The following is a 141,988-nucleotide window of genomic DNA, read 5'->3' on the forward strand; positions in this document are numbered from 1 at the left end:
ATATAACGGTTTGGTTTGGTTCGGTTTGGATAAAAGTTATAAGGGAAACCGAACCAATCCAAACCAATTTAAGACGGTTTGGTTCGGTTTGGTTCGGTCGGTTTGGGCCTAAGCCCAATTCTCTTTCTTTTTGCATTTTTTCAATATTATTAGCCCAATTATAACCAACAAATTCACAACTTACTTCTTACATAAATCATAATCTAGAGTACGAAACCGTTCTAAAGCTCAAAAGGTCATAAAACTTCATATTTCACTAACTAATATAGCTCAATTCAAATATTCATATATAATTATTAACTAATTAGAGTATTACACATATAAAATAAAATTAAATAAATAAATATACACATAAACGGTCCGGTTTGGTTTAAGCTGGTTTACAAAAGCTCAAAACCAAACCAAACCAAACCATATACGGTCCGGTTTGGTTTGATTTTGACTAAAAAAAAGTCAAACGGTTTGAAAACCAAACCGGTAATTACGGTTTGGTTCGGCCGGATTGATGCCCACCCCTAATTTAAGGTACCTTACAAATTGTTTTTCAACGATCCAAACCGTCTATTTTTCAAGTCTTCATTCATAGATCATCCTTGCAAAAAATCAAAGAAATTGAAGATCCTTTAGACATCTAATTAAGACCAACAAAATCAATGAACACAGTACTTTAAGAAAATACTCTTGTTTGTGCCATTTTGTATATATATATGAACACAAATACAATATTGTGCCATTTTGTTCCTAACATTATGCATTAGTTAGTCACATTTGTGCTCGTTTGATATAAAATACAAATAATTATGTCAAATTCGTGCACAAAGAAAATTATTTTACATTGAACGCAAGAAATCGTGTCAAACTAATTGAGTGAGTACTCTCGGAGAAGCTTTTGCAAAAAAGTAAGTGATCTTATTTAAGTACTCTGGGAGAAGTTTATGTGACATACATGACGCCCTAGACATAGAAACCATATATTGTGCCCTCTAATCTTTTTTTGGCTTTAAGTATGTTTTATTTTGTTATTTTCCTGGAAAAGCTTGAACCGATCTCCACCCCAAGAAAAACTTGCTTCAATTCCACTTCCTTTTCTAACCCCTAGAAAAACCCTAGAAAACTTTTCACCGGTCCCCTCTCTCTGCTGCCGCCAAAGGAAAAATTCCTTATTGGCGTCGCCTTCACCAAACGCAGATAAAATCCACGCCACTGCCTTCATCTACTGACAGCATCTCTCTCTGCCTGTTTCTTTTGCTCTAAGCTCTCTCTGTTCGGCGCCGCTGTCATCGAAGACCTCCATTTAAAACTCAACATTCAGGCCTAGAATTTGGTTCCCAATTTCTTAACCCTAAGCTCTACTTGAATTTGGTTCAGATGGGCAGTAAAAAGAGAAGCTCCAGTTCCATGGAAGCCGCAGCTGATGCTGTTGGTGATGGTGGTGTTAGTAGTTTAAAGAAATCGAAGAATGGCAAAACGAAACATGAGATAACAGAAACTCCTGGCCCTTCTTCTACTGCTCCCACTACCGCCAAACCCATGGAGAAACAAAAGAAAAGAAAAGCTATGGACAAAGAGAGACGTTACCACACTGAAGAGACCAAACCCAAAGAACCCAAAGAAGCCAAGCCCATAACAATGGATGTAGAATCGAAAACTGAGGTACCCATTTCATCTTCAGCTACTGGGGTTCTGCCGGAGTTCCATGTTGGTGTGTTTAAAGACTTGGCTTCGGCTGATGGGTCTGTTAGAGAAGCTGCGGCGGAAGCTTTGGCTATGGAGTTGGTGGAAGTGCAGAGAGCTTATAATGGGCTTGAGAATAAAGAGTTGGTTGAAGGTGGAGTGAAGTTGGAGGCTGAGAAGGATGATGGGTTGAATGATTGTGCGCCTTCGTTGAGATATGCTGTGCGGAGACTCATTCGGGGTGTTTCTTCCTCAAGAGAGGTTTGCTTTCCCTTATGTTTTGTCCCATTTGTTTTTGTGAATGTTGCATAATATTGGTGTGTTTGAAGTTTTTTTATTTTTTGGTGATAACTATTTGCCATGGTTTTAAATTTAGGCTTTGTTGAGTGTAAATCAATGTGTTCTGGTATTAACTTGAAAACCTTTGAACATCCTGGAATGATGCATGTCTTTATAGGTTTGATTTGAGTTTTATGTAGGCAATTTCATTTTATTGAGATAAACTTGAGAAGCTAATTTCTAATGAAACTTTTCTGACTAAATTTTGTTATATGCATGGTTTGTATTGTTTTTGCAGTGCGCAAGACAAGGGTTTGCGTTAGGTCTAACTACTTTAGTAAGTACCATTCCCAGCATCAAGGTGAACTCATTGCTGAAACTCATTGTTGATTTCTTAGAGGTGTCTTCGTCAATGAAGGGTCAGGTAGGCATGCCCTTTTCCATATATTCTTTGACCCCGTTAGTGTATTCTTCCTAGAAAGTTTAGTAAGTTGTTTCCTTGTGGCATTGCAGGAACAAAGGGATCATCTTTTGGGTCGCTTATTTGCTTATGGTGCTCTTGCCCGATCAGGAAGACTAGCTGAGGAGTGGGTTTCTGATAGAAATACTCCGCTCATAAAGGAATTCACTAGTCTTCTCATTGCCCTTGCATCAAAGAAGCGATACTTGCAAGAGCCTTCTGTTTTGGTTATTTTAGACTTGATTGAAAAGGTATATTTTCCTGATAAATACAATCTTGGTTTGCTTGTTGGAAGTTTCTACTCTTTATTTAATGCCTTGTCAGATAACAATGATGATTTCAACTCATTGAATAAACTGGCATGTTTAGACTTGCTGTATAAACATAATATGTTATGTCATTGGACTGTATATCATGATTGGTCTGCTCATAAACCTGTCTCAATATGTATTTGATTGAGTTATAACCCATGTGGAAGATCTTTTGATTCTTGGTTTCTTGTTAAATTTAGTTTTAGGTTTTTTAGTTTATTTTGTCTAAGAAAGCAGTCAACAATTGTTAGTGGCGAATCCTCGAAAGAATGTTCCAAGCACTGGATGAATTGCCAACCAATCCATGAATTTGGTTGGTCTGCAGATAACTTTGCATGAATTCTTTGGGTTTTAATTTATCAGCACACGTATTATGTGGTGTTTAAAGTTAGTCAAATTTCTTGACCCCGTCTTATCTTGGAAACTGGTTATGCGCTCTTTTAATAGTCTGGGTTTAAATTGGATTCTCTTATCATATATGTAAAATGTACGCATCCACGGAATTGTGCTCTCCAGCTGACCCCCCATGTAATGATCGTAAATGAGCACTCTAGCATTTGTGCACGTACCTACTCCTTGGTTGAACGTGTAAAGTTAAATTCGAATGGCCCTTGATTTGGTCATGTAGTTGCAGAAGCCTTTGATGTAGATTAATTCCTATTGGACTTGGGCACTTAATCACTGAGCGCCGTGTAGTTTATGGCACATGTCACTGTTTGTAGACTAGTCTGCTGTTTCTCGATATCCAATTATTTTAGAACAGGGAAGAAGCAATTAAAATTGTCTTTTTATTTCTTATCATTATTGAAGGTTGGTTGCATTTAGTGGTGAAGGTCGTCCTCATTTGCTTTCACTCACAATTGCAGACGTTATATGTTGGTTGCATTATTCATAACAGCACCTACGTTGTTTTATTAAAATATTCACCACAGATAGAATTAACTGTAAAATAAATTGCATTTCGTGTGATTATGTATTTCTGCATATGGCCTTCCTATTTACAACTTTCTCAAGACAATTTTGTACCCACCTTCTCAAGACATTTTTGTGCCCAAAATTTGGTACTTGACTATAAATCATGCTTTGGTAAACGAGGATTGGTTAATGTTGTAGAATTTAGACAGTATCTGCAGCACTGGTGTGCTCTATGTTATGAAGTCTACATTGTACAGCTTGGTTGTGAGCCTCTGTTCTTTGTCCTCTAACAGGGGACCTTTATGCATGTAGTTTTAATAAAGTTCAAGTCTGTAAATGATAAGAACTAGAGGCTTTCCGGAAAAATGAAAGCATTCTTTATTCATACATAGTCAAGAGAGAAAAAAATCTCTGTATGCAAAATTTCCTGTGAAAAATTGTTGCACTTGTATCATGCCACCATTTTGAGGGATTGAAGCTTTTCGCCTTCGGGAATGTGTCTTTCTATGTGCAGTTCTGTTTCCATTGCTTAGTTTTGGCTCCTCTTTAATTTTTTTTTTGTACCAGATTGGATTGGATTTTAAATAGGTAGGTCATTAAGTCATCATAATGTCCTAATACTTTTAGTTCTGTATATTCTATTTTTGCAGTTGCATTCAGAAGCCTTGCTGAATCAAGTTCTAGAGGCCCCAGGACTTCATGAGTGGCTTGAAGGAGCTATTGAAGTTGGAAATCCTGATGCATTGCTTCTGGCTCTGAAAATCAGAGAAAAAGTTTCTGCTGACAGTGCAAGATTTGGGAAACTTTTGCCAGATCCATTCACTCCGAACACACTTTTTGCTGCTGACCATCTGTCTTCTCTTGCTAATTGCTTGAAGGTAGTGATGGTTTTGTTGCTTTGTTCCATATGTGTGGGTATGCATGGTGTGGATATCACTATGAAGGGAAATATAACTATTAACAAAAACAATTCCTAATCATTGTTTTTTTTTTTGGGATGGCAGGAATCAACTTTTTGTCAGCCTCGTGTACACAATGTGTGGCCTGTTCTGGTAAACATTCTTCTACCTGATAGAGTTTTGCAGGCTGAAGATGCAATGTCTGTTTCAAATTCCTTAAAGAAGCATAAAAAGAATCGAAAGTCTAGCTCTTCTGATGAAGAGATTGCAAAGAACTTTCAGTGCTTCTGCGAGGTGATTATTGAAGGATCCCTTCTCCCATCATCTCATGATCGCAAACACTTGGCCTTTGATGTTCTGCTTCTTCTCCTACCAAAGTTGCCTGCATCTTTTATTCCGATTAGTCTGTCTTCCAAACTTGTTCAGTGCATGATTGATATACTTTCTACGAAGGATTCTTGGCTCTATAAAGTTGTGTCACATTTTCTTAAAAATTTATCTGATTGGGTTGGGAACGATGATGTGAGAAGGGTTTCTGTCATTGTGGCTTTACAGAAACACAGCAATGGTAAATTTGATTGCATTACACGAACAAAAACAGTCAAGGATCTGATGGCAGATTTCAGAACTGAATCTGGTTGCATGCTGTTTATTCAGAACTTGTTGAACATGTTTGTGGATGAAAGTCATGCTTCTGAGGAACCTTCAGATCAGAGTCAAACAACGGATGACAATTCAGAGATAGGTTCTGTTGAAGATAAGGATTCTGTTGGAACCATGGGAAATTCTGATTTTTTGAAAACATGGATTGTTGAATCCCTCCCTGGTATATTGAAAAATTTGAAGCTGGATACTGAAGCAAAGTTTAGGGTTCAAAAAGAAATTTTGAAGTTTCTAGCAGTTCAGGGATTGTTCACTGCATCTCTTGGCACTGAACTGACATCCTTTGAATTAGGAGAGAAATTTAGGTGGCCGAAAGCAGCCACCTCGAGTGCTCTTTGCAGGATTTGTATTGAGCAGCTCCAGTTATTGTTGGCAAATGCTCAGAAAGGAGAGGGGCCACGTGCTTTGCCAAATTGCCTTGAGCCAAATGATCTTGGCTCGTACTTTATGCGGTTTCTTAGCACTTTGTGCAATATTCCTTCAATTTCTCTCTTTTGGCCTTTGGAAACTGAAGAAGAAGACACACTGAAAAAAATACAAGGAATGGAAACTTCACTTTCAAGAGAGGTACTTACTGTGACCTTTTTTAGCTGCACATATTTATCGGTGAGGGGAAGGGTGATTTCAGGTTTATGCATCTGAGCACCCCAATCCATTTTGAATTTCAAGGTCTGTTTCGAATATTAGATTGGATGAAGTTGAATCAGACCACAATATAACTTAAAACTTTGAAATGAGTGAGATTTAGAATTAGGGGAATGTGTTTCCAATGGTTATTTTCCTAATAAAGGCCAACTTTTTGCATTCATTTTTGGGTAGGTTTGATTCTGATGCAAAGCCTTAATAAGACAACTTACTGATCCCTTGTTCTGGGGTCTTGTAAATTGTGTCTTCTAGCCTTCTAAAACAAGTTCTGTTGAACTACTTATGAACTGAAGTTTCAGATGAAAGCCAGTTAATTACTTTTAGTTCAGTCTTTCGGTTGCTTGGTTGTTATATCTTCTTCTGTATGCTCTTTGACATGACATACAAATTCTTGAATTCTTCAATCGCAGGAAAGGAATTGTGGGCTTAGTGCCGATGCAAATAGGTTGCATGCATTAAGATACTTGCTCATCCAGCTGCTTTTGGAAATGCTCCTTCGACCAAAGGAATACTTAGACGCAGTCTCTGAGCTTATTATATGTTGTAAGAAAGCTTTCCCTGATCTCCTTGATTCTCCTGGAGAAGATGGCTTAGAAGGTGATGATACACCTGCGGTAATGGATGTTCTTGTGGATACATTGCTTTCATTGCTGCCACAGTCATCAGCTCCTATGCGAACTTCTATTGAGCAGGTGTGATTTTGGGACTCTGGGCTTCTGGTTTTTAAATAATTTTACATTTATGCTATGCTTGAAATGCTAGCTCACTTCTATGATCATTGTCATTTATTTGATGTCACAATGTTGTGAATTTTTTATTATCTAGGTGGGCAATTTTTCTCTGATTAATTATCATGCACTGCCACTGATACTTGGCTGTAGTTGTTTCTTCTAATTCTATAATTTAATTAGTTGGGCTTTTTAATTCACTCAGCTGATTCTAGATTAGTAGATTTCATGCTGGAGCTACATTATTAGATACTGATACTTAGATGAACTGCCAATGTATATATTTTAGATTTCTTCTGTGTCTGTCTTCATATAGATGTAGGCACTTGTCAAAAGTGTCACTTTTCCAAGGAAAGCTATTTCAAGCTAAAATTTACGTGAATATTTATCTGGAATTATGTTGTAGGTTTTTAAATACTTCTGTGATGATATCACGGATGATGGTCTGTTGCGGATGTTGATGGTCATTAAGAAGAACTTGAAACCTGCTAGACATGAGAAGAAGGCTGATAGGGACAACATTAGTGACGACGACAATGACGATGATTTTATTAACATTGAAGAAGATGAGGCCATTGATGCTGAGACGGGTGAAACAGGTGAGAGTGATGAGCAGTCTGATGACTCTGAGGCTGACTCTGAGGCTGTTGATGCAGTTGAGGAAGTTATCAAAGAAATTCCTGAAGCCTCTGATGAGTCTGATGGAGGATGGGATGATGATACAATGTTCCGGATGAATGCTGAGTTTGCCCAGATGTGCAAAGCGAAAAAGAATGTAGCTGGGGCTGACACTGCGCATCACCAACTCATGCTGTTTAAGCTTCGTGTTCTGTCGTTGCTAGAAATTTACCTACATGAAAATCCAGGCAAGTGGTATTGAAATTAGCTGGTGTACAGAAACAACTTGCAATATGTTTTGCAAGCACAGATTAGAAAAGATATTTCTTCCATTTAAGTTTAATTGATTGAGGAGTAGGAGGTTATGCGTGTTTTATATTGAAAATTGGGACTTATACATCATGATATTTGATGTGCACGGTACTTTTTCCTTTTTCTTTCTAACTTTTTGTTTTTGTTTTTGTGCCTCTGGTTGACTCGATTGCCACAGGTAAACCACAGGTTTTGTTGGTGTACTCAAACTTGGCTCAGGCATTTATTGAACCTTCTACTGCAGAAAGTAGTGAACAGCTTGGACAGCGTATATGGGGAATTCTGCAAAAGAAGATATTTAAAGCAAAGGACTATCCTAAGGGTGAAGATGTGGAGCTACCTACCTTAGAATCTTTGTTGCAAAAGAACTTAAAGTTGGCATCAAAACCAATCAAGAGAAAGAAATCTGCAGCCAACCTGTCCAAGAAGAAACAGTCAGCCTCCTGGAACCGACCCAAAATGATTTCTGCCCTTGCACAGAGCTCCACTTTCTGGATTTTGAAGATAACTGAAGCAAAAGGTTTTTCAGACTCTGAGCTGCAGGGTGTTTTTGATATTTTCCAGGGTGTTCTAGTAGAATATTTCAGTAGTAAAAAGTCTCAAATCAAATCTGAATTTTTGAAAGAAATATTTAGAAGGCGGCCATGGATAGGGCACCATCTTTTTGGCTTCCTTTTGGAGAAATGTGGCAGTTCAAAGTCAGATTTCCGACGAGTAGAAGCACTTGATTTGGTGAGTGAAATATTGAAGTCCCTGGGTTCCACTGATGGAAGTGGCCAGGAAGCGTTGAAGAACGTTATGAAAAGCCATCTACAGAAACTCTGTCGTTTGGTAGAGCAATTGTTGACAAATATGCCAGAAAAGCAGTCAAGACGGGCTGAAGCGCGGAAGTTTTGTATCAGGATTCTTCAGATGATAACAACCCTTAAGCTGACCAAGTCTTTCCTTAAAAATTTAGCCCCAGATGCTCATACCAAGTGCGAATCGCAACTTGGTGGTCAATTTATTAATATGAAGAAGATAGTGAATGAGTAAACGTGCTGAGCCTCATGAATTGAGTTATGTTTCCTGTGTATGTTAAGTCGGGGACAGCTTCCTTCAGTCCCCAAACACTACAGAAAGTACTTTGTGCTAATACCAATCACCATTTTTGACTTTTGGAACAAGGTTGAGCAGATATCTAGTGTTTGCCTCAATTTTTCTGAGGAAGGTATGTTTATAACTGAGAAGAATTTTGCAGTTGAAGCATTTTTCAAGTTTTTTGTGTGATTCCATTTAGTAGGTCACTTTTATGGTTTTACGAGTTTTAGTTTTCAGATCGTTTTATGAGTTATGTCATAGCAGACAATTATGTGTGCAACTATCTTTAATTGAATAGCCTCGTGGCACTCGTGGCACTTGAATCACAAGTCTCTTCCGTTGTCATATAGCTTGCTGATTTTCTCTACTCTTCTCAGCAGCCTTTTGCATTTTACTTATTCAGAAGAATTTTCAATTTCATGCATAAACGGCTGATGGGTCTATTTTTGTGCACACTACGTCAAAAGTCTTGACCTCTGGTTGTTGAGGGCTGCATGTTATGTGAGGTGTCAAACGCCAAATAGGGACCAATTAAAAAGTAAACAGGTTTTTGACCTTTCATTATGTCTAGAAATCTTTTTCCTCTATTCTAGAGGAAGGGATGGAGACACCTTTTTCGAAGTCCGAAAGTGACCTGAATTGAAGTCAACAAAACAGCATTTGAAAGGCTGTATATTTCCTCAAAGAAAAATTATCTGATGATTCAATGCTGCACGATAATTTGAATACAATTTCAGGACCTAAGAAATGTTAAAAAGGGAAGGGGAGCTACTTTGGTTTTTCTCTGTGTTTTGTGCAGATGTAATCTCAAATGGCCAAATGCTCACTTTGTCAAATCGAAAAGGAAATCCAATAATACTTTGATGCTGCCTTTGAGTGTGGAGCACATCCGCTCTAATCAACTACACATCCGCTCTAATCAACTTGACTCTTCTCTTTAAAAAGCAAAGCACATCCGCTCTAATCAACTTGACTCTTCTCTTTAAAAAGCAAAGGCTTCACCTTCTGCAGTACACAACAATCACAGTAACAAATAATAAATATCAAGTCACACGTGGATGTTTCAGCATCAAACAAATTTTCAGTTTGTTGGACCATCTGGTTGGCTTATTTAATTTAACTCTTCGGGATTAGAATATCAACTTTGATTGATTTGGGCATTGTGCATCCAATTGCAGTCTGGCAGATGCAAAAGAGCACATCATCAGACTTGTTCATAATGGTAAATTGGTGATGGAGCAGCACATGCTTATTAGACAGGCAAGCCTGGCAACCATCATGCCTAGAAATAATTTTCTTCTATTCCATTCAACTTTATTTAAGTAACCCACTAATTAGTGATTAATTAACCCACTAATTACCCATCAGGAGGTTGTTTATAAAATACAATTTCCAACAAAAGTTTGCATAGTTGATGAAATGGAAGGCATAGAATCTGTTTGTTCGAAGAAAAGGGAAAGGGGTCCAGTTGTGTTGTGGCCATATTCACCAAAAAGGGCCCTTGCCTCTTATGCTTCCTTCATTGATCAAGCAAAAGATGTCGGACAAATAGAAAAAAGACAACAAAAGGCACAAGAGCATCTGTAATTGGGGAAAATTATGTACTAGCTCTCTCTGTAAATTGTGTACAAAGTGTTTCAAATCTCTAAACTTCTCTTACTAACTCTCTTCTTTCCACTACTCTGTTTCACTACCTACTTCACCTACAACAATTTTTTCATCATTTCACAATTTTTTTTACACCTCCAAGCAAAACAACCAATGCTCACTTCCAATTTGCAAGCAAGAACCACCACACAACAAAGTTCACAAATTCACTTTTGCTTAGTTCTGAGACCTGCACAGAGTAAATATGCAATTCAGCCCATTGCCACAAAACAACTGCCCCATAAATCCACAGAAGATCAGCAGCAGCATCATAAATTCACAGAAGCAATATCAGCAATTCATACCTCATCAACACGATCCACTCAACCATTCAAAAGGCCCTTCCCACATGGAAAGCATGCTCTCCAGCCAGCTTCCCCCACATTGGTCTTCTCTCCAATGTCCTTCAATTCAATGCAGAACGCACAACTAGGACTGAGCATTATCATCATCTGAGTCACTCCCTGATGAACTACCAGAATCCGAATCTGTAACAAACCCAATCGCCACAAGCATTTAGTTTTTGTTTTTTCAATGCAGCAATAATTAAAGTTGTTGTACACCAATGCCAAATCAAAATTGCAGCATTGGGTTTATACCGCTTGATGAGGAGGAACCACTGCTGGAACTGCTGGAGCTACTTGAGCTATCACTACTGGCATGGCCTCCCCCAACATCTTTCTCAATCTCAACTGGTGGAAAGCTGCTCATTGGCATGTCATCACCAATGTCCACATCTTCGTCTCCTGCTTCACCTTTCTTTGCCCTCTTTGGCTCTGTAGTTGCTGCAACATCAACTTTCTCACTTGCAGGTAATTCCTACACAAAATCACAACCCCAATGAGCAAACATTGTCCAAACGAAATGACAGTATAGACACAATGCCAATGTAAATAAACTTCAAAATTCAATCAGTTATTTACCTCGTGGCCTCTGTTGGAAGCAATGTTGCTATTGCTGTTGCTGTTGTTGTTGCCCATCAATGCTTGCCGCTTAATCTTGCTAACCATCTTCTTCCAATTGGTCACAAGCCGATCAAGCTCCCAAAGGGTCTCTGTATCAACAGCCTCAATGTCAAGCTCAATCTCATCCCCATCCTGCTTCAAATGCCCATTCCTCTTCTTTATAATCTGCACAACCTGCTCCATCTTGTCCTGAGGCAAACTCTGCAACCCAACTCCCAACTTGTGCTTCTCCTCCATACTCATCTCCCTCTTATTTGGGTCCTTAGCCTTGGGTTTCGGTTGCTTCAACGGCTTCACACCTGGGCCCTTTACCTGTGAATTCTTCCGTACCGGTGACGATTGCACCAATGCTGGGTCTGGGTTCGATGAGCTCACTGGGGCCTGAACCGGCGGCGCTCGAACTGGGGGAGGCCGAACCAACTCAGGCTTTTTCTCGATCCGTACAGGTGTCTCCCTCTTCGGAACCCTCTCCGGCTCAACATGGTTCCAAGAACTCGCCTGCAATTCCTCATCAGAACCCTTTTCCGACCGAAACCCATCTCCCGATTTCTCATTCAGAGGCTGAAACAACTCCTCAAACCTCAATCGAAGCAGATCGGCAAACCCATAGACCTCGTGCCCTTGGGGATTGTACCGCATGGCATTCTCGAAAGTCAATCTCACATCTGCAGCGAAATCGAACGGCGAAGAATAGATACTCTTGGCGAGATTCGTCTTCACGGTGCCAAGATCCATGGGATTTTTGATTATGTCGTAGTAATCGTGAAGCCCCATAGTCACAACATCGACTGGCTTGTTGAAGATCCATGCGTGCTTGTGCTTCATCAGCTTGGACAAAATCAAGCCACAATTTTTCATCAAATTCCCATTCTCCAAATGAGACCGCTTGGAATTGGAATTTGATTCCTTTCCGTGAGCAATCGGCAAAGGTCGTTTCGACCCAACAATCTTCTTGTTGCCGATGGGCTTCTTGTGGGGCGGCTTAGGGTTGAAGTCGCCGGCTTCGATTCGATTCTTGAGAATGCGAATCTGGTCTAGCTCCGAGAGAAGACGGCCCTTTAGCTCCACCAGCTCCTTTCTCGAACAGCTCGCGATGTTGAAGCTGACGTATTGGGCCTGTGCGAAATTCATGTCGTTTGTGTTTGATCGGCGATGGTGGTTGATCGACGACGCATCGTCTGAGGCTGTCTGGGTGACGGCCGGCGACTCATCGTTGAAATCGGGGCGGTCAGCTTTGAATTGTCGCTTGTTAGGGTTAGGGTTACGGTGACTGTTTGAAGAAGAAAAGGGGACCTTCCCCATGAATCCTCCGGCTCCGGCTCCTCCACCTCGGGGCTGCTGCGGCCAATTGGGTTCGTTCCGGTTCGCTAAGACGGCGGACGCCATAGCTGTACGGTTTTCGAAGCTTCGTCCTCGGGTAGGGTTCCAGCTGAGCTCCGGCTAGGGATTCTCAATGCAGGTGATGGACCAGGCACCATGAATCGGCCTAGGCGTGACCCACACGCGCCATCAATCGATCCCACGCGCCGTCAGCTATTGGGGCAGAGAGAAACAGAAGGTATGTGTAGAAAGAAGTTAGGGTTTGGGGATTTTACCCTAATCTGAGCGAGGAACGAGAGGAGGGCTAGGGCCGCTTCTTAAAGGCGGCCAGATCTACCCGGGGACGTTTCGGGCAGTTTGTGAACCGTCGATCGGGCTGGGGCAGTCGATCTCACGGTCAAAAATGAATCCCTTGCTGCCCCGGAAACTGACCGTTTGATCTGTCAAGGACGGTGCGGATGGAAAAAGTAGACACACGTGGGGGATTCTGGAGCGTCCGATGGCGAGCGAGGTTCCTCGAGGCGGGATCTGTGAATTTTGGATTTGATTTTGGGGTGAATTTGGTGTGAATGTGTCGTGCATTTAGGGTTTTCCAAATTATTTTGAAGCGTAGGGACCACCGGTGATGACGTGGACTGGGCTCGGTCATTCGCGACTGTGCGTACCGCCGTGAACGAGAAGTTAAGCGCACGCGCAATGAGGGGCAAGTGACAGTGAAAACCCGTGTGAGTCTTCCCCTGTTTTTTTTCAAGGGTAGTTTGGTAAAATCACATCTGATACCATACGGGGTTATGTTATGAGGAACGACAAGAATATATCAGCCTCATAGAGACATTTGAAACGACAAGAAATTTCGCCCCCCTCCTTCCCCCACGGTGGAAATAAAATAAAATAAGAAACTAAAAAACCCCTGCTCTTGAATTTAAAACAAAAACAATTTTGGAACAAACAAAAAGCTATAAGTGAATTCTATTTTCTCTTTTTGGAATCCTGTAATTTTATTTTGTTTTATTTATAAAAAAAGAATTTAATTTTCTCTTCGAATTTTGATACGCAAAATAACCCTTTGATGATCATGCAAGCGTCACTATATATATGATTTTGAATTATTATTATTATTCTTTATTTATTTATTTATTATGTTTATTCATGAAAAAGAAAAGGAAGGAATTGTTAGATTGGAATTGCATGTACCAAAATGAGGTGGGCAAAAAGAAAGTGGTGTGTTTAGGGATTTGGATTGGGGAATTGATGGGAAATCTTAAGCTAGGAAGTAGGCTTTCTTCTATAAATTATTAGATGGATTTAGATTTTCCCATTTTAATGCAAGGTACCCATTTGGATATTAGCTTGAGTTTGACTATTTATTGATGTCTAAAACCATTGTCAAAGACTTCATTTAATGGATTAAACCATATTTCACTTGATTTTTGTTCTCCAAATTGGGCCCATATAATTTTCATGTGTCGATTCAAATATTTATTTTTCGGTTTGAGTTTATTTCTCAAGGCAATGGGAAACTCTGAAGAAAATAAAAAGTCACAACAATCAATATCGCCACCAATTCTTACAATTCTCATCACCTAAACCATCTTGCAATCACTACCATTACCACCACATTGTTTCAACCATCACCATAATTGCCACCATTATCGGCGCTATCGTTATCGTATAACAATTACCGAAAAAAAAATTCTTGAAAGGATGGAGAAACAAGATTCCATTGTGAAAAAGAAAGTGACTAAATTGTTGCCAAATTTTCCAATAAATAGTACCCAAAAAATTCTTGAAAGGACAGAGAAACATGATTCCATTGTGATACAATCCACTCAATAATATTAGTATGAGAATGAGGAGTAGTAACACCAAAGTCTTTGAGACGATTCCATATTTAATTTGAATACCGACATGAAGAAAAAAAAATGTGCGTAAGAGTTTCAGGAAAAAAAAAAATACAAACATTACATATATTGGAAATATGAGTAAAATGAGAAAGTCGTTCTCTAGTATTAGATCTTCTTTGTAAAAACAAGCAAGAAAATATATAATTTTGGGAGGTCTCTTTAATTTCCAAATTCGAGGAAATAAGAGTATGCTTGAGCATTATTATGGTTAATTCGAAGACGCGTAGCTGAATTAATAGAGAAATTACCAGAAGACGGAGTTTTTATCATATATATATGCAAAATTTGGCCCATACTTTCATAAATATCAAGTTTTTGTAAAAGCTTTCAAGCATAGCATAATACTCACTTAATAGAAATAAATGCCCTCAAAACTAAAACCCGTATTAACCTAAAAAACAAAACCTTAGATAAAAATTTGGGAATAAAATGCACGTTTGTAGAGAGTTCTAGACCTATTACCATGGTCAAACAATGAGTGTAATTTTTCCTTTCATACGTTTCATTGATGCCATGACAGGATACATTCCAGCAGCTCGTTCTTTATAAAAGACAATTCGTTTAGGGCCCCTTTGATAACCATTTCAATTTTATTTTTCATTTTTCATTTTTTGTGCTAGTGTATAGAGGAAAATGAAAGTGAGAATGTGAGTGAGTATGAGATTGAGAGAGAGAATGAGAGGGGAGGAGTAACAAAAGTGAAAAAAAAAAAAATTCAAATAGATCTCAAGTTTTAGTTTTAGTTTTCACTTTCGTTACTCATCCCTCCCATCCTCCCCTCTCATCTTCCCTCTAAATCTCATCTCCACTCTCATTCTCACTTCCATTCTCCCTCTTATTCCTCTATATTTTAGCACCCAAAAAAAAAAAATTAATAAAATAACTAAAATTGAAATGGTTATCAGTGATTGTCATGTCATTCTTAATACCAAGAAAGAGAACATCAGAATACATAGAACCAATTGCATGGAAGAGATCATGTGCCTTTAACAAATCCAAATTTACAAATGCAAGAACATGATCATCTTCGCTGAACCTAGTTTACTTGTGCACAATGACTTACATTTTAGAGCTAAGGTTGTGGGAACACATATTTTGGCAACCAATAGATGGACGACATGTGGAAAAGGAATATTCCTTAGGTCAACTGATTACCCTAATTAAATCTATTTAATTAGGGAAATTATATTTGGTTTAAGATGGGGATGTCTCCCCCCAAATCAAGGATGAGATTTCCATCAAATCTCTTTGATTAATTCCAATCTCCTATTTATGGGTAAGAATAATGATAACCAAATAAGGATTATTCTTCAAATCCTAGCCTACAAGGAGTATAAATACATGGCTTCATCACACATATTAGGTAATATGATCTCTACCCTTGAAACACCCTCTCTCTCATTCCACTCTCTTCTTCACGGCTCCGGCCACCTGGCTCTCACCATGAGAGAAGACCTCCATTACTCCGATCTTTTCACAGGGATTAAGGAAGAAGAGAGAGAAGGAAGCTCGAAGGGTGAAGAATCTATATGCGAATATTCCCCATGCAAAAATTTACTCAAACATATTTGGTGCTATTATCGAGAGATTCGAGATATACTTAATGCGATGCTCTCAGAATCCAAATCAAGGGAAATTCGTTTCCCCCCTCATAAATCGAATCCGTCGTCGATCCAAAGCCTTCAAATCACCATGGTGAGAGGCCCCACCTCGAGGAACACAACGAGAACAACCACCGCATCACCAGCGAAATTCTCTTAACCCACCCATGGCCACAGTGAACACATCTTTTTTCTAAAAAAATCTTTTTTTCTGTGAGACCAAAACAACCAGAAAAATTGGAATTTCATATACAAAGATTTGGGCATTTATCAAAACCCCCACAGACATGCCTACAGCCAAGCGATACATAAGCAACAAAAATATAAAAGACATGAAGCAATAGCTTGCTCCTTCACTAGCACCGACCATTTAGCCACCACTTGCAACATGGCCCATCCCTCCATGACTAGGGGTCTCCGACCTCCAAGCCCAAGGGCTCGCGCCGTCACCAGCCCAGGCACGATCGGAAATTTCTCCATAACCGTTGTAATCCTTGGAATGACGCCTCTACCCATCGTTTCATCGAGTCGACACGTTGTTGAACTCAGGGATGTCTGGGGAGCGAAAGTTGGGGCGAAGAGCTCTGATCTGTTGCTGTGAAATACTAGGTGCAACGAAAACTAGAGGTCTCAGCCAAGCTTCGATCGAAGACCTTCTCGGTGTCTCCTTGCAACATCATCGGCATCATTAGAATCGTCTACCTCTGAACTGCACGAATCTAGAAGGGCACCGACATTTGAAGCCGAAATATGGATGACGCACCGTCTACAGATTCGCCAGACTTTTAATATTTTAACTCAATATTAACAATTAATATTTTATTTTGGAATTATTGTACATGTCTTTTTTGATAATCTTATTATTTGATCAAGGCTCAAGTGATATCATAATTGGCATATATTCATGCTTTTATCATGCCTGCTAATTACATTTTATCACTAATGATCAGGAAAATACTAAACGACTTGGTGACCAACTTAAAAATCCTCGGTCAACCCGATCAATGATTCTCATGTCAACCTGATCCATGATCATCCGATCGATCCAATCCACGATCCGTCGATCAGCCCGATACATGATCTTTAATCGAGGTCAACCCGTAGCCAAAGCCGAAAATCTCAACAATCCAGCCCACGACCCACGGCCGAGGTTGAGATTTTCATCCATGACGGGCCCACAACCTCCCATCACAACAATCTTGGCGCCACTGCCACCTATGGTCCGGTTGTGGAGCAAATATGATCATTCCCTCCTTTGCCACCATGATTGACTTTCGTGGCTTGCACGTACACCTCCAATGAAACCCTAGCCCTCGTGCAATTGGGCTCCACACAATTCTTTCCTCCTGATCCATGCAGTCAAGCATACCTCAATCTTAGAGTCGACTAGCGAACTCAAAGAGTAAACAGCCAAAACAACTTAGTTGGACATCTCCTCAGACAAATTGACTTGGTCCAAGACCTTGGCCTTGGATCCCAAAGCAAATAGAGAAGGGTGGACGAATGCACCGGAAGACAGTTCGAGAGGTTTAAAGCAGGTCAAGCAGGAACCAGCAAGTGATGAGGAGAACAAGAACGCACTGTTTAGCACGCAAGCATGTCACAAACATCCACGAGACCCGACTAGAGTAGATAGAGTATCTGTTTGAGGCTAGGTTCTAGGACCAACGCTCACTCAAGGCTGGGAGCATTGTCCGATATCCATGCCCTTTTGGGCCCACGAGGAAGTGTTCACTCAAGGCTAGGCCTTCAAGGAGATCAACCTTATGGCCCTCTTCATGGAGAAAGTAAAGGAAGATGCTCACCCACTCGCACCGAAAGAGGAAATTCCAGGCCACGCACCACGGAAAATCCTTCATAAGTTCAATCCACTAATATGCCGTTGTTGGCAGGGCAACCAAGGAGAACTTCCCCTACAACCGATGAGGAAGTTGACCAACGATGCCCACGTTGTGAACATCCTCAACAAGAACCACAAGCACTATGTACAGAAGACATCGAGAAGCTCATGAATGACCGACTTCGAGACTTAGTGCTGGAGGAGACTTGGAGGCAGGGCGAATCCACATATGGGCAAGAGGGGTTAACTGACCCTTGCAAGCTCGAAATCCATCATTGAAGGCGAAAATGTTGACCCCTGCAAATTTCCCACAAACTGCTTGATGAAATGCTCCAGAGGGCGCAGCACACCAACACAGCAGGTAGGCGCGCGCGATGCTTGGGCGCATCACTTTCTTTGTTTTTGTTTTTCCTAACGTCAAAACAACGACGTTGTACAGATTACCTTATTTCTATTTTCAGCATTTTTACTTTCATTTATTTTTATATTACTCCAGTTACTTAATTTTACAATGTAAATAAGGAAGTACCCCCCGTTTGAATTCATATAAAAATACTAGAAAATCATATTCCCACCAAATCAAAATATAAAAAATCAGTTTTAGTGCAAAATATAAGAAAGACATGATTGTCGCCACCTACTATTTTATGAAATGGATCGAGGCCAAAGCTTTATCATTTAGTAAAGAAGTTGACATGGAGCAATTTGTCTGGAAGAACATCATTTATCGGTTCGGTTGCCCACATACATTGGTCACTAACAACGAATCGTAATTCATTGGCAATCAGATCACCGAATTCTTTTCGCAAAGATTGAAAGGAATCGAGGGAAAATGGGTAGATGAGCTACTTGGAGTCCTATGAGCTTATCGCACTACCAAAAGGAGATCAACAAGCGAAATTCGATTTTCATTAGCCTATGAATCTGAAACAATTATTCCTCCTCATATGACTAGGCCATGAGCATCGAGATGCACAATAATGATCGGAATTCTGAGCAAATGAAGACCAACCTTGTCCTGCTCGAGGAAGAACGAGAACATGACATCATTCGAGTTGCAGCTTATCAACATCAATTGATGTCCTACTGCCACAAAAGAGAGCAACTTAGTTCTCAGCAGATGACTAACTCCACTCCACTTTAGTTCGAAGAAAGTTCAATTTTTCATGCAATGAAGTGTTCAATTAAAATAACCCTTGGTAGAAGAAGACACCCTTTATGTAAGCGGTGGATAAATGTCACGCCCTGATTCGAAAATAGGGATTATCTCCGAATTAAGGCATAAATCATACCATAGTTATAGAAATGAACTCCTATAACTATGATATGATAGAAATAGAGCCAATAATATTACAAACTTATTTAATAAATACAAAGTCAGAGTCGCAATAGCTCAAAGTTAGTTACACACAGTAGAGTAATATTCCAACAATTTATTTCTTAATAATTTTACAAACAGTAACTACCAACACTGATCTAGTCCTCCGGTGGAACTTCTCCTTCCTCAAGATTTGCATTGGAACCTGCATCATCTATTAGGATGTGAGCATTTTAATGCCTAGTAGAGTACTGTAACATCCCCCCTCAAAGCCAACTATCATCGCTAATCAAAGTGACATGCACTAAACAATTACAAGATAAATGAGTTATGCATATGCGATGATGTCATGAACTCACTCCCTTCTAAACCCACTAATTCATACTTTAGGGCATCAAGCCTGCATGTCCCATACCATGCAATTTTTCTTCGGCTCCTGTCTCACCGACCACCTGCTTATCAGATGCAACTACCTGCTCATCGGCCTTGACTATCTGCTCATCAGCTGCAGCCACCTGCTCATAAGCTTTGGCTACCTGCTCAACAACATTACATTCTGCCTTACTAGCTGCGTCATCCTTAGCTTCATCCTCCTCAATTGCAAGCTCATTAGCCACCGTATCATCATCTACTTCCTCCTCGGCCGTATCTGTGTTCATGACGGTATCCTGCTCACCTCAAACAGAAGACAGAAGTCGGTTGGTCACAAGAACTCACATATAACAAAGCTTTGGATATATGGGTAAAGCATATCAACAATTCGAGACATATCATAGCAAGACATTGCACTAGTCGGCCAACTCAATTGCTACCCAGTCCAAGTTGACCTAAACACAGCATATCTGCTTGGCCAATTCCATGATTGGCCCTTATACCAAGAATGAATCTCAGAAGCCTCCTCCCGTCAGGAGCCCAATTCAGAAAAGGAGCCCGACCTTTAGAAGGAAGCCTAGATGGAGTTGGAAAGCCTGATAAATATTTCTCATATCATGCATGCCACATAAGCGCCATGCAGAAGCTAGGAACACATAGTTCGGCAACCAATAGATGGACGACACATGAAAAATGAATATTCTTTAGGTCAACTAATTACCCTAATTAAATCCTATTTAATTATGGAAATTATCTTGGATTTAAGATGAGAATATCTCCCCAAATCAAGGATGAGATTTCCATCAAATCTCCTTGATTAATTCCAATATCCTATTTATGGGTAAGAATATAATCATAACCAAATAAGGATTATTCTTCAAACACTAGCCTATAATGAGTCTATAAATATATGGCCACATCACACATATGAGGTAATCAGATTTCTACCTTTGAAACGCCCTTTCTCTCACGCCACTCTTTCTTCACGGTTGTGGCCACCCTCACACACGGCTCTGGCCAGCCGACTTTCCTCGTGAGAGAAGATCTCCTTCCTTTTCATTATCTCAATATCTTTTTCAAGAACATTTAACTGACTTAGGCATCGAAGGGCCTTTGGCCAACACCCCCCGAGTGTGGTCTATTTACTCCGGTCTTTTTTGCAGGGATTGAGGAAGAATAGAGAGAAAGATACTCGAAGGGTGAAGAAACTAAAAGTGAATATTTGCTCAATACAAAGGTTCTAGAACATTGCCTCAAACATCGGGGCCACAATGGTTGTGTAGACCTATCTTATGGCTTTGTATGACATATTGTGCCTCCCTCTTTGAACCACAAAGCAAAGGATTTAAATGGTTTTATGTATGTGCCGATCCAAATATTTGACATATAGCAATACATCAGTCGACCCATGATTCTAAGAGGTTGTTTGATGACCATTTCATTTTCTTTATTTTTTTTTTAAAAAAAACTGAAAATTGAAAACATGTTTGGTAACAAATTTTGTTTTCAGTGTTTTTTTAAAAAAGGTGAAATCTAGTTTTCAAAATCACCCTTATTTTTTTAAAACAACTTTAAAGTGTTTTCAGTCTTCAATTTGCATTTCTTTTTTTGGCCCTATTTCATTTATTAATTTTGCATCACCGCACAAGAAATATGAAAACTTGTTATTTGGGACCTCCCAACTTGGACCCTACCGCTCTATTCTTTCGTTTGGTTACAAACCCAATTCAAGGCTCTGGACCTCCATATCCAAAATTCACAAAAAAAAAAAAAAATCATCCTAATCCCCCCAAAATAAAATTGCTGAAAAATACTACGAACTTTTTGTAACATGCACTTTCATTCTATGATCTCAAATTCACAAATTGACCCCAAAATGTTTCATTTCCAAGTTTCACATAAAACTGAAAACTTAAATAAGTTACGAAACAACTTTTGTTCATTTTTAAATTTGCACTTTTTTTAAAAACTGAAATTAGTTACCAAACAAGTCTTCAATTTTCAATTTTTGAAAAATAAAAAATGAAAAATGATTTTTGAAAATTGAAATGGTTATCAAACGAGCCCTAAGTTAATTTCGCTAGACACTTCTTTTGCATTTTTAGGTTTATGTGGGTTTTATTTTCATCTCATTTGAGCCTATTTAAGTGAGATTTTTGCTATATTTGAAAGTTTTTTTTTTTTCATATAAAAATTAACAATTTTGCTATGTTCGTTTTTTTTTTTCTTTCAATTTTTGAATTTGCAGAGAGAGAAAGATAGAGGATCTGGATGGGTCTCGGGTGGGGATGAGGTGGTTGTATGGTGGTGTTGGGCTTGGTGGTGTTCTGGGTAAAGAGAAAAACAAAGCGTGAGAGAGAGGAAGGGAGTGAGGGGACAAGGACAGTAAGGCTAAAAAATCCCTAAGGACTCTACTTCCACTCCCAACAAGGAGAGCCCAAGAAGAGGACTTGCAATGGTTGCCGGTGACCCAGATCGAGTTCTCGAAAATCGGGCTTGTTGGCTTCGCAATTGAGGGAGTCACGGAAGCGATCGTTCAACGAGTCGAGGCCTAGCTCCGAAATGGGCTTCCTAGAATGCGTCATTCAGCGAGTTGAGTCGAGTTGAGGCCTTTCTCTCCCTTTGTAAATTTCAGTCATTTTTTCCTTTCTGGATCCTCTTCCTTAGCAATTTATGCGAGTGAAGTTGCTCCAAGAACAACAACAATGGTTGAATTAAGGTTTGGGGAAGAAGATGAATTGGAGATAGATTTTTATTTATTTTTTAAGTTTTTTTTCATTTATTTAATAATGTTGTTTTGTTTAATAACACTTAAGCTACCTCATTTCTATAAAATAAAAACTATTTTGTCCTTGATGTAATTGACTTGATCTGGGACAACTAAGACAGTTGATAGGCGTTTTAGACAAGTTATCTTTGTGATTTATTCTCGTTAGATTGTTTCAGTTCTTCAGCTGGCTCAAGTCACTAGATAAGTTTTACCTATGTCCGTTGTATTGCTATTTGGATGGCTCTCTTTGTACTTTTTCAGTTGATCTAATAAACTATTATAACTTGTTCTAAAAAAAATATTCATGACATAATTTAAGTTGCCTCATTTCCTAATCCAAAAAGTGGCTAAATTTATGAATTGAAGTGAAATTTACTTATGGATCATAAGATTTTTAAATACAAAGTTATTTATTAGTGAATAATTCTTAAATGATGGAGTTAGAGACTTTTTGGCCATTGGAATGCATAAATGAATAATATGACTCATTTTGCAACCTTCGGCACCACTAAGTCATCACCTAAGTCCCAACCCCTTTTGTGCCATTAGACTCGAGACTCTTTGTATCGCCCATACTAGCAAGCTTCAAACTACTTCCTGTCTGATAAACAAGTATGGTAAAACTAGGGGTGGAATCAGTTCGGTTACCGGCCCGATTCCCCCCTCCAACGTACCGACCGACATCATCAATATAGCCTAAAATTGGAACAGCTACCTAGGGGTGTACATCAGTTCGAAACCAATGAATTTTGATCAATCCAATCCAATCCAATTTTTTATTAGATTTGAGATTTTACAATCCGATCTAAGGATGTCAGGATCCAATCCAATCCAATCCAATCCAAGTACATTGGATTGGATTGGATTGGATTGGATGATTGGTTTGTATGAAAATATGATAATCACAAAGATAATCATATAGAATTCAATATGATCGAAAATACCATTAAGTATGTACTATATAGGCATAAATAAATTTAAAAAAACATCACTACAACACAAAGTTCGACATTTAGAGTTCAAGTTACATCCATTCCTTAAAAAAAGAAACACTAAACTAAAGTCAACATAAAAACTTAGATAACTCTTCAAGGTTCCAAGTCCAACAATCCTTTAATTTCTTTCTTATCCTTATATTATATCTTGCAATCAACAAATATGTATATATAATTAATACTCTTAACTTAAGAGAGTTGAGATATAATAAATGTCAAGATAACAATATTAGATAGAAAGAATGAAACAAACTTAGCATGCAACCATATTCCACATAAAGTTTCATTCAAAGTAAGTTTCGATGTAGGACCCAAAATTTCTACAAAAGAAGAAAATACCATATTAAGATAAATATAACAAAAATAGTACTAATTAATTTCAACTATGAAACTTATCTTAAAATAATATTTACCCGATTTAATTTCTTCCATTTCATCTACAATCTTAAGAACATCAGTTTTTGGTGAAGAACATAACCAATTTTGAGTGCAAATGAGTGCTTCCACTGTTCTTGGGGACAATGAACTCCTAAAGGGATCTAGAATGCGACCACCAGTACTAAATGTTCATTCATATGCTATAGTAGAGACATGTATTGCCAACACATCACGTGCACTATAAGACAAAATCTTATATTTTTCAGAATTCATCTTCCACCAACCCAGGAGATCAAAGTTCTCATTTTTGGATTCTCACATGTTTCAATTAAGTACCTGTCAACTTCTGTTTTGGACTCTTCACCATCAGTTTTCTTCACAAGTTTCATGAACCCAGTAGTGAAAGCAGTAGCAAAATCTACTTCATTACTATCAATCTCCATCTCACTTGGGGAATAGCGGGACAAAGAAAAGAAATGGTACCCCTCTGCCTCTTGCTATTAAGAAAATGACCAGACGTAGCTAGCCTGCCTTGAACTTGAAGTAGGTAGTCTCTCCTATATCACTAACCAACTGAGACTCAATGGCTGTGTGAAGAACTTCAACTATCTTTTGGGACCTCGCTGGAGAAGACTTGACATATCTTGCCACATTTCGAACTCCGGTGATTGACTCATGATAGTCTTTTAGACCTTCCTTAACAATGAGATTTAGTATGTGTGCATATTTTCACCCTTCAATATTGAACCCAAACAATTGAAGGAGGTCTAGCAGGTTTTCTCTTACCTTCTTCAATGGGAGCAAAATCATTGGCTTTGGTTTCTTGTGGCAACACTTCAACATTTGAAGGCTTGACAGTATCGGGCCCATTAGAAGTTGAAGGTGCATCAGTTGGTGGTTGACTTGTATTTCCAGTTGGATTTTCATTGGAAGTTGAAGTTGGAGAGAGGGGGAGAGGGAACCAGAGAAGAGGGAAAGGGGCAGAACAGGGATAAAAAGCAAAAAAACAAACAGTAAAAAGAAGCAAAAAGAGTTAACAAAGTTAAATGGTGTTAAGTGGCTTGCCACATGTCACGAAACTAGCAGGGAAATAGGGGGGCACAGGAACTTTGGTAACAGGTAAACCGGATTCTCCTGAAAGCACTTCCACCCATTTACTATGGCAATGACAAGTAAAGGTGGTTACTGTTCACTTAAATAGTATATGCCCTATCAATTTTTTTTGTGCTTGTCGACCCAGCAATGGCAACCCAATGGGCAATTACTATTCACATGAAATTAATTTTATTTATATGTATGGTATTGATAAATAAAAATTTGCTAGGTATGTATAATTTTTTTTTTTGAATTTTTTGATAATTTTTCAGAATTTGTTTCGATTTTTTTTCTTGGTTGACGTCAGCGCCTATCTTGCCTTGGGCCTTGCCCGGCTGGATGTCACCGCTGGAGCTGGTTTTGGGAAGACCAGGGGGCTTATGCCTGGGCTGGGCTGTCTGCTGGAACTGCTCTTACGCCTATCCATTTATCACCATCCCACCTCTTGGAATCTATTCGTCCAAAAATCCTCTCCGAACCCAATATCTTCCAAGAGACGAAGGAATCAAACGTGGGCTCATCAGCTATAGCACTCGATTGCTCGTCTGCTGTCGGCCGTCAGGTGCTGTCAGGTACTGTTATCTCCTCTGGAACTGAGTCGTTAAATCTTTCGTTCCAGAACCAGATCGATACCGTACCGCGATTGGGTACGGTCGATCCAGATCGAAATTCGTAGGGGGTGAGCGAATTAGGCAACTACGGTTTGATCTATTATTTTCAGTGAGGTTTGAATGTGTATGTTTTCTCTTTTCTATTTTTTTTTTCTTCAGCTTCTTAATATGGACGCGGTCGCTGCAAAAACTGCCCGGGAATCTCTTGACCTAGCATTTCAGATGTCCAACATTCTTGACACAGGGCTTGATCGTCACACCCTCTCCATCCTCATTGCGCTATGTGATTTGGGTCTCAACCCTGAGGCTTTGGCTGCTGTTGTCAAGGAACTCCGAACAGAACTGGTTCCCCTTCCGCCATCAGATGCTGCTCATGCTATACCTTAAACTGGTTTGTATATTTGGATCCCCATTCTGCTTGTTGATTTGACGCATTTTGTTAATTTTCTTTGGAACATAAATACTTTGCTTCACTCCATTTTCTTAGTTCGGAAGAGTACTGGAATGATAGTTGGAAGCTAGAAATTACAAAGCACTTTTAATCAGCTAAATTTTCTGTATTTTTTGTGATTAAATATTTAACTAGTTGCTAGTTAGTAGAAAAACTTCCGAGGGTAATGCATTGCCACCTAACACGCTGAGTAAAGTCTCAAACAACTTGAGACTGGTTCAACTTTCATTGTAACCTCTTATTGTGATATAAGTTTTGAAGTGTCCACTTTTAAGTTTCAATCCAAAATAATATCCACTAAGATTTATCAAATGGTTCAGATTTCCTGCCCAAAGCGCTGCCACCATAAATCCCCCATCACCATGGCTGGATTTGGAGCTGCTTTCCTTCAAGACCTCCCAATCCTACACCTTTCGCTCATCAATACTTTGTGCGTAATCAGTTGTTGAACGAGATAGGGAACTTTGTTTTATAAGACTGAGATGTACTAAAGAGAAATGTTATCCTCTTTACTAGAATCCGCGGAAGTGTACAATAGGTAAGTATTTAGGGATTCAAAATAATATTTGATGGTCTGATTCTACAAATTCTAAGGACCCCAATAGTAAAACACAGAAAAAATTGGCTGGTTGGAAGTCCGGCTCACTTTCTAGAGCTGGTACACTAATTTTAATCAACTCCGTTCTCTTGTTTTTCTTGGCCCAAAAATGTGGTCCATAAGATCTCTAACATTTTTAGGAAGTTTTTCTAGGGACCAGATACTTCTAAGCAGCCTCCAATTGCTTGGAATTCTATTTCTTAATTAAAGAAGAATGGTGGTTTACGACTCTGAAGTCTAGAAGATTTTAATTTGGCCCCTTTAGCTAAATTAGGTTGGAAAATTCTGATTCAACTAGGTGGGTCTATTAGTTTCTCAAAAATATTTGAGGCATGATTCTTTCTTTCAAGTGAAAGCTAGAGTTACTGATTCTACTTCTTGGAAATGAATTTTACAAGCTAGGGAAATTTTACTCAAAGGCATACGATGGATTGTTGGAGATGGAAATGATATTAAATTCTGGACTTGAGTTTATGCTTTTCCTTTAATTAATATAGTCATTCTTCTTCTAGAAGTAATCTTAAGGAATCAGTTGCGGATTATTTTTCTTTTGGTAATTGGAATGTGGAAAGATTATTTACAATGCTCCCTTCAAATGTAGTTAATTCTATTAGAGGCATAAAATTTGCCTCTTGTTCCTACATCAGATAAGTTCGTGTCGGGGATCTAAACCCCATGGTACATTTTCCATAAAATATGGTACTAGCAAGAAAAGATCGGTATGCAGATAATTTCCTTAAACATATTCGGAAACTGAGCGTGACCCTATTCAAATCTTTGTTTGGCTTCTTTTACAAAAGAGACTAACACTAGGGAAAAACTTTTGAGACTTACTGCTATGGATTCTTCTTGTCCTCTTTGTAATAAAGATATTGAACATTTTAATCATCTGTTTATTGATTGTACTTTTGCTAGGCAACTTTGGCATATTTATACCTTTGCCTCTGGTAATTAATATTGTGGATTGGTTGCATTTGAATTGGAACAAATTACCTTTGCTCTATGTGGAAAAATATTATAACTATTTGTTGGCAAATTTGGTTCCAAAGGAGTAAACTTGTGTTTTTGTTATTAGAAATTCAAAGGGAATTGCTAAATACTGCAGGACCTATCCAAGTTGGTTTTACTTCAGTCATTGAAGCGGAAGCAATGCGTCTGAAGAATGGACTTATTTGGGCTAAAAAGTCAAGATTATCTTGCTTATGCGTTAAAGGGCATTCTCAAAGTGTAATCAATTTGTTAAAGGGCGATCAACGTTCTCCGCGACGCTTGTTTTCGCATGTTATGGATTGACAGACTTTCAAGTCATTCAAACTCGTCATGTGTTTCGTAATGCAAATTGGCTAATTTGAGTCATCAGCTTGATAATCTTTGTATCTCGTTTGGTAATCTTCCAAATAGTGAGGCAATAAAATTGTTGTATAATATATTAGGGGATCCACAGACGGTCCTCTCTCTAATTTCACTTAAGTCTTTAAAAAGGGAAAAAAGAAAAGAATGGAAGTCACTGAATAGGATTGTGAAAGTATTCATGCATCTGAGTTCCCAAGTTCGATTACTCGTTTTCCTAATATCGCTTGTATCCAAAATAATAATAATAATAATAAATTTGCACACCACATTGGGATCAATAGTCCTACAACATTGTACTGTCATTCCTATTGCATCATAGACAAATATAACTATATAGATATGCATGGTGCATATGTGTTTTGTTGAAGTGGTATTTGGTACTTTACAAATTTGTGTATACTTGAAAACATCAAACACAAAGAACATCTCCTCCTTTAATTTGTACAAAAGGTCATGGTATTATTAGGTAACAAATATAATGGAGGGGTCGCAGCAACACTCATCCAGGAGACAACAGCAACATAATGCTGCAAGGCTGCACAATTAGGCAAAGAACAAATTAATTAGTAACTGTATAAAAATTTTGTTTAAAAATAAAATACCAACAATTTTTTATCAAATAGAAAGTTTATTAGATAAACTTCAACGGTACAATCAAAGACATCAACAAGACATCTAAAATACCAATCCCAAGAGGGCAACAAATTAACATGCTAACAGAAAAACTAACGTGGACACACGCTGCGCTAAAACTATTAGTTCACATCACCACAATTAACCATAAGCTCAAACAAAGCTCACAAACCCAACATAACCAAAACCTTAAAACAACTCATGAGCCTAGACGAACCCTACCACCACCACCTGAAGAAGCGCCACCGTGGCGAACAAATACCATTTAATTTGCTAAAAGTAATAATTAAGGGGAAAAGGAAAGACACTTGGGAAGAGAGTATGGAATAAAGATGAACAATTACCATCCTTCAAGGAAACTTGGTTCTCTTTTTGGTGGTGGAGCAGCAGCATAATATTGAGGAGGAGCCATCACAGGAGGTCCTTGATAAGGCCCTGGTTTAAATTAAAATTAAGTTAATATTCAAATAAAACTAGTAACATTCCTCAAACTACTTCCTAAAATAAAATATAAAAAACTCCTCAAACTACAATCATGCAGATTTTTTTTTTCTTCAAAAAGTTAGGAAGGGAGAGGGGTTTTTTTTTCACCCACACTACCAAGATGTCAAGGGGTTTGAACTTGAGACAACTAGTCTACAAGTCAATGTCTTTTCCACTAGGCTAGATCCCGTTGGCACAATCCTGTAGAATTTAGCTACTAAATACTATTCCCACTAATCACATCAAGATCCCTCATAGTGATTTTGTAATTAAGATCATATGTGTGTATAGAAGTCTAGAGCTAGCATTCCTAGAACCAAAAGAACATACACGTACATTTTTTATTATAGAAAATTAAGCCATAGAGGCACCAAACTAATTACTTATATATATATATAGATGTTTATCAGATTTAAACCTATAATATTCTCTAAATTCTACATAAACACAGGAGAATCATATCACGACGAGCAAGGGAAGAATCATATAATCTTAGCCCTACAGATTAAAGAACAGATTCAGGATTCAAAGACAAAGAAAAAACATGCAAACAATTTTATACAGGTTGAAAACTGTAAAGCATACAAATAAGGAGTAAATATATATATATATATATATATATATATATATATATATATATATATATATATATGTATATGTATATACCTTGAGGTGGATAAGCGTAACCATACTTGGGATCACTCATCTCCAACACAATCCAATAGCTGAAACACCAGAAGAATATGAAATGGGATTTGTGGTTTTAGGTTCTGGCACTCATATATATATGCATGAAAAGAAGATTGGAGAATATAATGTGTGTGAAAGAAAGAAGTCCAGAAACAATTTTAGAGCTGAAAAATTAGACTCTCTCTCTCTCTCTCTCTCTCTCTTATAGACTCAAGTGGAATGATGAAGAGGGAACAATAACTTTTCCTCTTGTTTGCAACTTTCATATCTTTGCATGATTCCTTGAGAGATGGGGTTAGTTTAAAGCTTATGTGTTAAGCTCACAATAAGAATATTATGGAAAGTTATTTGATAGTTGGTGATGCCTATATTTGGTGCATATGTAGAAGCTTCCACACTACTTTTGTGTTGCTCCATATATTCTATTCCCTTCACATTGTAAAGTAACAAATTGATATTATATAGGTTAATAAGACTCTACAAAGTAGTTAATGTTATGTACATGTTGAGCATGTACAATAATAAGACGCTTTAGAGCCTTGTATTTTTTTCTACTAAGGAGGACTCAAAAAGAGGATTAAAAAGTTGGGTTTGTCATGAAAAAAAAAAAACATTAACCCTTGAGGTTGTTCAAATTTGGGATGTTGGCATCGAAAAAACTTCGAAATGAACATTTCATATTAAAGAGCAACATTGATATGAGACGCTTAAAGCTGCACAACAATGGATATCAGTAATGAGTTTACTAATTTTGTGTGAGTCCCATCTTTACTATTCATTTTTGAAATTTTAGTAAATATTGGAGTAAGGTGGAATGGGAATCACTCCCACACACTACACAAATCCGGACTTTCAAACTAAAATATAAAACTTGAATCGAGTCTACCACTGATTTTGGTACGATACTCGTAAATACGTATGCAATATGGAAAATATAATTTTGTTGACCGGCGGTATACGGAACCAATACGCGTGGGATACGTCTGTGATTTAGTTTAAAAATATTTGGAAATTATGGTGGTCTTTTTCAAATTTATAAAACATATGGGGCCAAATGTGTAAATTCGAAGACTTGATTTAATCACACACTCCCAGCCTCTAGGCTAGGTTTTTCTTTGTAAAAGAAATGGCTGCACCAACTTAAAGAACCAGAGGTCCAGATCCAGAAGGAATAAGAAAGAAGAAGGAAGAAGAAGAAGAAAGTTCTGCTCCACCTCCACCAGGTCCAGCCTCTTCTTCTCGATTTTGACAAATTTTATTAAAACAATAAAGGAGGAAATTTTCCATTTATTTGTTAAATTCATTGTCCATTTTTGACTGAGATTACAGTATATTGTAAAGAAGTTAAAGTGAGCCATGTATTCGTCTCTCTCTCGGCTGTCTTCGTCTCTGGTTCATCGCCTTGCTAGATGCCAGGGCCAGCTCATTGCTTCGAGGTCTTTCTCTGTCTCTGGAACGCCACCAGGCAAGTTCTTCTTCCTGCCCTTTCAATTTGGCCAATATTTCTGTCGTACTTTTGGATACTGAACTTTCTGGTTTTATTGGTTCTTGAGTTTGTTCTATGTTAAATGAGTTTCTTTTAACATCTTTGCAATTGGGTTCAAATCAATTTGCAATTTTTCTAATGTTTTGAGTGTTTTTGAATTGCATTTTGAAAACTGTGATGTGACTTCTGAAATTAGTTTGATAAAATATATGGTGGTAAATCAAGAAGCTTTGCTGGGAAACTAATCTTTAATTGTGTCACTTTCTTGCAAATGATTGATAATATATTGGACTTTACAGGTCCAATAGATAATTTTCAACAAGGTTTCAATTCTTTTGGGAATGTTGAAAGGAATTCCAGGTCTATGAACTTTGTGAGGGGGATTCTAGAGGAGGATGGAAAGGACAACTTTGGTTTTTCTCAGTTTCCTCGATATAATATGGAGCAAAATGCTGATATTGTCCATCTAAAGCTGATGAAAAACAATACCTTTGTTACTGTGACGGACTCAAAGGGGAACAAGAAACTTGGGGCCTCAGCCGGGTCGTTACCAGGAATGAAAGGAGGACCAAAATTGTCTAAGTACGCTGCTGAAGCAACTGCAGAACACGTTGGACGGATGGCTAGAAATTTCGGGTTAAAATCAGTTGTAGTGAAGGTGAAAGGGTTTACTTATTTTAAGAAGAAAAGGCAAGCCATTGTGAGCTGGAAAGAGGGCTTTACCAATTCCAAAGTGGGTTTGAATCCGGTTGTATATATTGAAGATACAACCCGAAAGCCCCATAATGGCTGTCGCCTCCCAAAGAAACGTCGCGTGTAAACACAGTGCACTGTAGGCCTAATGAGTATTATCTTCTACTTGGCTAGAGTATCTTGTCCAATAATGAGATGTAGAGTCCAAACTCAGCGGTGGTAGAACTTTTCAAAGAAGAGTGCGTTTTTTCTTTTAATCCCTTTAATTTCAATGCCGTTGTGATGCTACTGTGGTCTATTTGAAGATGGTTGTTTCTTATGAGAATATATTTGCTTAGAAATTTCTCTTACAATATTAGTCTGGAAAATTTGTGCTTTTTCTTAGCAGTGTTCAGCTGTAGTGATAATGGTTGGAATTGACTGTACATTGACTTCAATTCATGTAATCTTTTATGAAATAGAACCCTACAGATTGTTTGAAGTAATTACAGGTAACTAGGGGCATCATGCACCCGACCTAAGCAGCCTCTATGTCATGAAGACTGTTGGTAATACAGAGCAATTTAGAAATAGCATTACAGAAACACAAGTGATAGTAGGTGTCACAGAAGAACTAAGATTATATTTAAGCTTTTGTTTCGATCTCGTGACATTTGCCAAGTTATTTCCTGAATTGTGAACTGTAAATTTGCGAATGGTGAGCCATCTTCTGCCGTTTTCCATCCCTCTTCTGCTTCTATTTTTTTTTCTCCAGCGTAGGGCACGCCTGAATAGAGAGATGGCTGCACTGTACTGATATTTTGCAGTCCTGGAGGTGAAGTCAAACTAGGACAGTCGGAGATGGCCAACGATCTAAGCGAAGGACAATTCTTATATTTTAAGGAAAATTCCTCAAATCTGGGTAGCTACGAATTTCCAAAGTTTGGAGTGTGATAATGGTCGAATAGTTTGCCATGAACTAATCTTTAGAAGGATTCCAAGCCTCTACATTTAAGCCCCATTTGGTTCATGGGAAAGGAGGCTTGGGGATGAGAAATCAATTGATTTCCTATGTTTGGTAAGTCCAGGCATGGGAAATAGTTGCCTGGCACATGGAAAAGTCGGGGGGGGGGGGGGGGGGGGGGGGGAGTGAGCCCTCCTCCCCAACTTGGGTTTTGTTTTACCTCCTCATGGGAAAGTTTGGGAAAATGAGCCAACATTCAATGTACATTTTTCATGATCATTTTGTCTCCATTAACAATTTAGAATTATAATATATCATTAACTGCACTCTTTTTTTATTTGATTTAATATGAGTATAATTGAAAAATTATACAAATTTTGTTTTCCATTCCTACTCAAAACAAACACGGGAAATGAAATAAAGTGAAATCTCCCGGTTACTTTCCCGGCATCACCAAATGTGGGAAAAGAATCGTCCATTTCCCATCTTTCAGGAAATGACATGGGAAGTGATTTCCTCTTAAATCCGTTATGTGAACCAAATCCCTTATGTGAACCAAACAGGTGGTATCCGTGCATTTATCCACATTTTGTAAAATCTAAGCCACTTAAATAATCTAACAACTTTAGCGTATTAATCAATATTTAAGTTAAGTGTTTCTTTTTCCAAACTGATGTTAACGTAGTTAACATGCTTGGAATTTTTTTTTTCTTTATCTGATGAAAAGATATCATCATTTGCAGAGTACTGAGTACTCTTCACAAACACCACTGCTTCCACTGTTTTCTTCACTGCTTGTTCCTCCAGCATCTTCGTCCATTCTTGAAGATGCTTCACGTACTTCACAAATCAATCTGCACACCTTTGAACTTCAAAAATTCACAAACATCTTAAACACCAAGAAACACTAAAATTCACAACACAATCAGAGAAAGCAAAAGAGCAAGCTTTTCTCAACTAAGAATATTTATGCCAAGGCAATAAGACATTTTATTTTCTCTGTTGGAGATAAAAAGCTTCTTCGGACAACAATGCTAAACTATCAATATTAATATCGTGCCACTGTCATATACATCTAAACATCAATCAACCATCTCTCTTCCAAATTAAGCTTCTATTTTCTTTTCTTGAAGCTTAACTCAAGTAATGAATTTTTGTGGCCTGTTATACTAACTATATATAGATATGCATGTTAAAACTAGAATCACCATCAATAACCACAGATCATTCAGTCCAAACCCCACTCCCAAAAAAAAGAATAGCCACATATCTTCACACTTTGAAATTAAATGGCCCAAAAAGATGAAAACGTGAGGCAAGTTACCAAAAGAGGAGGTGGACAAGGAAGCAGAGGAGACCAAGACCAACCTGCAGAAATTGAGCAAACTTCAAAGGTGAGTACTACAATCCATGTGGAGACAATTCCCAGGGAGGAGAGACTCGAAAAATTCAGGGAAGCAGAAGCAGCACCAATTCAGGCTGAAAAGGTGAAACCAAAGATCCAAAGGGTTCCATTCATGCTCCGACAAGACACAAAATTCGAAAAGTACTACGAGCCAAGGGTAGCAGCAGTCGGTCCTTTCCACCATGCTCGTAAGCCAACATACAAGCATGCAGAGAAAATCAAGCTTAAATTAGCTGCCAACTTTGTCAAAGACAGCAAGCAGAATGATGCAGATCTGCTCAAGAAGGTTGAGGACAATATCAACTTTGTAGACTGAAATATGTAGTTTTCATTTTTTAATGCAATGTTTACAATCCGAGGTACTCTTTTTCCTTCGTTTGGGGTTTTGTCCCATTGGGTTTTCCCCAAATAAGGTTTTAATGAGGCCCCAAAGGGTTCTTCCTTATCTTTTGTAAATTCTTATAATTTTAATAAAATTAATTAGTTGATAATTTTTTTTTTTGTTTAATTTGTATAAAGGGGCACACTTGAGAAAATTTGCCCTGGGCTTAGAAAACCCAGGACCGGCTCTGTGCACTAAGGAAGTACTATGATAAGGAAGCAACAAAGGACTATGGCGACCTCGCGTGGATGTTGTTCGTTGATGGGTGCGCCACACTGGAATTCATATACAAATATAATCAATTAGAAGATTTTCGGATCAAGAGAGACCAGGTGGCCTTTGTAGAACATGACATGTTCTTGCTGGAGAACCAACTTCCTTATCAACTCCTCCAACTGTTGATGAGCTCGAGCCAAATACAGGAGGAATTGAAGAAATCAATCGATGACGTTGTTTGGAGAAACAGCCCTGCAGCAGCACATCAGAACCGACAAAAACAGAGGTCACAACCAGGACAAGACGTAGCAATACCCATGGAAGCAGAGCCAACTCATCTGCTTGAGCTTCTTCGGACAACAATGCTAGGACGACCTTCACCTAACAACAAAGATACTAAACGTTCCCACTCTTTTCGCAACGTGCAAGAGCTTCGGGCAACTGGGATCCATTTTAGTCCTAGTGATGGCAACTCATTGAGTAGCATATATTTTAATTCTTCTGATCTATTCCGGGGAATCCTTCATCTTCCTCAAATAAAAGTAGACGACTCGACCAGACCCAAGTTCATGAACTTGATAGCCTACGAAATGTGGCCTGATTTCCACAATGATTTCGGGGTCACCTCTTACATATGCTTGCTCGATTCGCTCATCGATCATCCCGATGATGTAAAGTATCTGAGGAAAAAGCGGATACTTCGAAACTTGCTTGGCATTGGCAATGACGAGGAGGTGGCTCAGCTCTTCAATGAGATAGGCACTGACTTGGTGCCTAACAATGACATTTACTCCTCTGTTAAAGACAAAATAGAAGATCACTACGATAACTGGGGTAACAGAGTGATGGCTCAATTCTTTCACGAGCATTTCAGCAGCCCCTGGTGTGGTATTGCTTTCCTTGGTGCTCTCCTAGGGGTTGTGTCGAGCATCGTCCAGACTGTTAACTCAGTCCTCAGTTATCATAATAATAAATAGGATTCTCTATAAGCAGAGATTCACAACCCCAATCCTCCACACCCTCTCCCTGCAATAAGAGATGAGCTATAGGCATTGAAAATGCCTGGGCTTACACTCATTTCTGTTTTCTGGTTTGCTCCAATAACTGTACGCAAGAGTGTGACTAAATAAATCAAGTTGAGCATGTAATGGTTTATCTGTTTTCTTAACGTGGTTGAAGTTTTTCTCATGAGCATAACGTATTTGGTATCTTCCACTTGTTCCGAACTGATTCCTGTGGCTGAATTCAACTTTTCTCATGAGCATATCCAGAAAATAGGCTAAATGTGCCATGTCATTGGGCCAAACTGAGTCAGCAGGGCGAAGAGGCAGAATGTTGGGCCAAATGTGGCCTGACTCCTGGGTGGGCTGTAATTGTTTTTTTTCAAAAGCCAGCAATTGCTTCAACTAAGAGCCTTGAACTTAAAAAATTCAGACATCTTAAACACCAAGAAACACTAAAATTCACAACACAATCAGCGAGAGCAAACGAGCAAGCTTTTCTCAATTATAAAATAGAATTAGTTAATTCAATTTGAAGATCAACTACGAACATAAATAACTCAACAACCCAAGAGTGTTATTGCATCTCCAAAGGACTGAAGCCTTTATCTATAGCGAGGAGTAACTAGGAAAAAAAAAAACCTCAAGCAGGTTAACTTTAACTTTAACATCAGTTCTGGGAAAAAAAATATAAAACATAAAACATAAAATTGATGATGTGCCATATGTTAAGTGGTTAGATTATTTGAGTGGCTTAAATTTCACGAAATACGGGTAAATGCATGAATCCTAAATGTAGAGGCTCGGGATCCCCTTTAAAGAAGTTAGAGAGCTTTTGAAACAAAAGCTTTCTTGATATGGACACCATACTCGGAAAATGTAGAGGCTCGAGATCCCCTAATTGCAACCAGCCCTTTTCAAATACTCAAATTCCCCCCCTCTCTCTCATCACAAAATCGACTTTGTTTCTCTCATTACTATACCATTGAATGCATCTGATGGCTCAATTTTAATATCCGCTTTTAAGAAAATCCAGTCATCATGATGTGAGAAAAACTGTATATACATTAACATGATGTGAGTTAGGCCAGTTAGCAAAGGTAGTGAGCCGACACAAGTTCAAACCATCATTCCTATAAATTAGTAGTTTAGACTATCATTTATATAATATGAGTGCTGCTAAACGAACCCTAAAATTAACTGAGTACACCCTAATGTTTAAATTAAAATGTAAAATTAACTAAGTACACCCTATTTAACTACCAAAAATACCCATGGTACACCCTCTTTAATTTTTAATCTTTTAAAGTATTTAAAATAAACAAATAAAGTAAAATAATAATAAAAAAAATATTTTAACAAAACTCTCTCTCTCTCTCTCTCTCTCTCTCTCTCTCTCTCTCTCTTGCTTCTTCTTGTTCTTGTTCTTTTATCTCTTTCCTGTGCGACCACCACCACCTGGTTTGTGTTATTGATTGTTTAAGTTTTATGCATACAAAATCAACTGGGATCAATACACTTCTCCTGGATTCCGAGTTGTATGTTAAAAATTAAGTCAATTTGTTTGAAGGCATGAGTTCAAAAGCTCAAGCAGTAAAATAAAGATTTTAATTCTTAATTAAATATATTGTCTTCAATCTTTCGAGAGAGGTGTGGGTTTTCAATCTAATTTAGGGAGATTTGGGAATTTGGGGACAGCATATCTCAACTCGTCTCAAAGTGGAGTGGGTCGAGAAGGAGAGAGAGCTTTTTTTCTCTTTTTAAAATTTTATTTTATTTTTTGGTTTTAAATACTTTAAAAGATTAAAATTAAAGAGTTGACCATAGTTATAACAATGAACATGCTTCAAGTTTTAAGGATGGTGTACATATTGGGGTATACAATTCAATATATCCTTTTTAGTCATTTTATATTAGGGTAAATTAGTAATTCAATAAATAATTTGATAGTAGGGTGTACTTAGTTAATTTTAGCGTTCATTTAGCAGCACTCATATATATATATAAAATTTCTATTGTTGCCCAGATACCCTAATTTCTATAATTTGGTTTTGATATTTTACAGTGCATGTCATGAGCACATTACAGTACTTTTGTCTAGTACGAAATCTAAAAAGTGTGGGCATATTAAAGGAGGAAATGACGAAAATAAGTGGATTCCAAATAACTCAGTGCATATATATAGTCATTTGAAATTCATTCCAAATGTTCAAGCTAATGTTTTCTAGTGCATTTTAGAAAATTCAACTTTGTTCTCAAATCCTAATCCTCTCTTTAAATACCTCGATCCAAACAGAGCCTTATTGAATTACGTGACTCACGTTCTTGATGATTTTATATGAAAATTTATCTTCAAGAACTAATAAAGCCATCACATTGATTCTTATCGTACGAAGGACACTAGCCTTTAAATTCTTTTTAGTGTAAGAAACAATCCCAACTAGGCAATCATACTTTTTATTTTCTCTCTGTTGGAGATAAAAAGCTTCTTCCTCATATGATTGGTGTACTTACTAATAAAATATGGGTATATACCAATCTTCCGATTCATATAAAGTCATCAAGTGTACTTGTTCTTTCACTATCAAAATTAATATTGTGTGACCGACCCACTGTCATATACATCTAAACATAAAATAATCTATCTTCCAAATTAAGCTTCTATTTTCTTTTCTTGAAGCTCAAGTAACGAATTTTTGTGGCCTGTTGTACTAACTATATACAGATATGCATGCAAAAACAAGAATCACCACAGATCATTCAATCCAAATCCCCCTCCCAAAAAAAGAATAGCCACATATCTTCACACTTTGAAATTAAATGGCCCAGAAAGATGAAAATGTGAGGCAAGTTACCAAAAGAGGAGGTGGAGAAGGAAGCAGAGGAGACCAAGACCAACCTGCAGAAATTGAGGTGAGTATTACAATCCATGAGGAGGCAAGTCCCAGGGAGGAGAGACTCAAAAAATTAAGGGAAGAAGCACCACCAATTCAGGCTCAAAAGGTGAAACCAAAGATCCAAAGGGTTCCCTTCATGCTCCGACAAGACACAAAATTCGACAAGTACTACGAGCCAAGGGTAGCAGCACTCGGTCCTCTCCACCATGCTCGTAAGCCACAGTACGAGCATGCAGAGAAAGTCAAGCTTAAATTAGCTGCAAACTTTGTCAAAGACAGTAAGCAGAATGATGCAGATCTGCTCAAGAAGGTTGAGGACAATATCAATGAACTAAGGAAGTGCTATGACGAGGAAGCAACAAAGGACTATGAAGACGAATTCCTTGCGTGGATGTTGTTCGTTGATGGGTGCTCCACACTGGAATTCATATACAAATATGATAAATTAGAAGATTTTCAGATCAAAAGAGACCAGGTGGCCTTTGTAGAACAGGACATGTTCTTGCTGGAGAACCAACTTCCTTATCAACTCCTCGAGCTGTTGATGAGCTCGAGCCAAATACATAAGGAATTGAAGAAATCAATCGATGAGTTTGTTGGGAGAAACAGCCCTGCAGCAGCACCAGCACGGTCACAGCCAGGAAAAGACGTAGAAGCAGAGCCAACTCATCTGCTCGAGCTTCTTCGGACAACAATGCTAGGACGACCTTCACCTAACAACGAAAGTGAGAAAATAGAAGGTACTCAACGTTCCCACTCTTTTCGCAACGTGCAAGAGCTTCAGGCAACTGGGATCCATTTTAGAACTAGTGAGGGCAACTCATTGAGGAGCATATATTTTAAGTCTGTTCATCTATTCCGTGGAATCCTTCGTCTTCCTCAAATAAAAGTCGACGACTCGACCAGACCCAAGTTTATGAACTTAATAGCCTACGAAATGTGTCCCGATTTCCACAATGATTTCGGGGTCACCTCTTACATATGCTTCCTCGATTCGCTCATTGATCATCCTGATGATGTAAAGCATCTGAGGAAAAAGCTGATACTTCGAAACTTCCTTGGGAATGACGAGGAGGTGGCTCAGGTCTTCAATGAGATAGGCACTGACTTGGTGCCTAACAATGACATTTACTCCTCTGTTAAAGACCAAATAGAAGTTCACTACGATAACTGGGGTAACAGAGTGATGGCTCAATTCTTTCACGAGCATTTCAGCAGCCCCTGGACTGGTATTGCTTTCCTTGCTGCTCTCCTCGCGGTTGGGTCGAGCATCGTTCAGACTGTTTACTCAGTCCTCAGTTATCATAATAATAAATAGGATTCTCTATAAGCAGAGATTCACAACTCCAATCCTCCACACCCTCTCCCTGCAATAAGAGATGAGCTATAGGCACTGAAAATGCCTGGGCTTACACTCATTTCTGTTTTCTGGTTTGCTCCAATAACTGTACGCAAGAGTGTGACTAAATAAATCAAGTTGAACATGTGGACAAAGGTATTTGTAGGTTCTTATTTAATAAATAATGTAATTCTGTATGTTGCCTATTCATTTTATGAGTTGCTGCAGATTTACTTGCACCTTACTCCGTGTAAGCAACTCTTAAAATTTCTGAAATCTTAATTTCACGAAAAGAGATTATTACAAGTCTCTAAGGATTATTCTTTCTAGAGAGATGCAAATGGTTTTTGGGTGCCCTCTCACATTTCTCTGGATATATTCTTGACAATTTCCTTTCCCTGCAAAGAGAGCCTTGAGAATTGGCTGATGAACCAAATCTGGAAGCTTGAGGATCAAGGGATTCAAGCGAAGGAAGTTGAGGTTCCACTCCAAAACCAATTGGCCATGGAGGGAGTAGCCCAACTCCTTATAAGTCATTGCTAGGTTTCTCAACTTTCCAATGTAGGACTCTTTACCTTCACATTCTCACATGCCCCCGAACGTGTGGCGAATTTTCAAGCCTAACACATGGACAACTCATATTGGGTGACATGGAGCACGTGTGGCCGTTGGGCTTTCACAAGTGGGCTAACTCGGTCTGATACCATACTAAAATATGAATATGGTTTGAATACTTTAGGTTAAGTTTTATTCTTCTCTATAAGGAGTTATAAATAAGAGTTTACATCAGTGCTTTACAAGGAAATAGATACAATAATAAATTAGGATAGTATCTCCTAATTATACAATGATTTGTCAATTATATAAAATAGGAAAGTAAATCCTTTAATTAATCAAAGAAATAAATCTCCTGCCAATGGGTTCCCACCACAGTGGTGGTGGATTCCCCCTTCCCCCCATGGCACCCAGGATCGAACCCCAGTGGGGTTTCTTTCCTCCAATGTAACCAAAAAAAAAAGAAATAAATCTCCTTGATTAATTAGGAGACTCACATCAACATCATGAACTACTTTCCCACATCCAGAATCACTATCATGTCCAGGCGATGATGATGGTGTGTTGAATGAAGATATTTGATATCTTCCACTTGGGGGCGGATCTAGCCCTTTTTCGACTAGGCGACCGCCCGGCCGGGAATTTTCAGAAGAAACAAATAGGTATATATGTACTTAACATATATGAAAGAAAATTTGCTAATAATATCACTAATGCGGCGATAATTGAAGAATTTAAGACTTCTAAGCTTCTCGTATGGTAAAATTTTAGATTTAAATAGTGTTGTTTTGTATTGCATTGCATTTACCTGTGGTTTTGGTTTTTGTTAAGCTTTTATTTATGTATATAGATACATTAGTAAGTAATTTTCACCCAACTGACTCTCAAATCCTGGATCCACCACTTGTTCCGAACTGGTTCCTATGGCTAAATTCAACTTGAGGACTTGTTAGGCCATCTCCAGCAGTGGGTTAAATATGCCATGTCATTGGGCCAGACCAAGTCAGGAGGCTGAAGAGGCCGAATGGTGGGCCAAATGTAGCCTGATTCTTGGGTGGGCTATATTTTTTTTCAAAGGCCAACAACAACTTCTTTTTTTCTTTGGACAAAACCTGTAGCGGCTCCTTGCAAAGTCCAACGTCTCTATCTGGCTGCCGTTAAATATATATATATATTCAAAAATCCTAATTATTGGTTTTTTTTATAAAAAAAAAACTCTAAAAAATTCATAATTTTTTTCTATAAATACCAACTTCATTTTTACATAATTTCCCACGTTCTTTTCATCCTTTTTTGGTGAAAACCAAGGTATCCCCCGCTCGATTGCGGGGACTAACCCTCGAGGTACTGTCGGGCGCAAAGCGGGGACCTCTCCCAACAAAGTCTGCTCTATTCGCAAGCGCCTGGGATCGAACCCAGGACCTCTTGTTTAAAGGATCCAAGCCCCTTCCACTTGGACCAACTCCTGTCCACGTTCTTTTCATCCTTCATTTATATACTATCCTTACTCTTTTCATCCTTCTACATAAATTTCCACAATTTTTTCATCCTTTACATATTAAAAAGAATTCCCCCTAATTGTTAGGGAAAAAAATGGCCGGCACTTCATAGAAAGGCACAAATTGGACTTGAAAGGAAGATGAAGCTCTTTGCAAGGCTTTCTTTAAAGTCACCGAAGATAATGTACACGGTACTAGCCAAACCTCGGAGGGTTTTTGGACTCGTGTTTCTTACAAATATTACGAGCTTTACGAAGGCACCATTGAAGTGACCCCGAGAAACCACGAAAGTTGTGGAAGTTGGTGGAAGAAGCACATCTATTCGAGCTTGAACAAATGGAATCAAGCATTGAAAAAAGATGAGAGTAGGAGACATGTTTTAGTTACTGTTTTTCGATCAATGTCTATTTGTTACAAATTCAAAGAAAAAGCCACAAAACACCATACGTCAATTGGCGTCTCCTCTCCTCCGGGCATCATCTTCTTCATGCTCCTCCATCAGTAGGCATCTCCGCTCCTCTGATTGGTCTTCCAATTCAAAATTAGAAGAGGAACCCCAGTTGGAATCCATTGCAAAATTGAATTGGAATGACAAATTACACAAAATGAAAGAGAGAAATTGGAGAGGAATCATATGGATGCCTCCAAATTGCATAGTATTGATGCCTTGTCCAAATGGATGTTGCCAAATCTTAGTATATTTTCAGTTCCAGCCGCCCTTTCTAGATAGACTTGACGATGACCTTGAGTATTTGTATTTGATTGTTCTCAAATTGATTTGAGCGAATCACATAAACACACGTGTTTTTAGTGTGATTATAATTATGTTGTACAATTTTACTATTGTTGATCTAATTTTAGACATCGACTGCTCTCTTATTGCATGACAAAGATAATTATTGACACTCCAAACTTGTTTTACTTGATGTAAAGACGGCAATTTTGTTAAAGCGATCGAATAGGAAACTTATTTTAAAGAATTGCTTATTATTTTTTGTTGTGCTGTGTCGATGAATTATTGGAGATATAAATGAGTAAGTGTTTTAAAAGTCCTAGATTTAACAAAAGCAAATCTGATGCGACATGATGTTACCTTGCCTTCTTAGTTTACGTTAGGCTCAGGATGTGCTGTCAATGTAATCTTCAATATTTAACGTATTAGGACTCCATGCATTACCATATATTGTACATGTATTCTGAGAATGAAATCAAGAAAAACACATTTCTCTGGACATGGCCTTTCTTTTGACTTCTTCAACTGGAAAATACCAACTCAGTGCCTGTTTGGTATTACTTATTTGGAGTCATAAGTGATTATTTTGACATTTTTGAAACCCCAAATCGTTTGGTAAAAGGTTTAAAAATCGCTTTTTGTGGAATAATTGATCCAAATGAACTGGAGACAAAAGAGAAGCACAATGAATCGGAAAAAAAAAAAAAATTATTTCTCATGACCACGGTTGAAAATTCTAATTCCTTGAAAGATACTACTCAAAATTTGAAAATTTACTTGGTTGTAAAAAAAAAAAAGAATAAATCTCAAAAATTGAAGCAACTCTTTTACGTCTCTAAACATCTGAGAGTTGAACCTCAGATTTTGGTTTTTCAAGCAACATGGAACACGCATTGGAGGAGTGAAATGGCAGGGGTTCGAATCCCCTTTGCATGTATACTTTGTGTTTTTTTTTTCTTCCCTTTTTTTCATTACATTGATATTTTCGATATTATAGCGATATTTTGACAAAATATTGTTGAAGGGTGAGCGAAATTATCGACATCGATATTATCGATATTTATAAGATATGTGTATGAATACGTTGCGAAATATCCATGACCCGAAAAAACAATAATATCATCGATATTTTGTCGATATTATCGATATTTTAGACTACGGTTAGTAGGCAATAGACAAGGAAGCTCAGTAGAGCTGACTTCAGGTGATTTCAACAATAAGGTTCAAAGATGTGTTCCTTGGAGTGCAAGGCTGATGTTATCTTAAGATGACTCCAAATTGCGTAGTATTGATGCTTTGTCCAAATGGAAGTTGCCAAATCTTAGTATATTTTCAGTTGCAGCCGCCCCTTCTAGACAGATAGACTTGACGATGACCTTGAGTATTTGATTGTTCTCAAATTGATTTGAGTGAATCACATAAACATATGTTGATCTAATTTTAGACATTAACCACTCTAATTATGGGCACTTCCAAACTTGTTTTACCTGATGTAAACATGGAAATTTTGCTAAAGTGATAAGATACTTATGCTAAAAAATTGCTTATTAATTTATTGTTGTGCCCTGTCGATGAATTATTGGGGATTTAACAAAGCCAAATCTGATGTGACATGGTTTTAGCAAACCTGTGTTGGGCTTGGCCTAACGTGTTCACCTTGCCTTCTTATTAGTTTACTTTAGGCTCAAGATATGTAATCAATAGATGGCGAGTGTCATATATGGACCACAGATGTGGACTTTCATATTAGCCACAAGATTTATTTGAATCGTAACTTCACTTAAGTAAAAAAATAAGCGATCATGGGGCTAATATGAAGGCCCACATGAAGGGTCCATATATGGCACCCTCACTATAGAATTTCGCGTAAATATCCAATACTTATCATATTAGGACTCTATGAATGAAATCAAGCAAAACACATTTCTCTACACATGGCCTTTCTTTTGACTTCTTCAATCGGAAAATACCAACTCAGTGCCGTTTAGCATTGCTTATTTGGAGCCATAAATGATTATTTTGACATTTTTGAAATCCCAACTCGTTTGGAAAAAGGTTTAAAAATCACTTTTGTGAAATAATTGATCCAAATGAACTGGAGACAAATGAAAAGCACAATGAATCGGGAAAATTAAAAATCTTTCTTATGACCACGGTTGAAAATTATAATTCCCTCAAAATTTGAGAATTCACTTGGCTTTAGTCTGTATAGCTGAAGAAAAATGAATAAATTACAAGAATTGGTTGGACATAAGAAAGTTCAATAATTGAAGCAAGAACCTCTTTCACGTTTCTAAACATCTGAGAGTTGAACCTCAGATTTTGGTTTTTCATCCTCCTCATCCCAGTTGGTGGTCTTGTAGTAGGTGGCATATAAGATGAGCTGCACCAACCCAGAAATTAATCCCAAACCATTGGGAACCTACCAAAATTTTTCAAAGAAAATGGTTATTCACTCTTCTTTTTGAAAATAAAAATAATTAAATAAACGTGTACGTACTTGAAACAACAAAAATGTATAGAGAATTACCAAAATGTAGGGATCAAATTTGATGAGTGCATAGATGAGCCAGACAATTCCATTGCAGAAGTTAGCAAGAGAGAGGGTAAACGGCATATATTTCACACTTTTTGTCTTGATGACCATTTTCTGCCACCAAAAAAGTAAGATATATAAATCCGTGGTGAATGATTTTCAACCCTTAGATGATGATTCATCCCAAAGTTAAAAATGTGAGTCAAATTATGTGCTTTTTTGTGTGTCCCTCGATTCCGACCAAAACATATTTAAGACATGCAATATCTATGCAACATAATAATATATGGAAATGACTTATTTCTACATACCACGATTGTCAAGGGTGAGGCATACATAATGATGTTGCAGACAATGCACAAGATGCCAATTATCATAGACCGGCCTTTAGTGGTATGGAAAAAGTGCAGGGTGATGAAAACCACAACAGCAAAGAAGATAACTTCAACCAGAAGAGCAATAAGGATCCTTCGCTGCAAAGGAAATAAGGATATATTGTAGTTTTAATAAGGATATATTAGCATTCCATAGCTCATGATATTTCACTTCTTAGTAGTATTACTTACGCGTTTTGCGTTAGAAGAGTATGTTAAGAAGATGGCAATGTAGATGAGTTCGATAACGAATCCACAGCCGTTGATTGTAATGACAAGAACGCTATCAGGATGGACAAAGGGCATGCCATAGAAACACCACATAGCACAGTTGAGCAATGTTGCTACATAAGGATCCGCCTTGAATTCTCCTACTGATTTTTGCTTGATTATTTTCACAAATGTTGGGCTGCAGTATTTTCATAATTCATCACATAACATATAAGATATTCGTAAATGCATAGATTAGAGATCAGAAAAAGATAAAGACAAAGATAAAGGAGCTAGAGCTTACAATGGGGAGGTAAACAAAAAGAAAGAGATGACATTACCTATGAGAAAAAAAGGAACAAGAAAAAACAGTATAGGTAAGATAAATGTGAGTAGAAATAATCCTATATTTCTCACCGGTGTAGTAGTGTCACCAAAATAGTAATGGCAAAGAGGAAGATTGAATATAGAGGAAAATAAACGGAAGCGCTAAACAAATAACTGACCGATAATGCCTACAATGATTCTGATCGTTTCTACATTCACCATTTTTATGTTTAGCGGAGAATCAAAATGCAGCGAATGTTTCCTTGATCGTTACACAAAACGAAAGAGGATTTTTTATATGTCGTAAGAACATAGATGATATGAAGAGTACTTGGGGTTTTGATGAGGTTTACATTGAAAACTTAGAATTATTTAAAGGGCCATTCTGAATTAGAATTTTATTTTTAGCCAATCCACAACAAAATGTGACACATATGGGTGTAAGTGACCTGCCTCAAAGTGTTGTATTGTTAGATCAGGTGGCTGGGCTGGGGAAGTATTATTATTATCTGTTATGTGGTTGTAAAATGCCTAAACTCGCAAAAGATTGTTCACAGAGATGTAAAAGATAGAGAACACATGGTGCAGGACAACACAGCGATTTTGGGTGATGCTCCTGATCTCTTTTGTTATAACAAATATGATTTTGTTTTGAAAAGGCTTGCTATTTTTTCCCACGGAATTTTGTTTCCAATGTTAATATAATTTGTATATTTTTGCTTATATTTTATGGCCCCCAAACTTCAAATCTTTGCTCCGTTGTGCTTTACAAATCGAGTTTGATTCTCCTTTTTGTACATTAAAGTAGTTTAGAATATCACTTTGTCAAAAAGTGTAAACCTACTGATAACTAAGCGATGTAGAAATAACGAAGTATCAATTGAGGATTAAAAAAAAAAAGAAAAAAAAAAAGGATGATAACTAAGCCTTCCGGCCATGGTTATTCGAAAGGCTTTGATTGAGCGAAAAAATGGAGGAAACGAATTCTTTTGATTCAAGAGCACGTGTTAAGTATAACTCGTGCTCTAAATGAAAGCACCAAATGTTTGTGCAAAAATTCTCACGGGAGAATATTCACTTGTGGATTCTTCAACCTTTGATCTTCCTATTCTCTTTCTTCCTCGGTCCCTGTAAAAAAGATTGAAGTAAATAAACCACACCCAGGAGGTGTTAGCCAAAGGCCCTTCGATGCCTAAGTTAGGTCGGTTGAATCTAGGAGAAACAATAGCTAAAAAAGGGTATGGAAATTTTTCTATGGTAAGAACCGGGCGGCCGAAGCCGTGTATAAAAATATGTAGAGAGGAGAGAGATGTGGTCGGCAGCGGTGGTGGCGCTGCGGCTAGGAGGGAGAGAGAGGGAGAGTTTCGGGTGTTTTCTCGGATTTTAAAAGTACCTTGAATGCTTGGTGCTCCCGTGTATTTATAGGGTCCTTGCGTGCTAGGGTTTTGCAAAGAATAAACTCTTATTTGGAAGGAGTTTATTCTTTCCCCAAATTGTAGAGATTGAGGCCACTAGGGATTTGATTGGGATCAAATCTCCTAATTTGATGATGATATTTCCAAATTATTACGATAATATCTTAATTAGTGATATTATCATTTTAAATAAAGATAATATCCATATTTTTGGTGTCAATTATCTTGCCAAATAAATGACTTAATTAATTGACCTATGAGATATTCTTCTTGTCCACGTGGCGTCTCGTGATTGGAGGCCAATATTTGCTCCCACTGTGATGTTTGTGGGTTCCTAAAGCATTAAAATTTTAAAAATTCCAGAGGTAATCCATTTCTGCAGACTTGTGTATCAATATACACTACTACAAAAATGAAATAGATGACGGTAATCCACCGTCGTTGTGATGCTTTGAAAACCATCGTTAAATCGGCCGCCATCTTTTAGAGTATCAAACTATGACGGCTTTTCACCGTTGTTGTTTATCTATAAAGACGACGGTTTTATTAATAGCTGTCGTTGTTCTGATTCAAAGACGACAGTCTTTTGTTAAAAACCGTCGTTGTTTATGACTAAAGTCGACGGTTTATAAAAAACCGTCGTTATTTATGGGTAAAGATGACGGTTTTTTTTGTTAAAACCGTCGTCATATATGGGTAAAGACGTCAGTATTTAGTTAAAAAGCATCGTTGATTGTATATAAAGACAACGATATTGCGTTAAAAATGGTCATTGATTATATGTACAAACGATGATTTTTCCAATAAAACCATTGTTTTATTATCTTTAAATCTGTCGTCTAATAAATTCCCAAGCTGTTACATTCTTGTTTTTTGTTTCCTATGATTCTATATCACGATTTTAACCAGAAAACCTATTATAATGCTTTATTAACGAACGTATACACTCAAAAATGATTTCTTTCATAAAACTTGAAGACTCAATAGTTATTACATAGTCAACCAATCTTTATTCTATTACATACATACTTCCTACCTATAATTAGAAATAATGGAGCTCACAAATTCTACTAATTTGATCTTAACTTCACCAATTTGTTCTTGGGTTGACTTAGCTCTGCCTTCTTGCACATTTTCCAAGTTGGTGGTGTCGGAAGGACACTTGTAATTTGCTGTTATTTTTTTTTTTGGTTTCTGTACATCACAGCCTTCTTCATCGATCTATAGTCATCCTTTTTTTTTTTTTTTTTTTTTTTTTTTTGTACAATATCTATATATATCTAGTCCATGCCAAAACAAAAAGGAAAAAAATTATCTTCATATATATATTTTTGCTTATGAACTAATTAAAGATTGCATGTATGTGGAGAGATGCTATGAATGACGGGAGTCAAAGATGAGCAATGAAGCATATACTTATTCGTCTTTATGCATTTAGAATTATAGTTTACTTATCATTTTTTTTGTCATGAAATTACTTTTATGTTTTTACTTTTGCGCATGACATAAATCCTTATTTGGTTGCACATTTGAACAAATTAGATGCCTTTTTTTTTTCTTTGGATGTATTGATTTGGAAGTTCTTTACAAAATGTTTTTGTAAAGGTACTTTTCTCTTTTGCCCAAAAAAGAGAAAAAAAATATTTTAAAACTCTAATAAATTCTTTTAAAATCTACGATAAAACTCTAACAAACACCATCAAAATCAATCTAGGAATTCAATCAAACTCTATGTGGAGTTGATAGAAATCAATTGAACTACATTGAACTCTATAAACTTTATAACTCAATTTAACTCTTTTAAAATCTTAATTGAATACACCCCCCTAAGAAGAAATAGATGGGAGGGAGATTCAGAGAGTTGAGGGTTTCGATTTTCAGAAGGAGGGAGAGAGAGGATGTTCTTCCAGCCATGGGGGAATTATGAAATGTTTAGATTGAGGGCAAATAACTTAAGTGTCCTTTTGTTTTAGCGTGTTTTCAAAGGACGACGTGTGTCAATTCCACACCGTAGTGTTTTTAAAAATCAACCGCTTTTAGTGGTGTCCTAGATTATATACCACGACTATTTTTAAAAACCGTCGTTTTTTGAAACACGACGACGGTTTTTAGATCCACCATCGTCTAGTTTGTGTCGTTGTTTAACAATTTTGTAGAAGTTATAATTTTTTTTGTCACTCAATTTCAGTTGAGAGTGTTCCATCTGGAGAGGCCAGACTTAGGGTTGAAGGAAATTGCACAAGAGTACAAGCTGAACTGGGATTCTTCTATCACTGAAGCGGGCAGTAGCATATTGAATTTGGGATTCTTCTAACAATCAGGCACTTTACATCCAAATCATTGGCTCAACAGCTTTAGCCCAACTTATCAGGTTTCTAGATCATGCTTGACAAGGGTTTTGAAATGTAATTATAGGCATAGTACAATTTCTCTCTACTTCCATTTGGATAAGTGTAACTTTGACAATGAATCTATCGATCCTTGTAATACATGTGGAGTTATTTTTTGAATGAAAATTCTTTATTATGTGTTATCTATATTAATTGGAAAGAAGAAAATAGTTTTACTTATCATGAAGCTTCAATTTACAAATGAACTAGGTGAATTGGAAAATAATAGTAAAACATTGATATTTAGTATGACAACTTGCAAAGACTGTTGTTAAAAATGTAACAACAACGTGCATACGAATGTTGTCAATGATGTGTTCAACAACGAGCAAAACACATTATTGCACACTTCTTTCACAACATGTGTGCGTTGCGTTCAATGGTGTTAACAACGAGCATTGATATCAATGACGACATGCAAAGTGTGTTGTCGAAAGTCCTGGACCTTTTAACGACATCGACTTCAACAACGTGTGTCGCGTGTTGTTAATATCATTCAACAACGCACAATGCATGTTGTTAAATGACTTTTTTCTTGTAGTTAAGCATACAAGTTCACTTGGCCCTGGACACAGATAGGTTCGATTTGGTAAAGAGCTCAACCTGTTAATCCTTAAAAGTATATGAAGTTAGTAGCAAGGTCAAAAATATCAATGGTATCGGAAATATCGGTAGTCCAAAAACACGGAAATTTTGATGGAAATATCGGGATATTATCGATACCGATAAAAATTGAATAAAAACCACAAAAATTGTAAGAAAAACGTGGAAATTTTAATTAAAACTTTGGTAGATGTTTATTTAGTCAATTATCTATTAGTTTATCACAAAAAATTGGAAGGAAATACCTTGCATGATGAGTTTAACTGATTTAAGTTGATTATATAGCGAGCTGACAAACACTGTGAGTGTAGAAAATATGTAGTAATTAATGAAAAAAGATTAAACACACCATAATCATTTATATATAATGATTTACTACAATATTTTAGATTTTATACATTGCATGATAATATACATGAGTGACTCAGTACCACATAGAATTCCTCTTTGCGTATTATCACAAAAACATAAACAACATGGTGGTTAAGGCGTTGGAGGAGTGAAATGGCAGGGGTTCGAATCCTCTTTGCGTGTGTGCTTTGTGTTTTTTTTTTCTTTTTCCTTTTTTCCATTACATCGATATTTTCGATATTATAGCGATATTTTGACAAAATATTGCTGAAGTGTGAGCAAAATTATCGACATCGATATTTTTCAATATTATCGATATTTATTCAATATGTGTATGGATACATTCCGAAATATCCGAGACTCGAAAAAACGATAATATCCTCAATATTTCATCGATATTATTGATATTTTAGACTATGGTTAGTAGGAAATAGACATGGAAGATCAGTAGAGATGACTTCAGGTGATTTCAACAGTAAGGTTCAAAGATGTGTTCCTTGGAGTGCAAGGCTGATGGTATCTTAGGATGATTCCAAATGGATGTTGCCAAATCTTAGTATATTTTCAGTTGCAGCCCCCCTTCTAGATAGACTTGACGATGACCTTGAGTATTTGATTGTTCTCAAATTGATTTGAGTGAATCACATAAACACATGTTGATCTAATTTTAGACATTAACCACTCTCTTACTGCATGACAAAGATAATTATTGGCACTTGGCACTTCCAAACTTGTTTTACCTGATGTAAACATGGAAATTTTGCTAAAGTGATAAGATATCAAACTTATTCTAAAAAATTGCTTATTATTTTATTGTTGTGCCCTATCGATGAATTTTAGACATTAACCTGATGTAAACACATCTTATTGCATGACAAAATTTAATTATTGGCACTTGGCACTTCCAAACTTGTTTTACCTGATGTAAACATGGAAATTTTGCTAAAGTGATAAGATATGAAACTTATGCTAAAAAATTGCTTATTATTTTATTGTTGTGACCTGTCGATGAATTATTGGGGATTTTTAGGGTCATGCTAGGGAGACCAACTTGAGATACCAACTTGTGTACCAACTCTCTAATAGAGGTGGAGCCCACCAATACAATGGGTCCCACGCTCTATTAGAGAGTTGATACACAAGTTGGTATCCCTAGCATTTTCCATTTAACAAAGGCAAATCTGATGTGACATGGTGTTAGCAAACCTGTGTTGGGCTTGGCCTATCGTGTTCACCTTGCCTTCTTAGTTTACGTTAGGCTTAAAAAGGAAACGATCATATGGCTAATATGAAGGCCCACATGAAGGGTCCATATATGGCACCCTCATTATAGAATTTCACATAAATATTCAGTACTTATCAGATTAGGACTCTATGAATGAAATCAAGCAAAACACATTTCTTTGTAAATGGCCTTTCTTTTGACTTCTTCAACCGGAAAATACCAACTCAGTGCCGTTTAGCATTGCTTATTTGGAGCCATAAATGATTATTTTGACATTTTTGAAATCCCAACTCGTTTGGTAAAAGGTTTAAAAATCACTTTTGTGAAATAATTGATCCAAATGAACTGGAGACAAATGAAAAGCACAATGAATCGGGAAAATTAAAAAATTTTCTTATGACCACGGTTGAAAATTATAATTCCCTCAAAATTTGAGAATTCACTTGGCTTTAGTCTGTATAGCTGAAGAAAAATGAATAAATTACAAGAATTGGTTGGACATAAGAAAGTTCAATAATTGAAGCAAGAACCTCTTTCACGTTTCTAAACATCTGAGAGTTGAACCTCAGATTTTGGTTTTTCATCCTCCTCATCCCAGTTGGTGGTCTTGTAGTAGGTGGCATATAAGATGAGCTGCACCAACCCAGAAATTAATCCCAAACCATTGGGAACCTACCAAAAGTTTTCAAAGAAAATGGTTATTCACTCTTCTTTTTGAAAATAAAAATAATTAAATAAACGTGTACGTACTTGAAACAACAAAAATGTATAGAGAATTACCAAAATGTAGGGATCAAATTTGATGAGTGCATAGATGAGCCAGACAATTCCATTACAGAAGTTAGCAAGAGAGAGGGTAAACGGCATATATTTCACACTTTTTGTCTTGATGACCATTTTCTGCCACCCAAAAAGTAAGATATATAAAGCCGTGGTGAATGATTTTCAACCCTTAGATGATGATTCATCCCAAAGTTAAAAATGTGAGTCAAATTATGTGCTTTTTTGTGTGTCCATCGATTCCGACCAAAAAATATTTAAGACATGCAATATCTATGCAACATAATAATATATGGAAATGACTTATTTCTACATACCACGATTGTCAAGGGTGAGGCATACATAATGATATTGCAGACAATGCACAAGATGCCAATTATCATAGACCGGCCTTTAGTGGTATGGAAAAAGTGCAGGGTGATGAAAACCACAACAGCAAAGAAGATAACTTCAACCAGAAGAGCAATAAGGATCCTTCGCTGCAAAGGAAATAAGGATATATTGTAGTTTTAATAAGGTATTAGCATTCCATAGCTCATGATATTTCACTTCTTAGTAGTATTACTTACGCGTTTTGCGTTAGAAGAGTATGTTAAGAAGATGGCAATGTAGATGAGTTCGATAACGAATCCACAGCCGTTGATTGTAATGACAAGAACGCTATCAGGATGGACAAAGGGCATGCCATAGAAACACCACATAGCACAGTTGAGCAATGTTGCTACATAAGGATCCGCCTTGAATTCTCCTACTGATTTTTGCTTGATTATTTTCACAAATGTTGGGCTGCAGTATTTTCATAATTCATCACATAACATATAAGATATTTGTAAATGCATAGATTAGAGATCAGAAAAAGATAAAGACAAAGATAAAGGAGCTAGAGCTTACAATGGGGAGGTAAACAAAAAGAAAGAGATGACATTACCTATGAGAAAAAAGGAACAAGAAAAAACAGTATAGGTAAGATAAATGTGAGTAGAAATAATCCTATATCTCACCGGTGTAGTAGTGTCACCAAAATAGTAATGGCAAAGAGCAAGATTGAAAATAGAGGAAAATAAACGGAAGCGCTAAACAAATAACTGACCGATAATGCCTACAATGATTCTGATCGTTTCTACATTCACCATTTTTATGTTTAGCGGAGAATCAAAATGCGGCGAATGTTTCCTTGATCGTTACACAAAACGAAAGAGGATTTTTTATATGTTGTAAGAACAGAGATGATATGAAGAGTACTTGGGGTTTTGATGAGGTTTACATTGAAAACTTAGAATTATTTAAAGGGCCATTCTGAATTAGAAATTTATTTTTAGCCAATCCATAACAAAATGTGACACATATGGGTGTAAGTGACCTGCCTCAAAGTGTTGTATTGTTAGATCAGGTGGCTGGGCTGGGGAAGTAATGTTATTATCTGTTATGTGGTTGTCAAATGCCTAAACTCGCAAAAGATTGTTCACAGAGATGTAAAAGATAGAGAACACATGGTGCAGGACAAGACAGCGATTTTGGGTGAAGCTCCATGATCTTTTTTGTTAAAAAAAAATATGATTATTTTGTTTTGAAAAGGCTTGCTATTTTTACCCACGGAATTTTGTTTCCAAAATGTTAATATAATTTGTATACTTTTGCTTATATTTTCTGTTCCCCCAAACTTTAATTCTAGATCTTTACTCCATCGTGTGCTTTACAAATCAAGTTTGATTCTTCTTTTCGTACATTAAAATAGTTTAGAATATCACTTTGTCAAAAAGTAAAAACCTACTGATAACTAAGCGACGTAGAAATAACGAAGTATTACCTGCTTTAATCGCTTGTTTTCTTGCATCATTTGGGATCCCTGCGAATACAAGAGTATGGTGGAGGAGGAGAAATAAATTATTAGGAAAGTTTACTCTTAGTGCCAACAAATGTTGCACCACACCTGAGGTCCACATTTGTTTCCAATTTGTATGTGTTTTTTTTGTAAGAATTATTTTTTAATAGAGACGTATGAGATAGACGACGGTTTGAATTATCGAATTACAATATAATGTAGAGTACATCCAACAAAACGTCCATTTGAGGAATCCCGCAATTAAAACTTTATCTATATCATATATAAAGACATCCCTATATGTCAATTTATTTTGTTAAAATTTTAATTACGCCTCTATTGTTGAAACAATTTTAATAAATACATTATCAAAATTATACATTGTCTCCACTAGTATTTTTCAATTACACCTCTAAATCTCTCCCAAATCAGTATATCCAAATGAAATCCTAGTTATTTTCTCACCTTTTATCACTTATGTAATTGCTCTATGCCATGTATTTATAGATCTCAGCAACTTGTCTCAGTATCATTGAAATAGTTTGTACTTTTTTTATTATCATCATCTCATTATTTACAGCAAATGTATTGGCAAATCAGTGTTAATCATGCATGGAGATAGCCATAAATTCAAACTTTGGCGCAAAATTCCTTGAAAGTTAAAAAAAAGGTCTCATATCCAACCTTCCACTTAAGAGAGGTGATCTCCTTCAGAACAATTTCACCCTGAAACACAAAATGTTTATATGGAAGGGTATGTTGAAGAATTTCTAAAAGCCACAAAAATTAATAAATCAACCAAACTGAGAGAAACAAACCTTCGCATCTCTAACACGCCTCAATCCTGATCCGAGAAGTTTCTCTAGTTCGTGCAACTCTTTCATGTTTAGTTCTTGGAGTTCGTCTCCCATTAGCTTCCTGTTGTAGGAGGCACCCCTTATTGTTGCCAGAGTGATGTACATTTAAATCCCAACTTATAAACAGTAATTATGGATGTAGTTATATACCTTAGCTCATGTGTATTCTCCGCAATTTCCTTGCTCAATGCGGCGGAAGTACTGCTCTCAAGCTGAGACATACAAAATGATTGCAGTTTAATGAAATTTTTTTTTTCCAGAAAAATAATTTCATATGCAAGATGTAGAAGCAGTTTGGAAAGTAAAAATACTATGTTTCCCCCTTGTTTATAGATCACCAAACTCAAAGATTATGGGTGGATTTGGAAAATATGCACAGTGGAAGTATAAAATGTGTTTAATGTGTAGAAACATACCAACAAATTAAAGAAACAGAAGTAAAAGGCTACATAGAGCTCCTATACCCAAGAAAACTCCTTTCTATATAAAAACTTCGACACAAATCTATATTTTTTGAATTCATACACTTCTTCACTCTATTCACTTCTCACTCTCACAAATAACAAAAGCAAGCCTTATTTAAAGGTATTCCTTAACCCAACCACTTAAACCCACTAACTTAGGGCTCGTTTGAGAATGCTTCTAAAGTAAATACTTATGCTCATAAAGATGTTGAAACTTTCAAAAGAAATCCAAGTGCTTCCTAGGAAGTGCTCATTGAAGAAGCACATAGGAAGCACTTCTAAACTTTTATGTCAAACACTGTCATAAGTGGTTTTAGTTGTCAAAAAGCACTTTTAGCTCTTCCAAAAGCACTTCGAAACAGAACTTTAGTTTAATACTAACTCATAAAAGAAACTCTTCATTGATCCCGCTAACTCATGCAATTATTAAATAAACTAGATTAGTAACAGTTAAACTCTCCAAATGATAACTCTTCATATACTACGCATTAATCTTTGAAATTACTGCCAAAAAAGATGAATTTTCATTCGTTGTTATCATCGGTAATTATTTCCATTTGGTTAGGCTAGAAGTACTATATTTTATTGAAGTTCTTTAGAAATTTTTATGTGACTAATCATTCTTTGTTTTATTTTTTGTTAGGGGAGAGAATTGATAAGTCTATATTTTATATATATTTTATGCCTCCTTTACTTATTTATTTGTTAATGTCCTTGGATTAAATTGGTTGTTTTAATTGGTTTTGTGAGATTTGTGAAGGAATTGTGAATAATAGGAGAAAGTGTGCTAAAAATGGCAAGAAGATGAAGATTGGAGATTAATTAAAAAGAAGCCAAGTCATTCCTTTTGTTGCAAGGAATCTTGTCAAATTTCCTTGTTCAAGATGGCTCAAGTCTTATCAAGTCAAACAAGGAGAAATAAAGAAGACCCTATTTTAGAAGGAGTCCTACTTTTTATAATTGTAATTATACCTTAGATAGATAGGATTTCTAGGAGTATTATAAATAAGGAGTTTCGGTCATTGATCAAGGGCATCCATCATTCTCCATCCTCCATGATCTACCATCAAATTCCTACATATTCATAATCATAGCCGAAAAACTCAAAGGAGAATACGAAGAGAGCTTGTGCAACCTTGGCATTCTACTTGGAGAATTCGGTGCCTTCCATGTTTTCATCAACCATCAAGATTCTCGATAAGTCATTCATGAACTAATTTCTTTTGCTAGGGCTACGATGTAGCCTAGCTATGAATACTCAAATTCTTTGATATTCTTAATTTTATTTATCTATACATGTTGAGTGTTTGTTACCGTTCTTAATGTTTTCAATTAATTGGCCACTAATTGCTTGATTGGAAGAATTAGGTTGAGACCGGAAGGAGATTCCTAGTAAATAGCTTCTTGTAACAAGTACCATAAATTATATAGCCAACTCGGAAGATTAGGTTATGGTTTGTGTAATCTTCAATATGTTTTCCACAAATCTTAATGGGTTCTAAGCTATCTAAATCCATAACTAGGAATAGAGTGGGTTGATGGTAAGGAATACAACTAATATAACTCAGAAGAGAGTATTGGTGAGGTAAGGAAAAACGATTATCAACATGTTAGGTAATTAGGATTAACAAGCTAGAAGGATTTGGGTGGAATTAGCTAGGTGAATTCGGTGCCCTAGTGCTTTATCATCTTTGTTTTCATCTTTTACATTATTTACTTAATCTCAATTTATTTTACTTGCTTAATTAGATTTTAATCATCATAATTCTCTTATCGTTTAATTCAAATATAATTAGAAATAAATCACTCTAGTATTTAATAGATTAACTTGATCCCTGTTAGAACGATACTCTATTTACTACCATACTAATTTGAGCGATATTGTCCACTTACAATTAATCACATCAAATTTTGGCGCCTCTGTCGAGGATCGACTTAGTCTGTTATATAGTGCGCTTTATTTTCTAGTTATACCTTGAATATTTTCTAGTTATCCCCGGCAACGGCGCCAAAATTTGATGTGATTAATTGAAAGTGGACAATATCGCTCAAATTAGTATGGTAGTAAATAGAGTATCGTTCCAACAGGGATCAAGTTAATCTATTAAATACTAGAGTGATTTATTTCTAATTATATTTGAATTAAATGATAAGAGAATTATGATGATTAAAATCTAATTAAGCAAGTAAAATAAATTGAGATTAAGTAAATAATGTAAAAGACGAAAACAAAGATGATAAAGCACTAGGGCACCGATTTCACCTAGCTAATCCCACCCAAATCCTTCTAGCTTGTTAATCCTAATTAACGACAACATGCAAAGCGTGTTGTAGAAAGCCCTGAACCTTTTAACGACATCAGCTTCAACAGCATGCGTCGCGTGTTGTTAATATCATTCAACAATGCACAATGCGCGTTGTTAAATGACTTTTTTCTTGTAGGCTAGCGTATTCACTTGGCCCTGGACACGGATAGGTTCAATTTGGTAGAGAGCTCAACCCGTTAATCCTTAAAAGTATATGAAGTTAGTAGGAATGTCTAAAATATCAATGGTATCGGAAATATCAGTAGTCCAAAAAAACGGAAATTTTGATGGAAATATCGGGATATTATCGATATCGATAAAAATTAGATAAAAACCACGAAAATTGTAAGAAAAACATGGAAATTTTTATTAAAACTTCGGATGATGTTTATTTAGTCAATTATCTATTAGTTTATCACAAAAAATTGGAAGGAAATACCTTGCATGATGGATTTAACTGATTTAAGTTGATTATATAGCGAGCTGACAAACACTGTGAGTGTAGAAAATATGTAGTAATTAAAGAGAGAAGATTAAACACACCATAATCATTTATATATAATGATTTACTACAATATTTTACACTTTATACATTGCATGGTAAGATACACAAGTGACTTAGTACCACATATAGAATTCCCCTTTGTGTATTATCACAAAAACATAAGCAACATGGTGGTTAAGGCGTTGGAGGAGTGAAATGGCAAGGGTTTGAATCCCCTTTGCGTGTGTCCTTTGTGTTTTTTTTTTCCTTTTTTCCATTACATCGATATTTTCCGATATTATCGATATTTATTTGATATGTGTATGGATACGTTCCAAAATATCCGTGACTCGAAAAAACGATAATATCCTCGATATTTCGTCAATATTATCGATATTTTAGACTATGGTTAGTAGGCAATAGACATGGAAGCTCAATAGAGCTGACTTCGGGTGATTTCAACAGTGAGGTTCAAAGATGTGTTCCTTGGAGTGCAAGGCTGATGGTATCTTAGGATGACTCCAAATTCCACATTATTGATGCTTTGTCCAAATGGATGTTGCCAAATCTCAGGATATTTTCAGTTGCAGCCCCCCTTCTAGAAAGACTTGACGAAGACCTTGAGTGTTCGATTGTTTTTATTGATTTGAGTGAATCACATAAACACATGTTGATCTAATTTTAGACATTAACCACTCTCTTATTGCATGACGAAGATAATTATTGGCACTTCCAAACTTGTTTGACCTGATGTAAACATGGAAATTTTGCTAAAGTGATAAGATATGAAATTTATGCTAATACTTATCATATTAGGACTATGAATGAAATCAAGAAAAACACATTTCTCTACACATGGCCTTTCTTTTGACTTCTTTAACCGGAAAATACCAACTCATTTGGAGCCATAAATGATCATTTTGACATTTTTGAAATCCCAACTCGTTTGGTAAAAGGTTCAAAAATCACTTTTGTGGAATAATTGATCCAAATGAACTGGAGACAAATGAAAAGCACAATGAATCGGAAAAAAAAGAAAATCTTTCTTATGACCACGGTTGAAAATTATAATTCCCCCAAAATTTGGGAATTCACTAGGCTTTAGTCTGTATAGCTCAAGTAGTATTGATGTGGGTTGTAAACAAGAAAAATGAATAAATCTCAAGAATTGGTTGGACATAAGAAAGTTCAAGAATTGAAGCAACAAGAGCCTCTTTCACGTTTCTAAACATTTGAGAGTTGAACCTCAGATTTCGGCTTTTCATCCTCCTCATCCCAGTTGGTGGTCTTGTAGTAGGTGGCATATAGGATGAGCTGCACCAACCCAGAAATTGATCCCAAACCATTGGGAACCTGCCAAAATTTTTCAAAGAAAAATGATTATTCACTCTTCTTTTTTAAAATAAAAATAATTAAATAAACGTGTACGTACTTGAAACAACAAAAATGTATAGAGAATTACCAAAATGTAGGGATCAAATTTGATGAGTGCATAGATGAGCCAGACAATTCCATTGCATAAGTTAGCAAGAGAGAGGGTAAACGGCATATATTTCACACTTTTTGTCTTGATGACCATTTTCTGCCACCCAAAAAGTAAGATATATAAAGCCGTGGTGAATGATTTTCTACCCTTATTAGATGATGATTCATCCAAAAGTTAAAAATGTGTGTCAAATTATGTGGTTTTTTGTGTGTCTCTCGATTCCGACCAAAAAATATTTAAGACATGCAATATCTAATAATATATGGAAATGACTTATTTCTACATACCACGATTGTCAAGGGTGAGGCATACATAATGATGTTGCAGACAATGCACAAGATGCCAATTATCATAGACCGGCCTTTAGTGGTATGGAAAAAGTGCAGGGTGATGAAAACCACAACAGCAAAGAAGATAACTTCAACCAGAAGAGCAATAAGGATCCTTCGCTGCAAAGGAAATAAGGATATATTGTAGTTTTAATAAGGTATTAGCATTCCATAGCTCATGATATTTCACTTCTTAGTAGTATTACTTACGCGTTTTGCATTAGAAGAGTATGTTAAGAAGATGGCAATGTAGATGAGTTCGATAACGAATCCACAGCCGTTGATTGTAATGACAAGAACGCTATCAGGATGGACAAAGGGCATGCCATAGAAACACCACATAGCACAGTTGAGCAATGTTGCTACATAAGGATCCGCCTTGAATTCTCCTACTGATTTTTGCTTGATTATTTTCACAAATGTTGGGCTGCAGTATTTTCATAATTCATCACATAACATAAGATATTTGTAAATGCATAGATTAGAGATCAGATAAAGATAAAGACAAAGAGAAAGGAGCTAGAGCTTACAATGGGGAGGTAAACAAAAAGAAAGAGATGACATTACCTATGATAAAAAAAGGAACAAGAAAAAACAGTATAGGTAAGATAAATGTGAGTAGAAATAATCGTATATTTTTCACCGGTGTAGTAGTGTCACTGAAATAGTAATGGCAGAGAGCTAGATTGAAAATAGAGGAAAATAAACGGAAGTGCTAAACAAATAACTGACCGATAATGCCTACAATGATTCTGATCGTTTCTACATTCACCATTTTTACGTTTAGCGGAGAATCAAAATGTGGCGAATGTTTCCTTGATCGTTACACAAAACGAAAGAGGATTTTTTTTATGTCGTAAGAACAGAGATGATATGAAGAGTACTTGGGGTTTTGATGAGGTTTAGATTGAAAACTTAGAATTATTTAAAGGGCCATTCTGAATTAGAAAATTATTTTTAGCCAATCCACAACAAAATGTGACACATATGGGTGTAAGTGACCTGCCTCAAAGTGTTGTATTGTTAGATCAGGTGGCTGCGCTGGGGAAGTAATATTATTATCTGTTTTGTGGTTGTAAAATGCCTAAACTCGCAAAAGATTGTTAACAAAGAGATGTAAAAGATAGAGAACACATGGTCATGGGGCAGGACAAGACAGCGAATTTGGGTGAAGCTCCAGATCTTTTTTGTTATAACAAATATGATCGTTTTGTTTTGAAAAGGCTTGCTAATTTTTCCCTCGGCATTTTGTTTCCAATGTTAATATAATTTGTATATTTTGTTGAAGTGAGTCTCTTAATTAATCAAGGAGATTTATTTCCTTGATTAATTAAGGGATGTACTTTCCTTTTTTTATATAGTTGTCAAATCATTGTATAATTATGAGATACTTTCCTAATCCTTTACTATATCTAATTCCTTGTAAAGCACTCATGTAAACTCTTATATATACCTCCTTATGGAGAAGAATAAAAGAACAACCTAACATATTCAAAACCATATTCATATTTTAGCATGGTATCAGAGCAATCGATCCTCGGTTGTCTCTAAATTCTCATATCAAAATTTCTCCTCCCCTCCTCTTCAAGGGGGGAGGGGGAGTGAAAAAGGATCTGTTTCTCTTTCTCCTGGAGATTTTGCCTCTTTCTTGACTCCGACATATCCTTCTCTTCAGGGGGAGAAGAGGATTGAAGAGAAGTTTCTATGTTCTTAAGCCATGTTCACAGGGTTTCTGTGTCCTTAACCGTGTTCACAGGGTTTCTGTGTCCTTAGTCGTGTTTACAGGGTTTCTGTGTTCTTTAAACTCCTCATATCAAATTTCTCATATTTCTCCCAAATCTAAATCCCTCAAATATAAATTCATCAAATGCCTTATCTCAAATTTCTCATATTCAAATCCAAAACCCTAAATCAAATTCCTCATATTTTTCCCGAAATCAAAATCCCTCAAATCTAAAGTCCTCAAATGCCTTATCTCAAATTTCTCATATTCAAATCCAAATTCCTCAAATCTTATACACATACCTCTCAAATCCAATTCCTACATCAAATTCATACATTAAATTCCTCAAATCAAATTCCTCCAATCAATATCCCTCACATTCTCATATCACATCTTACTTCCGCTGCGATGTCAGGAATCCCTTATTGCAGACTCACAGAAGCATGCGGTTAATCCTGCTGACCCGGCTACCTGGACTTGTGCTTCTATCAACACCACCAAAGGTTCTACTTTTCATACGTCCTCTCAAAAATCCGCATGGATTATCGACTCGGGTGCTACGAATCAAATGACATTTGATCCTGACTAACTTATTAATCACAAATCATCCACTCCGTCAGTGGTGTCTAATGTTAATGGTACCCCTCCCCTGTGGATCAGAAGACTCTTGACAGAATTGGGCTTCGAGCCAGAAAAGCCAATGGAGTTGCATTGTGACAACAAGTCAGCCATTGATATTGCCCATAATCCAGTTCAACATGGTCGAACCAAACATGTTGAGGTGGATAGACATTTTATCAAAGAGAAGAAGATCATCCGCCTACCATTCGTAAAATCAGAAGATCAACTGGCAGATACCTTAACCAAAGCTGTTTGTGGCAGAGTATTTCATGACTCACTTGCCAAGTTGGGCATTTGTGACGTATATGCACCAACTTGAGGAGGAGTGTTGAAGTGAGTCTCCTAATTAATCAAGGAGATTTATTTCCTTGATTAATTAAGGGATTTACTTTCCTTTTTTTTTATTTTATATAGTTGTCAAATCATTGTATAATTAGGAGTACTTTCATAATCCTTTACTATATCTAATTCCTTGTAAAGCACTCATGTAAACTCTTATATATACCTCCTTATGGAGAAGAATAAAATAACAACATAACATATTCAAGACCATATTCATATTTTAGCATATTTTTGCTTATATTTTCTGGCCCCCCAAACTTCAAATCTTTGCTCCGTTGCGCTTTACAAATCGAGTTTGATTCTCCTTTTTGTACATTAAAGTAGTTTAGAATATCACTTTGTCAAAAAGTAAAAACCTGCTGATAACTAGGCAACGTAGAAATAACTAAGTATCAAAATTGAGGATCAATTTTTTTTTTCTTCAGAAAAAGGATGATAACTAAGCCTTCCGGCCATGGTTATTCTGAAGGCTTTGATTGAGCGAAAAAATGGAGGAAATGAATTCCTTTAATTCAAGAGTACGCGTTAAGTATAACTCCTGCTTTCAATGAAATCACCAAATATTAGTGCAAAAATTCTCACGGGAGAATATTCAATTGTGGATTCTTCAACCTTTGATCTTCCTTCTCCTTCTTACTCGGTTCCTGTAAAAAAGATCAGAGTAAATAAACCACACCCGGGAGGTGTTAGCCAGTTAGGTCGATTGAATCTAGGAGAAACAATAGCTAAAAAAGGATATGGAGATTTTTCTATGGTAAGAACCGGGCGGGCGAAGCCGTGTGTAAAAATATGTGGAGAGGAGAGAGATGTGGCCGGCAGCGGTGCTGGCGCCGTCGGCTAGGAAGGAGAGAGAGGGAGAGTTTCAGGTGTTTTCTCGGATTTTAAAAGTACCTTGAATGCTTGGTGTAGCCGTGTATTTATAGGCTCCTTGCGTGCTAGGAGTTTATTCTTTCCCCAAATTGTAAAGATTAAGTCCATTAGTGATTTGATTGGGATCAAATCTCCTAATTTGATGATGATATCTCCAAATTAGGATAATATCTTAATTGGTGATATTATCTTTTTAAATAAAGATAATATCCATATTTTTGGTGTCAATTATCTTGCCAAATAAATGACTTAATTAATTGACCTATGAGATATTCTTCTTGTCCACGTGGCATCTTGTGATTGGAGGCCAAAATATTTGCTCCCACAGTGATGTGTGTGGGTTCCTAAAGCATTACAATTTTAAAAATTCCAAAAGTAATCCATTTCTGCAGACTTGTATATCAATATAATTTTTTTTGCCACTCAATTTCAGTTGAGATTGTTCCATCTAGAGAGGCCAGGTTGAAGGAAATTGCACAAGAGTACAAGCTGAACTGGGATTCTTCTAACACTGAAGCGGGCAGTAGCATATTGAATTTGGGATTCTTCTAACAATCAGGCACTTTACATCCAAATCATTGGCTCATCAACTTTAGCCCACCTTATCAGGTTTCTAGATCATGCTTGACAAGGGTTTTGAAATGTAATTATAGGCGTAGTACAATTTATCTCTACTTCCATTTGGATAAGTGTAACTTTGACAATGAATCTATCGATCCTTGTAATACATGTGGAGTTATTTTTTGAATGAAAATTCTTTATTATGTGTTATCTATTAATTGGAAAGAAGGAAATAGTTTTACTTATCATGAAGCTTCAATTTACAGATGAACTATATTGTTATAAGGTGAATTGGAAAATAATAGTAAAACATTGATATTTAGTATGACAACATTTAAAAATATAACAACAACGTGCATACGAATGTTGTCAATGCTGTGTTTCAACAACGTGCATAACACATTATTGTACACTTCTTTCACAACATGTGTGCGTTGCATTTAATGGTGTTAACAACGAGAACTGATATCAACGACCATAGACAAAGCGTGTTGTTGAAAGCCCTGGACCTTTTAACGACATCGGCTTCAACAGCGTGCGTCTCGTGTTGTTAATATCATTCAACAATGCACAATGCGCGTTGTTAAATGACTTTTTCTTGTAGTAAGCATACAAGTTCACTTGGCCCTGGACACGGATAGGTTCGATTTGGTAGAGAGCTCAACCTGTTAGTCCTTAAAAGTATATGAAGTTAGTAGCAAGGTCTAAAATATCAATGGTATTGGAAATATCGGTAGTCCAAAAACACGGAAATTTTGATGGAAATATCAGGATATTATTGATATCATATCAATAAAAATTAAATAAAAATTACGAAAATTGTAAGAAAAACTTGAAAATTTTTATTAAAACTTTGGAGGATGTTTATTTAGTCAATTATCTATTCGTTTATCACAAAAAATTAGAAGGAAATACCTTGCATGATGGGTTTAACTGATTTAAGTTGATTATATAGTGAGCTGACAAACACTGTGAGTGTAGAAAATAGTAATTAATGAAAAAAGATTAAACACACCATAATCATTTATATATAATGATTTACTATAGTATTTTACACTTTATACATTGCATGGTAAGATACATGAGTGACTCAATACCACATAGAATTCCTCTCTACGTATTATCACAAAAACATAAGCAACATGGTGGTTAAGGCGTTGGAGGAGTGGAATGGCAGGGGTTCGAATCCCCTTTGTGTGTGTGCTTTGTGTGTTTTTTTCTTTCCTTTTTTCCATTACATCAATATTTTCGATATTATAGCGATATTTTGACAAAATATTGCTGAAGTGTGTGCAAACTTATTGACATCGATATTTTCCGATATTATCGATATTTATTCGATATGTGTATGGATACATTCCAAAATATCCGTGACTCGAAAAAACAATAATATCCTCGATATTTCGTCGATATTATTGATATTTTAGACTATGGTTAGTAGGAAATAGACATGGAAGCTCAGTAGAGATGACTTCAAGTGATTTCAACAGTAAGGTTCAAAGATGTGTTCCTTGGAGTGCAAGGTTGATGGTATCTTAGGATGACTCCAAATTGCATAGTGTTGATGCTTTGTCCAAATGGATGTTGCCAAATCTTAGTATATTTTCAGTTGTAGCCCCCATTCTAGATAGACTTGACGATGACCTTGAGTATTTGATTGTTCTCAAATTGATTTGAGTGAATCATATAAACACATGTTGATCTAATTTTAGACATTAACCACTCTCTTATTGCATGACAAAGATAATTATTGGCACTTGGCACTTCCAAACTTGTTTTACCTGATGTAAACATGGAAATTTTGCTAAAGTGATAAGATATGAAATTTATGCTAAAAACTTGCTTATTATTTTATTGTTGTGCCCTGTCGATGAATTATTGGGGATTTAAGAAAGGCAAATCTGATGTGACATGGTGTTAGCAAACCTGTGTTGGGCTTGGCCTAATGTGTTCACCTTGCCTTCTTAGTTTACGTTAGGCTCAAGATATGCAATCAATATAGATAGTGAGACTGTCATATATGGACCATAGATGTGGACCTTCATATTAGCCACAAGATTCATCTGAATAGGAATTTCACTTAAGTTAAAAAGGAAACGATCATGTGGGTAATATGAAGGCCCATATGAAGGGTCCATATATGGCACCCTCGCTATAGAATTTCGCGTAAATATTCAATACTTATCATATTAGGACTCTATGAATGAAATCAAGCAAAACACATTTCTCTGCACATGGCCTTTCTTTTGACTTCTTCAACCGGAAAATACCAACTCACTGCCGTTTAGCATTGCTTATTTGGAGCCATAAGTGATTATTTTGACAATTTTGAAATCCCAACTCGTTTGGTATAAGGTTTAAAAATCACTTTTGTGGAATAATTGATCCAAATGAACTAGAGACAAATGAAAAGCACAATGAATCGGGAAAAAAATAAATTATTTCTTATGACCACGGTTGAAAATTATAATTCCCTCAAAATTTGGGAATTCACTAGGCTTTAGTCTGTATAGCTCAAGTGGTATTGATGTGGGTTGTAAACAAGAAAAATGAATAAATCTCAAGAATTGGTTGGACATAAGAAAGTTCAAGAATTGAAGCAACAAGAGCCTCTTTCACGTTTCTAAACATTGGAGAGTTGAACCTCAGATTTCGGCTTTTCATCCTCCTCATCCCAGTTGGTGGTCTTGTAGTAGGTGGCATATAGGATGAGCTGCACCAACCCAGAAATTGATCCCAAACCATTGGGAACCTGCCAAAATTTTTCAAAGAAAAATGATTATTCACTCTTCTTTTTTAAAATAAAAATAATTAAATAAACGTGTACGTACTTGAAACAACAAAAATGTATAGAGAATTACCAAAATGTAGGGATCAAATTTGATGAGTGCATAGATGAGCCAGACAATTCCATTGCATAAGTTAGCAAGAGAGAGGGTAAACGGCATATATTTCACACATTTTGTCTTGATGACCATTTTCTGCCACCCAAAAAGTAAGATATATAAATCCGTGGTGAATGATTTTCTACCCTTACATGATGATTCATCCAAAAGTTAAAAATGTGTGTCAAATTATGTGGTTTTTTGTGTGTCTCTCGATTCCGACCAAAAAATATTTAAGACATGCAATATCTAATAATATATGGAAATGACTTATTTCTACATACCACGATTGTCAAGGGTGAGGCATACATAATGATGTTGCAGACAATGCACAAGATGCCAATTATCATAGACCGGCCTTTAGTGGTATGGAAAAAGTGCAGGGTGACGAAAACCACAACAGCAAAGAAGATAACTTCAACCAGAAGAGCAATAAGGATCCTTCGCTGCAAAGGAAATAAGGGTATATGGTAGTTTTAATAAGGTATTAGCATTCCATAGCTCATGATATTTCACTTCTTAGTAGTATTACTTACGCGTTTTGCGTTAGAAGAGTATGTTAAGAAGATGGCAATGTAGATGAGTTCGATAACGAATCCACAGCCGTTGATTGTAATGACAAGAACGCTATCAGGATGGACAAAGGGCATGCCATAGAAACACCACATAGCACAGTTGAGCAATGTTGCTACATAAGGATCCGCCTTGAATTCTCCTACTGATTTTTGCTTGATTATTTTCACAAATGTTGGGCTGCAGTATTTTCATAATTCATCACATAACATAAGATCTTCGCAAATGCATAGATTAGAGATCAGAAAAAGATAAAGACAAAGAGAAAGGAACTAGAGCTTACAATGGGGAGGTGAACAAAAAGAAAGAGATGACATTACCTATGAGAAAAAAGGAACAAGAAAAAACAGTATAGGTAAGATAAATGTGAGTAGAAATAATCGTATATTTCTCACCAGTGTAGTAGTGTCACCAAAATAGTAATGGCAGAGAGCTAGATTGAAAATAGAGGAAAATAAACGGAAGCGCTAAACAAATAACTGACCGATAATGCCTACAATGATTCTGATCGTTTCTACATTCACCATTTCTACGTTTAGCGGATAATCAAAATGCGGCGGATGTTTCCTTGATCGTTACACAAAACGAGGATTTTTTTTATGTCGTAAGAACATAGATGATATGAAGACTTTGATGCGGTTTACATTGAAAACTTAGAATTATTTAAAGGGCCATTCTGAATGAGAAATTTATTTTTAGCCAATCCACAACAAAATGTGACACATATGGGTGTAAGTGACCTGCCTCGAAGTGTTGTTTTGTTAGATCAGGTGGCTGCGCTGGGAAGTAATATTATTATATGTTTTGTGGTTGTAAAATGCCTAAACTCGCAAAAGATTGTTCACAGAGAGATGTAAAAGATAGAGAACACATGGTCATGGTTCAGGACAAGACAATGATTTTGGTTGAAGCTCCAGATCTTTTTTGTTATAACAAATAGGATCATTTTGTTTTGAAAAGGCTTGCTATTTTTTCCCACGGCATTTTGTTTCCAATGTTAATATAATTTGTATATTTTGTTGAAGTGAGTCTCTTAATTAATCAAGAAGATTTATTTCCTTGATTAATTAAGGGATTTACTTTCCTTTTTTTTATATAGTTGTCAAATCATTGTATAATTAGGAGATACTTTCCTAATCCTTTACTATATCTAATTCCTTGTAAAGCACTCATGTAAACTCTTATATATACCTCCTTATAGAGAAGAATAAAATAACAACCTAACATATTCAAAACCATATTCATATTTTAGCATATTTTTGCTTATATTTTCTGGCCCCCCAAACTTCAAATCTTTGCTCCGTTGTGCTTTACAAATCGAGTTTAATTCTCCTTTTCGTACATTAAAGTAGTTTAGAATATCACTTTGTCAAAAAGTAAAAACCTGCTGATAACTAGGCAACGTAGAAATAACTAAGTATCAAAATTGAGGATCAAATTTTTTTTTTTTTAAAAAAGGATGATAACTAAGCCTTCCGGCCATGGTTATTCGGAAGGCTTTGATTGAGCGAAAAAATGGAGGAAATGAATTCCTTTAATTCAAGAGTACGCGTTAAGTATAACTCGTGCTTTCAATGAAATCACCAAATGTTAGTGCAAAAATTCTCACAGGAGAATATTCAATTGTGGATTCTTCAACCTTTGATCTTCCTTCTCCTTCTTCCTCGGTTCCTGTAAAAAAGATCGGAGTAAATAAACCACACCCGGGAGGTGTTAGCCAGTTAGGTCGATTGAATCTAGGAGAAACAATAGCTAAAAAAGGATATGGAGATTTTTCTATGGTAAGAACCGGGCGGGCGAAGCCGTGTGTAAAAATATGTGGAGAGGAGAGAGATGTGGCCAGCAGCAGTGGTGGCGCCGTCGGCTAGGAAGGAGAGAGAGGGAGAGTTTCAGGTGTTTTCTCGGATTTTAAAAGTACCTTGAATGCTTGGTGTAGCCGTGTATTTATAGGCTCCTTGCGTGCTAGGGTTTTGCAAAGAATAAACTCTTATTTAGAAGGAGTTTATTCTTTCCCCAAATTGTAGAGATTGAGTCCATTTGTGATTTGATTGGGATCAAATCTTCTAATTTGATGATGATATCTCCAAATTAGGATAATATCTTAATTGGTGATATTATCTTTTTAAATAAAGATAATATCCATATTTTTGGTGTCAATTATCTTGCCAAATAAATGACTTAATTAATTGACCTAGGAGATATTCTTCTTGTCCACGTGGCGTCTTGTGATTGGAGGCCAAAATATTTGCTCCCACAATGATGTGCGTGGGTTCCTAAAGCATTAAAATTTTAAAAATTCCAGAGGTAATCCATTTCTGCAGACTTGTATATCAATATTTTTTTTTTTGCCACTCAATTTCAGTTGAGATTGTTCCATCTAGAGAGGCCAGGTTGAAGGAAATTGCACAAGAGTACAAGCTGAACTGGGATTCTTCTAACACTGAAGCGGGCAGTAGCATATTGAATTTGGGATTCTTCTAACAATTAGGCACTTTACATCCAAATCATTGGCTCATCAGCTTTAGCCTAACTTATCATGTTTCTAGATCATGCTCACTACTAGATTTTTGTATTTGCGCGACGAAGGAGTTTTGGTCGCGCAAAGTACATTTGTGTCGCACAAATAGTAATGCGACAGAATATTCGTCGCGCAAAATATGTCGCGCAAAGATCGTAAAGATACACTTTGCGCGACGAATATATTAAAATTGTCGCGCAAAATGAGCGAAGGTAAACCTTCGTTGCACAATATTTCGTGGGACGATGAGATTTTTCGTCGGTCAAAGTTTTGCGCGACAAAAATACATTCGTTGCATTAACATAGCGCGAGGAATCATAAGCGTCGCGCTAAAGTACAGGGACGAGAGCATATTCGTGTCGAAAATATTTGCGCGACGAAATATAGTCGTTGTAAGGACACTGCACGATGACTACCATGCGTGGCGCCGGTACTGTGCGACGAGTGTGTTCGTGATTAAAATATTTGCGCAACGAAATAGTTTTGTCGCATATACTTAGCGAGACAACTTCTTTCGTCGCGCAAAATAAAATAAATTCTTTAAAATTTATTTTTACGGTTGTGTATTTTGAAAAACAATTTGCGCGACGGAAACCGTCGTCGCGCTAAAGCAGAGGGACGAGAGTATATTCGTGTCTAGAATATTTGCGCGACGAAATATAGTCGTTGTAAGGACACTGCGCGACGAGTAACGTTCGTGGCGCAAGTATTGTGCGACGAGTGGATTCGTGTTTAAAATATTTGCGCGACGAAATATTTTTGTCGCATTTACTTAGAGAGACAAATTATTTTGTCGCGCAAAATAAAATAAATTCTTTAAAATTTATTTTTACGGTTGTGTATTTTCAAAAAAATTTTGCGCGACGGAAACTATCGTCGCGTAAAAAATAAATATATTATTTTTAATTTAAAATTCAATTGAATTATTTTGGTAAAAAAAATAAATTTGGTTTTTTTAAAAAAAAAATAATAATAATAATGAAATGAAATTGCAATTAGAAAAAGGTAATAAAGAGAAATATGTAAAATGTTATAACATAATGTATTTAGTACAATAGAAATATTTAAAATGTAATTAAGAATGTTAAAATCTAATCAAACAACCCTCCAAGATCTACATTGTCGTCTGGCAAATGCAGCTCGGAGGTCTGAACATTGTTGACAGGGGTAGAGGTGTGGTTGCCATGCTCGGAGGTCGACGGGGGAGTAAAAGGCGGGATTGAAATGCCGGAGTGAGCGAGGGACTGTAGAATATGAGACAAATGACTCTTGAGGTCCGCCACCTCTGTCTTCAAAGCAGTCACCTCTTCATTTGACTCTGATGATTCACGGGGTCTAGGTGGCCGCTGCCTGGCATTCCCCATCCCTCGACAATATGTCCCTGAGCGCCTCCCGAGACTCTGATCCAAGGTTTCAGTCAGGATTTGAAACCCTGCATTCGATGGAGGAACCACGGACTCGAGCGGCGTATCGGGAGGAAGCTGGGAGGCGGACTCCTGAAGAACCAACTGGCTCCTCTCAATCATAGTCGTCTGTTGAACATAACATAAAATATGAATTAAAACATTCATATAATAACTAATAAAACCTGAAGGCTTACATAATAATTTAAATTAAAGGCTACTTACATGAAGGGACTCCGCCAACTCATTCCCAGGTCGAACATAAACGTCGCCAAATACGTCAATCTCTGGGAATTTGGACCCCCCCCCCTTAAATTGAGAAGAAAAAAAAAATGTTAGTACGTAAAAAACAAATTAATATTAATGACATATTAAAAAATAAATAAAAACGACTTTATTATTACCTGGCGCCGCACCTCCATCCTATAAGAGAAGGGCCTGGAACCTGAATGGTGGAGAAGAGTCTTCCTCTGCCTATTGCCCTTATTTGCTTTGGCCTTCTTCTGTTATACAAAAAATAAAAAGTATTAGTTGAAAGTGAATTTAAAAAAAATTAAATACACATTAGTAAGAAACATGTAATAAGTTTCAATTTAATATATAAAAATACCACATAATCGGCCTCTTGAAAATGACCACAGAGCCACTGCCAACTATCCTCCCGGCCCTCAAGCTCCTTCGGGCAACCCTCTTGAAGAGCAACCTGCGTATCATCATATGCCTGAAAATGGTGATGCAGGTCGCTCTTCCACTGCTTGTACCTGTCAGCAAAGAGTCTGTTGATGTAGGCTAACAACTCTTCGCCGACGTTCTCCAAATTGTAGTTTGTCTAAAATAAATTCATTACATACATTAAATATTAGAAATAAAATTTGAAGGGAAAAACAATGAAAAGGTATAAAATACATACTGACAGGTGTCCTAACATCTCCATCCGCACTTGATTAGGCATGACCCTCCAGGACTTCCATTTGATCGGGCAATAAGTCCGAACGACGGATCCAATGTCATGGGCCAACGAGCTGTGCTAGTCAGCCGTTGGTGCAGCCCGATGTCGCGCGTCGTATGCGATGTTGATACGACTGTTGTTCACCCGGGTGACTTTGGCCGTCATCAACTGGCGACAGGGTCCTCGGGTGTTCTTCTTGGCTGCAAAGAAATATAAAATTAACATTAAATAACAAATCCTACTAACATTCTTGGTCTGAAACAACTATAGTTGAAGGAAAATCTTTACCTGGTTGTGACCCCGACGCACTAGCAGCAGATGGCGACGTGGTGTCGGTCGTGCTGGGAGGGCGGTGACACCGCCTGGCACTAACTGGTTGCGCCACTGATGACTCTGATGACACCGGGGCCCGGGAGACGTGGGGAGAAACTGGCATGTCCTGCGCCTGTGCTACACCAGTGGGAGTTGACACCGCAGTCGGGGGAGCTGAACTAGGTGAAGTCATCACCGTCTTACGACGTCTGATAAGTTGTGACATCTGATAAGGTCTTACAATTAAAAAAACATCCTTGGGTAAAATTATTATTTTGAAAAAAAAAAACCTCAAAGCCTAAAGAACAACAAATACAATATTTAAAAAAAACAAACAGAAACATGTATTCTTTATATGGCAAAAAACAGAAGCACATTTTTTAAAGCAAACAAAATAGAAACATGTATGATATTACAAAAATCAGAAGCACATAATAAAGAAAAATCAAATTTCTGCCCAATTTTGAAATAGTTTGGTTAGTAGCACATAGTTTAAAGCCCCCGAAAATTAATCAAAATACAAAAAACAGCAGCAAATGCTCCAATCAAATTTGAAATCTAACAGCAATACACCTAAAAATTCACAAATCGTACACCACAATGCAATTTCAATACAAAAACAAATCTGAAATAAAAAATACAAATCCAAAAAAAAAACAAAATTGAAACAACAATTTAAACACTTAATATGCCGCAATACAAATCCAATCAAAATCCTAACCAACCATCAGACTAAGCAGCAATTTAAACAATTACAAAATAAATATACTAATTGAAACAGCAAAACAATTCCAAACTTAATCAGAAAATTTCTGAAATAAAACTTAAAAATTGAAAAAATAAATATCGGGGAGCGTTGGGAAATTTACCAACTGGGTTTCGAGGGAGACCGGAGAGCACGGCAGTTCGGCGGTGGCGAGCGAGACAGAGAGTGGGGGGCCGCCGTCTAACAGGGATGAGCGGAGACGGAGGAGGCGACAGACTGACAGGGGACGGAGGAGAGAGGGACTGAGAGGGATGCGAGGGGACGGAGAAGAGAGGGACTGAGAGGGATAAGTGGGGACGGAGGAGACTGAGAGGGATGAGTGGGGACGGAGGAGAGAGAGCGGGCCGGAGGAGCCACGATATGCGAGGGTTGAGAGGGTTCCGGGGAGAGAGGGACTGAGAGGGATGAGTGGGGACGGAGGAGAGAGGGATAGAGAGGGATGAGATAGGGGAAAGGAGAGAGAGCGGCTGCGAGTTAGGGTTCGAATCGGAAATGGAGGCTGCAATTTTTGATGTCGAGACTGAGAGAGTGAGAGAGGTTGAAGACAGACCAAAACTGCGCGTTTCTTCCCCTAAATGTTTGCGTCTTTGCGCGACGAAAATACATCGGTCGCGCAAAGTTAAATTTCGTACTTTGCGCGACGGATAAATAAATGGCGTCGCGCAAGAAATTTTTAATACGCGGGATTATAACCGCAAAAAATTTGAGAACTTGCGCGACGAAATGAACAAAATCGTCGCGCAATATAAACCCTAAACCCTAAACCCTTTCAGAACCCTAAATCCTGAGAAGTACATTGAGCGACGGCAATTTCATTACGTCGCGCTATCATTTATTGCGCGACGAATCAGACATATTCGTCGCGCAAACTACAAAAAGTAAACAATATAACATGTTAGTGAATATGTTGTTTTAATGGGGCTACGCATTGTACGATGGGTGTTTCACCGATCCAACAGTCAAACTTGTTTGTTTATACTTAGAGATCGTGCACACCAAAAATTGAAAAAATGCAAGATTCATAGATGATGTTACGGGATCAAAATTTTCGACGGTTATAAACTAAAAATCACGATTTAACAGTTTTTTTTAACTCCGATTTTGATGATTGTTTACGGGTGCACTCCTTTACTGTATATGAATACAATGATTGAATTGGATCGTCATTTAAAGATATTTACAATAGTGGATACCACAAAATTGTATGTTCTATTTAACAAACATATACAAAATGTATTCATTTTTTTTTAATATAGTGTTTTCATGACACACGGATTCTAGTAAAGTAGTTTCAACGATCCAACCGGTACAGTTGTTGGTTTATACTCAGAGATCGTACACGCCAAAATTTAGAAAAAATATACACTCACACATGATGTAACGGGACCAACATTTCCGACGGTTACAAATGAAAAATCAAATTTGAACGATTAATTTAACTCCAAATTTGATGATTTTTTACGTCTACAAACCTTGACCCCGTATGAATATAGTAACTGAATTTGATGTTCATTTAAAAATATTTACAGTTTAATTTCGACTTTTTTTTTAAAACACACTTTGTGCGACGATTATAGACGTCGCGCAAAGTGAAACAGAAAATAATAAATAATTTATATTGATTATATTTTAAACGATTATTGCGACGAGGCCGTATACATCGTCGCGCAGATAACTGCGCGACGATAGTCTTCGTCGCACAAGGTTCTTTCTGTTATTTCGCACTAAGTTGAGATTTTTAGGGACATGTCTTTTGCGCGACGTGTAAAATTTTTCGTCGCGCAAGATTATTTTCTATTATTTCAAAAATTTGTTGCATATTTGTTAACTGCCGCGACGAAATCCGTCGTCCTGCAAAACCTCCTCTTACGACGAGTAAATATTTTCGTCGCGCAAGATTATTTTCTATTAATCAAAGATTATTGCATATTTGTTAACTGTAGCGACGAAATATTTCGTCCCGCAAAACCCTCTTGCGCGACGCTATAATAGTATTCGTCGCGCAAAAATGAGACCGGACAGACGACCGGTCGTTTTTTTACAGATTCTTTGGCCCTTTTTTGCAATTCCGACCTCTGTTCAGTTTTTAATCTATAACTTTCTGACCGTATGTTCAAATTTTGATTTCTTTATACGGTTGGATTCAACACAGAAAAACAAACAGTTACGGATGAAGATTTCCGTCCCGCAAAAATGACGACCGGTCGTTTTAGACAAAAGTACTTTTTTTTTTTTAGTACAACTCAAGTACATGAGCATTGAGATTCTTTCTCAATTTGAGATGTCGCTGACCAATTGGGAAGACGTGCAACTTTTCAGACACGAGATTCATTTCCTAACCGTAATAATTTGCATTTACGCCATAATTAAATGTAAAATAATTTAATTACAAAAGTATGAATGACTTGAGTTCATTGCTTTTTACATTAATCTTCTCAGTAAGTATATCCAAATTTTTTAAACTTCGTTTTATTTTTCCACATACATATATAATTGGAAATTAGATATAACAAGTACATATATTCAACAAAAGTAGAGTTGCCAATATATTTACACTAACGTAATTACATTACAAGAAATTACCAATACTAAAACATATTAAGCAACAAATAAATTGCATTATTCATCATCCGAACTATAATAACCTTCGTTGTCTTCGCTATCATCACTTTCAGTCTCCCAATCATCCTCATCCTCCTCCTCCTCCTCCTCCTCCTCCTCCATAACTACATCGTATCTAGGAAGATCACCGAGGTCAATTGTAATGGATTGAATTGGTATTTCTCTTGAAGACACTCCTTCGAGCTGAAATGGTTCCTGAACAACATTTGTATCGCGAAGCGTTTCCGCATCATTTTCCATGCAAGATTCTGACCGTTGGTCAGCGACATCGACGTCAGATGGGTCTAGTTCTGGTATAGCATATACGTTCCTGTGATCCATCTGCTGAACAACTTTCCACCCGCTCCCTGCTTTAGGGTCATCTACATAGACAATTTGTTTTGCCATGTTTGCCAAAATGTATGGGTCGTCATCGTACCAAGTTCTGTTCATGTTCACAGATAGTAACCCTTGATCGATTTTAACACTTCCCTGCCTATTTGGGTTTGTATCAAACCATCGACACTTAAACATGATGACTTGGTATCGGTCTTTGTAAAGCAATTGCACGACAGTTGTGAGTTTGCCATAGAAATCAATGTCCGTACTTTCCCCTCCACCTGGACACCGCTGTTTTGCGTACACAACTTGTCATCTCGTGCAGTCCCTAAAAACTTGACGCCATTAACATGACAACCCGAGAATAATTCAGCTCGAATTGGGCCGAATGCCAAGTTATACAACTCTTCACTGTAAGTGGGGGAATTATCTGATTTCAACTTATTCACCTAATATTATACAACAACATTCACATGTTAGTTTGAGAAAATGAAATACTACAATATATATGTCAATTACAAAACACTTATAACTTACATATTCCAAAAACCATTTTGGAAACAATTCACGGTGTTTCTTGGAATACAAATGCGATGGATGTTCTCGCTTCATCATCTCTTCATGCTCATCTAAATATGGCATTATCTCATCACAATTGTTCAATACGAACCAATGCGCCACCTCCATGTCATTTTTGGAAAACGACTCTCCTCGTACAGGATCTCCAAAGGGTCGTGCACTTTGGGCAAAAACAGAAAGTTGCTCATTTCTCACACCTCCGTCATTATTGCGCTGAGGTCGATTGAAAGCCGTGTCCACGTCTTTTAAATACATTCCACAAAAAGTAAGCGCCTCATATTGAACCCAAGCCTCTACAATTGATCCTTCGGGCTTCGCTCTGTTGCGTACGCTTTTTTTCAGCTCTCCGAGTAGCCTGCCAAAATAAATTGAAAAGATGCAAATTAGCAAGTAGGAAGCATGAGATAATGATGCTTACACGAATGATGATGATTATATACCTTTCTATTGGATACATCCAGCGATAGTTGACTGGACCAGCAAGCAATGCCTCTTCTGGTAAGTGAACCATCACATGAATCATACTCGTGAAGAAAGCCGGAGGAAATATCATCTCAAACTTGCATAAGACTTGGACAATGTCATGGCGCAACTGATCAATGTCTGTCTTTCGCAACGTTTTTGCCGTCAGTTGGGAAAAAAATCTGGACAACAATATGATTGGCTTCACTACATCTTCCGGCAATAGGTGTCGAATCCCCACAGGAAGTAGGCATTGCATAAACACATGACAGTCATGGCTCTTGAGTCCAGTAAATTTACCCCCGTCAACATTCACGCAACGTGCGATATTAGAAGCATATCCGTCAGGAAACTTAACAGACGAGACAAACTGTAGAAACTCTTTTCTGTCATTCGGTTTCATTGAAAAAAATGCAAGATCTCTTATAGCTTTATCAGTGCCCCTTTTCAGCCATAAACCCCTTCGTATGCCCATTCTTTCCAAATCAAGACGAGCTTTTATCGTGTCCTTTGTCTTCTCCTTGATATCTAGAATCGTTCCTATCAATGTGTCAAACACATTTTTCTCAACATGCATAACGTCGAGATTGTGCCTCAATTTTAGTTTCGACCAATATGGAAGCTCAAAAAACATAGACTTGTGCGTCCAGTTCATATGTGTAGCAGGTCTGGTCCGACTAACTGTTTTCCCAAACGGAGAAAAATCCAAACCATTAAGCTGTTCCAAGATTTGATCACCGGACGATTCTCTAGGTCTTGCGCGACGCTCTTTGTTCCTGTCGAACTCTTTATCCTTTTCCCGCCACTCGTGGTCCCATGGCAACCATCTTCGATGCCCAAGGTAACACACTTTTCCAGCGTGCCAACCAGAAGTTACATCTTCCTTGCATACAGGGCATGCCATATAACCCTTTGTGCTCCACCCCGACACCATTGCATATGCGGGAAAATCATTCACAGTCCACATAACTGCCGCCCGCAAAGTGAACATCTTCCCAGTGGATTTATCGTACGTACGCACACCGTTTGTCCATAAATCCTTGAGCTCATCAACCAACGGCCTTAAGTACACATCGATTGACCTGCCAGGATCCTCAGTTATCAAAACATTTATCATCATGTACTCTTTTTTCATGCATTTCCAAGGCGGCAAATTATATGGGAATACGAAACTCGGCCAAGTGCTGTGGTGTTGGTTTAGAACCCCGTACGGATTGAATCCGTCAGTGGCAAGTCCCAACCTAACATTTCGAGGATCAGCAGCAAACTCGGGGAACGTTCGATCGAACTCTTTCCATGCCTCCCCATCTGCAGGATGCCGCATCACATCGTCGTCTACCCATTTTTCCTTATGCCATCTCATGTCTGTGGCAGTATGAGTCGACATATACAATCGCTGTAATCTTGGCTTCAGGGGCAAATAACGCATGACTTTTTGTGGAACCTTAGTCATTCTATTCTGAGACGTCTGTTTGAACCTCGACTCATTGCATATAGGGCATGTATCCAATGTTTCATACTCTTTGTAGAATAACATGCAATTGTTTTTGCAAGCGTGGATTTTTTCATAACCCAATCCAAGACCACTCAACATCTTCTGTGCATGTCTGTGGTCTTTCGGCAAACAATTGTCCGTCGGAAGCATTCTCTTGAAAACCCCCAAAAAGTAATCGAAACACAGGTTCGACATATGATACTTTATTTTTCCGTGCATTAGCTCCACAATCGCCGTAAGAACGGAAAAGCTCTCGCACCCCGGATATAACTCTTGGTTGGCATTTTTTAACAGTTCTTCATACTGTTCAAACTCTGCACTATCCATTGGTGTAGGCACGTCATCTTCCCCTTCCTGATTGCTGTTGGTTGATGCAAATGGAAAAGCATCATGTATAATATCCATGACTTGTTCATTAGCATCCACAGTAGGTTCAACATTGTCCACTCTTGTGGCCCTTGAAGACGAACCAATGTCTAATTGTTCCCCGTGATGGTTCCACCTGCTGTATGTCTCAATCATTCCATTCCTTACTAAATGAAATTGAACATTTTCAATTGTATCCCACAACATGTTGTTACACCTCTTACAAGGACATCTGATTCTAGTTGCACCCGGGTTGTGTGACCGTGCAAAGTGAATAAATTCCTCGATTCCATCCAAGTATTCGTCTGCGCACCTGTTAGGGTTCTGTATCCACCTTCTGCTCATAATTCCTGGAACCACAATCACAATACAACAATTATGTTGTATTCTTAGAAAATCACAACGTCACCTTATGCCTTCGGTAAGGGCCCTATCCCATTCGGAAATGCATAGTCATGCCACGTAATTTACAGCTACATGAGATTAGATTTCGACGTGGATGAATTTCGGCAGCATCTCGCTACAGTTCTTGAGGTGTACAGTAGATATCAAATACCTACGTACCACCCGAAGAACGTACCGAGATGACACTGAAATCTCCACAATCGAAACCTAATCCTGTAGCTGTAAACTACGTGACACGACTATACATTTCCAAACTGTCCAAAATATGGGACAATTCAAGAATTAATTGGACCGTAGTCGTGGTTTACCCACCCATGCGCGGTCCAACTAACCTCGAACGGGAACTAAGCTTTACAATAAAAAATGTATGAAGTTAATTTCAATTAACTTCGTACATTGCCGTGCATAATTTAACAACAGAATACAAATATAATTTCACAAAAATAATATATAAAGAAATTAAATTGATATTTTAAATAAATACAAAACAAATAAAATACCTTCTTCAATATGTCCTGAAATGATTTGCAGCTGAGAAAATGGAGAGAACGGAGAGAGAGAGGGGCAGAAGCAGAGGCAAAACTGATTTTTCAGTTTGCCTCTGCAATGGCTGAAATGAATCTGTTATAGAAGACGTCTTTGCGCGACGAAGGCTTAATTCGTCGCGCAAATAAATAAGTCGCGCAAATTCCATTTCAGCGACGCGCAAAGTCCTGTCGACATCACATCTTTGCGCGACGAACACAGATATTCGTCGCACAAAACAAATTTCGTCGCGCAAAATCAACATGCTTGGCGCGCAAAAACGTGCCGACATCACACCTTTGCGCGACGCCAAAATCGTTTCGTCGCACATGATATTAGTCGCGCAATAGAGAATTTCCGTCGCGCAAAAGTCCAGTTTGACACGCACGCAGCCACGCTAGCCTCCTTGCGCGACTACTTTATTTTCGTCGCGCAAAGTTGTGGCGCGAAACACCTGGAACACTGTTTGTTTTCCCGCAATTTATTTTGCGCGACGTATGGATTTTTTGGTCGCGCAAAACATCAAATGGCGACGAATAACTAGTCGTCGCGCAAACAGTTGTCGCGCAAAACGTGTTGATTTATAACATTTTAATATTTTGTCCCATTTCTAGATCTCTGAATATTTGTTATTTGCGATTTTTGGGGTATACAATCTCACAGTATATACAAACACGTTTAACGGTTGGATCGTTCAAATTAGTTTTGTAGAGTTGAATGAACACTTTTTAGTTTCAAAACATATTTCGCGCTCTTCTCTTCATAGGGAAATTGATAACCCTGAAATTTATTCGTATGGAGGTTGATAACCATACAAAAAGATTCTCCTCTACCATTCCCATAATTAAAATGGTATGAATGATGATCTTCACTAAAATCAATGAAAAACATATGATTTAGATGGCAAAATTAAAATTAAGGCTTAGGATTAATGGTTTTGTATATCGTACTTTGCGCGACGGACAGATTTTGTCGCGCAAAGATGTCATATGCGACGAGTTTAGTCGTCGCGCAAAACATCCTAGAGCGACGAATACTTCGTCGTCGCGCAAACAGTTGTCGCGCAAACGTGTTCATTTATAACATTTGAATATTTTGTCCCATTTCTAGATCTCTGAATATTTGTTATTTGCGATTTTTGGGGTATACAATCTCACAGTATATACAAACACGTTTAACGGTTGGATCGTTCAAATTAGTTTTGTAGAGTTGAATGAACACTTTTTAGTTTCAAAACATATTTCGCGCTCTTCTCTTCGTAGGGAAATTGATAACCCTGAAATTTATTCGTATGGAGGTTGATAACCATACAAAAAGATTCTCCTCTACCATTCCCATAATTAAAAGGGTATGAATGATGATCTTCACTAAAATCAATGAAAAACATATGATTTAGATGGCAAAATTAAAATTAAGGCTTAGGATTAATGGTTTTGTATATCGTACTTTGCGCGACGAACAGTTTTTGTCGCGCAAAGATGTCATATGCGACGAGTGTAGTCGTCGCGCAAAACATCCTATAGCGACGAATACGTCGTCGTCGCGCAAACAGTTGTCGCGCAAACGTGTTCATTTATAACATTCGAATATTTTGTCCCATTTCTAGATCTCTGAATATTTGTTATTTGCGATTTTTGGGGTATACAATCTCACAGTATAAACAAACACGTTTAACGGTTGGATCGTTCGAATTAGTTTTGTAGAGTTGAATGAACACTTTTTAGTTTCAAAACATATTTCGCGCTCTTCTCTTCGTAGGGAAATTGATAACCCTGAAATTCATTTGTATGGAGGTTGATAACCATACAAAAAGATTCTCCTCTACCATTCCCATAATTAAAAGGGTATGACTGATGATCTTCACTAAAATCAATGAAAAATATATGATTTAGATGGCAAAATTAAAATTTAGGCTTAGGATTAATGGTTTTGTATATCGTACCTTGCGCGACGGATAGTGTTTTGTCGCGCAAAGATGTCATTTGCGACAAGTTTAGTCGTCGCGTAAGAATTAGGCGCCAGAATATTTATTCGAGGTTTTTTCCCCTTGTTTTACGCGACGGTTGTTTGTTTTGTCGCGCAAAATTATTTTGCGCGATGAAATTTATTGGTCGCTCTATTTTGCGCTACGCATATGATTGTCCGTCGCGCGATGATCTTTTATACGACGAAATTTCTTCGTCGCTCTAGTCTGCCCTACGCATATTATTGTCCGTCGCGCGATGATCTTTTATGCGATGAAAGTTTTTCGTCGCTCTTGTTTGCGCTACGCATATGATTATCCGCCGCGCGATGATCTTTTATGCGACGATTTGTCCTTCATCGCGCAAACTATCGTCGCGCAAATAGAAAAATGTAGTAGTGGCTTGACAAGGGTTTTGAAATGTAATTATAGGCATAGTACAATTTATCTCTACTTCCATTTGGATAAGTGTAACTTTGACAATGAATCTATCGATCCTTGTAATACATGTGGAGTTATCTTTTGAATGAAAATTCTTTATTATGTGTTATCTATTAATTGGAAAGAAGAAAATAGTTTTACTTATCAGGAAGCTTCAATTTACAAATGAACTATATTGTTATAAGGTGAATTGGAAAATAATAGTAAAACATTGATATTTAGTATTACAACGTGCAAAGACTGTTGTTAAAAATATAACAACAACGTGCATACGAATGTTGTCAATGATGTGTTCAACAACGTGCAGAACACATTATTGTACACTTCTTTCACAACATGCGTGCGTTGCATTTAATGGTGTTAACAACGAGAACTGATATCAATGACGACATGCAAAGCGTGTTGTTGAAAGCCCTGGACTTTTTAATGATATCGGCTTCAACAGCGTGCGCCTCGTGTTGTTAATATCATTCAACAATGCACAATGCGTGTTGTTAAATGACTTTTTTCTTGTAAGCATACAAGTTCACTTGGCCCTGGACATGGATAGGTTCGATTTGGTAGAGAGCTCAACCCGTTAGTCCTTAAAAGTACATGAAGTTAGTAGCAAGGTCTAAAATATCAATGGTATCGGAAATATCGATAGTCCAAAAACACGGAAATTTTGATGGAAATATCAGGATATTATTCATATCAATAAAAATTAAATAAAAAACTACGAAAATTGTAAGAAAAACTTGGAAATTTTTATTAAAACTTTGGAGGATGTTTATTTAGTCAATTATCTATTAGTTTGTCACAAAAAATTGGAAGGAAATACCTTGCATGGTGGGTTTAACTTATTTAAGTTGATTATATAGCGAGCTGACAAACACAGTGAGTGTAGAAAATATGTAGTAATTAATGAAAAAAGATTAAACACGCCATAATCATTTATATATAATGATTTACTACAATATTTTACACTTTATACATTGCATGGTAAGACACATGAGTGACTCAGTACCACATAGAATTCCTCTTTGCGTATTATCAAAAAAACATAAGCAACATGGTGGTTAATGCGTTGGAGGAGTGAAATGGCAAGAGTTCGAATCCCCTTTGCGTGTGTGCTTTGTGGCTTTTTTTTTTCCTTTTTTCCATTACATCGATATTTAGGGTTTAGGGTTTAGGGTTTAGGGTTTATCCGTGACTTGAAAAAACAATAATATCCTCGATATTTCGTCGATATTATTGATATTTTAGACTATGGTTAGTAGGAAATAGACATGGAAGCTCAGTAGAGATGACTTTAGGTGATTTCAACAGTAAGGTTCAAAGATGTGTTCCTTGGAGTGCAAGGCTGATGGTATCTTAGGATGACTCCAAATTGCATAGTATTGATGCTTTGTCCAAATGGATGTTGCCAAATCTTAGTATATTTTCAGTTGTAGCCCCCCTTCATGATAGACTTGACGATGACCTTGAGTATTTGATTGTTCTCAAATTGATTTCAGTGAATCACATAAACACATGTTGATCTAATTTTAGACATTAACCACTCTCTTATTGCATGACAAAGATAATTATTGGCACTTGGCAGTTCCAAACTTGTTTTACCTGATGTAAACATGGAAATTTTGCTAAAGTGATAAGATATGAAACTTATGCTAAAAACTTGCTTATTATTTTATTGTTGTGTCCTGTCGATGAATTATTGGGGATTTAAGAAAGGCAAATCTGATGTGACATGGTGTTAGCAAACCTGTGTTGGGCTTGGCCTAACGTGTTCACCTTGCCTTCTTAGTTTACGTTAGGCTCAAGATATGCAATCAATAGATAGTGAGACTGTCATATATGGACCATAGATGTGGACCTTCATATTAGCCACAAGATTCATCTGAATAGGAACTTCACTTAAGTTAAAAAGGAAACGATCATGTGGGTAATATGAAGGGTCCATATATGGCACCCTCACTATAGAATTTCGCGTAAATATTCAATACTTATCATATTAGGACTCTATGAATGAAATCAAGCAAAACACATTTCTCTACACATGGCCTTTCTTTTGACTTCTTCAACCGGAAAATACCAACTCACTGCCGTTTAGCATTGCTTACTTGGAGCCATAAGTGATTATTTTGACAATTTTGAAATCCCAACTCGTTTGGTAAAAGGTTTAAAAATCACTTTTGTGGAATAATTGATCCAAATGAACTAGAGACAAATGAAAAGCACAATGAATCGGGAAAAAATAAATTATTTCTTATGACCACGGTTGAAAATTATAATTCCCTCAAAATTTGGGAATTCACTAGGCTTTAGTCTGTATAGCTCAAGTGGTATTGATGTGGGTTGTAAACAAGAAAAATGAATAAATCTCAAGAATTGGTTGGACATAAGAAAGTTCAAGAATTGAAGCAACAAGAGCCTCTTTCACGTTTCTAAACATTGGAGAGTTGAACCTCAGATTTCGGCTTTTCATCCTCCTCATCCCAGTTGGTGGTCTTGTAGTAGGTGGCATATAGGATGAGCTGCACCAACCCAGAAATTGATCCCAAACCATTGGGAACCTGCCAAAATTTTTCAAAGAAAAATGATTATTCACTCTTCTTTTTTAAAATAAAAATAATTAAATAAACGTGTACGTACTTGAAACAACAAAAATGTATAGAGAATTACCAAAATGTAGGGATCAAATTTGATGAGTGCATAGATGAGCCAGACAATTCCATTGCATAAGTTAGCAAGAGAGAGGGTAAACGGCATATATTTCACACTTTTTGTCTTGATGACTATTTTCTGCCACCCAAAAAGTAAGATATATAAAGCCGTGGTGAATGATTTTCTACCCTTAGATGATGATTCATCCAAAAGTTAAAAATGTGTGTCAAATTATGTGGTTTTTTGTGTGTCTCTCGATTCCGACCAAAAAATATTTAAGACATGCAATATCTAATAATATATGGAAATGACTTATTTCTACATACCACGATTGTCAAGGGTGAGGCATACATAATGATGTTGCAGACAATGCACAAGATGCCAATTATCATAGACCGGCCTTTAGTGGTATGGAAAAAGTGCAGGGTGATGAAAACCACAATAGCAAAGAAGATAACTTCAACCAGAAGAGCAATAAGGATCCTTCGCTGCAAAGGAAATAAGGATATATGGTAGTTTTAATAAGGTATTAGCATTCCATAGCTCATGATATTTCACTTCTTAGTAGTATTACTTACGCGTTTTGCATTAGAAGAGTATGTTAAGAAGATGGCAATGTAGATGAGTTCGATAACGAATCCACAGCCGTTGATTGTAATGACAAGAACGCTATCAGGATGGACAAAGGGCATGCCATAGAAACACCACATAGCACAGTTGAGCAATGTTGCTACATAAGGATCCGCCTTGAATTCTCCTACTGATTTTTGCTTGATTATTTTCACAAATGTTGGGCTGCAGTATTTTCATAATTCATCACATAACATAAGATCTTTGCAAATGCATAGATTGGAGATCAGAAAAAGATAAAGACAAAGAGAAAGGAACTAGAGCTTACAATGGGGAGGTGAACAAAAAGAAAGAGATGACATTACCTATGAGAAAAAAGGAACAAGAAAAAACAGTATAGGTAAGATAAATGTGAGTAGAAATAATCGGATATTTCTCACCAGTGTAGTAGTGTCACCAAAATAGTAATGGCAGAGAGCTAGATTGAAAATAGAGGAAAATAAACGGAAGCGCTAAACAAATAACTGACCGATAATGCCTACAATGATTCTGATCGTTTCTACATTCACCATTTTTACGTTTAGCGGAGAATCAAAATGTGGCGAATGTTTCCTTGATTGTTACACAAAACGAAAGAGGATTTTTTAAATGTCGTAAGAACAGAGATGATATGAAGAGTACTTGGGGTTTTGATGAGGTTTACATTGAAAACTTAGAATTATTTAAAGGGCCATTCTGAATTACAAATTTATTTTTAGCCAATCCACAACAAAATGTGACACATATTGGTGTAAGTGACCTGCCTCAAAGTGTTGTATTGTTAGATCAGGTGGCTGCGCTGGGGAAGTAATATTATTATCTGTTATGTGGTTGTAAAATGCCAAAACTCGCAAAAGATTGTTCACAGAGATGTAAAAGATAGAGAACACATGGTGCAGGACAAGACAGCGATTTTGGGTGAAGCTCCAGATCTTTTTTGTTATAACAAATATGATCATTTTGTTTTGAAAAGGCTTGCTATTTTTTCCCACGTAATTTTGTTTCCAATGTCAATGTAATTTGTATATTTTTGCTTATGTTTTCTGGCCCCCCAAACTTCAAATCTTTGCTCCGTTGTGCTTTACAAATCGAGTTTGATTCTCCTTTTCGTACATTAAAGTAGTTTAGAATATCACTTTGTCAAAAAGTACAAACCTGCTGATAACTAGGCGACGTAGAAATAACTAAGTATCAAAATTGAGGATCAAAAATAAAAAATAAAAAAATGGATGATAACTAAGCCTTCCGGCCATGGTTATTCGGAAGGCTTTGATTGAGCGAAAAAATGGAGGAAATGAATTCCTTTGATTCAAGAGTACGCGTTAAGTATAACTCGTGCTCTCAATGAAATCGCCAAATGTTTGTGCAAAAATTCTCACGGGAGAATATTCAATTGTGGATTCTTCAACCTTTGATCTTCCTTCTCTTTCTTCCTCGGTTCCTGTAAAAAAGATCGGAGCAAATAAACCACACCCGGGAGGTGTTAGCCAGTTAGGTCGATTGAATATAGGAGAAACAATAGCTAAAAAATGATATGGAGATTTTTCTATGGTAAGAACCGAGCGGGCGAAGCCGTGTGTAAAAATATGTGGAGAGGAGAGAGATGCGGCCGGCAACGGTGGTGGCACCGTTGGCTAGGAAGGAGAGAGAGGGAGAGTTTCGGGTGTTTTCTCGGATTTTAAAAGTACCTTGTAGAGATTAAGTCCATTAGGAATTTGATTGGGATCAAATCTCCTAATTTGATGATGATATCTCCAAATTAGGATAATATCTTAATTGGTGATATTATCTTTTTAAATAAAGATAATATCCATATTTTTTGTGTCAATTATCTTGCAGACTTGTGTATCCATATTTGATGTGTGTGGGTTACTAAAGCATTAAAATTTTAAAAATTCCAGAGGTAATCCATTTCTGCAGACTTGTATATCAATATAATATTTTTTGCCACTCAATTTCAGTTGAGATTGTTCCATCTAGAGAGGCCAGGTTGAAGGAAATTGCATAAGAGTACAAGCTGAACTGGGATTCTTCTAACACTGAAGCGTGCAGTAGCATATTGAATTTGGGATTCTTCTAACAATCAGGCACTTTATATCCAAATCATTGGCTCATCAGCTTTAGCCCAACTTATCAGGTTTCTAGATCATGCTTGACAAGGGTTTTGAAATGTAATTATAGGCATAGTACAATTGATCTCCACTTCCATTTAGATAAGTGTAACTTTGACAATGAATCTATCGATCCTTGTAATACATGTGGAGTTATTTTTTGAATGAAAATTCTTTATTATGTGTTATCTATTAATTGTAAACTTTATTGACTGCACATGATAGAACACACATCAAGAATATACAAGAGCACATCTCCTCAATCCGATCCCTTCATACACTCATTCTAGATGGGGTGAATTCTTTTGTGTGGATTGGCTTGATCGGTTGAGCAGGGGCACTTGTGTTTTATATGCATCTGCCTAGGAGTCTCTTCCATCAAGAAAAACTCTCAAGCAGTCCTTATTGCATTAGGAAATAAAAACCCTAGTCCATATTTAATTAGGAATCCCTGTGGCCCATGTATTTAACTTAAACACTCATACAAAGGCTACGGGCCGAGTGGTAATTGAGTCCTTGATCAATATTGAGCCCAAGACAACCCTATGATGATTAGAAGACCACTTAAGTAGGTAATTGGAATAATCCAACGTCTTACATTCTCCCACTTGGTCAAATAATCATCAAGGCTTCAAAGTTGATCACTGTATGGCCATGTAGAACTCAACATCACTCTATTCCTAAATCAAGCCACTGTCAAAAATGTAAACTTACATGGAACTGTCGGAACACATTGAATTTATAACATCCAAGATTCTTACAACCACACATATAAGCTTGCAAAATCACATAAGGCTTCCATCAAGACTAGGACACAGAATGATCATGACAAAACTTAATTTGTGTTTACAAAGATCACTTTCATTCATAAGCCCTTCCTTAAGAGATTACCAAGATCTCTCCTTAATGACACTGGCATGAATTCATGTCTTATGCAGTGACTGTAGCTAGCTATACTGCATGATGACATGTTACTGGATTCATTTGTCAAAGAATAATAAACATAAAACTGAAGTCACGTAATCCAATAAAAGAACCGAACCAAACAGCAATAGACAAAATAATTGAACTGTCTCCAAGAAAACTAATGAAATTGAGTGGAATAAAACTCAGCTCCCACTAATTCTACATATCAAAACTTAACGGCATAACCATAATTGTAACAAGTATGAAACAACCTTATTCAATGAATCAATGAACCACTGGAAAAATTCTTTCTTTTGCCTTCTCCCTTACAAGCATGAACCAAAATCCAAATGCTTATTAGCAATCACAAATTTCAATTGAAAAAGCAAAAGTCATTGATTAACTACTGAAGATTTGAACAAAACTGCATGAAATAATAAGAACATATAACATACGTAAACCAAACTTTGTTCTTATTAGCCTTAAAATCCTTAATGCAAAACTAGATTGTTAAGCGATTAATCAAAAATATCCAAATTACTGAATACATCCTCAAAGAAGATCATTAAACGCTCCCACTCATCAAAACATATATTTTGCATGTTACAAAAATGGATCAATACCATATAAAATGAATTAATACATTATAAAACTTTATCGCAGTCCAATCCTTAGAGTTAGAGCTCAAATTTAATTTATTCAATTCTTTCTCAAACAACACTTTACATTTAAGTTGCACGTAGATGAGAAAAACCAAAGACTGTAATGGAGGCATTCAACTTTATTCCACTTGTATCTTAAACACCGATTCAATTTTCTTTAAGCAATACAAATAAGCATGGTAAGATCTTTAGTAGCCAAAACAAAACAGTCAGTCATCCAAACAGTTTCAAGTATGCTTATTAGTACTCAAAAAACTTCAATGCGTCAAAACCCAGAAAAGAATTCCAAGTATGCTCCAAAACCTAAATGAGCTTTATCAAAATACAAGATAATAAGGTATTGAGTGTGAAGCCCAAAACTTTACATCACTTCTCCCACTTGGGCAAACACTCACTACTTTGCTACTTCAAAATATATAGTGCACCAATAACCTTATGATTAGAAACACTGTGACAAAAAAGTGTAAAAGAACTTTCAAGGCGTGCTCCTAATGTACTTCACAGTATAAGTCTAAATGCACAAAACTGTAAAGAAATTTCCAGCAATGATATGTGATTACTTGAGAATTTACCATAATTAATTTATAAGTCGGATTAGCATCAAATTTAATGCAAACAAACTAGAGTCATTAATCTTCAAACAGAAAAATTAATGAGTCGTTTTATAGCTAATTAAAAAATCTGAAAATTGACCTACAAGGTTACTCAGAAAATCTGTCAGCACATACTTTTCCTGAACACAGATCACTAATAAAATTCTCACAAATAATCTATACATCCAATAATTACGAAACTTTGCAGAATTCACGAAGACACGTATATGCTCAACATATCAAAAATTCAGTTCATTTGAAGATCTTTAAGTGAGTCATTCAACAATCTTTATTCATAATGCAGAAACTGTCAGGAAAATTCCTGTGCATCTGTTTCAACTTCATAAATTCAACAAAAATTCAATTCTCAATATATTTTCATGAATTCAGCGTCTAAAGAAAGCTTAGAAAATGATCCTTATCGCCTAATTTTATCACAAATTAATTTGTACTACAACATTATGTAAATAGACATCATAGCAGCATAGTTCAAAACTGGAAAAATTAGTTAACTATAGAATTATGAATGCTATCAATATGTTCCTCAAAATTTAATTATCCTTATTTGCAAGATCTAAACTTCATATAGCATGACATTTCCTCATATTAAAACAAAAAGTTTATCCAAATAATTCGCCATGCAAAACCCAAGTTTTTTCTTTAGGTTATCATTCAAAATTATCCTTTCTTGGGTGAAACGATCATACTTCTTAATATCAAGCATGAATACTATATAACATGACATATAATTAGACGTCGATAAACTGAGAATTGAAAACTATAATGGCAATAAAATAGTGATATTCCTTAAATGCAAGTGATATAACCACAATTAATACTTGCAAATGTATATTCACAAGGCAAGTGTGCCTTTTATTCTTGATATTCAATACTGAAAGCATCAAATGTAATACCAATCATGCCTCAAAAACACTTGCAACAGTACGCCATACCATTTAAAACAAGCCAACTTTATTTTATTTCATTCTATATGACGAACACAACCTTACAGATCAATCCAACTTTACGTGATTCAATCCAATTAAATATGTATCAATCCTTTTACACGTATGAATCAATCCAGCTGTATGTTATAAAACAATCACTTGATTGCATATGAAAAATAGCCAAGTATCAAACATGTCCATACATAACCAAATAAGAAAACATCAAATTTTCGATCAATCAAGTCACAAATACCAAAATTGCATACATTCTATGAATATGCATAAACTTTGATGTGAACTAATAGTGATCAGAAACTGTAGTGTAACTTGAGAGAATATTTGATATGAGAAAATGATGCAATCAATTTTTTCATACTCATATCTCCTTTATGTGATCAACCAAAATCTTTTTCTTTGTCATACTATTAACTTTCATGACTATTTCAAGATCACCAATATCAAATTACCATCAACAACTTAAACATGTTACAATCCGTATAACAAGAACAAAATTTGTATGCCAATGGAGTTAAGGTTCATTGTGACATAACTGAAATATTCCAAAATATATCATACAATCAATTTGTCCCCATATCCTCAATCAAACATAATTAATTCACACCTTTGGGTAGAGAATTAAACATGTTTTCAACACTAGGACATGAACATACACGAATTTCCTGAACAAAGAAACTCCCACGTCTTTGGACTGAAGAAATTCCTTGCTAATTCATGCAGTTCATCTCCCATGCTGTTCCATTATAAGTGTACTCATGTTAAACCACTCACATCTTTGGACAGAGAGTTTTTAACATGCCTTCACCTACAATGCCAATTATGATCAATTCCTTAAATCCAGAAAACTATTAATGATTGAGTTGCTTTGGCTCACTCAACCATTGCTAGAATATCTGTAGACTATGATCATAAAACTTCCAAATATGATAAAGTTAAAACTTTATACTTTTATCACATTTAATAACCAATCTTATTAGAATCAAAAGTTCTTTAATCAACTAGGTTGCTTTCGCTCTTTAAATTGAAACAAGAACTCTTGAAACTTTGATCTCAACCCTTCAAGCATGAACGAGAAAAGCTGTATATCGAAACACGCTTAACAAAATATGTTGGTGTAATAAAGGTTAATAAAACAATACATTGCTTCTGTAACTTTCAGTTTTAGGTTTTATCCTTATGGTTTGGTACTTTATAACCTTTCGCATATGTACACTTTTATGTTGATATTAAAACCTAGAACTGAGCTAAATTAATCATGGAATAAATAATTGATCAAAGAACCGCGAAATGGATTTCTCCAAATAAGTCACAGAAAAACCAGTTCATGACATGCGATTACTTAATCAATATGAAACATGCTTGGGTCATCAATAACTGAAGCTGAAACTAAAACCCCAATTTCTATCTTAAAATATTTACTGGTGCGGCATCCCATTGCCTTAAGCTCTAAATGTCTGTGTATAAATTCTTTTGCAGCAATTAATAATGTTAAGCATGCCTAAGGTTGAAACTTGATGCCAATTTAAATATGCCGTAGAACATGATAATATAAAATAAATAAATAAATGACACTAGAATCTGGTTCACAATAAAGGCAAAGAATACCTAAACTGATTAAGAAATAATCACGACAAAAGCAATTTCGATGAAATTGAGAAAACACATGCAAGCCACATGGTTTTTCCACAGACTTATAATTGTAAGATATCTCATAGACTACCACATGCCATACAATGCCCACATGCTTTCCCTAAAATAAAACACAAATCGTAGGCAAAAGAAGCCAAATCAAAAAATAGTGAAAACTTCATGCAATCAATTCATATTCAACAAGAAAAACATACCCCAATCCTTAAATATGGAAACTTGGTCAGAGGCAGCAAAAAGAGGAAGAAGCCTTTGCAAAGTGCCGTCCAAATGCAAAGTAGCAGAAGCGATGGATGATTACTTTCGGTTCTAAAACATGCAGCCTAGGCTCTGATACCACATGTAAACTTTATTGACTGCACATGATAGAACACACATCAAGAATATACAAGAGCACATCTCCTCAATCCGATCCCTTCATACACTCATTCTAGATGGGGTGAATTCTTTTGTGTGGATTGGCTTGATCGGTTGAGCAGGGGCACTTGTGTTTTATATGCATCTGCCTAGGAGTCTCTTCCATCAAGAAAAACTCTCAAGCAGTCCTTATTGCATTAGGAAATAAAAACCCTAGTCCATATTTAATTAGGAATCCCTGTGGCCCATGTATTTAACTTAAACACTCATACAAAGGCTACGGGCCGAGTGGTAATTGAGTCCTTGATCAATATTGAGCCCAAGACAACCCTATGATGATTAGAAGACCACTTAAGTAGGTAATTGGAATAATCCAACGTCTTACATTAATTGGAAAGAAGGAAATAGTTTTACTTATCATGAAGCTTCCATTTACAGATGAACTATATTGTTCTAAGGTGAATTGGAAAATAATAGTAAAACATTGATATTTAGTATGACAACGTTAAAAAATATAACAACAATGTGCATACGAATGTTGTCAATGATGTGTTTCAACAAGGTGCAGAACACATTATTGTACACTTCTTTCACAACATGCGTTGCATTTAATGGTGTTAACAACGAGAACTGATATCAACGACGATAGGCAAAGCGTGTTGTTGAAAGCCCTGGACCTTTTAACGACATTGGCTTCAACAGCGTGCTTCTCGTGTTGTTAATATCATTCAACAATGCACAATGCGCGTTGTTAAATGACTTTTTCTTGTAGTAAAGCATACAAGTTCACCTGGCCCCGGACACAGATAGGTTCGATTTGGTAAAGAGCTCAACCTGTTAGTCCTTAAAAGTATATGAAGTTAGTAGCAAGGTCTAAAATATCAATGGTATCGGAAATATCAGTAGTCCAAAAACACGGAAATTTTTAATGGAAATATCAAGATATTATTGATATCAATAAAAATTGAATAAAAATCTTGAAAATTGTAAGAAAAAATTGGAAATTTTTATTAAAACTTTGGAGGATTTTTATTTAGTCAATTATCTATTAGTTTATCACAAAAAATTGGAAGGAAATACCTTACATGATGGGTTTAACTGATTTAAGTTGATTATATAGTGAGTTGACAAACACTGTGAGTGTAGAAAATATGTAGTAATTAATGAAAAAATATTAAACACACCATAATCATTTATATATAATGATTTACTACAGTATTTTACACTTTATACATTGGATGGTAAGATACATGAGTGACTCAATACCACATAGAATTCCTCTTTGCGTATTATCACAAAAACATAAGCAACATGGTGGTTAAGGCGTTGGAGGAGTGAAATGGCAGAGGTTCGAATCCCCTTTGCATGTGTGCTTTCTGTTTTTTTTTTCCTTTTTTCCATTACATCGATATTTTCGATATTATAGCGATATTTTGAAAAAATATTGATGAAGTGTGAGCAAAATTATCGACATCGTTATTTTCCGATATTATCAATATTTATTCGATATATGTATGGATACGTTCCAAAATATCCGTGACTTGAAAAAACGATAATATCCTCGATATTTAGTTTATATTATTGATATTTTAGACTATGGTTAGTAGGAAATAGACATGGAAGCTCAGTAGAGATGACTTCAGGTGATTTCAACAGTAAGGTTCAAAGATGTGTTCCTTGGAGTGCAAGGCTGATGGTATCTTAGGATGACTCCAAATGGATGTTGCCAAATCTTAGTATATTTTCAGTTGCAGCCCCCCTTCTAGATAGACTTGACGATGACCTTGAGTATTTGATTGTTCTCAAATTGATTTGAGTGAATCACATAAACACATGTTAATCAAATTTTAGACATTAACCTGATGTAAACACATCTTATTGCATGACAAAATTTAATTATTGGCACTTGGCACTTCCAAACTTGTTTTACCTGATGTAAACATGGAAATTTTGCTAAAGTGATAAGATATGAAACTTATTCTAAAAAATTGCTTATTATTTTATTGTTGTGCCCTGTCGATGAATTATTGGGGATCTAAGAAAAGGCAAATCTGATGTGACATGGTGTTAGCAAACCTGTGTTGGGCTTGGCCTAACGTGTTCACCTTGCCTTCTTAGTTTACGTTAGGCTCAAGATATGCAATCAATAGATGGTGAGAGTATCATATATGGACTATAGATGTGGACCTTCATATTAGTAACTTCACTTAAGTTAAAAGGGAGCTTCTATAGTGAGGGGAAAGTTATAAGGGGTTTTTTTGAGGGGTATGTTAGAGCCATTGGATTTCATCCAACGGTGAGTTTTTAAAAGAGGGTGCATGTAGAACCGGGTTGAATCTGACCCGTTGGAAACCCAACTTCAGTTGAAGATATTTCCCTCTCTGAAAAATTCAAGAACACAATCCTCTGTTTTTGAATGTAACGCAAACCCAGAATTAGAAAGATCCAAAGCTCCCAAACCCTATAGTCGCTCCATTGTCATCAGCTCCTTGGGAGGCCTGCGATCTATGGCATCCTCGGTATGACGATTAATGGCTCTTATCTAGCTATTGCCCTGTTTTGATTCTATGGCTGAAGTGAAAACCCCTTCTCTTTTTCGTTCAGCACACGAGATTCCAAATGAAAGCAAAGTAGCATATCTGGTTCTGTAGCTAGACGCCGCAGCAGCATTTGTTCCTCGATTGTGGTAGAGATGGAGTCTCCACTACCAAAGAGTCTTCTCTAATGTCCACCACATTCTCTTAAGCTGATTGACTTCGGAGCTCCCGCTTGAGTTTGAGAGGTAAGTTTACTGTTGCTGGATTGATTTTATTGGGTTTGGTTTGTTTTTTGTGAGGGTGAGAAATTCGTCATTTGTGGCATCAATAATGCGTCATTTCTGCGGTCAATAATGTGTTATTCTGCCGTCAATAATGCGTCAGTTTTCTGTCAATAATGCGTCATTTCCTTATGAATATTCAATATATTTAGTTGATTGTTTTTGGTGGGGGTGGGAAATTATAAAATGTAGGTAAAAGATCCTAAACTTAGGCTTAATGGCATTAGGAGTAAGCATTTGGAGAGGATATTGGGAGAAGTTCTGTAATTGCTGGTTTGAATTACATTTGTGTTCTTAGTTGAACATGTTGGTTCTAATGTTATTTTTTTCCAGATTATTGCACAAGAGATGACGTAACTATTATTAAATTTTGTGTAATAATGGCTCTTACAAACAAGCTAGGCTATGCGTCTTTTTTGTGTCAATTTGGGCGATGTTTATTGTAAGTGGAATGCATTGATATGTTGTAATGCAGTAATGATTGATTAATGAATTAATATTTGCTATGCAGTGATTTAGAAGTAGTTCAAAAATATATGTGGGTAAAATGTCTGGGGGCTCAGAGAGTGATGACTGTGTAACAGCTAATGGGATGGTTTACATTCCTGAAGTAAGAAATGAGGAAACACCAGCGGTTGGGATGAAGTTCGACTCGCTTGACCTCGCTTATAATTTCTATAACAGATATGCATTCTTGGCTGGCTTTGGTATTCGACTTCATTCCAGCTTTCGGGGGACATATAAGAAAGAGATTCTGAGGAAAGAATTTGTTTGTTGCAAACAAGGTGCATACAGGAAAGATGAAACTCGGGAGAGAAAAAGACAGCGGGGAATAAGTAGATGCAATTGCAAAGCTAAGATTGTGGTTGTGAAGACAAATGGGAGCAAGAAGTATGCCATCTCTCTTTTTGCAGAGGGACACAATCATAAGATGACAGACTCAGAAAGAGTGCATTTATTGAGATCACACCGTCGTATTTCGGATTCTACAAAAGTACTTACAAAACAGTTGGGTTCGGTTAATATCCCCATTCATCAGAAGGTAAGTATTTTCGAGGTGCAATCCGGAGGAATGGATAAAATCGGTTTTATCAAAAAGGATATTTACAATCTTGAATGTAGTGTGAATGGGAAGCTGAGGAACCACGATGTTGAACTAGTGACCGAGTATTTTATGGCTGAACAGAAAAAAAATGAGGCTTTTTATTTCAAGATTGAGGGAGATGGCGAAGACAGGTTTAGTCGATGTTTTTGGGCAGATGCAACTTCTAGACGGGCATACCGGTTGTATGGAGATGTTGTTGTATTCGATACCACATTCAACACGAATCGATACGACTTGACATTTGCACCAATATTGGGAGTTAATAACCATGGTCAGACAATTGTCTTAGCATGCACATTTTTGAGCAAGGAAACGACTGAGTCGTTTATTTGGATGTTTGAGGAGTTTAAGAAAGCCATGCAAGGTGGCGAACCTAAAACGATCATTACAGATCAAGATGCGGCCATCACCAGAGCGATTTCAATAGCCTTCCCGACTACATTTCATCGGCTTTGCATATGGCACATCACATCAAAGTTCCATGTTAAGTTACCACATTCTGCTTATAAGGAGTATTGGCGTGAATTTCAGAAAGCCATATGGGATACTGACAATAAGGATGAGTTTGATGCAAAGTGGAATATTGTGGTTACAAAGGCTGGTTTGACTGACCATCAATGGCTAAGTTCAATGTTTGATTTAAGGGAATCTTGGGTTCCAGCCTACGCACAAGACTTTTTTGCCGCTGGAATGTCAAGCAGCCAAAGAGCGGAAGGTTCTCATGCTTTCTTCAAGCAATACATATCAAGGAGAAATTCGTTGATGGATTTCATAATACGATTTGAGAGGGCACTTTCCCATCAACGTCAAAAAGAGTTAGCTGCTGATCACGTAGATGCATTTGAAGTGGCTCAATGTATTCTACCAATGCCAATGAACAAACAAATGGCTACCTTGTACACAAGGGCAATGTTTCAAAAGTTTGAGAAAGAACTAATACAAAGTACAACATGTTTCCTAGAGCTCAAAACAGAGGATGCTTCAAAAGTTGTCTTTAATGTGAGCGAAAGGAAAAATTGGCAAACAAGAGTGGCAGAAGTTGTATATGTCAAAGATTCTGACCACGCATCGTGTAGCTGCAAAAAATTTGAATTTGTTGGGATTATTTGCAAGCACATCCTAGCATTGTTCAGAAGGGACCAGATTGAATATATGCCCGATAAATATATTTTGAAAAGGTGGAAGAAAACTACGAAAGCTGGATTGGTGTCAGATGCAAATGGCAACGAAATTAAAGACTCTGCAGATCCTGGTCTTTTAATAAAGCGGAGTACAATGTCCCGACTTGCTTCAGATGTGGTTGAGGATGCATTAATGTGTGAAGAAGGATGTGAGCTAGTGTCAGAGACTCTAAAAAGTTTGCGGGTGAAGTTGAAGTTGTTGAAGGATGGACCAAGTAATAACGAAGTTGGAGGGTCTAGCTCTCAAACACAATATATGAAAGACCCTAAGAGAGTAAGGTGCAAAGGAAGGTGGAAACAAGTAACGGGAGCAAAGGAAAAGCCAATGAAGCGAGGGATTCGACACTGTCGGGAGTGTGGAGACATTGGTCATGATAGAAGACAATGCCCAAGAAATTTGAACACACCGTAAGATGTTAAAACTATTTATAATAACACCTAAAATTTGAATAGTTAAATTTTTTATGTGCTTGTGTTTGGTGTTTATGCAGGACATCACCGTCAAACAATGAGGAATCAACTCCAATAGATCTCAGTGACCCATTATTCGACGAATTTTACAGGATGCACGGACCTACCGAATGATTTATGTTTGTATTATACAAAGGCCGGTTGTTATGAAGGCTAATGATCAGGTTAAGTTTTCTATATGCAGTTTTATTTTATTTGTTTGTTCATGTCCACTGCTAATTGAAATGGAAATTTGGTTGGTTTACTTCTTGCATGAAATTTGGACACATGTTAATTTTACATGTCTTCTCCCTATTTGGAAATTTTCATAGACATTTGATAAAGTATCAAATTTTGAGTTTTGTGAAGAAGCAATGACTTTTACCATGTACAATGGGTAGTTTATGCTGAATTATGAACGAGTGACACAGATTCATTGATTATATCACAGGGTAATGTAGCATTTCCAGCAGGGAGCTGTTGTTTCCATCAGCAGTAATGATTTCCAGCACGAATCATTTCTAGCAACACTAATCATTTACAGCAGCAACCAATTTTTCCTAATGTTATGTTCTAGTGCTTGACTGGTTATTAAGATCTGACCTTGACTATGAAGCAATATTGGTGCACGATTTTGTAAACATTCGTACCTGAAGGATACTTGAAATTTGCACTATGTTGGAACACAATGATTAGAAATCAGCGTGTAAAATACAAACTACAATACAACATCTTCTATGCATGATAAGTACATTGCAGCTAATCACATTTCGAATGCTTGGAGAATATTAAAGTGTACACCAACATTTCAACTACTCGTAATTTCGCACACACAAGAAAATTACATTGCAAAGCATTTTATGTGCTCCCTCTTAGCAATATCACGATCACCCCAACCAACTGAACAATGGTAGCCATATTCACTCGGTCGTATGGGTCAGCTTTTTCCGAGCAGCTTGCACGTGCTTATGGTCACTCGTGTCCCCACTCATATAGACGAAATAAATATTCAGCAATATTTGTAATATTTTGTTATATAAATAACCCATAAATCATTCACCAAAGAATGTATAGCACATTGGCATGTAAAGTGAATAAGGAGAGTGTTACTTATGACTGACGTGTCAATTTTTTCAAAAAAGTACGCCATCTGTTTAATGTGAAGGGACATGATAATGCGACTTTACTGATTCCCAACGCGTGGTGATATTGACAACTTATTGAATAATATTTCAGTTTTTGCAAAATACAATTTTAGACACAAGGAATTGCAATACATAGTCCCAATAATTATATATGAAGCAAATGAAAGTAATACTTGTGTTATTATAAATTAGATAATGAACATTAAGGAAATATACTTCTAATTTGTCCCAGTTATATGTTGTTGTTTGTACTGTTTCATGTGACACTTTTTCTATCTTTCTTTATATTATATGTTTAGGGAATCCCTCAAAGCAACATATACTGTGAAAAATAAAATATTGTGTGAAGTTCTAATCACTCATATAGACTAGGACAAATATTCAGTACTATTTCAAAATTGCTTGACTGGTGTCAGGCCATCGAACGATGTGATTTGACATGATAGAGATATTTACTACGAACCCAAGACGGAGCCATATTGACAACTTATTGAATAGCGTTGACGTGTTCAAAGATCTAGATGCACGCACCCATGATGGCTTCAGAGCATTGTCCAATTATTATATATGTGGATTATTATAACAAAACAGATACGTTTACAGCCTTTTATATGAAAGGAAACTAATTATTGTATTATTAAAACTTAGATAATTAATATTAGGGAAATATACTTGTGATGTTGGTTGTTGCAAAATATATAGCTAGGGTTAAGAGGAAAGTGAGTTATCTAAAGGCATTCAAATTTTTTCTTTATGAAATTGATGATTTCTAGCTTCCCCTAGTTGTATAACGTCACAAGGAGGCCGGAGTAATTTTCGGGGCATTTTTCCAATTTTCCTACAATTTATTTAACTTTTTTCAAGATTTTTGCACTAAAAAAAAGCCAAAATAATCGCAAGATGACACCTGGCGCGATCTGAGCGCATCACCTTTCACCACTTGCACAAGTGTACGTCAATACACATGGCCACATCCTTGGTTTTTACCCTAAATTCTTATTTTATTGTTTTTTCTTATGAAATTCATAACTAAATACACAAAAATGATAAAAATGTTCCGAAAATTGATACGAACTCATTGACACTTCATCTTCCTTACTGAATTCCCCGTTTCATGGTTATTCATTTTAAAAGACAATTTCGAGCATTCACGGGAGATGCTTGTTGATGTAGGTTTATCTAGATTAAAGTTAACAACATATATAGCTAGGGTTAAGAGGAAAGTGAGTTATCTAAAGGCATTCAAATTTTTTCTTTATGAAATTGATGATTTCTAGCTTCCCCCAGTTGTATAACGTCACAAGGAGGCCGGAGTAATTTTCGGGGCATTTTTCCAATTTTCCTACAATTTATTTAACTTTTTTCAAGATTTTTGCACTAAAAAAAGCCAAAATAATCGGAAGTTGACACCTGGCGCGATTTGAGCGCATCACCTTTCACCACTTGCACAAGTGTACGTCAATACACATGGCCACATCCTTGGTTTTTACCCTAAATTCTTATTTTATTGTTTTTTCTTATGAAATTCATAACTAAATACACAAAAATGATAAAAATATTCCGAAAATTGATACGAACTCATTGACACTTCATCTTCCTTACTGAATTCCCCGTTTCATGGTTATTCATTTTAAAAGACAATTTCGAGCATTCACGGGAGATGCTTGTTGATGTAGGTTATCTAGGTTAAAGTTAACAACATATATAGCTAGGGTTAAGAGGAAAGTGAGTTATCTAAAGGCATTCAAATTTTTTCTTTATGAAATTGATGATTTCTAGCTTCCCCCAGTTGTATAACGTCACAAGGAGGCCGGAGTAATTTTCGGGGCATTTTTCCAATTTTTCTACAATTTATTTAACTTTTTTCAAGATTTTTGCACTAAAAAAAGCCAAAATAATCGGAAGTTGACACCTGGCGCGATCTGAGCGCATCACCTTTCACCACTTGCACAAGTGTACGTCAATACACATGGCCACATCCTTGGTTTTTACCCTAAATTCTTATTTTATTGTTTTTTCTTATGAAATTCATAACTAAATACACAAAAATGATAAAAATGTTCCGAAAATTGATACGAACTCATTGACACTTCATCTTCCTTACTGAATTCCCTGTTTCATGGTTACGCTATATTAGTATTTTATTATTATTTACCTTACATTATTATTATATTACTTTTTAGCCTCTACATTTGTTAATTATATTTACTCGAAATTATTATTTTTATTGTTATTTTGAGTGAGAATAGACCATTTCTGGTGTTAATCAGTTTCTCTCTTCTTCAATTTGTTAATTTTTTTTTCCTTTATTAGGGTGAAGGGATGTTTTGAAAAATAAAAAGAACAAATTACATTCCAAGTATTGTATAACATCAGAAAAAAGTCCATGAATAACCCATTATTTGTATAGCTTAATTTACTGCATCCAAACATTTCATTCATTCATACAAAATTGACGAATTACTGACGACTGACATAATGGTCCCATAAGATAGTTTTACATTGCAAAGCATATTATTTGGTCCCTGTTAGCAATACCACGATGACCCCAACCAACTGAACAGCCGTAGCCGCAATTAGTCAGTCGTATTGGTCGGCTTCTTCCGAGCAGCTTTGACGTGCTTATGCTCACTCATGTCACCACCATCGTCTAGTATCTCTCTCACAGCATCAGGGGATACATAGTCCCAATTATAACTTGTATGAGTAGTTGCCGCAAATGCTCGGAAATTTTCGAATCCTTCGTTGAATGCCATCTCCAGTTCACTATGGTGCTCTTCGCATCGCATATGGTTCATCAAACAACCTTTAATTTCATCATTCATTACTGTATCCAACTCCTCTGCTTTCAACTTCCTTGTATGACTCAACTTCAAGTACTTGTTCTTTTGGGAGAACGCTTTGTTAACTCTAATGTTAAGATCAGCCAGAATGGCCTCGTCTTCAACACATTTCTCGTGCCACGAATTGATCAGTCTGGAATTATAATCTAGCTTGCTACTGACTGCATGTATTGCCTCTAATGGATCATCGGAGTCCCCCTCACTCCCAAATGATGTTGAAAATGGAAGGGGTCGGCGAGTACAACGTGGAAATGGAGCCTGCAACTCCAATTTTTCATATTCGACTGTGTTGTTGGCGCCTGAAGAGGATGACATGCTTGAATAATCCTATTTGTTTTTAGAGGATGAGGATTGCATATGCAATTTCGTTTGAGGAAGGGGACATAGCTTTATAGACCAACATACTAAAGCTTGCGTGTAGTCAACATATGTACTTTACTTCAATTTTTAAAAAGAGGTGTCAGGTTTTGCTTTTCAAGCATGTCAACCTCATTACACCACTGTCAGTCGTTGAAAGAAACTCAATGGCAGTGACATCTAGTTAGTGAACCCAACCACAGTGGTTAGGATTAAACTTAGATTGTATCAGAGAAAAAATTAATTTATACATTGTCAACCAAATATTTTTTGGCGGGAACCTTTTTATTGGTATTACTATCACATCCTTCATAGAAACTCTCCCTCCACGAAAAACTGACTCCTCCACCGAATCTCTCTCCATCGACTGAAACTCTCTCCCTCCATAGATCACATTCCTAGACAGAATGACCATTTTGTTGGAAGTTTTGAGTCTGAAAGGGTTCTTGGATTCTGGAAGGAGAGGCATCTTCAACTTGGTGATGAAATCCAAAGGGCAAGGGCACGTTTGGAATTTGTTGAAGGCCAAATTGAAGATGACAAAAGGCAGGCCAATCTGGATAGGGCGAAGTTGCAGTGCATGAAGCGTAGACACAAACGACTTCGGAGTGTAGCTGTTCAAAAATACAAGAACTCATCTAATGCAGTGGAGTCAAAGAAGCGTGTGATGCAAGCTGGATTCGACTACTTCCGGTCCTATGCAAAACTCGTCGTACCCGGGTTTGATTGGTCATCTATTACCTTTTCCGACGTTAACAAATATACTCACCAAGGGAAGTAACCATTTTGGTTATCGTGTTTGAGCAGAGGCAAATCAGTGGAATTGGAATTTTCGTTCAACTCTGCTTCAAACCTATTTTGATGCTTACTATTATGGAAGATTTCAACCTTCATATTTTGATGTCTTTAATGATGAGAACACATGATGCAACGTGGCCATCTACTTCAGTCATATGTTGCTGCCATGTCCATTTTTGTGTGATCACGTATCAGATTTGGACATGGTTGCATCATATGCAATGTTGCCTTTATTTATTATATGTTAGGGCAAGGTTTATGGAAAAGCATTTGTGAGTGCGTTATGTTATTGTTTTTTTGTACTGGTTCATCTCCTACTATTGTTTTCTTCCTTTATATTATATGTTTGTGGAATCCCTCAAAGTTAACATATACTGTGAAATAAATGCAGAGTGAATATATAATCACTTATATAGACTAGGACAAATATTCACTAATATTTTAAAATTGCTTGAGTGGTGTGAGGTTTTTCAAAAAAGTATGGCATTATTTTATGTGATTGGACATGATGGATATTTTGTACTGATTCCCGATGGACTACTTATTGAATACCTGTGACGGTTCATAACTCTAGACGCAGTTGCATATGGACTACTTATTGAATACCTCTGACGTGTTCAAAGCTCTAGGCGCAGTTGCAATGATGGCTTCAAAGCAGTGTGCAATTATTATATATGTACATTATTATAACAAAACAAAAACAGATTATGTTACATCCTTATATTTGAAAGGAAACTATTTCTTGTCTTATTACAAATTATATAACGAATATTAAGGAAATATACTTGTTAAAGTGAACAGACATATATACTTAGGGTTAAGAGGAAAGTCAGTTCTCTGAAACAATTTGGATTTTTTCATTGCGAAATGGATGCTTTATAGGTTCCTCTAGTTTTATAACGTCACAAGGAGGCCGGAGTAATTTTCGGGGCATTTTTACGATTTTCCGACTATTTCTTACAATTTGTTCAAGTTGTTTGCACTAAAAAACCCCAAATAATCGCAAGTTGACACATGGCGCGATCTCAGTGCATACCTTTCACCACTTGCACAAGTGTACGTCAGTTGCAACCAAACATTCTTGCTTTTTACCCTAAATTCTTATTTTATTGTTTTGCCTTACAAAATTCATAACTAAAAACACAAAAATGATAAAAAAAAACTTCCGAAAATTGCTACGAATTCATTGAGGCTTCATCTTTCTTACTGAATTCCCCGTTTCGTGGTGACGCTAAATTATTATGATATTGTTCTTGACCCTAAATTATTATTATATGACTTTTTACCTTCTATATTTATTAATTTTATTGACCCTAATTTTTTTTTTTTTGTAATTTTGTTATGCGAAAAGACCATTTCAGGTGCCAATTAGTTTCTCTCTTCTTCAATTTCTTAACTTCTAATTTTTATTAGGGTTAAGGGATGTTTTGAAAAAGTAAATGAAAAAAATACATGTCAACCATTGTATGGCATCAGAAAAAAATTAGTTTTGGATATGATAAGTGGGAAAATGTCTTTTCCAAGCACTGGTGAACAGACAGCTCACTCCATGCACGCCTTTTCGTTTACCAAATATTAAGATTGTAGTTGGGCAAAATATCTATGTCAGTAAGATGTCATATTACCCATCTATGATGTCAGTAAGCATTCAAGTATACAAATATATATACGTAGATTTATATATAAAACGGTTTATGACTGCACAAACACCAGACAAAATACATTAAAACCCAACATTTGGCCAATGTAGCCAGCCAACGTAGAACTGAAGAGAAGCAAGTCAAGAAAGCATAAAAACCTTAAAAACATACTACAACTAATTATAAGGGTATGGATTCTGATCGGTTCATAATTGTATATCATTTTGTACCCTTCTAGCTTATGATTTGGTTATGTTTTTGAGTTAAACTTGTGCTTTTAATCCTTTTTGTGTTTATCTTTCAGTTCATTGAGCTTTAGGTAATAATGATGGCTTTGGATAGTAAATGATGCAATCCATGCATGTTAGGGCCTAATTTGGATGAATGGATGAAGAGCTTAAAGACAAACTCAATTTTGGCTACAGTCCCCTGCCAGCCCAGTTTCGTAGGTCATATTGCAAGCTTTGTTTCAGCAACCTACATAGCTCGGATGAGGCCACATTCTTCATGAACGTTGTTCCAATGGGTGTATACTATAACATATCCGAAATTCAGCCCCATTGGATAATTGTGGAGTCTGTTACCTAGCAAACACAGAGCCATGCTCAGGATGGATTTTATCAGCGCGCAAAATTAGTTAGCAATTTGTTTTGGCCTTAACTTCCTCCTCCGACCTTGGATTGGCCCAAATGATATATGGCTGGAAAGAAGACATTCTGAACTTCAAGTTTGAGTGCTTAAAGTCTTAATTTGCTTAAGGGAAGCCCAATTCGTAAGCCCTTGAAGTTGCTGGTCATGCTGACCTCAGGATGAGCTATTATTTCTGGTTGGAAGCTTGGTCATGGTGACATGAAGATGAGCTAGGGCTGCTGGTGGGATTTATTAGTGAAGTGCATCAACCATTTCAGATTTTATAATGCAAGTGTTGTATGCATTAGTGAAGTGCATCAACCATTTCAGATTTTATAAAACAAGTGTTGTATGCATTAGCCATACTTAATTCAGATTTTCAGCTTCCTTAGGCCTATATATAGTGAGGTTTCCCAAGCTTGTAAACACACCCCAATGGGGGGAGCTCTCAAACACTTCTCTAGAGCTCCCTTCCCTTCTCTCCCTCAAATTCTCTTAATTTTGCTTTCTAGTTCTCAATTCTAGCTTTCCTTTTGCTTCTTAGTTGTAGTTTATTTTTCTTTGTAATGTAAATTCTTTTCTTTAGTTTTTCAAGTTTGATTAGTTTCCAAGTTTCAATTATGGTTCATGTTCTTATTCATTATGCTTATAAGTTAATATGCTAGTTTGAATGATTGATCACCATTTAGGCTTGCATGTTAGCTATCTTGGTTTGAATTAAGAGTATACACCATGCTTTAATTCGAATTGAACTATGAATAGGAAGAGTATGTATGGACATTCGACAACAGGGATTAGATACATGCTTGGTTGTTTAAATTGTTCTTCTATGCTTAATGGGTTCCTAATGCTTAATTTTAGGTTAGACAACAAATGATCAAATTAGGGAATTAGGAACACAAGGTTATGACCACACACCATGGCTTAATCATACTTTAGCTAGAATCAATCCATTAATCTAATTGAACTTGGGAACTTATCTGCTTGAGTTAGTTATTTCTTTCTTCCTTGTTTTATTTATTTCCTTTCTTTTTCATTTCTGTTTTGTGTAGGGAAACTAAATTGGATCATTCAATCACCAATCCCTGTGGAATCGACCTCGCACTTACATATGCTAAACTACCAACGGTTCGTGCACTTGCGAGTATCACAAGTTGAGGATGCAGCTTAATCCATTTTGGTGCAGCTGTATTTACGCAACAAGTTTTTGGCGCCGTTGCCGGGGATCGGTAACATTGTTTGATTCTATTTGGCTTTCCTACTTTATTATTATTATTTTTTCTTAACTGGACAATTTCAAGTTTTAAAGTTAATGAAGTTAATGGACAAGTTGTGTTTGTAGTCCAACAGAAAAGGACAATTGCCCAACAAGCAAGAGAACTGGGTTTAAGTCCCAGCTTACACAACCCATTGGTGCTTGTTGCTTTGAAGCATGGAATTGGACTTGTGTTGATTTTTCCTTTTCATTTTTAGTTTTTTTTTTTATATTTCATAATCCTTTAATTCCGTTTCAAGTTTTTCTGTGTGTTTGTTTTAGCAATGTAAATAGCTCAATAAAAATGGAGAGAGATGGCAACTTCAAAGATAGGAAGTGTGGAGTAGTGGGAGAAGTCGCGACCTCCAAATGCATCACGCTCGACCTAATCGCTTCAAGGGGGAGCATTTCAATCCTTTCTCTTTACTTTTTATTATTTTAAATTTTTGTTTCTTTTTTTATAAAAATTTAAAAAAAATAAAAAATTTAAAAATTTAAAAAGATTTTTCATATGAGCTGACTTATGGTAACTCCAGTGAGCACTTCCGTCAATACAGTGTCTAGGAGTTCTTTAGGCGACACCTTCGGTGTCTAAGAAGTTTGGGTTTTAAGCGGGACCATTGTGACCCCTCCAACCTTCCCGGATCCCCTGGCTGTGTTTTCTGAGGCCCTTAACTGGTCATCCGTGAGTTGCTTATATATTCTTTTTTTTTTTTTTCTTTCTAAACCTTCTTCTTAACTTTTCCCCTTATCATTTACATGTTCTCAATCATCTTTACTTTGCTTAAACATTGAGGACAATGCTTCATTTAAGTTTGGGGGTGCTGGAAAGTTTTTAGCTTTTGTGTTTGTGTCTGAAAACGTAGGCTTCTTCATTGCTACAAATTTTTTTTTTTCTGCTACTGTTTTGAAAGTTTGGTCCACGTTGTGTTCTTCATTTTTTCATGCTGAATCCAACGACGTAAAGAACGTTAAATTTGACCAAGTGGTTTGAAAGTTACATGTCAAAACAGATTATATGTTGAAATTGAGCAGAATAGCAATTTGAAACCTCACGTTTTTCTTTTATGTTTCTTTTCTTTGAGTCATTTTCAGTTTTCCTTCCCACACCAATGATAAATCTTGAGTCTAACTTCTAATATGGCTCTTAGGAATTTGATAAGCATTGTGTTAGGTCTGAATCTTATTCTTTTGTAGCTAAGTCTCACATAATTATGCTTGAGCTTTCTATGCACTTTAGCCATGATTATACAACTCTTGCATGTCTTACCCAATTGTATGCATTTTTGCTTGTGTGATTCACTGGAATGTTAAGTTATAACTAAGATATGATTTAGGCCATCTTTGTTAAGCCTCTTTCTTTTTCCTCCATCAACCCATACAATACATATTCCATTGTAAACCCTTTTGTGCCCAAACACTTAGCCATTTCTTTCTATCACCTTATCATCTATTAAATATCCTACCATCTAGGGGACATGTAGAGTATGATTGTATTTGAGATTGTAATGTATTCAAGGCAATAAATGAGCTATTAAAAAAAAATTCAGAAGAAAAAGAGAAAAGAAGTGTGGCCAATGTAGTCACGACCCTAGGGTGATATAAGGAGAAATCAAGGTGATCTAGGGTAAAGAGCCGCAAAATTGGGCCAAATATTATACAAAGTGTGTAAATGTCAAAATCAAATTGTGAAGTGATTCAATTGCAAAATCTGGTATTGTGAGCTTTTCAATTTATGTGCCTTACATTTCAAATGTCAATGATCTTGTTTACATGATATGCTCTACTTTGTTCCTTAGACTTTGTGTTCCAATATCCGTTCCTTTTCTAACCATTACATTACATCCATGAGTAAAGTCCTATTGATTTTGGTTTAGCTTGGCAAACTTGTGTTCATTCTTGCAGGAATTCATATCGTTGTTTGAGAAGCATGAGTTGTATCTTCATGGCTATTTCACACACACACCTTGAGCATGATTTTTGTGAGATTGTGGTAGCACTTGAATAATGTTTGGAACTTCCTTAGTGCTTGTTTTGTTCCTTGTTGAGCCATGTCTATGAAGTTTAAAATTTCTGTTCGGTTGGAAGGTTAACGTTTTTGTTTTTGTTTTGTTTTTGTTTTTGTTTTTCTTAAGGACTAACAAATCTATTAAGTTTTCTAACCACTTTGTTTTGTAGAGTCAGTAAAACGTTTGTGGGTATCGTATCTGTTAAACCCTCAGGAGACACAACTCCTCCTACTAGGGATGCCTAGAGGTTTAAAGGCTTGTTGCATATGCTAAATGCAGTTTCATTTTATCTTAATTTATTTTTGTTTCTTATCTTAAAAATTTTTAAAAAAAAAGATTTTTCATATGAGCTGACTTATGGTAACTCCAGTGAGCACTTCCGTCAATACAGTGTCTAGGAGTTCTATAGGCGACACCTTCGGTGTCTAAGAAGTTTGGGTTTTAAGCGGGACCATTGTGACCCCTCCAACCTTCCCGGATCCCCTGGCTGTGTTTTTTGAGGCCCTTAACTGGTCATCCGTGAGTTGCTTGTATATTCGTGTGTTTTTAAATCAAGTTTTTTTTTTATTTTCTTTGTTTTCTTTTCTATTAAGTCTTTGTTTTTGTTTTGTTTTTGTTTTTGTTTTGTTAAGTTAGTTTATGTATTTATTTACGTGGTATGGTTAGTTAGTTTTTTTTTTTTTTTTTTTTTTCTGAGTGTTAAAAACAAACTTTATTTCAATTCAAACATTGCATAAAAACAAAAACAAAAAAAAAACAATAAAAATAAAAACAATAAAAATAAAAAAACAACATCATCATCATCATCTTCTTCATCTCCATCATCATCATGGCTTGCCTCTATTTTCTCGCACTTGTAGAATTTGCAGCAGCTCCACATGGTCCTCATTTTTTCTCTGCAGTGCTTCCACGTGCTGATTGGCACAGTAGAGCCGCTTCTGCAAGTCCGCCACCATAGCCTTCAAGGAAGCTATTTCCTCGCTCATCGCGGCACACTCCCTTGTCCTCGCCAGTAATCGCATGCCCAAATTGGTAGCGGAGACCGCGTGGAGCACAGTTAAATTGTGGGACTCCTCTACCGCTGCCTTATCAGACCTCTGTGCCACATGCAGATGATCTGTCGGAGTGAGCTTGCTGCTAATCATGCCTCCTAGCCTCACTGCTCTGTTCGACAGTGCCTCAGAAAAGTTCGGTATTGCCTCAGCAAAGTTTGAGGCCGTGCCGTGATGATATGTGGAGTTTGGGAAGACAGGAGTTGGAGGAGCCCTTGTCTGGGCATTCGGTGGTGCAAGTGAGAGCTCAGGGTTGAGATCATCAAGGTGAGTGCATGAGGATGCCATTTGTTTTGCTTCTGAATTTTTTTGATGTTTTTCCTTGAGTTTGCAGGAAGAAATGCTGGGTATCATCCGCTTGCAGAGGTGTGGTTTAAATAGACATATGCTGATGAGAGAGAGCCAACACCATTTAGGATTTCCCGGGCATGCTCGACCTAATCGCTTCAAGGGGGAGCACCTTTACTTTACTTTTCTTTTTTTTCCTCCGTGTTTTCTGGTGTTTAATGTTTTTGCCCGTTACTTTCATTTTCTAGTGCTTTGTGTTTTTGCCTTTCCCTTTCGGCTATCATCTTTGTCTTATTTTAGTTAGGGAAATGTGTTTTCTTTTCCGTTTGTCGTCTTTGTTTTATTTTAGTTGGGAAGTGTGTTTTCTTTTTCTTTTTCTTTCTGCAACCTTACTCTTTTATTTCCGAAACAAAATAACGAAAATACAAAAACAACAAAAAATAAAAACAACAATAATGCAGTAGGAAATCATTTCTTCTCGGTGCTTGGTGTCTCGACCATTGGAGCTTTGAGTTTGGCCCTCTGACTATCCTCTTCCGGGGCTTCACGCACAGCTTCTTGGGGCTCATCACTTGAGCTCCCAAAGATCGCAATCTTAGCTTGAGTGTAACTACTCTCGCGATCTGCTTGTTTGCGTTTACCCGGTCGGTCTAGGTCTTCCAGCTGTTTTCGCATGTCGCGAGAGTACAACTCTACCATCTTTGATAGGTTTCTATTCTCGTCCCGCAATACTTCTAGCTGGTGTCGATTCACCTCCACTATCCTTGACCTCTCCCTTTTCAAGCTTTTTATAGCAGTCTGACACTCCTCAACCATACTTCGCTCCGCCGCCAACTGACCTTTCAGCACCTCTACCTCATGGGACTTCGCAATTAGGCGATGACCCAAACTTGCGACTGTTGCTGTACTCTGCACGCTCAGTGCCAGGGCATCGCTCACGACCCGGTTGTCATCCCTTGTCCCCAGAACACGTATATCTTTAGGAGTCACTAAATTTCTAGCCACTCCAATGGCAACATCGTTGTCCAGGAGTATTGAGTCAGTTACTGTCACAGGCCCCCGTGCGGAAGCAAAGTAGGGCATCCATACTGGTGCCGCTGCTTGGCCTCGTGTCTGAGTCGGTGGAGCTAGGTTGAGATCCAACGAAAATGGGTAGTTAGAGGCCATTTGATTTCTCACTCTCTTTTCTTCTTTCTTTCTTTTCTCTTTTGTGTGTTTCTGAGTTTGCGTTTTTTTCACCCTTTCTTATAGACTTAGTCTTTGACAAACCCTAGCCATTACAGCATCTGAGCATTTTCTGAATCTCCAGCATTCCTTGAGTCCCACAACCTTCTCGCCTTCCAACCATACCCAACTCATTTATCACGACGTGTCTTTTCTGAACGAACGTGTTCAGTAAAGTCTTCGCGCCTTTCCATGAGCCCGTAATTTTTGCTTGTGGAGTCTGCGGCGCCTCTATGCGTCGACACGTGTCTCGCCCTGTCTGTTGGTCCCTTACACTGAACCGAGACATCATGACCCATGTTAAAATCCCGCTCTTTGTGTTGCTAATCACGGTTCGATAGTTTGTTTTTACAAAACTAAATAATAATAAAAAGCCGGAAATGAAAACAAATTGTGGGTCGGGTTTCACTTTAGTTTGGGTTTCAAAGTGGGTTAAATTCACCGTGGTTTGTGTTTCGAAATTGTGGGCTTTGGGCTTCAAAAAAATTTTGGGTTTCAGAATTGTGTGATTAGGGTTTACTGTTTCATTTTTTGTTTGTTTGTTTGTTTGTTTGTTTGTTTTGTAATTTTTATTTTTATTTATTTTATTTTATTTTATTTGTGTATTTTAATTCTTGTGTGTTTTGTGATTTATATTTACTTTAGTACCTTTCATTTCTTGTTATGACATTGTTTGTGGCTAATTTTTAAACATTGAGGACAATGTTCATTTCTAGGTTTGGGGGTATTGGAGTTTAGCAAGTAAACTTGGTTTTTCTTAAAATTTTAAAATAAAAAAAAAATTTAATTTCTTTCTTGTTTTGAATCTTGTTTTGTTTAGTCACTTTCCGAACACATTTGATGAGATTGTGATAAATGTTTGCATGACTTAAATGAAAATTGAATTTTATTTATTATTTATTTTGTTTTCCTTGTAAATTTTTATTGTAAAAAAAAATTAATTAATTAATTAATTTGGCATCGTTCTAGCATGACATGTTCGAAACCTTCTTTGCACTTGTCATTTGTTTCATAATTTTCCAATTAAAGGATTTGCATGACCCAAAGAATTGTATCAAGCATAAATTAGACTTATATAACCATATAATGTGAGCTTTTGAGCCTTGTGCTTCATTTCATGAGTGTTATACACATACTCTTATTTTCTTGTCATCAAAGTTGTTGTTTGATCTCATTATTCATTGATTTGGTTGAACACTTAAAAGTCATTCATTCTTATGCAATTTGATTTCATGACATTTAAAGAAATGATATTAAGGCCTTCTTTGGATCGTTTGTGCCTTTCAAGCTAACCTTATGCATGCTTAAGCATGATTTTCCATTGTTAACCATTTTGAGCCTACATGTAAACCTTTTCTTTCATTTTACCAATTATATTTCCTCGCCTTAGCCCGAAAAACAAATATTTACCTTTCTAAGGAACTCATGAGCTCTAATTCGGATGTGTTTTTCATGTTAAGTTTGGGAAGGGATATTACATAGAAGAAAAAAAAGAAAAAAAAAGAAAATCACACAATTGGTGAAAGAAAAGAAAAGAAAAAAGTTATGATTAAATGGTAGTTGAATGAAATTTTGTTTTTGGGTTTCATTGGTGTTTGGAAAGGAGTTTAAATCATTGTAAATGAAGGTATAAGGAGTTTTGATCGTGTAAAAGAAAAAATCTAATCGTGATGATTCGAAGTCTTGTAAACAATTGTTTTATGCTCTTATATTTTGAGTTTCTTGGACTTTGTTTTATCCATACCCTTCATTTCTTACTCACCTTACACCCTTGGCCCCATTACAACCTATGCTAAAGACCTAAATTGATCTTAAATGTCATGTGGTTGAATTGCATTCATTTTTCTACTTTTAAGTGTTTGGCCTCCTTCTTGAGATCATATTAATGCAAGTTCTTCATCTTCCTATTTTTGAGTTAAGTACCTTATGATTTAACTCTAATCCCATGTCTATAACTGAGTGTTGCATTGTAGCCCTCTTCTGAGTGATTCATTTGTGAGAGGACAACTTTGGTGAGATTTGAAGTTGCATTTGTGCTTGGTATGATTTTTGAAATTGTGTGGAAACTAAGATTGGGGAATTTGTTGCATTTGGCTATCACACTACTACACTTTGAGCATATTATGTTTTGAACTTTGCCGCTTTGTGAATAATGTCTAAAATTGAGCTTTTATTGTCAAAACGTTTAAGTCATGTGCATGAGTCATTTCTCTTCACAAAATGTTCGGAAAGATTGTTTTGAGTTTTTATTTTGATTTTTTTTTTTTTTTTTTTGTTTTTTTTTTTTTTTTTTTTTTGTGTTTTGTGTTTTGTTTTTGGTTTTGGTTTTGCTTAAGAACTAACAAATCTAATAAGTTTTCTAACCATTTTGTTTTGTAGAGTTAGAAAAACGTTTGTGGGTATCGTAACTGTTAAACCCTCAGGAGACACAACTCCTCCTACTAGGGATGCCTAGAGGTTTAAAGGCTTGTTGCATTCGCTCAATGCAATCGAGTTACCTACGAAAGTGGTCTAGTTAACTTCTTGTTTTGTTTTTAACTTTGTTTTGTGTTGTTTTGCTCGAGGACTAGCAAAATCTAGGTTTGGGGGTATTTGATCGGTTCATAATTGTATATCATTTTGTACCCTTCTAGCTTATGATTTGGTTATGTTTTTGAGTTAAACTTGTGCTTTTAATCCTTTTTGTGTTTATCTTTCAGTTCATTGAGCTTTAGGTAATAATGATGGCTTTGGATAGTAAATGATGCAATCCATGCATGTTAGGGCCTAATTTGGATGAATGGATGAAGAGCTTAAAGACAAACTCAATTTTGGCTACAGTCCCCTGCCAGCCCAGTTTCGTAGGTCATATTGCAAGCTTTGTTTCAGCAACCTACATAGCTCGGATGAGGCCACATTCTTCATGAACGTTGTTCCAATGGGTGTATACTATAACATATCCGAAATTCAGCCCCATTGGATAATTGTGGAGTCTGTTACCTAGCAAACACAGAGCCATGCTCAGGATGGATTTTATCAGCGCGCAAAATTAGTTAGCAATTTGTTTTGGCCTTAACTTCCTCCTCCGACCTTGGATTGGCCCAAATGATATATGGCTGGAAAGAAGACATTCTGAACTTCAAGTTTGAGTGCTTAAAGTCTTAATTTGCTTAAGGGAAGCCCAATTCGTAAGCCCTTGAAGTTGCTGGTCATGCTGACCTCAGGATGAGCTATTATTTCTGGTTGGAAGCTTGGTCATGGTGACATGAAGATGAGCTAGGGCTGCTGGTGGGATTTATTAGTGAAGTGCATCAACCATTTCAGATTTTATAATGCAAGTGTTGTATGCATTAGTGAAGTGCATCAACCATTTCAGATTTTATAAAACAAGTGTTGTATGCATTAGCCATACTTAATTCAGATTTTCAGCTTCCTTAGGCCTATATATAGTGAGGTTTCCCAAGCTTGTAAACACACCCCAATGGGGGGAGCTCTCAAACACTTCTCTAGAGCTCCCTTCCCTTCTCTCCCTCAAATTCTCTTAATTTTGCTTTCTAGTTCTCAATTCTAGCTTTCCTTTTGCTTCTTAGTTGTAGTTTATTTTTCTTTGTAATGTAAATTCTTTTCTTTAGTTTTTCAAGTTTGATTAGTTTCCAAGTTTCAATTATGGTTCATGTTCTTATTCATTATGCTTATAAGTTAATATGCTAGTTTGAATGATTGATCACCATTTAGGCTTGCATGTTAGCTATCTTGGTTTGAATTAAGAGTATACACCATGCTTTAATTCGAATTGAACTATGAATAGGAAGAGTATGTATGGACATTCGACAACAGGGATTAGATACATGCTTGGTTGTTTAAATTGTTCTTCTATGCTTAATGGGTTCCTAATGCTTAATTTTAGGTTAGACAACAAATGATCAAATTAGGGAATTAGGAACACAAGGTTATGACCACACACCATGGCTTAATCATACTTTAGCTAGAATCAATCCATTAATCTAATTGAACTTGGGAACTTATCTGCTTGAGTTAGTTATTTCTTTCTTCCTTGTTTTATTTATTTCCTTTCTTTTTCATTTCTGTTTTGTGTAGGGAAACTAAATTGGATCATTCAATCACCAATCCCTGTGGAATCGACCTCGCACTTACATATGCTAAACTACCAACGGTTCGTGCACTTGCGAGTATCACAAGTTGAGGATGCAGCTTAATCCATTTTGGTGCAGCTGTATTTACGCAACAGATTCCCTGGCACAACATACACACGCATTACCTTGAACCAAAAAACACTCTCACGGTGCCATTTGCATCGATTGCAACAAGTCCAGAACGAAGGATTTATCTTTGCTTCAGTAGGCCAGCCTTCAATAACAAAACACCATTCGTTGTTGTTACAAGCGCTGCAATGATTGAACTTAATCTTCCCATAGTAAAACATATCTACAATATGTCTTGCAACATTCCAAACTCGGCTTAATCTTCGTCTCAAAGCATCCCTGGTTCCTTTCATATCAATGTTGTTACGTTGATTCAAAGAACACAAAAATTCTAATGCATCCTCTTTTGACTGACCAATTCCAGACATGCCAAGAAGTCCAACTATATATGCCGCTTCCATATGGCCTGCCGTGGCTGCGATGCGCATCCCATACAACGCTTCCACGTTACCATGCATGAAAAACACTTCGAACGCCTCTCTAAATATCGACTCAGGGTTCTCGCAAGCTCTGCATTGTTGCAAGAAAAGCTGGACCGCAGGATTAGCATGGTACCAGCTAGGATGGTCTGGGTACTTAGCCATTGAAATGGTGTTCCACACTTGTGGAGTGTTTGCCAACGTCCGGAATAATGGGCACACAGATGCCATACGGAAGAGATCTTCCGAAGATTGGGTTGCCACGTATAACATCACTTTAAACCAAGCCAACTCCGGGATGAAGGCTTGGGGCATCTCCAAATGGATATGCTTCCTTCTCTTTCCTCCGACTGTAGTGAAATATTTGGAATTCATGTGTTTCTATTTTTTTGGAATGGAACGATTTGAGGAGTGGAAGAGGGGAGAAATGAGAATAGATGGGGTTTTGGTTCTGTTATAGGGTGTGTTTGTTGTACCGTTTGGAAAATGTGTTTCCACTTGAGGTTTTTCTCACTTGACCCTTTTTAAAGAAACTGAACCAACACCCTAAAACTAGAGAAAAACAAAAGAGAAGGAAAATGTCATCGAAATGCAAAGTCAGACAGTCAAAAAGTAAATTAAGAACCTATATGCATAGGCAATTTTAGGATTTTCCCGCCCTTTTTATGTCAATGAAACAAATGTGACGGATTACTGACTAGTCACAGAACGTCCCATCACATAACTTTTCATTTTCCCACACCGAAATATAGTAGTAATGTTATTAAAATGTGATGGATGTTTATCCAACTAGTTGGTTTAATGAAATATAATGAAAATAATATAGGGTTTAGGGCAGTTTTCCCTCCATTTTCATATTGGGTTTTGGTAGTTAAATATTATATTGGTTTGTGCCCCATATCTGACGGTACATGTGTCGAAAGCATGCCCAACCCACCCACAGACAGAAAAGAGGATATAATCGCATTTGGGCAGAGATGAGAGAGCTCTGAGTCCGAAGAGGTTTGAGTGAGAAGATCTGAGTGAGAAGGTATGATTCCAAAGAGGTTTCAGTGAGAAGATCTAAGTGAGAAAAGGTACAAGTGAGAAGATTCAACATGTCTTCGTCTTCATCTCCCGCTCAAACAAAGAGGTGTCCGTACTGTGGAGCTGCAATGGTGCTTCGGGTTTCAAAATCAGACAAAAATCGAGGGAAGCCATTTTGGAAGTGCCTAACCTCCTATGTAAGTTTTCATTTCCAGAATATGTATGTGGGTGAAAAAAACCTTGGTCTAACTCTGACACAATTATTTTGCATATATGATGCCTGCAATTAGGGAGCCACCAGTTGCAATGGATTTGAATGGGTTGATGTAACTTCCGCTCAAGCAGAACAGCCAGATGACACGTATGATGCTACGGTGCTGAATATGCTGAAGTCCATTAAGGACTTGGTATTAGTTTTATTACTTTTATCAATTTTAATATTATTTGTTCTTTTAATGACCAATTAAGTGCACAGTTTCAAGGATTGTAAAAGTTCTCCCCAAAAAGACATGTTGCACGCACCACCAATGAGTTTTCAAACCCATTTTGTAATATTTGTTCTTGAAATAGGTGGATTGGCATTGAGTTTAAATTATTGTTCTTGAAATAGGTAGATTGTTTATTGGCGTATACTAAAGGTTTATTGATTGTTTACTGCATGTATATCGCATGTTATAGCGCGAATATTGGATGTTTATTGAAGGTTTATTGATTGTTTACTGCATGTGTATCGCATGTTATTTATCGGATATTGGATGTTTATTGAAGGTTTATTGATTGTTTACTGCATCTGTATCGCATGTTATTTATCGGATATTGGATGTTTATTGAAGGTTTATTGATTGTGTACTGCATCTGTATCGCATGTTATTTATCGGATATTGGATGTTTATTGAAGGTTTATTGATTGTTTACTGCATCTGTATCGCATGTTATTTATCGGATATTGGATGTTTATTGAAGGTTTATTGATTGTTTACTGCATGTATTTCGCATGTTATTGTCCGATATTGAATGTTTATTGAAGGTTTATTGATTGTTTATTAGTAGGAAGAACAACTATTCAGTAGAATTTCCTAATCGATACGACTCCCTTATGGATGGTGAAATTAGGGACTGATGTATATTGCATGTCTATTGCGTATAGATTGCATGTGTATTGCGTGTATATTGCTTGTCTGTTGCCTGTGTATTGTTGTTTATTTCCTTCGTAAGCAATAAACAATCAATACACACGCAATAAATGTACGCTATGCACGCAATAGACAAGCAATATAGACGCAATAGACAAGCAATATAGATGCACCAATATACATTACTTTTATGCTACTGAGTTGCCCAAGACCAATAAAATAAAGAAAATCAACGAATTTATTAACCGATTATAAAGGAAAGAGGGATTCAAACCCGATGGGCGGTACGGAACCAATAGGAAGTTTTTATAGCATTGCAGATGGGAAATGTTTATTGAAGTTTTATTGAGGTTTATTGACGGTTTACTGAATGTTTACTGAAGGGTTACTGCATGTATATCGCATGTGTTTCTATAAAGAGGGCATGGTTGAATAAAACATTGGAGGCGAGGGCATAGCCGCCTATTTCCCTTACAGAATTACAATCAATACACACGCAACCCATTGCGATTAAGTTAAGGCATGGTGAACGGCTTAAAGATTGGGATGTGATATTTGGAATGGTGGCTTGGATAAATCATGACATATTACTTTGCAATAATGTAATACACTTTAAAAAGCCATCAGTCATTGTTCACATATGCAGTCTTCCAATCCCAATTCAATGCAGTTTGGTTAAGGTTATGTCGTGAAGGAGTTAGGGCAATATTACAGAGATGTTTGTTTCATTAAATCCAAAAAAACTTTACACTCCAGATGCACATTCTATGTATGGGAATGGCATGTGCCTAACTTCAAAAACGCATATGCCTATCCATTTACATTTGCCCACGTGCACTAGATTTACAGATCCATTTACTTTTCTCCTCACTAAGCCTCTGCATCTCCATTTCAGATTCTTCATTTTTCTGTCCATGCTCTGCATCCAGCTACTATATACATTTAGCCTAATATGAGAATAAACGTAGCGTAGTATCACACTAATCAAAATGAAAGCATGCATCCGCTATAATAATATTTTGGTTCTAATTGTTGTCCAATAACTTAAACTTAAAATTATGTACAAAAATACACTAAGATTGAGAAAGACGAAGAAGAATTGAGGAGCAGAGGTAGAATTCAAAAAGGAGCCGTGGATCTGTATTGTGTATTTACATGACTTTCAAATTGGAGATTTCCAAAACCAATTTAATCATCACGTACCTGAACCCATTTCAACCACTATCATGGCATGTAAGCATCTCCCCGTAATATCTCTGCAGCCAACTTCAACCGGAAAAAGGGCATGTTCTGCGCGGTGCAAGTAGCTAACGGAATCTCAGCGCTCAAAAGCTCAATGTACTTCAACACAAACATGCCACAATCGCCTCTGAAGCAAATCAAGAACTCGATCAATTCAAGTAATGACATTGTAACGTAATTGACAATTTCAAGTAATAAAATTAAAGAAAAAGTTGTGCTCACTGATTAGATTGTTGTGGAACATCCACACGTTCTATTGGCCATGGACACCACCAATCTCTGCTGCAGTCGTTTGCGTAAACACCTTCTTCATAAAAGTCGATGGAGTTGAGAAGATTTGGAATCGTAATTGAAAGCGGGGCGAGTTCTTCCTTTAACATCTCATCTGGAATAACTGAAACCATTGAATCGTACACTTTGATTTCACACTTAACCAGATCAATCATTAGAGCCACCCAATGCTTATGCTTCGTCAACATACAAGGGGCATACACCTTATACACGTTCTGCCAATCCACCCCACACGCCGGAACCTTGCCATTTACAACGTTCACTAAACTGTTTCTAATTTTCCACCCAGCCTGCTCTTTTTTTCTTTTATTATCCACAAAGCAAGTATGGATGTGATTCTGTGAAATAGAAAACAATCAATGGTTAAACACCTCCACAAAGCAAGTATGGATAATTTGTAATTATTAACTGCACTTGGTCAAGCCCTATGACATACCATGAAAAATACATCGGTCGTTGTCCAGTTCGATATTTCTACAACCTCCAAATCTTGTTGTCGCTTCCGGATGAGATACAACCCCAAATCAATGTGCTGCACATGTTTTTCTAGTCAATCTCATAATCTATGTACATTAAAACAAATGCATAATAAATTAAACTTACATCTCCTGTCAGCCAACCGTCAGCTTTTACGAGGGAAGCGAAGAATTCAATCTCAGCTTCCACGTGGCCAAATTGCATCACTAAACTGTGAATATAACAAAGTTTTAGATCACAACAATTTAAAAATATATACACTAATGCCTTCTATCTCAAAAAACAAGGGACTTACTTTGGGTTAAGGCGCCATTCCCAACAAAGTTTCAGCAATTTCACCATATCATCATGCGGAATCGCCTTCATTGGGTCTAACATCCGAAGTCGGGTTGTCTCTGGCACAGTTTTTTTCACCAATTCACTAGCTTCAATGATCTTCCACATAGGAATAATCCTCTTTCTCTTTCGTAATTGGACCCCTTGTTCCACAGCTTTACCTTTATCATTCAACCAAACGTTCAACTCAGATAGCACAGCTGTAGGTTGATCCAAATCAATATCCCCGAGATTAAACTCAACAGTTGTCCCCGCCGTGCTCTCACCAATGTCATCACAAACCAAAACAACTTCATCATCCGCTTCCTCACATTCCTTTATTTGCACTTCCTTTTCCTCACTTTTTTTACTTTTCACTTCCTTGCCCTCCCTTCTTTTTCTTTGCGGATCCTCTCCATCACTGCTTTTTCTTTGCAGTTCCCCTCCGTCACTGCTTTTTCTTTGCAGTTCCCCTCCGTCACTGCTTTTTCTTTGCAGTTCCTCTCCCTCACTATTTTTTCTTTTCACTTCCTCTCCCTCACTGCTCTTTCTTTGCAGTTCCTCTCCCTCATTGCTTTTTCTTTTCACTTCCTCTCCCTCACTGCTCTTTCTTTGCGCTTCCTCTCCCTTGCTGCTTTTTATTTTCACTTGCTCTCCCTCTTTTCTTTTCCTTTGCGCTTCCTCTACCTCACTTGGTTTTCTTTGCACTTCACCCCCTTCAATCCCCTCCTCGTCCTTTTCCTCTCCCTCATATCTGTTACTTGGCCCTTCATCCCATTCACTATCATCCATTTCGTCAGATCCCGTAAATAGATGTGAGATGGCACAACGATTCGTCCTCTCTTTCAGTAAAGCTAGGTCCCTCCTTACTTCCTGCTCAAACTGAGGACCTAAACAGTGGTCCAAAAGTTTTTCCATCCGTATGACCTTTAACTCAAGGACGTCATTTTCCCGCTTTACTTGAAACAACTCGGACCTCAACAAGCTTACCAGCTTGTTCAACTCATCAAGATCAGCACATGAAGAAGGAATTGACTCTGCCGAGACAACAGCAGGGCGATCCTGTGGCCAACTCCAATATGATTGTCTCATTTCCTCTTCACTCGGACGTAGCGCCCGCAACTGAACTGACTGTTTCAGAATACAGACAATATTCATATTCAATCATTCTACTTAATAATTTCATTGAATCTTATAAATAGTTTCAAGGGCTGCAAACCAAACCTCTTTGCTCTGGAAAAAATAATTGTTCAACTTCCTCATCTCGGGCATAGACGTAGTCGTTCTCCATCGCAAAATACGCGGGACAGCTGTTGGATCAACAACCTTGCAGTAATTCAGGTCCACCATTCTAGGAATTAATTCATATACCCAAATCTACACAATTCACAGGACAAAAGTCATTATTTAAGTTTTAAAGTTCACAAAGCATAACTGACATGAACATTATTACCATGTACCTGGAAAGCATACGTGAAACCTTTAAAACTCCACCCACCCCTTTGCACTTCACCATGCTTATGCTTCTTGCCCTTCTCATTTTTCCGGCTTGTTCCCGTTACCTTACTTTTCCCCTTCTCTCTTCCCTCTTCATTTTCAAAGCTTTTCATATACTTTGTTGGTGCAGAAAATAGACTGTCTTGGGTTTTGTCAAACGACACCGAACCCCACGGATACCTGTTGAACGCATCCAAGTCCTCTACAAGGGTCAGGTAATTTACATTGATGTTCAAATGCTTGTCCCTTCCCAAAACCACTAACTCAGCAAAGTAAACAAGAGCTAGCTTGTAGACGTCATCTCTCTCTTTGCACCTCATAAATGCTTCTTCTAAAGCATTACATGTAATTCCTTCGTCTATAAAATATCTTTTCTGAAGTCTAATTTCAGCACTTTCTCCACTAGAAACTTCAGGCACTTCCCCAAAACGAAGCCCCGAGATCAAACAGAAATCCTGACGAGTAAACTGAGCAACGTCGCACCCTATTAAGAAACTCAGTCCATCCAAGTCTTTCACACCCTGCCCCGCGACTCGACGCAACACAACTCCATGCACAATCTGCCCGCTAAACTGAATCTTGTCTATATTCAGAAGATGGCCAAAGCATGATGTCTTGAATTGTTCTAATTGTTCCGCACTCAACTTCGCTCGAATTGCAGCTAGGGTTGAATTTGCATGTGAGCAGTTGTTCACCCGTGACGCATATGCCTCTGACTCTGGCCATACCAGCTGCACGTTGGATCCCATTTCCTAAAATGCAAGATGAAATAACGTTAACACATATACTACCACCACGTATTTGCACAATCATATTGGTATTTAGTATTTACATAACTAGTCAACCAGGCACATTACAAATTTTATGAAGTACATGCGCATAGGGATTACTGATCACAGCCTTTAACATCATCAAAGCAATATGACAAATTTTGTGCAAATACCTGTTAATGCAATGATTCTGTGAATTACAACCAATAGCATGTATTTTATTTTTGGATACAAACTCCAATCAATGGTTGATGCATGAGTGAGTGTGAGTGCAATCTAGGCAAGTTCTGCACTTCACACACATGACAATTATTGTCATCTCATACACAACACAAAATAAATAAATAAATAAGAAAGATAGTGGAAGGAAGCAAAGCAAAGAATTTGCTCTGCTATCTGCTTGCTAAGCCATTGCCACATCCTTCTTTCTTTCTAGCTTTTTCTTCAGTGAGCTACTATGATCATGGATCAACCTTCATTTCAAATGCTTTGCACTTTTATTCATGACTTTATTATTATATCTTCTCATTTTTCACAGGCAAATTTAGCAACAAGGGAAATAATATTTATTTCAAAAAATATATATATTATAGCGCCAGAGATATGTTATTGGCATGTTATTGACTTCAGGGTCTCCTCCAATTCAACACCATTATCTTATTCATATCATTATTGATATGTTATTGACATGTTATTAACATGTTGTTGACTTGATTTTCATTCATTTTTTAACATATACACAAGCAAAAATTAACATGCAAGTGAAGCACAAGGAAGAGATGCCAAATCCAACAACATTGATGGTACAAATTGGGGAAAACCTTTACTCTAACCCTAAACTCAAATTCCATAAATTACTCACCAAATATTGGTTATTGAACAATCGCAAGGTGTCTGTGCGGGGTCTTTGTGCGGCTTTGCTCCACAAATGGAACCTTTCACTTCCAACAAATACGGCTTCTCTCCTTCCCCTTCCACTGCTTCGCCACTTCCCCTTCCACTGAAAATAAATACTTTTTCAGGGTTTAGAGAATGGAGTTGCGCTGCGTTCAACCGTTTCCTTCAACCGTCGTTAATCGTTGCCTTCAACCTTTTCTCAGAGCTTAGCAGTTTCTCAGAGCTATGGGTTTTAGAGTGATGGGTTTTTTCTGTTCAAACTTCGAATTGATTCAGAGCTATGGGTTTTAGAGTGATGGGTTTTTTCTGTTCAAACTTCGAATTGATTTTTTCTGTTCAAACTTCGAACTTGCCTCTTTTTTTTTTTTTTTTGGGACCAACTTCAATGCTGGATATTAAATTCGGGTTTGGGTTCCTCACCTACCCGATTGCAAAACTTTATCTCAATTCTCCCTAGCCTTTGGATTGATCTGATGGCTATAAAGTGAACCCCTTATAACTTACCACTCATAACTTTCCACTCATTATAGTCTGACCTAAGTTAAAAAGGAAACGATCATGTGGGTAATATGAAGGCCTTTCTTTTGACTTCTTCAACCGGAAAATACCAACTCACTGCCGTTTAGCATTGCTTATTTTGAGCCATAAGTGATTATTTTGACAATTTTGAAATCCCAACTCGTATGGTAAAAGGTTTAAAAATCACTTCTGTGGAATAATTGATCCAAATGAACTAGAGACAAATGAAAAGCACAATGAATCGGGAAAAAAATAAATTATTTCTTATGACCACGGCTGAAAATTATAATTCCCTCAAAATTTGGGAATTCACTAGGCTGTAGTCTGTATAGCTCAAGTGGTATTGATGTGGGTTGTAAACAAGAAAAATGAATAAATCTCAAGAATTGGTTGGACATAAGAAAGTTCAAGAATTGAAGCAACAAGAGCCTCTTTCACGTTTCTAAACATTTGAGAGTTGAACCTCAGATTTCGGCTTTTCATCCTCCTCATCCCAGTTGGTGGTCTTGTAGTAGGTGGCATATAGGATGAGCTGCACCAACCCAGAAATTGATCCCAAACCATTGGGAACCTGCCAAAAATTTTCAAAGAAAAATGATTATTCACTCCTCTTTTTTAAAATAAAAATAATTAAATAAACGTGTACGTACTTGAAACAACAAAAATGTATAGAGAATTACCAAAATGTAGGGATCAAATTTGATGAGTGCATAGATGAGCCAGACAATTCCATTGCATAAGTTAGCAAGAGAGAGGGTAAACGGCATATATTTCACACTTTTTGTCTTGATGACCATTTTCTGCCACCCAAAAAGTAAGATATATAAAGCCGTGGTGAATGATTTTCTACCCTTAGATGATGATTCATTCAAAAGTTAAAAATGTGTGTCAAATTATGTGGTTTTTTGTGTGTCTCTCGATTCCGACCAAAAAATATTTAAGACATGCAATATCTAATAATATATGGAAATGACTTATTTCTACATACCACGATTGTCAAGGGTGAGGCATACATAATGATGTTGCAGACAATGCACAAGATGCCAATTATCATAGACCGGCCTTTAGTGGTATGGAAAAAGTGCAGGGTGACGAAAACCACAACAGCAAAGAAGATAACTTCAACCAGAAGAGCAATAAGGATCCTTCGCTGCAAAGGAAATAAGGATATATGGTAGTTTTAATAAGGTATTAGCATTCCATAGCTCATGATATTTCACTTCTTAGTAGTATTACTTACGCGTTTTGCGTTAGAAGAGTATGTTAAGAAGATGGCAATGTAGATGAGTTCGATAACGAATCCACAGCCGTTGATTGTAATGACAAGAACGCTATCAGGATGGACAAAGGGCATGCCATAGAAACACCACATAGCACAGTTGAGCAATGTTGCTACATAAGGATCCGCCTTGAATTCTCCTACTGATTTTTGCTTGATTATTTTCACAAATGTTGGGCTGCAGTATTTTCATAATTCATCACATAACATAAGATCTTCGCAAATGCATAGATTAGAGAACAGAAAAAGATAAAGACAAAGAGAAAGGAGCTAGAGCTTACAATGGGGAGGTAAACAAAAAGAAAGAGATGACATTACCTATGAGAAAAAAGGAACAAGAAAAAACAGTATAGGTAAGATAAATGTGAGTAGAAATAATCGTATATTTCTCACCAGTGTAGTAGTGTCACCAAAATAGTAATGGCAAAGAGCAAGAATGAAAATAGAGGAAAATAAACGGAAGCACTAAACAAATAACTGACCGATAATGCCTACAATGATTCTGATCGTTTCTACATTCACCATTTCTACGTTTAGCGGATAATCAAAATGCGGCAGATGTTTCCTTGATCGTTACACAAAACGAGGATTTTTTTTATGTCGTAAGAACAGAGATGATATGAAGACTTTGATGCGGTTTACATTGAAAACTTAGAATTATTTAAAGGGCCATTCTGAATTACAAATTTATTTTTAGCCAATCCACAACAAAATGTGACACATATGGGTGTAAGTGACCTGCCTCAAAGTGTTGTATTGTTAGATCAGGTGGCTGGGCTGGGGAAGTAATGTTATTATCTGTTATGTGGTTGTCAAATGCCTAAACTCGCAAAAGATTGTTCACAGAGATGTAAAAGATAGAGAACACATGGTGCAAGACAAGACAGCGATTTTGGGTGAAGCTCCTGATCTTTTTTGTTACAACAGATATGATCATTTTGTTTTGAAAAGGCTTTGCTATTTTTTCCCACGGAATTTTGTCTCCAATGTTAATATAATTTGTATACTTTCGCTTATATTTTCTGGCCCCTCAAACTTTAAATCTTAGCTCCATCATGCTTTACGAATCGAGTTTGATTCTCCTTTTCGTACATTAAAGCAGTTTAGAATATCACTTTGTCAAAAAGTAAAAACCTACCGATAACTAAGCGGCGTAGAAATAACGAAGTATCAGAATTAAGGATAAAAAGTAAAAAATAAAAAAAAGGATGATAACCTAATACAACATGTAGCTGCAGCCAATTGGTCAAAACCATTAAATTTTCCTGCCCTTGTTAAAATATGTCAACCAACAGTGACGACTTCCTAGTGTGGGGATGATGATGAAGTTGCTAGGAAAATAAGATAAGAAAAGGACCCGTCCATGCTTATGCTTGAATTCAAAGAAAGAGGGTGGCAAGTGGGGCTGATCATTGCTGTTTGTTTCCCGGGAAAATGCACACCTGTCTATGGAAATTCGAGCTGTTACATATTTATAGAGGGAGGTCTCTTTCATTGTTGTCCAACAGCTAACTAAACCTCCACACGTCGACACATACACCAACAGAGATAGAAAAGATGCAACTCAAATAATTGTAGGATTTCCTAACGTTGATGCTTACATATTTTGCTTTATTTATTTATTTATTTATTTATTTATTATTATTAATGCACATTATTTGCAAATGAACGAAAGTCGTTTTGTTGTATTTGTTTTCAAGTAATACATTTTTTTAAAGGCAAAAAGGAAAAGGGTTTAGCTAGCCTCTTGTTTTTCATTCAAATCCCATTTAAACAAGGTTATTTTAACCTGAAGAAGCACTTTGATTAGAATGTCGAAATTTTTGTCGAAAATTCAAGTATTTATTGAAGAACATAAACATTTTAAATGTTTTTGGCCAAATGCAGCTGCTAACGCTTTGTATTAAAAAGGGCATTGACTGACAAGTTCAACGAAAAAAGTAAAATCATGAGAGAAAATTGAAAATTACTAACCCCTCCGTATTCGTGAATGCACAGAAGCACACAACAAACCAAATTTTATGTTAAAAAATGGATCCAAAAAGGGCTATATATGTGCTTCAAATAAAAATTTTATGTCAAAAAATGAATCCAAAAGGAGATAAATATATACGCTTCAAATTCAAAAGATAAATTTTCCGTGTATGTAGAGAAACTCGCTTAGTCGCCCGACAACACGCCTTGATTTTTTTGGTACTGTTACTTATTCCCTCTATCAATAATACTATCGCTCTTTTCTCAAAAAAGATAAATAGCAAGACAAAGCACAAAAGCCATTAATATCTTTCTCTCGAACAAAGCATACAAAATAAAAAGCAAAAACTAATAATAATACTTCCACCATATGTTATCAAAACACGAGACCAGCAGAAACATAACCAACTTTCAAATTTATCTCATCTATTTATATTATATAATATATATATATATATATATATATATATATTCATATTGTAATTTTTATTAAAAATTAAATATCACACAGAAGTCTGTGGAAGCTTTGAACCCACCACCTTACCCTCTTGGCTCAACCCGCCAGCCACTCGCAATTCACCGCCAACTGCCGGGGGACCCATAGCTTGGTACGACTGCTGCTGCTGCGGTGGCTGCATAACCCCACCTCCTGGCGCAGTATAGTACACCTGCCTCCCCGTCACGCTATCGTACGCCATCTGAGTATACGGCGGCGCCTCGGCGTACGTCGCCACATATTTTGGCGGCTGCGGAGGCTGAGTACTTGGCTGAGGCTGCGGTGGCAGAGTACTTGGCTGCTGCTGCTGCTGCGGCTGCTGAGGCTGTGGTATCACATTGTACACCGGCTGTTCCCGGTAAACTTCAGACCCCATCCGCGGCTGCATGTGGTAATACCCTTGACCGGGCGGGCCGGTAACCGGTCGCACCATTGGCGGCGGCGCGTGATACATAGCGCCGCTTCCGGTGGTGGCTGTGATCATGTACATCGGCTGTTCAGGTGGGGCCGTCCCTGGAAACCCCACACTCGGGACCTGCTTCTCCGCCCAGTACCCCGCCGGCGGCCCCACCGTCACCGGAGGCGCCTTCTCTGGAAGTTTCTGTACGTAATAATCTCCCGCCCCGCCGCCGTACCCTCCGACGATATTCTCGTCAACCTGTCTCCGATACATGGCCTGCTGATGATCTTGCTCTGCAATTTGTAGCCTCTGCAAATGCCTCTGGAACTCCACCGGATCCGACCCGATCACCCGGTCACCATGACCCGACCTGACCTGGAATTCTGGTGGCGGAGCCACGTGTTCCGGTACCGTAGGCACCGCGGGCGGAGGAGGCGGCACGACGGCAGGGACACCTCCCTTTTCCAAACCGAAGAGAAAGTCGACGTTATTTTGTACAGGAGGCTTGGAATTCGAGTCGGGTCCCTGGGCAGGACTGGAATTTAGAGCTTCAACGAACCGATCCCTATCGGATCTTCCACCATCCGACCCGAATCCGCCGTCAGGGCTGGCGTTAAAGAGGAACAATCTCATGCGGACGGGCCTAGCGGTAGTCCGGTAGACGCGATCGTACTCGTGCATCATGTGCTCCAAGTCGTCGTCGTTGGTGACAGAGATCAAGGCGTCGAGGTCTTCGCCGGGGAGCTGGTACTTGAACGACACGTCGTTTTCGGAGAGGGAGGAGAGCTTGGAGACGAGGGCGGCGAACTTGGTGCCGCGATCGACGGCGAGTATCTTGGTCTCACCGCCGACGTAGCAGAGCTGGTTGTCGTGCGGGCGGGGGAGGATCTTGCCGCCATAGCTGCACATGAACTTGACTTTGTAGTTCTGGGCCTGCGAATTGGCTTGGTCGACGTCCCATGGCGGAGGGTTCTCGAAATCGATCTCGCGGGAGCGAGGGGACGAGTCGCCGGATTCCGGGTAGGAGCTGTAGGAGTAGTTCTCCATGGCTATGACGACGAGAGCTTGAGAGAGAGAGTGATTCACTGGATTTGTGAGTCCATGATGAGGAGGAGGAGAAGAAAGAGGGAGGGTTGGAGAAGGCTTAGGCGGTCTTTTATTTTTGTTTGTTTTGGCGTTTAATAGGATGATTGGGACAGGTGGCGTTGTTAGATTGGGTAGCGGATGGTGATGTGAGTGGGGGATGGACTTTTGGGGTTGGGGTGGGGGTCACCTAGCATGCATTCAGGGGAGAGAGAGAGAGAGAGAGAGAGAGGGAGAGGAGATAAGAGAGTGATGTGTTGACTGGGATTGGACTAATAATAGGATGAGTCTCTCTTTGCAAATGCCAGTGAGTGCCAATTGAATGTATCTCAAGAAAGATGAAAGTTACATATTCAACAAATGAAATAGTAAAAAGTGAAAGAGAACGGAGACATTTGATATTTACCCTAAATTTTAAATTCTAAACTCTAAACTCTAATGCCGCGTTTGATATGGAGAGAATTAGACTAGAGTAGCTTGGATTAGTTAAACGACTTAGATCTCGTTTGAAATGAAAGAAGAATATGGATGTTGTCTCAAATTTGAAGGATTAAGGTGGACTATTCATAAGAGGTAAGTTTTTAAACGTCAGAATAGACAACATTAATCCTTCAAGTCATTAAAAAAAAAACACCCATGTTCTTCTTTTACGTCAGGAATAAAAATTTACGAGCGCATATGCTCTTTTACAGTAAATTAATAATTTAGTAATAAAATATGGCAGCCATTCAATGTATGCTCATCTTTGAACTTCAATGACCATGCCTTCACCATGCCCCAAGTTAAGTTCATAACTGTTTCCGGAATTTGAGAAGAAAAAAAAAATTATGAAATTCTCATTTCAAAATATGGTGTATATTAATTGACAATGGCAGTGTCACATTTTCTACCCTCTCCTGCAGGTTGGCTCTTCAATTGTACCTAAAAGAGGTATTCTCTTACTAGATTTTGAAAATAATTATGTGGCTAGACAATAAAGTTTGCATACTTCTCTACATACTATCTTAGAATTGCTTTGAGCAACCGCTTCTGCAAGAAAAGAAAAAAAGCTGCCATCGGTGCCTTTTCAGCACAAAAAGTGGGAAAATCATTTTCCAAGAAATATTCAAATCTACGCTGCTAACAATTTTGCACATTGACATATATGGGAGGAGAGGAGGATTGGGGGAGAAGGAGACTAAAGGAAGTTGAGGTTATATCTGAAAATCAATTGACAATTGAGGGAGTAGCTCAACACCATATAAGTCATTGTAAGGTTTTCTAACTCTCCAATGTGTGACTTTATACACCCCCGCATGTGTGGCGAACCTTCAAACCTAACTCGTAGACAATATATATTGGATGATATGGAGCACGTATAATCATTGGGCTTTCACACGTGAGCTAACCCGCTCTGATACCTCCATCATCAACAACAAGAAGCAGCTTGTAAGAGAGAGTCGTGTAGTTGTGCCAAGATTTTTAGCGAGTGTAAAGTTATCATGGGTGGACACAAAGTACGAGAAGCTTCACATTTACATTAGTCTTCTCCTTTAATAGATTCATTAAAATTAATTAGATTTATCCAAGTGGGTTTTGATCAGATCCATAAAAACAGTAGAAGAAATTAGATGCAATCATATGAGTTGTCTGATCCAAATTGATTAATATATCATTTCTGGCGTAAAGGTCCATTAGGCATGATTCTCTTGGGCATGGTGGAGGCATGGCCTTCTACAATAATGTATGCTCATTTCTCGTACATTGAATTCATTAAAAATTCTGTGCTGTTCATTTCTATATTATTTGTGTCCATGTCAATAATCTCATCAAAATCTACTGAACATGACGTGGCTTCTAGCTGATTGGCTAAAGGGTACATTTAGTAGCTGAAAAAATTTGAGATATTTAGTTATATACCCATTCTTAGTTATCAAAATTATAAATAAACCCTAGATCATTTAATTTCTATAAACAAACCCAAAAAAAATTCAAAAAATGATAGTTGGCTCTATTAAATTTAATTTTGATTATTAAATTACTTTGATGCCCTATTGAGTGTTTTGAGCTTTTTTTTATGAGGTTTTGGGATTGTGTTTGTTTTAAGAAATCAATGATAGTTTTGTAATTTAAAAGAAGTTAAAAGCCTTTTTGTTATGTTGTAAATGGGCTTTTGGGTGTGTTTCTAAAGTCTATTTCATATTTCCGACCAAAAAAAGTCCATTTCATGTAAGATTTTTTTATATAATTTGGGCTCTTATATTGGGTATAATAGTGAATTTCCCGAAAAAATTCTTGTAACAGAGATAGCACTCAGGCGAATAATGCAATGACACGTAAAAAAATTATCTCACATGTCATTGTGCTATTAGCTGAAGATAGCTAAAGGTGCTATCACTGTTGCATGAAAGTCTCTCTCATTGAGTAGAGTAATTATAGTGTAGTAATAGTATGATCCAAATGTATAACTCGTGTATGTGTTGTAATATAAATGGATATTAATTGATATTATAACTCGAAAGTGGGAAATCTTAACCCAATCGTTATAACACATGGACGAATTATATTACGTGATCATATTTCAGTATCATAAAATAATTATTTTTCATTTAGATATCGGTTAGCTGATTCTAGATTTACTATTTATACACCCATACCTAGAATGTTGGCCATCAAAAAGCTATATACTATTTTTGCCTATTTATGTTCATACATAGCTAGAGTAGGAAGGGGTTTAATTTAATGTTTCGCTAGGTAAGATTAATATAATAATCATTTTCCAGAAACAAACTAAAAAAAAATCCATAACCATAAGGTCATAAACTTTTTCCAGAAATAATATTATATTTTTGTTTCAAATTCAATGTGTGGACAGTGCTTTCCAACACTTACAAAAGTATCATGCTATTCGAATTTAACTCCACATCCCCTTCAACGGCAAACTCAAAATTTTTTCTATGTAAAAAAGATAAAATACAACATATAACTGCAAAATTCCAGCCTTTAATAATTAATAACATGGGACAACGAAAACCTTAGCCTTCTCTCTTTCTCTCTTAAAAAACACTCTATAACCTTTTTCACTTTGAGGGGAGAGGAAGTCACTGTTCCCTTCCTCCCTTCTCCTCTTTTCCCCAATTTTTAGAGACAGAAGATTTCCCTTATTCTTCAAATTATAATGATTTTCCTCTACTCATCACAGGCGGATGCGTCTCAGTGTTGGATCTCCACATTCGTTTTGGTGACGGATCTCAACCACCATCCTTTTTGAGATTTTTTCATGTTTGGAATAAGTTACGAAGACACTTTGTGTTTTCTGTGTAGTTTTCACCTTTTCTTTTGTGAGAATTTTTCACCTCTTTTTTATGAGAGTTTTATTTGTATTGTTTTGGCTTGGTTTTTTCAAGCTTGCTCTGTTTTTGGTTGTTTTGAGTTTGCACTCTTAGTTGGGATGCCTATACTAGAGTTTCTTCAATCCTACATGATAATTAGTAGAGGAGCTCTTCATATTGTTTTAATTTTGATGTTAGATCGCTCCGTTATTGTAATGATCCTTTGTGGCTAGCTTGTATTGGCCCTTTGTGGCTAGGCTTTTTTGCTGAATTATGAATGCAATCCCATAATTTCTATAAATAAATAAAAATTGATAACATGTACAATAAATATATTTACATTTGTCCTCTACGAGTTTTTCATGTTTTGAAAAAGTTGGACTATAAAGTCATTATCAATGTCATTGAAGATGTTTTTCTCAATATATACAACCAAACTATCATTTATTCATTGATCTCTCATTCAATTGCGCCGCCGGTTCTTAATAAAGTTCATATCATAGAATGCCCTTTCTACAGAAGTTGTAGCATCTGGAAGTTCTTATCCTAATGTTATGAGTAAATAGACTAATAGTTTTACTTTCAGTTTTCCTGCCTCAACTAATTGTTTTGCCGAGATAAGAAATTCCATCTGCCTTACTTCTCATTCACTCTTCCGTCTATGTTTTAAACCTACGCCAACGGTCGGGATGTAGACATTTTGCTTGCATGCACCATGGATCATTGAATCCGGTAATCTTACTTCCCCACGAGTTGGGATCTAGTGAAATCTCGCCAACGTCGCGACTTTAATGACAAAACCGAGGGCAACTTGGTTTGGTTCAGATGTTGGGATTGTTTTTCTCCATAACTGAGCCGATCAAAACCGATGGTTGGCTATCGTTCGATAGGCAATTGAGGGGTGGAGATGGGCTGGACCGAATTGTATCCACCCCTATTGTCGTTTGGTTACCTTTTGGGTATTTGGGTTGAGAGAGATGTAAAAAGGGTACTCCCTCCACCAATATCGCTTCTATAAAAAAAGGAAATTAGAATACCAAATTATTGTTAGCAATACTGTTGGCGAGTCCTAGTCCTATTCTATTTGGGTTTTATTTATTTTACCTTTTGTGTAGATATTATGTAATTAGGATTCCACTTATTTCCTAATTAAACCTTACTAGGGTTTGTAACCTGTATTATAAATACCTCCTTTCGGAGAATGAAATATATTTGAAAATATTCTACCCATATTATTTGACTTGGTATCAGAGCCGACTTTCTGGTGACCTGTGTGTGTTGTGCCCACCCGTGTTCTACTGTGTGCCCTAATTTCTTTAGGGTTCTTGTGCCTGCGCCTTTGTCGTGTTCCGTTGTGTGCTCTGTCGTGTTCGTGCCTCTATTTCCTGTGCTTTTGCCGTGTTCCGCTGTGTGCATCTGCCTTTACTGTGTTCGTGCCTCTACTGTGTGCCTCTACTGTCTTCGTACATCTGCCGGATTTGTGTCTGTGCTGTGTTCTGTTGTATACTCTGCGTGATTTGTTGGGTTTCTGCTACAATCATGGGTGATAATTCCATTGTTGGTGCTGCTGCTGCTTCTGCGAATTTGCGTGTCTCTGACTCTATTCCAGGTACTGGCTCTAATACTTGGATAATTGACACTGGTGCTTCTGATCATATGACTTATGATGCTAAATTTTTTGATGAGTTGTCTAGTAACACCCGTAACCCATACATAACTAGTGCTAATGGCTTGCCCTCTCCAATTATTGGCGAGGGCACCATTTCTCTCACCCCAACTCTGTCCTTGTCTCATGCGTTATTAGTTTCCAATATCCATTGTAACTTGTTATCTGTTGGTCGCTTACTTGATACACTTAATGCTTCTGCTACTTTCTATCCTACCCATTGCTCTTTTCAGGATCTTAGGACTCACGAGATGATTGGGCATGGTAAACGGATAGGGGGGGGTTATATTATTTGACATTGCCTTCTGCACCAGTTCGTGATCGTGTCGTTAATATTGTTCAAAGTTGCAGTGTCAAAGACAAACAACAAATTTGGTTATGGCATCGTCGCTTGGGACACCCGTCATTTGGCTACCTTAAGCGTCTGTTTCCATCTTTATTCCGCTCCTGTGATGAGTCCAGTTTTAAGTGTGAGACATGTATTTTGGCCAAGAGCCATCGCACTGTATTTCCTTTAAGTGACAGTAAAGCTGCAAAGCCTTTTGATTTAGTGCATTCTGATGAGTGGGGTCCGGCTCGCGTTACTTCGAACGGATTTCGTTGGTTCGTCACATTTATTGATGATTGTACCCGACTTACTTGGGTTTTCTTGCTGAAAAATAAACATGATGTTGTTTCCATCCTTCCAGAGTTTTGTACTATGGTGTCTACTCAGTTTCATGCTCGGGTCAAAGTATTTCGGACAGACAACGGAGGTGAATATGTGAATAATACTTTAGCGTCTTTCTTCCGTACTCAAGGGATTATTCACCATACGACAACCCCTTTTACTCCTCAACAAAATGGTGTGTCTGAAAGAAAGAACCGACACTTGCTTGAAGTTGCCCGCTCACTCATGTTGGATATGTCTATTCCCCATTACCTTTGGGGGCATGCTGTTCTGTCTGCTGCCTATTTGATTAATCGTAGCCGGGTTCTTGATTTCAAGACTCCGCATGATGTGTTTGGTGACCATGTTTCCCCTGTCTCCGTTTCCAAGTTGCCCCCTAAAGTTTTTGGGTGTGTTGCTTATGTTCATGTCTACTCTCATCAACGGAGTAAACTTGATCCTTGTGCTCTGCGATGTGTCTTTATTGGTTATTCTTCTACTCAGAAGGGTTATAAGTGTTATCATCCACCTACCCAGAAGGTGCATGTTACTTTGGATGTGACTTTCCATGAAGAAGTGCCTTATTATGTATCTCCCTCATCTCCAATTCAGGGGGAGAGGGGGAGTGAATTGAAGAGTTTCGGAGTGAAAAATATGGAAGATGTTGGACCTGAAGAAGGAATTTCTGAAGAACATGAAGAAGGATTTTTTGAAGAACAGGAAGCGACCGGTCGCATGGAGGAAGCGACCGGTCGTGAATGAATCTGCCTAGATACGACCGGTCGCATAGAAGTGAACGACCGGTCGCTAACGAATCTGCCTGAAAACGACCGGTCGCACATAGGAAACGACCGGTCGCCTGCCTCGACGAGCGACGACAATGACGATACGAGTGAAGCGACCGGTCGCCAGGAATGTCACGACCGGTCGCCAGGTGATATTTTGGAATTTTTTGAGCCTCTCTCAGAAGGACATAACAGTGATACTAGCGACTCTCGTACAGATGAAATTGATACAAGACCCCCTCTGCCCTGCCACTGCCTCAATCAAGTTGTGATAATGAGGTACTTTCTAGTGATATGCCTACCTATTCTTTGCCCCCACGTACTACCCGTGGGAAACCTAAAGTACAATATTCTCCTGATATACATGCCAAGTCTAAATATCCCATTAACCATTATATGTCAACTCATCGTTTATCTAAGTCATATGCATCATATTTGTGTCAATTATCTAGTGTATGTGTGCCAACTAAGTTGCAGGATGCTCTATCTGATCAAAACTGGGTAGATGCAATGCATGTTGAGATGGAAGCCTTGAACAAGAATGCTACTTGGGAGATAGTTCCTTTACCAAAAGGAAAAAAGGCAGTTGGGTGCAGATGGGTGTTTACTTTGAAGCACAAGGCTGATGGTTCCATTGACCGTTACAAGGCAAGATTGGTAGCAAAAGGGTATACTCAGACATATGGAGTGGATTACACAGAGACTTTTGCTCCAGTAGCTAAGCTCAACACTGTACGCGTACTCTTATCCTTAGCTGCTAACCGTGACTGGCCGCTGCTACAATTTGATGTCAAAAATGCATTCCTCCATGGTGATCTCAAGGAAGAAATATATATGGATCCTCCGCCAGGTATCCCTGTGACTTCTAAGGAGGGTGTGGTGTGCAAACTACGGAAATCCTTGTATGGATTAAAGCAGTCTCCAAGAGCGTGGTTTGGAAGATTTGCTGCATCTATGAAGAAGTTTGGATATGTGCAAAGTAACTCTGATCATACTTTGTTTCTGAAGCGTCATAAAGGTAAATTGACGGCTTTAATTATTTATGTTGATGATATGATTGTGACTGGAGATGATCATGTAGAGATACAGAGTCTTCAGAAGTATCTGGCTTCTGAGTTCGAGATGAAATCATTGGGTGATTTAAAGTATTTTCTTGGGATTGAAGTTGCCAGATCTAAACATGGTATTTTTCTATCCCAAAGAAAGTATATTTTGGATTTACTTGCAGAAACTGGAATGTTGGATTGTAAACCGATTGATACCCCTAGTGAGCAGAATCATAAGTTGGGGATATATCCCGATCAAGTTCCAACTGATAAAGAACGTTATCAACGACTTGTGGGGAAATTGATTTATTTGGCTCATACTCGTCCAGATATTGCGTATGCTGTAAATATAGTGAGTCAGTTTATGCACTCTCCTAGTGTAGATCATATGGGGGCTGTGACTCGTATTTTAAGGTATTTGAAAGTAACTCCTGGCAAGGGGTTAATTTTCTCCAAGTATGGCCATACAAATGTAGAAGGGTATACAAATGCTGATTGGGCAGGTTCAGCCACAGATAGGCGTTCGACATCTGGGTATTTTATGTTTGTGGGTGGCAATCTTGTTACGTGGAGGAGCAAGAAACAAAAGGTGGTGTCTAGATCTAGTGCTGAGGCCGAGTATCGGGGAATGGCCCATGGTGTATCTGAGTTACTATGGTTGAGAAGATTGTTGAAAGACGTTGGTTTTGGGCCTAATAAACCCATGGAGTTATATTGTGACAATACGGCTGCGATTGCAATTGCTCATAATTCTGTACAACATGACCGTACAAAGCATGTGGAGGTTGATCGAAATTTCATTAAGGAAAAGTTGGATGCGCAGATTGTGTCCTTCCCCTTCATCTGTTCAGAGTATCAGTTAGCTGATGTTCTTACGAAAGCTGTTTCTACAAGTATCTTTCTCAACTCGCTTGACAAGTTGGGCATGCGTGACGTCTTTGCTCCAACTTGAGGGGGAGTGTTGGCGAGTCCTAGTCCTATTCTATTTGGGTTTTATTTATTTTACATTTTGTGTAGATATTATGTAATTAGGATTCCACTTATTTCCTAATTAAACCCTACTAGGGTTTGTAACCTGTATTATAAATACCTCCTTTCGGAGAATGAAATATATCTGAAAATATTCTACCCATATTATTTGACTAATACTAGTGTAGTGTGTGTGAAAAACCCTCCTGCTCCCTTTCTAATTTTAATCAAAAAAAAAAAAACTAATATACCATAACTAAAATAAAAAGAATATTAAAGCATATCGTACTCACAAAACACAGAAGTAAAGCCAACGACAAAGAAATTGAAGGTTTTTTATTTTTTATTTTTTGTAGGAAACAAAAATTGAAGTTAAACCTCTCACCTGAAGAAAGGCACCTCCTGACTGATCAAAATGTATAACCCGTGTATGTGTTGTAATACAAATGAATATTAATTGGTATTATAACTTGAAAGTGGGAAATCTTAACCCAATTGTTATAACACATGGACGAATTATACTACGTGATCATATTTCAGTACCATAAAATAATTATTTTTCTTTTAGATATCGGTTAGCTGATTCTAGATTTACTATCTATACACCCATACCTAGAATGTTGGCCATCAAAAAGCTATATACTATTTTTGCCTATTTATGTTCATACATAGCTAGAGTAGGGAGGGGTTTAATTTAATGTTTCACTAGGTAAGATTAATATAATAATGGGTTGCATGATGAGCATAGAAAAATGTTAAGAATAATGTAACTGTTAACAGCAGGAACAGTAGTGTTATTATCTGTAATTGACAGGAAGACAACTAGATTTTGTAGCTGCATCTGCAGTTTCTTTTTTTAACAGCAGGAACAGTAGTGTTATTAATTGTTTGACTAAAGTTAACTTCAGAGGGCAGGAACCAATAATGAAATGTTTTGACTATTAATAGTGCCAGGCCTCATGGGATGGTCCCAAGTAACCCTATTCAAGTTTTAAGTCAAGTGAGTTGGTTGTCAGTGTGAGTTAGTACTTTTGTACCCAAAATTATAAGAGAAATTTACTATTATACTCAATTTAGGAGCCTAAATTATAAAAATACCATATATGAAATGGACTTTAGAAACACACACAAAGTTCATTTACAACATAACAAAGAGGCTTTGAATTTCCTATAAATTACAAAACTGCCATCGATTTCTTAAAACAAGCCCAACTCCAAAACCTCATTAAAAAAGAGATATTTAGTCATATACCCATTCTTAGCACAAAAAATATAAATAAACCCTACACTATTTAATTTCTATAAACAAACCCAAAAAAAAATCCAAAAAATAATAGCTGACTCTATTTAATTTAATTTTCATTATTAAATTACTTTAATGCCCTATTGAGTGTTTTGGGTTTGTTTATAAGGTTTTGGGGTTGGGCTTGTTTTAAGAAATCGATGACAATTTTGCAATGTATAAGAAGTTAAAAGCCTTTTTGTTATGTTGTAAATGAGTTTTGAGTGTGTTTCTAAAGTCCATTTCATATAAGGTATTTTTATAATTTGGGCCCCTATATTGGGTATAATAGTGAATCTCCCTAAAAAAAAACCCCAAACACTCAATAGGACATTGAAGTAATTTAATAATCAAAATTAAATTCAATTGGGCTAGCTATCCTTTTTTAGATTTTTTTTTTGTTTGTTTATAAAAATTAAATGGTGTAGGATTTATCTATATCTAAAATTTTAATAGGGCTTTTAAGATAGAAAAATGAAACGATTTAATTTTATATATGTGATTTTTAGTCTTTGAAAATACAATTCTTATCCATAACCATAAGGTCATAAACTTTTTCCAGAAATAATATTATATTTTTGTTTCAAATTCAATGTGTGGACAGTGCTTTCCAACACTTACAAAAGTATCATGCTATTCGAATTTAACTCCACATCCCCTTCAACGGCAAACTCGGAATTTTTTCTATGTAAAAAAGATAAAATACAACATATAACTGCAAAAATTCCAGCCTTTAATAATTAATAACATGGGACAACGAAAACTTTAGCCTTCTCTCTCTTAAAAAACACTCTATAACCATTTTCACTTTGAGGGAAGAGGAAGCCACTGTTCCCTTCCTCCCTTCTCCTCTTTTCCCCAATTTTCAAAGACAGAAGATTTCCCTTATTCTTCGATTTATAATGATTTTCCTTTACTCATCAACAGGAGGATGCATCTTAATGTCAGATCTCCACATTCGTTTCGGTGACGGATCTCTACCACCATCATTTTTGAGATTTTTTCATGTTTGGAATAAGTTACAGAGACTCTTTGTGTTTTCTATGTAGTTTTCACCATTTATTTTGTGAGAGTTTTATTTGTATTGTTATGGCTTGATTTTTTCAAGCTTGATTTGTTTTTGGTTGTTTTGAGTTTGCACTCTTAGTTGGGATGCCTATACTAAAGTTTCTCAGATCCTACGTGATAGTTAGCGGAAGAGCTCTCCAGATTGTTTTAATTTTGATGTTAGATCGCTCCGTTATTGTAATGATCCTTTGTGGCTAGCTTGTATTGGCCCTTTGTGGCTAGGCTTTTTTGTTGAATTATGAATGCAATCCCATAATTTCTATAAATAAATAAAAATTGATAATAACATGTACAATAAATACATTTACATCTGTCCTCTACGAGTTTTCATGTTTTGAAAAAGTTGGACTATAAAGTCATTATCAATGTCATTGAAGATGTTTTTCTCAATATATACAACCAAGCTATCATTTATTCATTGATCTCTTATTCAATTGCGCAGCCGGTTCTTAATAAAGTTCATACCATAGAATGCCCTTTCTACAG

The 141,988-nt window shown here is 37.0% G+C and overlaps 15 protein-coding genes and 2 long non-coding RNA genes across 24 annotated transcripts; 6 read left to right on the forward strand and 11 right to left on the reverse strand.

Moving 5' to 3' along the window:
• The first annotated feature begins 949 nt into the window (after positions 1-949).
• Positions 950-8,760, forward strand: LOC110751166 (DNA polymerase V family). Its single transcript, XM_021951601.2, has 8 exons — positions 950-1,935; positions 2,252-2,377; positions 2,467-2,664; positions 4,290-4,517; positions 4,644-5,768; positions 6,257-6,538; positions 6,981-7,440; positions 7,683-8,760. Exons 1-8 carry the CDS (start codon positions 1,369-1,371, stop codon positions 8,537-8,539), a joined length of 3,843 nt encoding a protein of 1,280 aa, XP_021807293.2. The 5' UTR covers positions 950-1,368; the 3' UTR covers positions 8,540-8,760.
• Positions 8,761-10,068: 1,308 nt separating this feature from the next.
• LOC110770427 (transcription factor GTE7) lies at positions 10,069-12,819 on the reverse strand. Its single transcript, XM_088245593.1, has 4 exons — positions 11,155-12,819; positions 10,831-11,050; positions 10,537-10,719; positions 10,069-10,421 (listed from the first exon to the last, which is right to left on the reverse strand). Exons 1-3 carry the CDS (start codon positions 12,580-12,582, stop codon positions 10,661-10,663), a joined length of 1,707 nt encoding a protein of 568 aa, XP_088101719.1. The 5' UTR covers positions 12,583-12,819; the 3' UTR covers positions 10,069-10,421; positions 10,537-10,660.
• Positions 12,820-25,162: 12,343 nt separating this feature from the next.
• LOC110770434 (mitotic-spindle organizing protein 1A) lies at positions 25,163-27,876 on the forward strand. Of its 4 annotated transcripts, none has more exons than XM_021974578.2 (3): positions 25,163-25,468; positions 25,560-25,791; positions 27,555-27,876. In XM_021974578.2, exon 2 carries the CDS (start codon positions 25,569-25,571, stop codon positions 25,785-25,787), a length of 219 nt encoding a protein of 72 aa, XP_021830270.1. In that variant the 5' UTR covers positions 25,163-25,468; positions 25,560-25,568; the 3' UTR covers positions 25,788-25,791; positions 27,555-27,876. The 4 variants fall into 4 exon arrangements, with proteins under 4 accessions (XP_021830270.1, XP_021830269.1, XP_021830268.1 ...); XM_021974577.2 differs by having other exon boundaries at positions 25,167-25,361; XM_021974576.2 differs by lacking the exon at positions 25,163-25,468 and having other exon boundaries at positions 25,475-25,791; positions 27,525-27,876.
• Positions 27,877-27,991: 115 nt separating this feature from the next.
• LOC110770436 (uncharacterized) lies at positions 27,992-29,823 on the reverse strand. Its single transcript, XR_002528745.2, has 3 exons — positions 29,585-29,823; positions 28,780-28,870; positions 27,992-28,337 (listed from the first exon to the last, which is right to left on the reverse strand). It is a non-coding gene; the product is annotated as an uncharacterized LOC110770436 (long non-coding RNA).
• Positions 29,824-30,672: 849 nt separating this feature from the next.
• Positions 30,673-32,140, forward strand: NFD3 (Ribosomal L18p/L5e family protein). 2 transcript variants are annotated; one of them, XM_021974579.2, is made up of 3 exons: positions 30,673-30,831; positions 30,938-31,073; positions 31,394-32,140. In XM_021974579.2, the coding sequence occupies exons 2-3, from the start codon at positions 30,965-30,967 to the stop codon at positions 31,912-31,914; spliced, it is 630 nt and encodes a 209-aa protein (XP_021830271.1). In that variant the 5' UTR covers positions 30,673-30,831; positions 30,938-30,964; the 3' UTR covers positions 31,915-32,140. The 2 variants fall into 2 exon arrangements, with proteins under 2 accessions (XP_021830271.1, XP_088102467.1); XM_088246341.1 differs by having other exon boundaries at positions 30,693-30,831; positions 30,950-31,073.
• Positions 32,141-32,910: 770 nt separating this feature from the next.
• LOC110748575 (UPF0481 protein At3g47200-like) lies at positions 32,911-35,710 on the forward strand. Its single transcript, XM_088246343.1, has 2 exons — positions 32,911-34,442; positions 34,697-35,710. Exons 1-2 carry the CDS (start codon positions 34,020-34,022, stop codon positions 35,708-35,710), a joined length of 1,437 nt encoding a protein of 478 aa, XP_088102469.1. The 5' UTR covers positions 32,911-34,019.
• Positions 35,711-38,499: 2,789 nt separating this feature from the next.
• Positions 38,500-40,192, forward strand: LOC110770430 (UPF0481 protein At3g47200-like). The gene has a single exon (XM_021974571.2). The coding sequence runs from the start codon at positions 38,555-38,557 to the stop codon at positions 39,947-39,949; it is 1,395 nt and encodes a 464-aa protein (XP_021830263.1). The 5' UTR covers positions 38,500-38,554; the 3' UTR covers positions 39,950-40,192.
• Positions 40,193-45,050: 4,858 nt separating this feature from the next.
• On the reverse strand, positions 45,051-46,426 carry LOC110770440 (bidirectional sugar transporter SWEET5-like). The gene is made up of 6 exons (XM_021974582.2): positions 46,384-46,426; positions 46,182-46,218; positions 45,860-46,076; positions 45,605-45,766; positions 45,288-45,407; positions 45,051-45,179 (listed from the first exon to the last, which is right to left on the reverse strand). Exons 1-6 carry the CDS (start codon positions 46,424-46,426, stop codon positions 45,051-45,053), a joined length of 708 nt encoding a protein of 235 aa, XP_021830274.1.
• Positions 46,427-52,731: 6,305 nt separating this feature from the next.
• LOC110770438 (bidirectional sugar transporter SWEET5-like) lies at positions 52,732-54,101 on the reverse strand. The gene is made up of 6 exons (XM_021974581.2): positions 54,059-54,101; positions 53,860-53,896; positions 53,538-53,754; positions 53,286-53,447; positions 52,969-53,088; positions 52,732-52,860 (listed from the first exon to the last, which is right to left on the reverse strand). The coding sequence occupies exons 1-6, from the start codon at positions 54,099-54,101 to the stop codon at positions 52,732-52,734; spliced, it is 708 nt and encodes a 235-aa protein (XP_021830273.1).
• Positions 54,102-60,030: 5,929 nt separating this feature from the next.
• On the reverse strand, positions 60,031-60,820 carry LOC110770432 (uncharacterized). The gene is made up of 3 exons (XR_015826491.1): positions 60,675-60,820; positions 60,364-60,483; positions 60,031-60,254 (listed from the first exon to the last, which is right to left on the reverse strand). It is a non-coding gene; the product is annotated as an uncharacterized LOC110770432 (long non-coding RNA).
• Positions 60,821-67,344: 6,524 nt separating this feature from the next.
• Positions 67,345-68,495, reverse strand: LOC110770433 (bidirectional sugar transporter SWEET5-like). Its single transcript, XM_021974574.2, has 4 exons — positions 68,255-68,495; positions 68,003-68,164; positions 67,695-67,814; positions 67,345-67,585 (listed from the first exon to the last, which is right to left on the reverse strand). Exons 1-4 carry the CDS (start codon positions 68,384-68,386, stop codon positions 67,457-67,459), a joined length of 543 nt encoding a protein of 180 aa, XP_021830266.2. The 5' UTR covers positions 68,387-68,495; the 3' UTR covers positions 67,345-67,456.
• A 3,405-nt stretch (positions 68,496-71,900) lies between these two features.
• Positions 71,901-73,666, reverse strand: LOC148292395 (uncharacterized). The gene is made up of 6 exons (XM_088245804.1): positions 73,450-73,666; positions 73,306-73,361; positions 72,823-72,969; positions 72,617-72,715; positions 72,438-72,521; positions 71,901-72,341 (listed from the first exon to the last, which is right to left on the reverse strand). Exons 1-6 carry the CDS (start codon positions 73,664-73,666, stop codon positions 71,901-71,903), a joined length of 1,044 nt encoding a protein of 347 aa, XP_088101930.1.
• A 12,063-nt stretch (positions 73,667-85,729) lies between these two features.
• LOC110772768 (bidirectional sugar transporter SWEET5-like) lies at positions 85,730-87,203 on the reverse strand. The gene is made up of 6 exons (XM_021977235.2): positions 87,161-87,203; positions 86,960-86,996; positions 86,640-86,856; positions 86,388-86,549; positions 86,080-86,199; positions 85,730-85,970 (listed from the first exon to the last, which is right to left on the reverse strand). The coding sequence occupies exons 1-6, from the start codon at positions 87,201-87,203 to the stop codon at positions 85,842-85,844; spliced, it is 708 nt and encodes a 235-aa protein (XP_021832927.2). The 3' UTR covers positions 85,730-85,841.
• An 8,949-nt stretch (positions 87,204-96,152) lies between these two features.
• LOC148292396 (protein FAR1-RELATED SEQUENCE 5-like) lies at positions 96,153-100,228 on the forward strand. Of its 3 annotated transcripts, XR_015826133.1 has the most exons (5): positions 96,153-96,430; positions 96,516-96,693; positions 97,241-99,423; positions 99,507-99,650; positions 99,917-100,228. XR_015826133.1 is itself a non-coding variant. In XM_088245132.1 (4 exons), the coding sequence occupies exons 3-4, from the start codon at positions 97,277-97,279 to the stop codon at positions 99,598-99,600; spliced, it is 2,241 nt and encodes a 746-aa protein (XP_088101258.1). In that variant the 5' UTR covers positions 96,153-96,430; positions 96,516-96,693; positions 97,241-97,276; the 3' UTR covers positions 99,601-100,228. The 3 variants fall into 3 exon arrangements, 1 of the variants encoding a protein (XP_088101258.1); XR_015826134.1 differs by having other exon boundaries at positions 96,153-96,693; XM_088245132.1 differs by having other exon boundaries at positions 99,507-100,228.
• Positions 100,229-120,183: 19,955 nt separating this feature from the next.
• LOC148292397 (uncharacterized) lies at positions 120,184-124,058 on the reverse strand. Of its 2 annotated transcripts, none has more exons than XM_088246369.1 (8): positions 123,272-124,058; positions 123,036-123,188; positions 121,792-122,942; positions 121,623-121,707; positions 121,456-121,551; positions 120,951-121,357; positions 120,690-120,855; positions 120,184-120,418 (listed from the first exon to the last, which is right to left on the reverse strand). In XM_088246369.1, the coding sequence occupies exons 1-7, from the start codon at positions 124,055-124,057 to the stop codon at positions 120,711-120,713; spliced, it is 2,823 nt and encodes a 940-aa protein (XP_088102495.1). In that variant the 5' UTR covers position 124,058; the 3' UTR covers positions 120,184-120,418; positions 120,690-120,710. The 2 variants fall into 2 exon arrangements, with proteins under 2 accessions (XP_088102495.1, XP_088102494.1); XM_088246368.1 differs by having other exon boundaries at positions 120,184-120,433.
• A 1,649-nt stretch (positions 124,059-125,707) lies between these two features.
• Positions 125,708-127,179, reverse strand: LOC110774430 (bidirectional sugar transporter SWEET5-like; the record flags this gene model as incomplete). The annotated part of the gene is made up of 5 exons (XM_021978962.2): positions 125,708-126,065; positions 126,175-126,294; positions 126,483-126,644; positions 126,735-126,951; positions 127,055-127,179. Coding segments are annotated over 5 exons (753 nt in total), but the record flags the coding sequence as incomplete, so codon positions are not given.
• Positions 127,180-129,035: 1,856 nt separating this feature from the next.
• On the reverse strand, positions 129,036-130,797 carry LOC110774429 (Octicosapeptide/Phox/Bem1p family protein). Its single transcript, XM_021978961.2, has one exon. The coding sequence runs from the start codon at positions 130,688-130,690 to the stop codon at positions 129,251-129,253; it is 1,440 nt and encodes a 479-aa protein (XP_021834653.2). The 5' UTR covers positions 130,691-130,797; the 3' UTR covers positions 129,036-129,250.
• Positions 130,798-141,988: the final 11,191 nt, after the last annotated feature.

This window comes from Prunus avium, chromosome 8, assembly GCF_965620075.1.
Source record: "Prunus avium chromosome 8, drPruAviu1.hap1.1, whole genome shotgun sequence".
NCBI lineage: Eukaryota > Viridiplantae > Streptophyta > Magnoliopsida > Rosales > Rosaceae > Prunus > Prunus avium.

Coding starts and splice junctions, on each gene's coding strand:
- LOC110751166 (XM_021951601.2), top strand. CDS start 1,369: ATGGGCAGTAAAAAGAGAAGCTCCAGTTCCATGGAAGCCGCAGCTGAT. Junction 2,378..2,466: donor CTTCGTCAATGAAGGGTCAG/GTAGGCATGCCC, acceptor GTGGCATTGCAG/GAACAAAGGGATCATCTTTT. Junction 6,539..6,980: donor TGCGAACTTCTATTGAGCAG/GTGTGATTTTGG, acceptor ATTATGTTGTAG/GTTTTTAAATACTTCTGTGA.
- LOC110770427 (XM_088245593.1), bottom strand. CDS start 12,582: ATGGCGTCCGCCGTCTTAGCGAACCGGAACGAACCCAATTGGCCGCAG. Junction 11,051..11,154: donor CTTCCAACAGAGGCCACGAG/GTAAATAACTGA, acceptor GATTTTGTGTAG/GAATTACCTGCAAGTGAGAA. Junction 10,720..10,830: donor TGGTTCCTCCTCATCAAGCG/GTATAAACCCAA, acceptor GGTTTGTTACAG/ATTCGGATTCTGGTAGTTCA.
- LOC110770434 (XM_021974576.2), top strand. CDS start 25,521: ATGTGTATGTTTTCTCTTTTCTATTTTTTTTTTCTTCAGCTTCTTAAT.
- NFD3 (XM_021974579.2), top strand. CDS start 30,965: ATGTATTCGTCTCTCTCTCGGCTGTCTTCGTCTCTGGTTCATCGCCTT. Junction 31,074..31,393: donor TGTCTCTGGAACGCCACCAG/GCAAGTTCTTCT, acceptor TGGACTTTACAG/GTCCAATAGATAATTTTCAA.
- LOC110748575 (XM_088246343.1), top strand. CDS start 34,020: ATGGCCCAAAAAGATGAAAACGTGAGGCAAGTTACCAAAAGAGGAGGT. Junction 34,443..34,696: donor TTGAGGACAATATCAACTTT/GTAGACTGAAAT, acceptor TAGAAAACCCAG/GACCGGCTCTGTGCACTAAG.
- LOC110770430 (XM_021974571.2), top strand. CDS start 38,555: ATGGCCCAGAAAGATGAAAATGTGAGGCAAGTTACCAAAAGAGGAGGT.
- LOC110770440 (XM_021974582.2), bottom strand. CDS start 46,426: ATGGTGAATGTAGAAACGATCAGAATCATTGTAGGCATTATCG. Junction 46,219..46,383: donor AATCATTGTAGGCATTATCG/GTCAGTTATTTG, acceptor TTTTTCTCATAG/GTAATGTCATCTCTTTCTTT. Junction 46,077..46,181: donor TTTTTGTTTACCTCCCCATT/GTAAGCTCTAGC, acceptor AAAATACTGCAG/CCCAACATTTGTGAAAATAA.
- LOC110770438 (XM_021974581.2), bottom strand. CDS start 54,101: ATGGTGAATGTAGAAACGATCAGAATCATTGTAGGCATTATCG. Junction 53,755..53,859: donor TTTTTGTTTACCTCCCCATT/GTAAGCTCTAGC, acceptor AAAATACTGCAG/CCCAACATTTGTGAAAATAA. Junction 53,448..53,537: donor ACTCTTCTAACGCAAAACGC/GTAAGTAATACT, acceptor TTTCCTTTGCAG/CGAAGGATCCTTATTGCTCT.
- LOC110770433 (XM_021974574.2), bottom strand. CDS start 68,386: ATGTGGTGTTTCTATGGCATGCCCTTTGTCCATCCTGATAGCGTTCTT. Junction 68,165..68,254: donor ACTCTTCTAACGCAAAACGC/GTAAGTAATACT, acceptor TTTCCTTTGCAG/CGAAGGATCCTTATTGCTCT. Junction 67,586..67,694: donor AATTTGATCCCTACATTTTG/GTAATTCTCTAT, acceptor AAATTTTGGCAG/GTTCCCAATGGTTTGGGATC.
- LOC148292395 (XM_088245804.1), bottom strand. CDS start 73,666: ATGACTTCACCTAGTTCAGCTCCCCCGACTGCGGTGTCAACTCCCACT. Junction 72,716..72,822: donor TTCAAGAGGCCGATTATGTG/GTATTTTTATAT, acceptor TTTGTATAACAG/AAGAAGGCCAAAGCAAATAA. Junction 72,342..72,437: donor AGTTGGCGGAGTCCCTTCAT/GTAAGTAGCCTT, acceptor TATGTTCAACAG/ACGACTATGATTGAGAGGAG.
- LOC110772768 (XM_021977235.2), bottom strand. CDS start 87,203: ATGGTGAATGTAGAAACGATCAGAATCATTGTAGGCATTATCG. Junction 86,857..86,959: donor TTTTTGTTCACCTCCCCATT/GTAAGCTCTAGT, acceptor AAAATACTGCAG/CCCAACATTTGTGAAAATAA. Junction 86,200..86,387: donor CCTCACCCTTGACAATCGTG/GTATGTAGAAAT, acceptor TTTGGGTGGCAG/AAAATAGTCATCAAGACAAA.
- LOC148292396 (XM_088245132.1), top strand. CDS start 97,277: ATGTCTGGGGGCTCAGAGAGTGATGACTGTGTAACAGCTAATGGGATG. Junction 99,424..99,506: donor CCAAGAAATTTGAACACACC/GTAAGATGTTAA, acceptor GTGTTTATGCAG/GACATCACCGTCAAACAATG.
- LOC148292397 (XM_088246369.1), bottom strand. CDS start 124,057: ATGGGATCCAACGTGCAGCTGGTATGGCCAGAGTCAGAGGCATATGCG. Junction 121,708..121,791: donor GAATGGCGCCTTAACCCAAA/GTAAGTCCCTTG, acceptor TTATATTCACAG/TTTAGTGATGCAATTTGGCC. Junction 121,358..121,455: donor CGACCGATGTATTTTTCATG/GTATGTCATAGG, acceptor TCTATTTCACAG/AATCACATCCATACTTGCTT.
- LOC110774429 (XM_021978961.2), bottom strand. CDS start 130,690: ATGGAGAACTACTCCTACAGCTCCTACCCGGAATCCGGCGACTCGTCC.